General features: G+C 37.5%; 4 protein-coding genes across 6 annotated transcripts; 1 reads left to right on the top strand and 3 right to left on the bottom strand.

Annotated features, from left to right (window-relative positions):
- The first annotated feature begins 57,965 nt into the window (after window positions 1-57,965).
- LOC124153996 (transmembrane protein 205) lies at window positions 57,966-70,884 on the top strand. The gene is made up of 4 exons (XM_046527459.1): window positions 57,966-58,263; window positions 67,880-68,073; window positions 68,607-68,761; window positions 69,735-70,884. The coding sequence occupies exons 1-4, from the start codon at window positions 58,058-58,060 to the stop codon at window positions 69,990-69,992; spliced, it is 813 nt and encodes a 270-aa protein (XP_046383415.1). The 5' UTR covers window positions 57,966-58,057; the 3' UTR covers window positions 69,993-70,884.
- A 7,273-nt stretch (window positions 70,885-78,157) lies between these two features.
- Window positions 78,158-94,136, bottom strand: LOC124153994. Of its 2 annotated transcripts, XM_046527455.1 has the most exons (14): window positions 93,961-94,134; window positions 93,569-93,719; window positions 93,376-93,492; window positions 93,086-93,291; window positions 92,836-93,003; window positions 91,310-91,442; window positions 90,448-91,226; window positions 88,763-88,906; window positions 84,543-84,673; window positions 83,619-83,847; window positions 82,260-82,493; window positions 81,874-82,021; window positions 80,917-81,031; window positions 78,158-78,592 (listed from the first exon to the last, which is right to left on the bottom strand). In XM_046527455.1, the coding sequence occupies exons 1-14, from the start codon at window positions 94,026-94,028 to the stop codon at window positions 78,504-78,506; spliced, it is 2,712 nt and encodes a 903-aa protein (XP_046383411.1). In that variant the 5' UTR covers window positions 94,029-94,134; the 3' UTR covers window positions 78,158-78,503. The 2 variants fall into 2 exon arrangements, with proteins under 2 accessions (XP_046383411.1, XP_046383412.1); XM_046527456.1 differs by lacking the exon at window positions 88,763-88,906 and having other exon boundaries at window positions 93,961-94,136.
- A 1,778-nt stretch (window positions 94,137-95,914) lies between these two features.
- Window positions 95,915-127,414, bottom strand: LOC124153993 (cullin-associated NEDD8-dissociated protein 1). The gene is made up of 23 exons (XM_046527454.1): window positions 126,751-127,414; window positions 126,414-126,583; window positions 125,944-126,157; window positions 122,057-122,205; window positions 120,019-120,162; window positions 118,362-118,524; window positions 117,416-117,589; window positions 116,941-117,049; window positions 116,300-116,439; window positions 115,805-115,965; window positions 113,755-113,960; window positions 108,748-108,902; window positions 108,402-108,530; window positions 107,874-108,005; window positions 107,236-107,404; window positions 106,338-106,510; window positions 103,930-104,159; window positions 102,993-103,191; window positions 101,767-102,018; window positions 100,735-100,926; window positions 100,026-100,269; window positions 99,545-99,691; window positions 95,915-97,382 (listed from the first exon to the last, which is right to left on the bottom strand). Exons 1-23 carry the CDS (start codon window positions 126,790-126,792, stop codon window positions 97,201-97,203), a joined length of 3,876 nt encoding a protein of 1,291 aa, XP_046383410.1. The 5' UTR covers window positions 126,793-127,414; the 3' UTR covers window positions 95,915-97,200.
- Window positions 127,415-128,645: 1,231 nt separating this feature from the next.
- LOC124153995 (nucleoside diphosphate kinase 7) lies at window positions 128,646-143,841 on the bottom strand. 2 transcript variants are annotated; one of them, XM_046527457.1, is made up of 11 exons: window positions 143,614-143,841; window positions 143,476-143,529; window positions 143,277-143,390; window positions 143,037-143,203; window positions 137,518-137,679; window positions 136,827-137,034; window positions 136,403-136,517; window positions 133,548-133,681; window positions 131,430-131,549; window positions 131,039-131,146; window positions 128,646-128,786 (listed from the first exon to the last, which is right to left on the bottom strand). In XM_046527457.1, the coding sequence occupies exons 1-11, from the start codon at window positions 143,614-143,616 to the stop codon at window positions 128,757-128,759; spliced, it is 1,215 nt and encodes a 404-aa protein (XP_046383413.1). In that variant the 5' UTR covers window positions 143,617-143,841; the 3' UTR covers window positions 128,646-128,756. The 2 variants fall into 2 exon arrangements, with proteins under 2 accessions (XP_046383413.1, XP_046383414.1); XM_046527458.1 differs by lacking the exon at window positions 143,476-143,529.
- Between the last annotated feature and the right edge of the window lie 338 nt (window positions 143,842-144,179).

Below are 144,179 nucleotides of genomic sequence, written 5' to 3'. Positions count from 1 at the left end.
ATTTTTATATTAACAGTATCAAAGGCCTTGCTGTAGTCAATAAAAGTTAATAGTATTTCATTTTTCCTATCCAGGTTGAAATTTACAATTTCTGAAAAAAGTTCTAATGCATCCTTGGTCCCTTTTCCCTCTTGAAAACCAAATTGTAGCTTGTTAATTATTTCATTTTTATTTAAAAATGAAATCAGGTAGTTAGCAACATACTGTTCAACAATTTTACTCAAAGAGGGAAGAATAGAGATTGGTCTATAGTTGTTAGTCAATAAATGAACCCTCTTTATGAATTGGTCTTATTATAGCTGTTTTTAAAGCCTCAGGTAAAAATCCTTCTTTAATACTTAGATTTATAAATTTAGCAATTAATGGAAACAACAAATCATTATTTTTTAGGTCAAACATTCTGATATTATTTAAGCCAGGGGCTTTCACTTTCATTTTTGACATAATCTTTTCTACAGAGTCATAAGAACATTCTGGTATTACAATAGAGTTCATGTTTGTATCACTGTAATTGGTATTGAATTTTTATTGCATATTATTTTTAAATTATCTATGCCGTCTGTAAAGTGGTCAACAAATAAATTACATATTACTTTTATGTCACTTCCTAGTCGTCCAGTTAAATGTGTCAATATGATATCATCTCCTCTCCCACTTGTTTTTCTATCTAGCAATTCATTTGTGATATTCCACATTTCTTTTGTATCTTTGATATTGGCTATTTTTTTATGATAATAAATCTTTTTATTTTTCCTGATTTCAATCAATACTCTGTTTCTTAAACTCTTATAATCCTCCTTATACTTTTTGTTGGAAATGTTACTTTTCCATTTTTTAAAAGCAAGATCTCTATCCCTAATTAGCTTTATAGTTGAAATATTCTTCCATGGTTTTACTGGAGATTTATGTCTATTAACTGTTCGTTTTTCACTTGATACACTATATATTTCTTGTAGAGTTTTGGCCAACACCTGGTACAATACCTCAAGATCATCGATACAATTTATATTCCCCCACTGACATTTTTTTATGTTACTTTTAACTTTATGTTCAACCAAGAAACAGTCATGATTAATGTCAGAGATGAAATCATTAGATTGAATTTTATGTTGTTCATCCAGGAAAGACAGTCCAACCATTTAGTGATCACTAATTTTTGTTTTGTATAGGAGTCCTTCCACAAACTTTGAATTACCATTATAATAAATATGGTCAAGACAAGAAGTAACCAATTTATTACCTTTAATCTCTTCTCTAGTATACTCTGAAATAATTTCTTCATAGCCATATGCAGCTAGGAGATTCCTATATTTTGTACAACTGATATTCCTTTTATTTTTTATATCAATATTGATGTCCCCTATGATAATGTTATGAGATCTACCATTTACTAAGAATTTGTCTTCTAGTTCATCTAGAAATGCAGTTATAGAATTGTTTGGGGGCCTATATACACCAATGATATTAAGATTAGTTTTACCAATTGAAACATTTCCACTAATACATTCAAAACTGTCAGTTTTGATATCTTCTATAGTGAATGCAAGACCACACTTAACGAAGAACATTAATCCTCCTCCTCTCCTGTTACTCCGTGGTTTACAGTATGTTGAAAAACCTTCTAAGTTATATAATGTTGTATCATTTGAATTTATATTGATTTCAGCCAGAATGAAAACATTCACATTTAAATTCTTAGACATAGCTATGAATACATACTCTATTTCTTCCCAATGAGCTTTTAATGATCTTATGTTAATAAAAATAATTGTGCCAGAAGAGCTTTTTCTATCAATATCATCTAACTGTTCATAAATTTTTACCAGAGGTTTAACACTTTTAATAATCTTTAGAATATCCATGATTATATCTCAAATAAAATAATATTCTGACAACCTCTGAGGAGGATAAATCAGTATTATTTGTAATCTAGGTATTTATATTAGAAATATTGTTCAATTTCCTCTATTTTTGAGATTTTAATTGTTGAATTTTCATCTTTTTTAAGCAGTACTCTCCCATCTTTATACCAAACATATTTATATTCATGTTCTTTTGCCTTAACTTTAACATTCCATAACAAATTTTTATAGTACCATGTAAGTCTATCATTTATGTATAACTGATGACCATATTTTTCTTTTATAGTGTTTTCTCTTGTTAATTTTCTTTTGCCAATTACATTCTGTTTACATTTTCTAGAATTAAATTTCACTATGACTTTGTTAGGCTTTAGTGCATTCTTTCTGATAATAAATACTTCCTCTTAGTCACTTTCATTAATATTATCTACCTGTAAGTCTCTGCATAATTCAATCACTTTGTCCCGGACTTCATTGTTTGTATTCTCATTAGAACATAAACCTACTATTTCCACATCACAGTCATACTGTTTCTGCTCTAGCGCATTTACCTTTTGCGAGAGAACTTCAATTATCTGGTTTTTATCTGTAATTTCCCTTCTTAATTCTACAATAACACCTTTTAATTCTTGTATAGTTTCGTTATTACTATTTACTGAGGACTTAAGTTCTCCATTGGACACTGTAATATAACCAATCATACAATATCAAGTAAGAATGCTGCTGGTTTTGATGTCTTTGAGTTATTTTAAATGGGGGTGCTATACAGGATACACTAGGCCCATTTATTGGTAAATTACGTGGAAGTTGTCCAAGTTGATCATTTCCTTTATATTTTTGGGTGCAATATTAATCCAATTAAGTAAAATAGATTAAAGTTAAAAGTTTCTCTGACATCTGGGGGGTTTTATCCCCGAACCCCCACCCCGTCGCTGCGCCACTGCGATGGACCTCATCACCCGGACAGAAGCCAGAGAACTCTTCCGCACGCTCACCCCATTATTGGAGTTATATCTCGTCAAAGGTATAGGAGAAGAAGGAGATGTGTTAAGGGGGCGTGGCCGTGGTAGGGTGGCCTGGTGCGTCAGGTGAGTCACGGAGGAGCTTCCCGTAAGGAAAACCGCCTTCAGAGTGACGAGGCGCTACTACGTGAGGGGAGGGCGGCGAGCCCTAGACGGCTCCGCGGCGCGGCCGCCCCCCCGCGGGGCAAGCAGGGGCCACCGCGTGCCGCCGGTCACGTCCGCCGCTCTTCTTCCGACGAATACGAGAGTTACGAACGGCGCGGCGGCAGCGGCGAAAGGCAACTACCCATCCCACCAACGTGCAGCGGGCCCTTGCACCTCGGGGGTTAGGGTGGGGTTGTTCGCGAGGGTATTTCCCAAAGAATCCCCCTTCCAAACCGCCACTCTGGCCTACTCAAGAGCTGGAACCAGGCGTGGTTGGGGACGATATTTCAGTGATATTTGCGGCTCTTGAAAGCTCCTAACCCTTTCCAACCCTTAGCTGATTAAATCAATCATAATATAAAATAAAACTAATAATTCAATCATAATTATCGTGGCAGATGAATATTTCGCCATTAAAATTTACACCACAAAACAACACGTAGTTAAGATATTTCGTGGAACGGAAATGGAACTGAAAATTCATACAATTTTGATGTTGCTTAAAAGCAACATTGTATTATGATGGGTCAAGGGGAACGATATAACTGTGGGAATTCTCTACTAATAGATCTATCACTTAATCTACAGTGCGAGTACTTAGTGAGATTTTTATGCTGAGCCATTTTCTAATGAGTAAAGAATTTACAAACTACAACACTGAAACGATAGAATGAATACATTCATTCCAGATAGTACGTATTTTTTTATTTTTCTAGCTCATTTAGGTATTGCATTCAATAATATTTACTGTGATAAATTTTTAAAACAAGTATAATGGATGTATTTACGAGACCTAAAAATCTACATCAGCAAGGCTTATTAAGTTTTATGGCCGTTAATTATTAATCTTAACCACAGCGCGTAAATGATGCTTTATTGTCTTCCCAACAGACGACTACTTTCCATTTTTCCAAAGAAAAAGTACCTTGAATGATAGGTGGGCAAATGTAACAGTAAACTTATCCTGCATGCGAACCTCAGGCATGAGGTGTACATAGGATTGGCTCAAATCACGCCTTCCTAAAAATGAAATTCTCAAAAAAGATACCACCAATCACTATGATGCACATAATTCCTTTAGGTGTAACTTGATACCGTTATCTTTAGGAAGTCACTCTCCCCAACTTCCTTTCCCAATGAATAGGTTGAGTTTTTTTAACCAAACAACAGCTTCAAACCAGTTTTGACCGGGCACAATGCACACAAAAACTTAACGGCAGAATTTTACGATAGCGACAGTTCAAACAAGGGGGTTGGAGAATGTTTAAAGATAATTATTGGAATTTAGAGATAAATGACATTGTCACATAAAAATTTCTTATCCTTCCCTTAAGTTTGCAAAAGTGGAAAGTAAAATACTTACACTTTCCACGACGTTTTTGGGTTAAATAAACGAAACGGAGTGTATAAGATTCCCGTGGTAACCATGATGCACGACATACGACCCAGATCAATAACAAAGCGTAAAGTGATGATACCTTATACTAATCATACGTAAAATTTGAAAAAATTGACATGCTGATGACAATCAATGAATTTACCTTCTACTGCAAAACAAAATATTTTACAGAGAAATTCTGTTTTTTTATTTCATTGATCTTATCGACTGAATAACTTAATCCGTCTTAGACGCCTATCATTTTCCCCTCGCCCTACTTAATCCAATATTTTCCCTTATACAGCATTCTCCGATATATCGTGCACCTTAATATCTCTCAAGAGTCGCTAGTACCAATGCAATATCGTCCTCAATTCTGATATCAATATCCTTTAATTTCCCCTCGATATCAACCACTTCCTTGTTTGCTATCCAATCCAACCAATCAAATCCAGCAGAAATTCTCCACACCCACAGCGGAAAAGCCCAATTACAACACACCTTACTGATTGGCAACATTGAACGAATCATAAAATCATATTTTACGTTTCATTTAGCATGGTGCAACAAATTTCCATTGATCCTAATTCTTTTAAATTAATTTAAACGTATAAAAAGATTATGTGATCGCAAAGGGGGGATGGAAGCAGTGTCTTATAAGGGTAAGAAGATATCCTGATAAAAGGCAGATTTTATTGAGACTGCGAACTACGGAAATGAAGGTGGAGTTGATGGAACCACCAATTTACACGTTCAGAATTTTTCCTCTAAACCATTTTTATCAGTATCACATTATTTAATCCCCATCTTCTCGAATTTTAACCTTTTCAAGAAAGGAATATGAATTGTGTCTCATTAAATCAATATGGGTGTATTCTCTTTAGTATTATCACATAAAAACGGCCTATACTGATGTAAATCTAATTCAATATTCACAGATATCCTAAAAGGTCCTTGATAAGAATTTGCAAGTGGCCAAGGTAAAGTAACCGACACGTGAATGTTTGAATTAGCCCCTAAATCACACGAAAATGACCTCTTCCTGAGGGAGTTCTTAAGCCACCCATCAAAAGTATCGACGGGTATTCATGTTGATTACTCATTTATCAAACTGAAATTCCCTAACTTTTCCAGAATTTGTATACCAGTTCTACAGCTTTCTAGACTATCTACTACGACCGCATGCGTTTAATAAATTCATATAATTATGACGCACCACCTAAGCGATATCATTGCATAGAGGAATGGATAACTGTAAGACGACATAGAAAAATTACCTTTTGAATTCTACAGAAAATGTGATCAACACAGGTTTCCGTCATATTACCTGAAATTTTTAGACCCTCTAAACACAATGAAATTCCATGTCTTTCCTGGTTATCCAGAAGAATTCCCAGACAGAAATTACATATTTCACAGGCACAGAACCAAATCTCCAAACTCAAATCCTTCTCGTAAATGGGTTCGATTGCTACTTAAACCCATCCAGTATATTATCTCCTATCCACGTGCAAGGGGTTGAGTTGATGAAGGAAAGTATAATAAAAGTTTGGGAGAATGGTTTCGGAGGAATGAAATAATCTAAACGTCTAAAGGACGCGAGGAAAACCAGCGAGAAATTTCCAGGGAAGTCCCGGTCGCAACAGACCCCGATATTTTCGTTTATCTTCAGGGAGGAAAGAGCGGCATACCCCTCTTTTAAGGTAAACTCGCGTCCGAGAAATTTCTCCCGTGGTAAAAAAAAACCCTTATATCCAAGATATTTTCCTCGTAGTTACCGCTCACGTACGTATGACGCTGGATTCCAGATCCCAGACTCGTGACCCGATTGATAGCAGGAAAACACGGAGTTCCAGGTAAAGAAAGGCTGATGTGGATTTCAATACGAGGGAAGAAATCCAGATGAGGATTTGAAATTTCCCAATGATTACCAGCTGAAATGTTTTGCATTCCACGTTAGACTTTAAAAGATTTATTACCACTTTTTGGCCAAAAATTGGTATTCTTTTTTCTCCATTCTCAGTAACTTTCTAGTGAGAAATCAAAATATCAAAGTTTTCCATGCTGTATGGAAAACCATCATGATGTTCCAAAAAAGATGTCAGCAACAAATAGGGAAATATGTGCATTAATCGATACGAATAATTATTTGAAGCGGCAGAAAAATCCCAATTTATATAATCTAAATTTTTCAATGTCCACCTTGTAGGTATTATAGAGCAGGTAATCTATCTCATGCTTCCATTTATGACCACTTCCATCTCTTATTTAGTAAGATTCATACGCTATTTACAAGCGTCCAAGACATTCTAGATTTCATATGAAGAAATTATTATCACTCCAGTGGATTTATGAGAAGACTAAGTACCTTATGTCTTACAAGAAGTAGCGCCCCCCCCCCCCTCTGCCAAGCAGCCCTGCTGGTGGCTTGTAGGTTGTATGGAGATATATATGTACTATGCCTCAATTACTCCGCGGTAACTGCCATTAGTAGGTTAACGTTTTGTTAGGGATAAATGCTTAGCCTTCACATTGATCCACTATAGGGATAATAGTTTCTTCATCTGAAACCGAGTGAGCCAATGCACGATTTACGACCTCATGCATGATAACACTGTCGTGTAGCGTAATCACTAATCGGCTGGAACTTGTACTCTTAAAATAACCATCTTGACGTGGCAACGGGTTCATTTTCTGAACACATTAATAACGGCTAACAATTTTCGCCTCCTAAAAGTCGATGTTTGAGTCTGCATACCAGACGAGGCACATCAGGTGGTTACTGAGATTGTCAAGAAATTGCTTCAGCTACTGCGAGAGGTAATAGTAGTTAGTACACAATAGCTATTATTCGACGGAAGGTCATATAGTGAACTAATAATTGACTAAAACGGGTGCCTCAAAGTGCTTCATTAGCTAGAACTAAGGAGCAAATAGGTGTAATTCTATAATATGGTCGTCGTTGCATAAAATAATGTATAATTATATTTAATCGTGCAATATGTATGCATGATTATTTTATTATAAGATATCTATTATGGTGAACGCTCAAAACAAAGATATTTGTAATTATAGGAAACGCGAGATTGAAAAATATCCATGAAAACCAGATGGGCAGCTGGGGCGACGGGAAAAATTGATATTATTAAAATGCAGGAGAAATATGGCACGCGTAGAACGTATGGAGTCTCGAAATGCTAAGATTAGCAAAATTCTGACCTAATACCTCCCAGTCCGTTTTTCATCTCACTTTTAGCGGTAACATATATCATACCGAATAGCATGAAATAATAACCTTGGAAAACTAACACTAATTTCGTTCACATTTTAAGAAGTATCCTATTTTGCCATTGAGGATTGAAATCAGAAGAGATGAAATCGCACAAAGACCAAAAAAAAGGTTACGATCACAAAGTACATTATTGTATAAACTGACTAAATAAGGCTAATGATAAAGCTAAATCAGTGTATAACAAATAAGTTTCTGAAAATAAAACTGAAACCTAAGAATACCACTAATTTCTCATCCCCCATTATGATATCTATAGTAAACAGGTAAGCTATAAATGTTGCAGGCCGAAGGTCTACCCATCAACCACGAACCTGCTTTCTCCTAATATTTCGTAAGAATGTCGAGAACGCGCAACGAATATTCCAAAAATAGAAAGGGAAAAGTAGCAAAAAACAATATTTAAGTAGATCATCAACCGTGAAAATGAATAGATTTAATTATATGCCATAATGAACTGTGGAACACATTTTAAGAAATTTCTCTCTACCAGACAAAAATTCAGAGATGGCTAAGATTTCCTTTCACCTCTAGCCATTAAAAAATCCGGCTGCAGTTTAGTGGAGACCATAAAATATTTCTGGGCAACGCGGCGCATTTTTCCCCACAAGCGGATAAAGCTTCGTCCCCGTCTGGACAAACATAATAAATTAGCGGTAGTTTATTAACAGCAGTAAATTAAAGAGTTTGCTCTGCATTTTTCTTGGTCGTGATGGAAGAAGAGGTGCGATATCTTTACCTGTAAATGTCGGTAAATATTTGGCGTCACGGAGATAGTGCAGATCCCTCGTCCTGGTCGCGGTGAATGTAAGGTGAAATTACTTCGCAGGAAAAATCTCTCTTGAATTTAAACAGGCAGGCGAAAAATGAAACGTCATTCCGGTTTTCCCAAATGAACTTCATCCAAAGAAATATAGATTGAAAGATAAAAGTAAATTCGCGTCGTCAGGGGATGTGTAAACTACGTTTAAAGAGGAATTTATTTTGGACTTCTTAGTAATAGTCGCCATTAAATAGTACCACGTCTTTGTAGCCTAAGGATCTGGAGCCTATGCAGAGAAGAGTCGAATTTACGTCATTTTAAAGTAATATTAACATGAGGTAAATACTAAGCAATGTCGGGAGCAACTTGTATGATCCTAAATTAAAAAGATTCACCCAAGAGATTAAGCTCCCACGGAAAGCAGATATAACTATGCGCATAGTTACCCCAGCCGAAAGCAACAACTCCAATTATCTGTCATCTCTAAAAACGGCTACTTACCTAAAAATTCAAACGCGATTATTTGCCTTTTACGCACTGTCAATTTACTTTCCATTCGACGACCACCTCCACGAGAAGCTGCAAGATGTTTGCCCTCTTTTGGCTGTAAATAGATTTAATAATACGTAATTTACTTTTTTAAATTTTAAAAAATCCAGAAAAAATTGCATTTGTTCACATTTCACATCAAAGGAAATAAAGTTAAACAAACTAAGTACGACCTCGTTAATATCACTTGATTGAGCAGGTTACAAATTAAATATTTAGAATAATCTTTCACTAAACAACTGCTACATATATCCAGTTTCATCAGCATGGTACCATGCGTGCCATCTCAATGGTGTTTAGTATGGGGTGAATTTACACCAAAATGCAGTATCAAATATGCTACATGTATACTTCGTGGTTATCGAAAGGAGATAATAATGTTCGTATGCATGTAGGCGGTGAGAGCTCCCACTGAGGATATGTCATTCCATTCAAAATAGATCTAAAATATGGATACGCTTAAATATAAAGCTTTAAAAAATTAGTTTTATTTGCATAAGAAAAAATAATTAAGACCTACGATTCACTTAATTCCCAGTTAAAGTACATTTGAACACGACAGAAAGGTGACTTTCAATATGGATTGGCGCAATACATATTTCTCTCCGCTAGCCATAAATAGCCAAAAATATGTAAATTTAAAAACACTTTCAACATCAGATTTATCTTTTACCACCCTTTTTCATTCGCACAGCTGTTGTTCAACCCCCACACGGTACATGCCCATCAGTCGTCTCGCGGTTTAGTGCACAGATGGTTTTAAACGACAAAAATCTTTTTTTTTATTGACGGAATTTCATTATTTATAAATGAGCTAGTACATACAACTCCTGAAATCTCTGATGGAAGGAAAGAGTCTGAGACATAACGGCGAATAATCATAGTTACAATAGCGTAATACATTTCTATTATTTTAAATTTCACGCATTACGTCCCATATAGCTTTCCCATACGGATTGTAATGAGAAATTATCTACCGATTCGATCGATAGATATTTCTTCCTCATAGAAAAATCTACTAGAATTGGTAGAAAATTAATTGCATTTGCTTGGTTTCGCTATTTAGTGGGCCCTTTTCGCTCTGTTGCGTTAAGGTGTTTTTCCCCGTCCCTCCCTTCGGCTCCTATCCTTTCCCAGAGGCGTCGGCGGGCTCCCATCGCGGCGGCGCCTCTATCCTTTTTCCTTCCTCTCCAGCCCCTCCCCGGGTGATCGGGAGTATAAGCCACGGGCTTGGTTCCCGGCCCCGGTGTGTTGTATCCTTAAGAGGGTTCGCCTTGAACCCTCATGATTCTTGCAATGAGAACTCACGTTTATCTACGTTCTACGGCCTCCGCATGCAGTATTTTCCATTCCACAGCGAAAAGATAGCATAATTCCATGCGAGGAACAATGCATTCTTAAACGACACCGTCAACGCGTGAGAAGGCTGGAAAGGCATTCAAGAGGTGAAGAAACACAATTTTCTTTCTTAGAAGTCGCTGGACACAATTCAAAAGTTTGACCAGCTGTGATATCACGTAATGTTCACACTATACTTATACGTGAGGTTAAAATAATTTTCCCCCGACAATCTGCATAAGCACTAGATAAGAAAGGTGGGAATAACTCACAAATGAAGTCTAGTACTATATACATTAAATCGCACTACTCCAAACACACAAAGGAATTCCATTCCACTTCATTGAGTAAAGGCGTACTGTCATTCAGTGGCGGATCTAAGAGGAGGGGGGCTGTAGCCCCCCTTGGGTATCCAATTTACACTAGATAGAATGGTACTTTTTTCGACCCCCATTACTGTTGAAATTTTAACCCCCACTTAGCCCAGCCCCCCCGCCTTGTCCCTATCCTGGATCCGCCACTACTCTCATTCCATTGCGATAAATTCAATGTTAGAGCCTTTCTATTGTGGGTGAACCCGTGAACTATGGTCATTCATACGTATCTATTACCGATTATCTAGGGCCAACAAAAATTGAAAATAATTCGAAGGTAATGAATTAATACAATCATTTTATACATATAAACGTCATGAATTTACTTTCACTTCTTTGATGTTCACCGGACATGAAAAAATTGGAAGTAGAAGGCTGAAATTATCCACCGAATCGGTCAAATATTTCAGAAATACGCTCTACGGGCTTAATCCTCACTTCGGAAAGGAGGTTAGGTGGAAAATTAGGGCGAATGTAGGATATCTATATCGACATAATACCCTGAGAGTTACTTCTGAGATGTTTGACAGGATGTGATCAATCACCGGCAGGCATCATGCAAGAGGATTGCCACATGCACACCACATGGTCATAAAAATTAAGCAATACCAAGAAAATTAAGAAACATGCATTAAGGAATACATAAGTTTGTAGACTACTTTACTAGTCAACTAACCTATTTGCGAGTTCTAACGCTGCCGTTGTGGTCTCTTGTCGATCGCTGAAAAAACGACTCTCTGAATCTATCTGTTCCACAGTCTATCTCTCGGATTTTATTTTTATGATATAATCTACCGTAGTACGTTGGTGTTCGAAAGATACGACTAACTTCGTCGGAAAGTAAACTACTGTAATCTTCAAACTACTGTCTGACAGTGTTTCACATCTGAGTTGCCATCAGAGGCCACCGACCATTATATCAGTATTAATAAAAAAGATTAGTAGTAGACGGCATAGTTTCCAACGAGGTATTAAACACTCCCTCCCTTTTCGACATCAACGATATTAGTGTCATATCAGATAGTAAATTTCGATTAGTTTCCATGCATCGCACCATGCTTGCATTGCAGTAAGATCGAATAATCGAAGTTTACTGTCTGCTTTTTCACCAATACCGCTGATATAGAAAAGGAAGAGGAGTGCGTCTATGACACTACCCTGACGGACGCCATCAGTGACTATAATCTCGCTGGAGACTGGGCAGTATAATACTGCTCTTTGTACTATTAAAACTAAAGAAATAAAAACCCTCGCGCGGAAAGTGAACTGGAGGCAACGCATTCTACGAAAGGGCCGTGGGCGGACTCCCCCAAACACGAATCCTGACGACACTCTGGCATGGATTGCGTCAGCCGGATTCCTAGGCGCCGAAAGGGAGGGGTGAGGATGGGTAGCCAACCCCTTCGGGGAACTACTGTGAGAGCAGGGGTGCGCCCGAGAAGGGAGGAAAATCCTCGCCGACCCTCCCCGTGCTAAAAAATTCTCCGCATGTCTGCCTTGTTCACAGTTTCCCGACAGGAGAGGAGGGGTGAGATGGAAGGACACCCCAAGCGGGATCTCTTGACAAAAGCCCGAGGATTCGCAAACGCCCTCGACAGCGTCAAGTATGACAATAAGAGTACACACCAGTTGGGTGGCTGATCGACATGAAATTCGCGGAGTCGCCTTATGAGCATTTCGTTTCAGTTCAGCAATTTCCTTTCGTTGCCGATTACGACAGAGTTTTAACAATAAAGAGACCCGTATAACTACGTTTCTCGACCAATCCCCTACTCATCGAACTATTCATGGAGACACATCTCTGGATGTATAGTAAATACCTTACAATATTTGTCAATACTAGCTATCTGCATGGATTTCTTGGTATGTAATAACTCATCCATGAATCGGTTACCACGCAAACTTTTGATTTTCTATGACTAACGACTAGTTTTAATTGCATGGTATAGCATGAGGGAATGTGGGCTTCCAAGAAACCACTCACGAAAGGTGAAAACCATTCCAGTTGTAACACCGCGCTTGGCGGTAAATGTGTTTTATTTCAAATCTACTGCGTGCACAATGGTGAAATGCAATTAATTAGCACGAGAAAAAATATTCCCCTGGAACGGTACACGAACCACTGAACTTTGCCTTCAGACTTAAAGCCAACGATTAATCACAGTAATTACACAAATTATAAATCTATTACAAACTAATAATTATATTTGCATGTTACCTAAATCCTTGATGGTAAAACTTGTACAAGTACTCTTGTTTATTTCACCTGCATTTGTGAGCAGCACAATGTGCAGAGTAAATGTTATAGTATGGTATTTGGAGGAGGCGACCGACAGCTGAGGTCATTTGCGCCATAAGGGAAGGGTATGGAAGGAAGGGTGGAGAGAAACCTGGCATCGGCATAAGCCTGCTCTTAACAAAAGGCGCCAAGGGGACCACGGCTTAACGTCCCATCCGACGGACGGAGTGTTGCGCTTGAAATGTCCTCCACACAACAGTCAAGCAGGGATCGAGCAGTCTCTGAAAATTCTCTGCCGCTGCCGGGATTTGAACCCGGGCCCACCGGGTGGGAAGCCAACACTATTGCCACCACACCAACCCGATCCCCTGCAGAATAAATTTTGCGCGATTAGGAGGGAAAATATTGGAAATCCTGCATAATCGCCTGCATCCATCTTGTTCGTGTCCTTAGCACTCTTTTAGTTTCTGGTCTGACCGCATCTCGCTGACCGGTGTGTTCAGCATGTGCCCGGCAAGCGAACGCGTATCCGATTATGGATAGGATGAGTGCTGAATGCATGGAATTGAATCACTCCATGCCACACACCCTGGTGGTGACTTGCACGGTACCTCGTAAATGTAGATGATGAAACCCCCCTCTCTCTCTCCCATGCCCCTCATTTCGCGCGAGGGATACGGGTCCGGAATGGGAGAGTGGCCAAGGAGGTCGCCGAGTGAGTCACGAAGAACTGATTTGCACCCGCGAGGCGAGCCATCGCATCGGAAGATCGATGCGAGCAGGAAAAAATCGGCGATGAGAGCGCCAAGTCTGACGAGGAGAGTACACACCAGTTGGGCGGCTGTTTGACATGAAAGTCGCGGAGTCGCTACCAACGGGCTCGTTCACCAACTTCCTTCATGCCTCAAACCATCGCGCATCTCAATCCGGCTATCAACTTGTTGAGCCTTCATTGAAGTCATTTCTCCATCCCGTCGTAACCCTTGATGGACCGCGAGGGCCTAACAAAGCCCACGGTCCGTGGTTCTATAGCCGGTGCAAGGGAATGTTTTCTCATGACAATTCAAGAGAGACTATCTTATGATTGAAGTGCAAATATTACGAATTTCTTCTGCATCTCGCCATTTAGACAAATAAAATCGAATGAGAAAGGCATATTCTCATGAATACGGAATGAAAGTTCATTTAGATTAGAAAATAATGCGTCCATAACTCAGACAGAAACGATATATAGAATATATAGAATCATTTTGTTAAGTTCCACAGATAATCCTTTATTAAATCGACATACGCTTCGACTGCAAGAGTCATTTTCAATATGAAAATTACTTACAAATACAAACAGTAATTTTCTTCCTTAATAGTTGTATTACATAGAGTATAGCCATGCACTTGACCCTATCAAATAAAAATTCGAACTCGTAAAATATTTCAAAATAATCCTTAATCCTTGATAACTTTTCGAACGCGATCGCTTAGAATGAGACTAAAACACCTGTGAAGGCAGAGTCAGAAACAAGTGACCACTATTGTTTGTGGGCCTTGATAACCCATGAAATATAAGATATTTAATTCATGTGGATCAAGGGAAGGAAGAACTAACCTAAGCCATCACTACGCTTGCATCTGTATCAGTAATTTGCACATAAGGACACGCATATCATGAGCCGACACGATTCAGTAATTCTCATGCGTTAAATTACGAGGGTTTGCACTTACCAGCAGCGGCTGCCAACTTCGGAAGCAAGTCCAACACTTATCGCCTTATTAGATCCCTTTTGACTGTGTTTGAGTTCTAAGCAGGTGCCCCAATAAAATTCCTCAAACATGAAGTACACTAGGTGTATCATGAGTTCTAAGAAGGAGTCCAAACAAAATTCCACAAATATAAAGTAAGCTGAGCGTATCACGATCAACCATAATACAAGCTATTAGAAATCCGAACATCATATCGGAAGACGATGCTTTAAACCACAGAATAATTCAGTAAAAGGATTCATTCCTAAATAAAATACCCAATGACTTTCTATCTTCTCCGAAGCTGAAGTGAATTTTTTTGTATGGAAGCTTTTACTCATAGCAAACTCGACATTGTCATATCTCTAGAGAAGACGACGCGTTGCTAACTCTACTTATCTTTTTACTGGTTCTAGGTAAACAACCAACAGTCACATTAATTTCAATGGAACAAATTCACCAGCAATCGAACCACGGACCTTAAGCTTTCCAAGTCACCACGCTGACCACTACGTATCTTGGTTATTTAATTCCCATAGCAATTTTACCAAAGTTCAACGATGCTAGGCAATGCAAGGAAATATAGGCCTCCAAAAAGCCACTAACAAAAAGGTGAACCCCACTCCAGCTCTAACGCTGTGCTTAAGGGTGAATGTGATTTATTCCAAGCCTACCGCGTGAACGGTGGTGAAATTCACGTAAATTTCCGAGAGAAAAATTCCCCTTGACCGGGAATCGAACCATGGCCCTGAGACGGAAAGCCTAATGATTGATAGTCAACGATTAATCACAGCAATTATACTAACTGTCTATCTATTACTAACAAATAGTTTTATTTTCCGTTGTAGCACGATCGTGTCCTTTGCACTCCTTACCGCGTGTACGACATAGCGCGTTTCAGATAAGTATAGGATTAGAGCTGCATAACAAGTAAGGAATCACCTCCCGCCACACACAATGCTTCTTTTTCCGTTTTCTGAACTTTTGGTTTTTAATTTCAGTGTACAAGTAAAAAAAATTAATCGTTTTTTTGCTCTCCTGATAATGTGCTATTTTTGATATACGTGTTGTTAGAACTTAGCCATCGATATGTGCTATCGTTTTATTCATTGAGGCCATCTTACTCCTTTTTGGCGCCTCTTTTAATGGCTCAAAGGGGTGTTGTAACCCGGAAACTACCCCCCCCCCCCCCCGTGGCTACGCCACTGGCCACACACCACAGTTGTGGATTTCACGGTACTTCGTGAATGTAGATTAAATTAATAGCAGTCGATCACAAACGGTCATTTCCAAAACCACACTCTTCTCCTCTTTCGAGAGGATCGAACAAAATGTTCTGGGGGTTTGAATCCAAGGAGCACGAGATGGATCTCAACACTTTCCAAACATTAACCGTCGCATTTCTCGGAATAGCGTGGTCTCGATTCGTTGGCGCCTCCCCTGGCGCCCACGGTCGAGGTGCAGCACCGCCCAACACGCCCTTAATGATCGGCAAGGTTACGTTCCCGCGGTTTCGGGTGAAATTCGACTGTTCTAAAAGGCCGTGAGCGTGGCCTCCCGCCTTCACCAATCCCTCCACGACGGCCACGTGTCGCAAGAAGCGAAAACACACTTCGATGGGGAGGAAACGTTTGGGAGTTCCAGGACCCAGTTGTCACGCTCGAGCATGGTAAAAAGTGTTAGCTCCCTCTTGTTTGGTAAACATCCCACTCGAGTCGAGAGGGAAAAGATTTCGTTCCGTTCAACAACTCTCTCGATTCCGGGCGCGAACGCGCTCCGAGAGTGCGGAGCCGATTGAAGCGACACGTGGAGTTGGGCTCCGGTTTCGACCACCAACCGCAACTGAAAAGTGAGTGTAGGTGATTAAGAGGACGAATACCTCCAGCTCAAACGGTCTCTTAAGGTGACGGATTACTCCCTTAATAACTTATGGTATCATCTTGAATTACTAAGGGTAAGAAGAGGAAGAATGCGTTCTCTGTTTGTTCGAGAAAGTAAGTACATGTAAATGAAAAATTAGTCAATAAAAAAAATTTAAAACACAATGTTCAAGAAAATTGCAAAATACGATCACAGGCATTTATGGCTGTGGTTGTTACACTAAAAATGTTGATTACTGACATAATGTATCCGTCATTGTGACAAAAAACTTATAAAAGTTTCGCTATAACATAAGATTCAGGAAAATAACATAGTCGTACTACTTTCTGAGTTAAAAATACGCATGATCTCATTAAAGTTAAAGCTAGTTAGATATATTAAAAAGGCCGGCTCAGATACTGGAAGACATTAACTTAAAAATATACTGCATGTACTAATAATATATGAAGAATTTTTTCCACAGAGATGACTTTCATCTACTAGTAGAGGTAATGGCCGATGCGCCGCCGACGCTACACTGAAAACGAGTCTACGCCGCGGCGGCGCCGCCGTCTAGGCTGAAAATAAAATATATATCTCCCAAAATATGCTTAGTATGTATCAGAAATATGCTCAATATCCAATCTTGGTGTTGTACGTCTTTATCCGTGGAACCCAATTTTAATCGTCGGGGACTAATTCGCACCGTGGAGCCGCACACCGCGTATTCTGCCATCATGGAGTTTTTACCGCCTACTCTCTTGTCTACTCATGTCTACTCTCATCCCAACCTCTCAACTTCTTCCCCGTGAAAACTTGAGCGAGGTCACGCACAACGCCAAGATGCGACCGACGAGAACGCTCCCAGCGGGTCCACGCGGTCGTGACGAGACCAGATGGAGAAAGCAGACGAGACGCCCGAGGGCTTTTTCCTAATCTCCGTTGCACTTCGTGGAAGTGAGCGACTCTCGCAGATGGACTGCGAGGAGAGGAACAGGCTGATTGCGGAGTCAAAGGTGACGGAACGTGGGGAGACCGAATGCTTGAGGCGAATCATTAATTTTATACGGACTGATAAGAAAGGAACCTCGAAGTATAGGAAGTAGAAAAGGAGAAAATTATATGCAATGCTTTTCGGACAAGGGCGTACCCAGGATCATAACTAGGGGGGGGGGGGGGCAAGCCATGGGATTTATGAGATTATTTCCTTGAAAAATAGTTTTATTTTAGTTACATATCTTATACTGATATGTATCATTTTTTTCGTGGGTTTAAAGAGAATTTGTTGAATAATTTCGTTTTAATTCAGTACTGATTTTTCTTAAATCAGTATAGGAAGTAGAAAAGGAGAAAATTATATGCAATGCTTTTCGGACAAAGGCGTACCCAGGATCATAACTAGGGGGGTGTCAAGCCATGGTCTACAGGGGGGCAAGTCATTGAAAAGGGGGATTTATGAGATTATTTCCTTGAAAAAATAGTTTTATTTTATTAAAAATAAGTCACATACGGGTGTATGCCGCGTGTCGTGATGGAGATAGCCCCGACGTTTCGCGACCGACTGCTGGTCTCTTTTTTCGACCGTTCGAAGAGATTCAACCAACTTCGTGGCAAGAAGTCTACCCTTCTTTGTCACCTGGCCTTCCTGCTGCGCTGCCGAGATGAACAACTAACCCCTAATTTCCTCAAGCTTCATCATCATTCGTTATCTTCCCCCTCCAGTCCTAACTCCCCACACCCTCCGCCCACCCCTCCCACCTGAAATATAAAAAGGCAGCAAAAACCCAATCCTTACATTATTCCCTTGATAAAGTGACAAGCAGTCGGTCGCGAAACGTCGGGGCTATCTCCGTCACGACACGCGGCATACACCCGTATGTGACTTATTTTTAATCATCATGAGCCGCGAAAGCTTCAATCAAGAAAGTTTTATTTTAGTTACATATCTTATACTAATATATATATATATATATATATCATTTTTTCGTGGGTTTAAAGAAAATTTGTTGAATAATGCCGTTTCAATTCAGTACTGATTTTGCTTAAAGACTTTTGCTTCTAGGAGGGGCAGCTGCCCCAACCCCTTGCCCCTCGCTGGGTACGCCCATGTTTTCGGAGAACACTTTGTAGCATGTCACTGTGATGATACGATGTCCTTTACATACGATTATCAGGCAATGCCAATAAAAACCAAAAAACTTCGAGCAGCAAGCTTAATTTTTATATCTATAAAGGCTTTAGGACCCTTAGGGCCCACAAGAAAAACTTTATTACTTAAAAAAACAACACTTAATAAAAACTATTTCACTGTAAGAAAATAGCAGTATATTGCGAAGTGATTATTCATGTGCATGGACACTTATTCATGAAAGACAGGACTAACGCCCCAGAACTAACAAGATGGCCGAAGTTTAGTTGGAATTATTTTGCAACATCTTAAGGGCTGATTTTAGCCGGCGAAACATAGGCTACTATGGAGAAATTGAACCGGTGTAAAACTAGATGAGAATTGACCCAAGGACAAACATACCCAGAAAACAACGACTGAAAAGATGGTAACATTATACTGGACGATAATCCTCAATGATATCCGTGTCTAACGATATTCGAAAATGTTGGCGTCTGGCGAATAGAAGGCGATCAAAGTGTTAAGAAAAAAATCATCGAAGGAGAAGAGATCGCTTCGTAAAAAGAGACGGTAGATACAAACAAACCACAGCATAGCTCCATTGTCGACAACTTGGTTTTGGATATAAGTAGTGAAAGACTATAAGCGATGGCATATGTTAATTTCCCAGCCAACTGATTTGATAGAGTTTCGATCAGTGAAAAAATTAGCAAGTCGTGATTTGCACTAAAAACCGCTCACAAACCTAAATTCACCTCATCTTATTTCGCAAAAATGTTAAGCGCCAATTACTTACCACCAACCAATCTATCAAAAAGGAAACACGCGCGATTCCCTACATAAAAATCCATAAAGAAGACACGAAAGTAGCACGAGAGAGAGAATTCGGAATGGAGAAAGATTATATTACCGAAATTTGGCAACACCACGCGAAAATCCAGCGTGGAAGATATTCGGCGAGGCAGAACAAACACAAATATTCGAGTTAGTGACAATGCGCCCGCGGCGCGTGTCGCAGCTTCAAAGGACCCGAACCGTCGGCGTAATCCCCTACGGGCGGTCGCTCTTCTCGGAAGCCCGTGGATGATCTGCGGCACGTGCGAAGTCTCCTTTCATCACAAATACATTTGCTTAGCATCCCGCTAGCTGCTCCAACCGGTTCCCGTTTGCCTGACGAGGTCGGATCACCAAAGGCTTCCCATATGCGACGAGAACGGGACGGAGGTTATGTTCTGAATGCATCACTTCTCTCTACGCGCACGTAGACAGTCGTAAGGAAAAGCAGAGGAGATACATAAAAAATCCCTTAACACGTTTCAATAGTATAATCCTGATATTACTACGCCATATTTCAACTGAACAGCACTGTATCTCTCAACTAAAGGCTAGGGCATCCAGTAAACATTTGAAACCAGCGGCGTCCGCGAGAATTTAAAGTAAAATAAAATTAATAGCGCCCATACGAGTGTCGCGATTAATTTTATTTAACATTAACGACATTACTTCATGCTTACCATTTCCCATTGCTCTAGCCTTGCATGAATTTACTTTGTGAATTACCTTCTAATCGTTGGCAAGTTTTTCTTTTACATGAATTTGCAAATAATTTTTGTTATCGTGCGTAATATTTTATGGCCGTGCCGTGAGCATGTGGGGACTCTCTTGCATGATGGTTATCGGTCACCCCCAGCCAAACACCCTAGAGGTGGCTCGTTAGGTGTTATATAGATTTAGGTGTATTTTGTTCAGCGTGCGACGCGCTCCGGTATCCATGCCGATGGTTCCTAAGATAAGAATTGGGCACTGATGGTTAAAAATTCAATAAAATCGAAAGATTCAAGCGTGATGGAGTGGAATTTTTCTATACTGAAATAAATACTTCCAATTTTCGGCGGTTATAAAATTTATTACGAAAAAGGTTTCAATATCCAGTGTATATCTTTCGAACCTGTCTGTAAAATAGACATTTCAAATTTATATCCAGAAATAGACATTTTATTGTCTCTTATTTTCTTCCGCGTGTGCGGGATAGCATGTTTGCAGAACGGAGGTGGAGAATAGGCAACAAAGCGATATGCCGCAGATGGATTCACGGCGATAAACCAATTGAAAATACCCGAATAGGCGGGCGTTCCCGACCACGTGGCTCAGCCGCAGCGCGACTGTTGGCGGACGAGATGAAGCCAATATCTCGAATCGTTTTGTGACGGCCCCAACCAAGAGAGGGAATGAACGAAGAATTGGGCCGACAAAGGGTACGAAAGAGTTCAAAGGGAACGATAGAATTTCCTCTCCTACCCTGGCACACCCGCAGGATGCTAACGACAAAAAATAGAAAAAAAGACGAAGCAGTAAAGAAACAGTTAGTCATAATAGCTGGGATCCATCAAGCCAGAATCAAACGATATTTTTCCGTCCTACAAGGCCTGGTTACACGGTACATAAACGCGTACAAGTTAAGTTAGCGTGAATGATTTTTGTGGACCGGAACGGAATATGTGCGAATCCATAAACCAAATTAGAACAGGTTATATTTTCTGTGCGTGCATTCAGACTTTTTGTGTGGTTACAGGTGCATTTTGGCGTTCATTCTCGCGTTCATACATTTAGACATTAACCCGTAGGTACATGTTAATGTATCGCGGAGGATTCTCAAGTCAGCGGTTAGAATTATGGTCGATCCGCGCGCATTTTAAATCAGATTTCAAAATCGCCACTAGCGGCGCTACCAGTCGTCGGTATCCACTTTTCGCGCGAGAATACACGGTAGTAATATGCAACTAAACCAATAAATCACATAAATAATACTTTGACGCATGCGAGACGATTGCCTACTGAAAAATACCATATCCACTACGGTTAACGGTGAAAGTCACACTGAACGAGATATCGCTGTGGGTAGCGCCGCCGAATAAAATTCGCGCGAAACGGCAAGAGACATAACGCTTAACCGCCATGTTCTTGGGCCTCCTTTATTGGAGTCCCCTTGGCTCAACCAATCATTTCTGAATCACCCGGTCTATCCCACCGTCCCTTGTTCCATCGCTTATCCCGTCACTTACAATAGGGTAGTTTCCTTCATCGAAGAAAACGAAAGGCATTGATTGCGATTCGTTACCCACCATTAGTGTATTCATAATACACAAATTATTTGGTTTTAGAAATACCGGTTTAGACGAATGGCAAGGGCCAAATTTATCCTCATTTGAAAAAGGCCAGATTGGCGCCCATGTGATGCCACTCCACGTGACGTCACAGGGACCTAGTTTCTACACGAGAGGATAGGAGTTATACATCGTCTGAGGTTACCAATGCATGCAAGAGGCACAGAGCGCAGGGGAACATGTCTTAATAATAACCTATTAAAACTGGCTAAGGTGGAAAGTTTTCTTCGTTTGATAAGGTATTAATAAACCTTTTTTAAGCCAAGCGCTACCAGATAGCATGGCACTCAGCCACCCGCTAGCATCCTGCGTCGTATCAGCGCTCAGAGCCTCTCCAAGGTCACCTCACAAGGCGGGAGGGGGAACCAGAAATGCGTCACACGGACTTTTTTCCCATCATTCCTACTTACGCGTCGCGTTTTCGCGCGCTTGAAAATTTTCACTTTTCATTTAATCGCGAAAAATAGATATCGTCATTTAAAAATCTAAAAGCGTGAAATGCGTACTCCAGGAGTAATAATCTTTCGATTTAGGCAATAAAAAAATAATAGGAAACCACCCTATCACTGTTAGCGTATATGTTATTACCGAGCTTGGAATTGCAATCGCTCGTACGTTCAGATAGGCTGAAGGACGGTGCCCGTGATGGTTTCAACGACGGAAAAAGGGACGTGTCGAGTGATAGAAAAAAGGATGGGATTTCCATCCATCGAGCCATCGCGGAAAATGATCGTGAGAAACTGTCATTTTTCCGCCATCATTGGAGCGATCGCTGGAGGTGTGGAAAAATGATAGTGTGATCCAGTCTTTAGAAGCAGCTCTAGAATTATAAAGTGCAATATTATGTACACAATTTGTTGAACATTACTTGTATTTTAGTAATGTTAGCACGCCATAAATGCATTTTCAGTAAACTTTTATGATGTTGCCATCAATATACACAATGGCATTTAAATAATTAATTTTCACAATCAAAATAGCACTAGGAAATGTTTTCCACTAAATGAATCAATTTTGCCTTGATAAGCAAAACATATCAGACATTTGAAAAAAAAAATGTACAATAAAAATTGAATCACATAATCTTGTTTTTTTATGAGCATTTTAAATGTCACTTCACATCCTTTGCTTTAAAAAGTAATTAACAGCGATACTTGACTACCCTTAAAGATGGGTTTCATATTAATATTGTTTTACATCCATCGTCACTTATTCTATTTATCTCTTCCGAGGCCTTCCCCTGCCGTTCTTCCCGCAGGGGTGCCGACTTACAAAAAATATTGGGGGGGCCAAAACCGGGGACCTTGCCCCGGTAAATTTTATTAGTACTGAATTTTAAATTTTTTAAGCATTTTAGAAGAGTCATATGATCAACATAAGAACCCTGATCACTCGAATCTCGATATCTGGACACTCTGGGGAAAATTGACAAGCCTGACACATTTTTTCCTCACATCTGTAACGAATTTTTGGGGGGGCTCGGGCCCCCTCAGGCCCCATGGAGTCGGCGCCACTGTCTTCCCGCCCATCAGCCCTTCAACGATTGTCTTCAAGAGATAATCATGTACCGGGCGGTGGCGGATTACGTTGATCCGTCTTCTGGTGACGAGGATGACCCGCTCAATCAGTCGTATTGTTTTTTAGCGACGACTAACTCGTTTAAAATTGAAATTATTACATGCAAATTTTCATCATAAGTAAAGTACACCATAATAAAAATTTGGCAATACATCAAATATAAAGACGTAAAATTTAAGAAAATAATGAGGTACCCTGAAAATTTAAAGGCGATAGCTTGAGTTTTCAAAATACGATTAGTCGTTTTTAACACTTTTAAAGACTTATCATTTCTCCTATACCTCCCCCAACTTCATTATTATTCACCCTGTCAATTAATTTGATATTCATTATTTTTATTTAGCACCACATTTAGAATGCTTAGACACTTCTCTCCTCTGCTGGTGTCGTTGTCTAAAGCCTGTGCCTCATTGCCACAAATATTCCTCTCACCGACATAAAGAAGCATTTTACATGCTACATGAAGTCGATTCCTCTAAAAGAGATATGCCCTTTTCGCTTAAGCTATTATTCTATGACTATGCTATTATTCAATGCTTCTGACTATGAGTAGGATTTTTGACAGATCGATAAAATAAATAACCCAGATGATTTCCATTTCATTACTAGATCGTTCCAGCTACTCGGCGCCGCACTTATCGCCATCAATATTTATTGAGGCGGCAGCTGGTAATCGGCTTTGAAGGGGTCAAAAAAAGTTTATATTGGGCTAACTGACCGCAAACGAATGAAGAGGATGGGGCAGAGTTAGCTCCGTGGATCAGCAATTGACTTTAAAGACGAAAGGTTAGGGGTGGACACTAAGGAGCCGCTCATCTTTCACTGTTATAAAAGTCGATGCCATTGTATCCTAAATCGAGACTACAAATACAAAATTTTGGAGTCAGAATCTTGTAGACTATTTTGGTTTGCTAATAACAAATGAGAATGAAAATAACTCCTTGAATCGTTATTTTCCCCGTTTTGTTTTCGGATTTTTACCCTACAGAGATCCACATCCTTAAGACAACACTGTAATTATTATCATCGTAATTATTTCTACAAAAAGATTTATCATTAATTATAGGAAAATTTAAACGAAGAACTCATTTTCATAATTAATAATATTTTTTTATGAAGAAGTTCGTGATTGAAAACAAACGATTTCACCGGAATCAGACATTTAAGCCATCACGTGATCTCATATTTTGCCACAGCAATCTCGGACACATGCACACAGGGCGAAAATTGCTCTTGTTTCAATTCCGTCTGATATTCACGCCGCAGCTGTCTAAGTCGCGGTGCTTTTTGCGGCGAGAGTAACACGAAGATTCCCAATTACAAGTCACCGCCCTTCTGGCTTAGAAAAGAATGGACGAAAAAGGTGTGGATGCAGGTTTGTTTACACCTAAACTTTGAAAAAAAACAAACTGAGAAGTTTTTAAAATACTTCGTTCCCCCAGTTTCATGGCTGAACATTTTGCAAGACTTCTGCGCCAAGCTGCGTTCCAGTTCCATTGGACCCAAAAATCGGCTAAGGTCACCACTGTGTATCTCCGCTCTTCCCACGACAGCCGAAAAATTTCAACTTTTCCTTCCGCGAGAAACTGAACGTTCGAGATGTCTCACTATCATTTCCAAGGAATTTCGAGAAACGTAGTCAAGGGTAAGCAATGTGAGAACGCTACCCATTGCAAGTGATTCTGTCGGCTGAGATCTGAGGAGGTCGGAACACGTCCGTAATCGAGCTGAATAGGGTAGTTTCCTTCAACAAAGAAAACGAAAGTCATTGATTGCGATTCGTTACCCACCATTACTGTATTCATAATATACAAATTATTTCATTTTAGAAATACCGGTTTAGACGATGGTCCATTTTTATCCTCATTTGAAAAGGGCCAGATTGGCGCCCATGCGATGCCACTCCACGTGACGTTACAGGGACCTAGTTTCTATACGAGAAGATAGGAGTTATACGTCGTCTGAGGTTACCAATGCATGCATGAGGCGCAGAGCTCCGGGAAACATGTCTTAATAATCACTTATTAAAACTGGCTAAGGTGGGGCAGTTTTCTTCATTTGATAAGGTATTAATAATCCTTATTTAAGCCAAGCGCTACCAGCCAGCAGGGTACTCAGCTACCCGCTAGCAGCCTGCGTCGTATCAGCGCTCAACTCCCCTCAAGGTCACTTCACAGGGCGGCAGTGGGAACCAGAAATACGTCACACGGAGAGATTTCCCGACATTCATACTTACGCGTCGCGTTTTCGCGCGCTAGAAAATTTTCACTTTTCATTTAATCGCGATAAATAGAAATCGTAATTTAAAAATCTAAAAGCGTGAAATACGTACTCCAGGAGTAATAATCTTTCGATTTAGGCAATAAAAAAATAATAGGAAACCACCCAATTGAGTGGTTTGGAAGCCAAGAGGTACAAGTGATTTCTTTTTTCTATACACAGTTAGGTACAAAAATTAGGCATTGAAAACAAAGTAGATGAATTAGATATTTGATAAAGTGCATTTGATTTTCCACTCGATGTCAGCACAGAATAGAGAGTCACTCGTGTCTCTTGGCAACCAATTTTTGTGTATTTCTTCTAGCAATTAACTCTACCTAACTCTGTTGAGAAAAAAATCACTCGTACCCCTTGGCCTCTTCCCCCTCAATTTAGATGAGTCGCTTGCGTCCCAGCATTTATTGAATGATTGAAGTTTTTTTATTCTAATGAAATTTGGCATTGTAGCTTAACTTTGCACGGTTCATGCCAAGCATAGAGTATTCTCGGAATGTAAAAACAAATTCTCCCGATCCGTGCAGCTAACCTTACAGGATTCAAAGAGCGTTCACGACAAAACATTCTCGTAAAACTGCTCGCGGCATGGCCGCGAATATACTGACCGTATTGAACTAAAATTTTGCTAAAATATTTTTGCAAAATTTTTGTTCTTTTATTTTTTTAGCTCTTTACCATCGAAATACCATCACGCAAATTTTGAGCGACTACACTTTTTTAGATCACTCTAGTAACCATGCCCAGAGTTGACTGAACTATCAAGGCTGGAGGCTGTTTCTAACGCCGACGTTTTGACCCCTATCGCCACCACATGGATCGCGTCCATTGGCATCGAGTTATTGATTTTAATTCAAAGAGCAGGAGAAATAGAGATTTACTGTGAAGCTGACGAAACAGTCGTAACAATAGGAAACGAAAATAGAACATAAAAACAAGGATATCCCCAACCTCAGGGTAATCTTAGGATTAATTTACGCGACACGGAAGACGAGATTGATTGAGAAACAGGAGACATTCATAAACTATCAATAGGACAATGGCATTGCTCTATTTTCGAGTGTTTGTGTTCCCTCAGAGATTGATACTGATCAGCTTGAATTTAAAATCCATGCATAATTGACGAGAAGATTTTTAGGACCCCGCATCACCATTTTTCAGGTCGCATTCAATTTCATTCCCTGTGTTTTTCCACTATTAGATACTGCAAACGTGAGAAGTAAGCACGCACAGTGGCGGCTGGTGGTAATTTATCTAGGGTGTGAATTAGAGCAGATATAGGATGATTTAATTATATTATGTTAATACTAATCCATGAGCATCATATTTCGTCGTAAAAGAATACATAGCAAGCAAAACATATCACTGGTATATTCTACCCTTAAAATAGCATGAAATAATTTTCGCATGCATGAAAATAATTATTCTAGACACACCTTTGCAACTGACGGCAGGTGAAATTCATTCTCCTTTCCTTACACCCTATGAGGACGGGGACTCACCAAAACTATGCGCGTGTGCACTCGCATCGTTTTGAGACTGCTCCCATCACCCATTTCAACAGAGCATACCCCCGCGCTTACTTCGTCCCGCCAGAGCACCCTCAAGCGATCGCATAAACCGAATATGCGACCGGCGCGATGCCACGGGATCGCACACTCGTAGAGCGGTGAATTCGAAAAGGTTATAGCTGTAGCGTTCGGAGCGTCATGTTTCTTGCATATGTAGACAGGGTTTTTATCCTGCTCGTTGCAAAGGAATAGTTTTCTTTTATAACTCATTCATCTTTGGGTGTGCACTTGCTAACATGCGTATACGCACGCGCCGCCACTGAGCACGCATAGAAAAACATGGATCCTATAAAAACTTTGGCACATGTATTATCTAAGGGTCTATTCTCGAAGCAGTAAAAGGAAGTCAGCGGTGCCTCTTGTCCTTTTGCAAACATTGCAAGAACATGTATCAATCTTCTTTCACAATGGAGAGGAGAAATCGATTAATTTCTCCGCGGGTTTGGTTCAGCGTGGTGAGAAAATACAACAATTAACGGTTACAAGAACTGACAGAAGGATGAAATTTAAAATATAGCCGAGTAAAGTGGTTGAGCTATGGAAGGTGGTGGTGAATTCCAAGATTATGGAAAACAGCCGTTCTTGTATGTGTTATAAGGAAGCTTTTGAGGACAATTGAAAGATAGAAAAATGTAGCGATGAAGAATATTGTGTGTGTTATATGTGGGAGCATGGAATAATATTTATGTCGAGCTCAAAATTAAATTATTTTACAGTGAGAGAATGTTAGTGATGGGGCATGGGCCATGTTACGAATTGTATTCAATGAGGTAGGTCGTGGTCAATATTTCGGGAGCGTTGCATAGAACGAGTGACTTTGTATGCAGTCACGCGCATAGGTGCAAAGTTATATACTCCAAGGATGAAATTCGCCTTGAAAAAATCATTTGGCATAGCCGCCATTCGAACCTGATTCTCCCGATCGCCGGTCAGGTATGTTGCCTGTTACACCACCAAGCCATATTCTTCCCAGGCGAATCTCAGACTTGGATCTCGGCAATCGGCCGATCCGGGTTCGAATCCCGGCTAAGCCGAATGATTTTTTAATGGCGTCTTTCATCTTTGGTCTGTATAATATTTTGGAAAAGAATAATATCCTCATCACGAGCCTTGCTTTCCAAATATCAGACGCGGTGGTGGGTTTAATTTTAGCATGCGGGCTTATACCTACTTCATGGCCATATCGTAAGGTCACCCTAAAAATTTCGGATATGGATGCGAATTAACAAAATTTGTGTAACTTGTATTACTAAATTCGTTTCATTACCTGTCGTCTTTCAAAGTATAACAAAATATTATCTAAATGCATGGAAAGTAAAGCTTATGGAAACTTTGGAAATGGGAGAAGACAGCGGAAGAATTTCTATGAAATAACTAAACGTATAAGCTGAAATCAATGAGGGGAAGAAAATTGTTATAATTAGAATCAACATATGGCGTATTATTTGTCAAATGTTTCGTGATGTATCTATTTGGAAAATAGGATGATTGTAGCCAGCACCCGAGATATCACACCATCTGACTATATTACTGCCTGTTCTTGAAGTAAATAAAACAACATTCGATTTACTTTGGTAATCTCAGGCGTTCAGTGCAAGGTACAGGAGGATCATGTGTCAATTCTTCCGCTTGCATAACTGCAATTTGGGTTACTCCTCATAATGAAAGCAGATCTTATCGCGTTAGAAAGTTATGGAATCTTAATTGTCCGAGTTACCCGCAGGCGACAGCTTTGCCCGTATAACTCTTGGGTTTTTGGCTCAAACCCTCCCTGATTTTATGAGCAACGAGTCGTACGTTTGCAACCTTTATCGAATCCGTGCTCTCGGTACTCAATGACTGTCGATGGCGAAAGTAGAAACCGAATGTGTGACGTAACAGGTAGGCCCTGGCCTGCTGTCATCGTTGGAAGTGGGAGAGAGAAATCGTCGGATATGTTTATTTTTTCTTGGCGTTGCAGGTAATGAGAAACGATGGGGTCTGACGGTGGGATGTGGGTAATGCGTCTCCTGCGGGAATATTAACGAAAAGAGAGCGATCGAACAGGGTTGCGGGGACGAAAGTAGAGCACATGCCCTTGGGGGAGGGGGGAGTTGGTTGATGTCGCGGATAATCCGTGCCTAGAATGTCTCAGGCGTCGTCGTCAAATGCCGCCAGCTGATTGCCGATCCGGTGGCATGGAAATCTAACCATACGGGATGCATTTTATGTAATTTTTTCTCGTTATTTTTTGAAGAAAGCAGTTGCATAAAAAGTCATAAAAGTGGCGGACACAGAAAAAAACTCAAGGAAGGGGGCGCAAAAGATATCTTGAGCTACCTTTACATTTATCGTAATAAAAAATAATCGAATCGCATGCAAAGTATAAGAAAGATTTATCATTAACCGTATTAAATTCAGTAAAGTTAAATGTAAACATGTAAAATTAATTTTTTCTATCTTTCAATTGTCCACAAAAGCTTCCTTATAAGACATACAAGAACGGCTGTTTTCCATAATCTTGGAATTCACCACCACCTTCGATAGCTCAACCACTTTACTCAGCTATATTTTAAATTTCATCCTTCTGTCAGTTCTATTTCTAAACGAGCATAAAGGCGAAAATGAGGGTTAAAAATTCACATTGAGCCAAATTTACGACGTCACTTGAAAAAGAACGAAATAAAAATATACAATCACAATAATGATCGCTTGTTTAAACAGGCCACGAGATAATTCAGCGAATACAGGCATAAAACATCGAAGGAATTGCGATATATTCGCATAAATTTGCCTTTTCTCCAAAGGCTAACGAATTACGAATCGATAATAAATGTACCGCTAATTTAAGTCTGATTCCGTAAATCAAAGCGCGTTATGACTTGAAGCAAAGTAGTTGCACACCACACAATTCTACTGGCCATGGAAAGGTTATGGCATATATGAAACGTGAAAGAATTCCAGTCATTCCAGTCTGAAAAGTATTCCCTTCTGGCCAAACAAACGAGTGGCGAATCATGTCGAGGACGAAGGGAAATATCGATGGGCCAATGCCAAGGCAGCGCTAATCATCTGCCAGTGGGTTAATCCGTTCGCCGAAATATCGCGGACCAATTTCACCCTTCCAGAAGATATAATCGAGCCAGCATTCATATAGTAATACGTGCGTGCTGCGCCCGCTCCCAGCGGGCTTCCCCCGCTCTTTTCAATGCAGGTCCACAGAGGGATAGGCGCGTTTCTAATTTTAAAATGTAGAAAAAAAGGCAGGGTCTTATGTACAAATTTAATTGGAATGTTCATGTACAAATTGAGGTCAGAGGACCTCTTTAAACACAACATTGGAAGTAATTACACTATCCTCTGCTAAACGCACATGATGACTCATACTTACGTATCAAAATTAGACTTGAATGTGGAATCAGCCGCATTTTGATAAAAGTTATTTAAAGAATGCGAGATATTGTCGCAAATGAACAAATGTATCAGTTTGTGCGCCGTTAACGTCAGGAATATTTACCGGTTTTTGTTTTTTTTATTATTATTATTATTTAAAAACCAATTTTAGAAAACAATAGCAATATTTAGGAAGTAAGATACGCCGTCGCATGTTTTCTGATAAATTCTGTGCATTTTGGTACCTCATTTGTAGAGTTTGGTTGCGTATAAGTTGAGAAAAAGGTATCTGTACAGTAGAAATAATATAGAAGATAAGCTCTTCAGAACATTTTCCGTGGCATTTTTACATCACTTAATTCTAACTCTGTATTCTAATGCATATTGGAATGCATATTGAGCAGATGGTAGGGAAACCGTTTAAAACTCTGCATTGGGTCATGAGGAATATAAAAGAGAGTGAAAAGGAAACCAAAGAAATGGCCTACATGACGATGGTTCGGCCTGTACTATAATATGCTACTTCGGTGTGGGATCCCCATTGTAAAAATTAATCTTTGAAGATTGAAAAAGTTCAGCGAAAGGCAGCCAGGTATACTCAAGGGAAACATAGGAGTGGGGAAAGTGTAACAGCTATGCTAAGGTGTTTAGGATGGGTACCTCGAAAAGTGAGAAGAACCATAAATAAGTTGTGCGGGGTGTACAGAGCCTTTACTAAAGAACGGGGTTGGAAATAAATCGAACTAAAGCTGGACTCACCCTGCTACATAGGAAGGAAAGATCATAAATTCAAAATTGAGCTTAAAAAAAAACAGAAAACAGATATTTTGAAAAAATCCTTCCTACATAGAGGAATAAAGGAATGGAACGACTTACCTGAAGTTATTTTTAGGATATTCCACGCAAATGCGAAAATTTTTAGGAAAAAGTGTTCATCATTTATTGATTAATTACATAGTTTTTTAATAGGGAGTTTTTGAAATGGAGTTAATTGGGTCGATGTTCATTTGTTAGTTGTATGATATTAGAATTAATGTATTTTATGGAATGTTTGGAATTGGGTTATTGGGGTCATAGTTCAATTGTTAGTTGTATGATATTAGAATTAGTTTGTTTTTTACTATACGCGTCTTTTCTGTTTCTTACTTAGTTATTAAATTGGTACAATAATAGCATATCGATGGCTAAGTTCTAACAACATGTATCTCAAAAATAGCAACTTTTCAGGAGAGAAAAAAACTTTTTTTACTTGTACACTGAAATAAAAAAACCAAAAGTTAATAAAACTGAAAAAGAAGCATTCATTTGTAAACAAAGAGTTCTTTTTTGCTTTTACATTATTTTTTTAATGTCATTACACTTTGTTTAAGATACATGTCTCGAACCGGCCGAATTTGAGATACGTGTTGTTAGAACTTAACCATCGATATATGAAGGCACATTTCAAAATGTAGGTAAAATTCACGGGTAGGAGAAGAAATAAAATTTGTACTAGTCCTAAGCGTTTAAAGGTCATTTCCCAATGATATAGCACAAAAATTATTTGGCGCATAACTACTAAAAACGAAAGAACTGCTGGAAAGAGATCGTTACCAATATTTACGAATCACTCATAAATAGATAGAATAAATTTCAAGTCAGATCACCCTCGGATAGTAAATACGTGATCTGAGTCAAAAAAAAGGCTGTATTTTAAATTACTCGAGCTAGAATATATTCATCAGTTTCTCATCATTTTTTTTGGAAAATATAACACAATTCAAAGCATTTAAAGGAAGATTTAAGATAGGAGCACTTGCGACGGAAAGAAGACCCGGCTTCGAACAGGTTCTGCAATGGTTCAAATTTTCAAAAAGCTTCAAAATTTTCCCAATGGTTTAAAATCTGGTCGTCTTTTGTAACTGAAAATATTTAAAAGTTAAAAGTCGACGGTAAGCTTACCTGCGATGAATATACACCCCTAAATGAGTCCAAATATTTCTCCAAAATATTACAAAGTGTGTAAGCCACCCTTATCAATTAAAATTATTCATCACAAAGAAGGCCTGACAAAAGTTTTCTATAATAGAATAGGTTTTTTCGAAAATCTAAAAATATCACATAATTCAATCGTGAATCCAGGAGTAAAGGAGTTCTAAAAAAACAAAAATTAAGGGTAAACCTCTCACTCCAATACTCCCCGTAAATCCACGACACTATGATGCATTAGCAGGTAGGATTCTGCTCCCATTTGCCACCGTATTGAGTAAGATCAAAAACTGATGTTTTTAAAATGATAGTCTCTATCGCATCTTAGTGAATTGATAGTCGAAGCAAATATTGGAGAGGAGAGCTTACCTATTTGAATGCGCGAAGAGTATCTAAGAAGTGATAACAAGTACAAAGTTACGGCAATCGAAAAGGAAAGACCCGTGTATCGAGAGCCTCTGGAGAGATGGGACGAGACGTCAAGAAAAGATAAGAATTAGAAACTCGAGTGGACGATTCCGTCAGAACGTCCGCTTAGGAAACTGTAATTGTTTATGATGAATACTATATCTTTAAAAGGACCTTGCTAGGTCAATGGATAGGTAAACATATACTATCTCAATCATTACCGACCATCAATCATTGAGTGGTCAGTTAAGGCATACTTATGAATGATTAAACCCCAAGTACACGATAAGATAAATACAGAAGCTAGGCAAAGTAGACATTCTTTATCTAATGCCCTTTGGAAATTGTCTTATGCCATTCCTAACAAAATTACAAATACCACCACGATAAGCCAAGCTAATCAAAATAAATCTTTTCCATTTTTACTCATTTTGTTTTAATTTTTAAAGAAATTTAGGACGGTAATAGCAGCGTTATAATCCGTTTTTAATTTAATTACTACTGCAAGCCAGAAATTGAAAATTATAAAACAAAGAGTAAACAATATAGAAGGGAAAATAACGAGTTAGAGGACAAAAAACGAAGTTTCGAAGGATTAAGAATTTTCGAAAACGAAAAGTTTTACACTTTCTAACAACTGTTCACTAAGGACATAATAGACTCAACGGTTATGCACGGGCCATACCCTTTTATCGTTGTATCATGGGTTTCATTGAAAAAAATTGAAAAATGTTTTTGGCCGTACGTATGAAGTAACAGATTGAATCAAGCTCCACAACCATCATTGAAACTGGACACATTTCCGCAGTCCAAGACAATTTCATTTCATAAAGAAAACGACGATAAAAATTATTTCAAGACTAATTGGACAATAAAGGGATTTCTAGACTAACTGGCAAAGAAAGAGATTTCAAGCCACAAAGCAATAAAAGAAAGGAATGAAATCCAAAAAAGCGATGGGCCCATTGCTCTTGTAGGTCGAATATCAAGGCGACCCTTGTCAGAAGTTCGTGTTAAACCGCCATCCAGAGGTAAACTTAGGAGTCCTCGGGAGGCTAATGGGTTCCCCATGTTCCAAAAAGATGAAGTGTGCCCTCGCTCAACAAAGGACTTCACCTGTTACAACCGCCCTAAAAGTCACACTTGGGAGCCCTCTCTTCCACAAAATCGAAAAGTCTGACGGTCCTCCAATTTATGGCTCTCCGCTGAAAGGTAAATCTTGTCGGGAGAGCCCGTAAGGTTCACCCGCCTCGTTGAGTGCCAGACGAGACCAGTGGCTGGCTATCAGGGCCATCCCATCTCTCCGTTTCACTTGGTAGGGGACTCCTGGATCCTGACTCGGCGAGGCATCGCGCTAACGAAGAAAAAAAAATGAACGTCTCGGTGCGATTTCTCATGCTTACGTTTGACGGATACGCTATCCGGACTCCACACTCATCCCCCGGCCCCCTCTAGTCCAAGCCACGAAGCCAAGGCTGTTACTAGGCGGACCCAAAGTGCCTTCCCCGGCTGTATTTCTCAGTCCCGTAGACCAGTAACGTCTCTCGAGGATAGAATCAATGCAGTGCTTTGCTCTAAGTTGAACTAGAATAGTTCAAGCAGATAAATATCCGGGATAACTTGAAATCAAGTTAGGTGTCGCATAACTGCAAGTTTATTTACAAAAAAAACATACTGCTTTTCCATCAAATGACGATAGAAAATATATGGCCCACGCATAAACGCTGAATTTGTCAAGTCCTAAGCATATAGTGAATGAAAAGTGTACGAATATAGGTTTTTCGTCCTGTAGCACATTTATTTCCCTTTAATACTGATCTCTCTTTATTTTATAATTAACAATTTCCGACTTGGAGTAATAATTAAATTTAAAACGGGCTATAATGAGGTAATTACCTTTCTGTATTTCTGTGGCAATTAAAAACGGTAATAACGGGTTTTTGTGAACCTTTTTCTTCAGTATTCTTCCGTGAAATTGGCTAACACCTTACTGATAGACAATTTCCGTACTTTCACGCCACATACTGACCCGACTCTTAGCAAATAAAACAAATATCTAAAGGTGCTATATAAATTCCAGCTTCAACGAACAATATAAAATGCATTCATTTTATAGGATTTACACGAATAAATGTATGGGATTTAAAAAAAATGAGTCACCTCTGAGGAAAAAGATGTATTTAATTCTTAAATAGTTCAACAAAGAGGTGTTTCAAGCGCATTTGCAAAGGCAACTTTGCAAAAACTTTAAATGGCCAACAATCTTAATTAGACAGGTTTTCCTTTCCTTCCTTTCCGCCGTCTCGCCTTCGTCTGAAGATACCCTTCGAAGAGACAGTAAATCACTAATTTCTAGGACCCAGAAGGGTTACATGATCCATACTTCTCGATTGAAAAATAAGATGCTACCATATTCTGCCACGCATGCATAGCAAGATATTACGAGAGATAACTTTCTAAGCTATGTTTTCAGGATTTCAAGTCCAATGAAATTCACCTTAATTTTATTATTATAAAACTGAATTCTAAGATAAGACTATCCAAAAATTAACATTTCTGTAAAGTTCGCATGTTTATTAAGTAGCTACTTATGTGTAAGGTCACTTGGACTGATACCAGTGAAAAACAGAGGCCAAAATACCTTTATTTAATAAAAATTTATTTTTTGGTAGACACATTGGTAGGACAATGTGTCTACGATGACAAGTAACCCGAATGCAATCGTTTATGCCTATAATCCATCGCACTCATTATGCTTAATATCGCCATCTGTATAGCTTTCGGCTTGTATCTTAAAATTCTGCCTTTTTATTCGTTTTCCCTTCTACCCAAGGAGGACATCAAGTTATTTAGTTCGGTCACGGAAATAAGATTGCAAATCCAAATAATCCTCAGTTCGGACGTTCTAAGCTCCAAACATTGAGGGCTTAAAACATATTCTCGCAGGAAAATAAATTCGGAAAGGGAAAGATGATACTACGCTGCGACCTATAGCTCGAAGGCATTGGCCATCAAGGAAGATACAAGATAAATAAATGAGGCCTTGGTAACGAATAGCATACGGAAGATCAAGGGTGGGATTGACTTCAGGAAAGAGGAAGTGACTGGGAGGCCGCACGAAGGGCTAGAATAAGTTAAGGAAGAGTATGAACGATCAATATAACTTAGGGAAGCAATTGATAAGCTGGGCGCATCAGAAAAGGAATTAAGATTCGCTAGGTAAACAAGAATAGGAATACCTCGGGAAAAATATACTAAAAAACAAACGGAGACGGAAGTAAAAAGGCTTGCCAATTATAATTTAAGTATACCGGGACAAGCCATGGCGATAACTATACGGAATCGTCCGCAATGCACAAATAGTGCGAAAAATCCACAAGGGAAAAAATCATTCTCCCTGACCGGAATTCGAACCCGGATCCCTCGATTTCCGACCGAATGATTTTTTAAGATACTGAGGCGTCGTTCTCCCCCATGGAAATTTGTGGACTATACCGGACAAGAAGGACTGCTGGGCACATTATGCGGCTAGCAGTCCATGGCGCCACTGCCGGGGAACAAAGCCCGAACTTCGAACACAGAGGTGTTCGCTCTAGAAGAATTTAAGTATACCGGGACTAGCCGCGGTGATAACTGTCCGGTATAGTCCACAAATTTCCACAGGGGAAAATGACGCCTCGGTAGCTTAACATAGTCATCTATTTATAAAACTAAATTTTCTGGATTTCTGTCGAACAAATAGTTCCATAATAGCTATACATTCCATTTTGTACATTTGGAAAGTTCTCAAAATTAATCCTAGGTATTCCTAAACTCTATAGTACTAAAAATTATTTCTAGTATTATTTATTATGTATTAAATTATTTCTAATTATTTACAAGATAGGTAACAGAAAAAACGTTGCTTAATCATAATCAGGCACGTGTGAAGGCTACTGGGTCTCCTTTGATGTTTATGATGCACAAATAACTATAAGAACTAGTTTAAAGAAGAAAATCGAGAATAGCTAAAAACATTTGAAACCTGTATATTGCCATGTTCCGAACGCAATATGCCGGGTGTAAGGAAGTCCATAAATCGACACTACGATTTAGTCCCACACTTACGATCCTGAATGATTATTCATCAGAGGAATTTCTCTTTTAATTGAATATTTATATTCTGCACAACTTATCTGACTCAACCTCAACAATTCTACTCATCAATTTCCCTACCTTAAAATTTAGATTTATAATGATTTCTTACAAGCACAGGAGCAATAATTTTGACTTTCCACTTGTTATCTTTCGTAAAATAATAATTTATCCTAAAGTTTACTCCAAAATTTCCGTAATCCAATGAGCGACTAGTTGTTGAAGTTATTTCGGGTTTCATATTTCAAACCTCAGATCTTTCTTCAATGAGCGACTACTCTCACTTCATAACAATACGTTATATATGTATGAGGCTCTAGCTGAATAAATTTTTTAAAAACTTCGTAACATTACGTTATGTGTGTATGAGGCTGTAGCTGAATAAATTAAAAAACTATCTAAATCAAAGCACAGCTTGTATCATTTACCTGCCTTCATTATATTTAAAATTTGAAAAAAATACAATTTTTTTTTAAATACACTGATTCTACCATTACATTCTCACCGTAAGACAGGTATTTAATGGACCAAATAATTATAGCAAACAATGATGAAAGCTTTTAAATAAGAGCCGTTAAATATAATAGGTAATATGTGTTTAACGAAAAGTACCCTTACTTCCAGGTATGTGAGTTGCAGGAGCACCCAAAAGAAAAGAGTTAGTCTCACGTTATTATCATGTTATTATCACGATTCACCTACAGATAGTTTAACGATAAACTGTCGAAAGGATAGCCATAGAAATCCAAACAACATTCCGATTCCCACTCAATAACTGCAATGAAGAAATGTTAAAATATAGGCACTCTGCCAGCACGAAAAGCACATTCTCTGTTCCCATCGAGAGGTGGGCGCGGCCAAAACGGAAAAATAGTCCACGCCGCTACGCCGACGCTGAGTCGGCCGAAAATATAGGCTGTGACTCTCCAAGACTCTACTCAGTACTGGGATGCATGCTCAATATATTTATATTATTATGAATTATGTGTTAAAATAATTTCTAATTATTCACCAAAAAGGTCACAGAAAAAACGCAGCTGTTCCATAATTGGCACGTATGATGGTTACTGGGTCTCCTTCGCTATATTTTATACAGAAATAACTATGAGGACACGTTCAAAGAAGATAATCGAGAATAGGCAAAACAGTTGAGGTGACATTAGAATTAGAATTTCATCGCTCAGTAACCGATTCCCGCCGTAGAGATCAGCGGCGTAGAACCCGGCGCGCGCCGAAAAAAATACACCCATAAAAATTGTCGCGGAAATAAACATGTCTTTTTCCTTCCCACAATACCGTCCAATATATTGCCTAAAATTAAGTTCATAAAAAAACAACTGCAGAATCTCAATTCGTGAATCATGGAAGGAGACATCTCGGAAAGAAGATAATATGTTTAGGATATAGGATGGATACGTAAATTCCCGAAAAGACGAAGCTGTAAAACAACGAAACTCAATTTCAACTTCGTGTGCGCAGCAGTTCGCTGCTAGTTCTTCAGAAGAATTATCGACTGCAACCATCCAGTACGCGTTTATTTTTTAATATCTTCACCAGAGCCATCACTCTAATTTTTCGTATTCATTACTTAATTTGTTCTTAGTTAATCTTTCTACAAACCAGCCTAAATGATCCCAAATCCTATTTTCATACCTCTGCTGTCATTCGCATAACGGTGTTACGTAGATATGTAAGACCCATATCATTCACAAAAATTCATTTGGCGGAACCAATGTATCCCACGCAATAATTTAACATCAAAAAGCTAACGCTTCTTTCCGAATTCTACAGGCCTCCTTGGGGCTAATAGTAATAGGTACAAATGCGCAACAAAATAAATAACTCAAGGAGGGAGAGGGTTGAATTTGATTCTCAGTGGAATACACATAAATTGCGATGAGATAATTCGCATTCTCGTACTTTCTTCAATGAGATCAAAGATTTCCAGCGTGATCCTTGGTTTTTGGGCTTCTCTTCCACAAAGAAATTCTTCAGCTACTGTCTGTACTCCACTTCTAATGTTTTTCCAGCTCTCTTCCACTAATTAGTAGGTCACATCCTCTACTATCAGTGCAATATATAATAAGGGGGATAGATTAAACCAGAGGTAGCACCGATGAGGACGGAGATCATCACATTCTAAATCACAAGTATGTGAAATGTACAGGGTTTGGGTGGACAGTTTCTTTCAATTAGCCACCTTGCAGCTCGAGAATTTCCGTTAGGGTGACCGAAGGCTTAATTTTTAAGGAAGAAGGATTTGAACTCGGGACGCTTCAATCAGCTCTACCCACCTTTCTTCCTGCCATCATAGGAAGCTTAAAGTTATCACGGACCGCGCGAGAGGTTTTCGCTGGAATGGAAAACCTGACTCGAGGCACGTTTTCTCTTTCAAAGGTGGGCGGTTCCAGATAATAGGAAATCCTTGAACTTCTATTTTTTGAGTAGGCCGGGAATCACAGACGAAATAGACGAAGGTCCTCAATCACGCCAGCGGGGTTCTATTCCGCTCCTGTCAGATACATTCCATCCCGTCTCTTGGGCCAAGAGAGGCCCCAGATGTCGAATATAGCGCGCCTGGGGAAAATGAACATATTCTCGGGCCAAGGAACAATAATCTGAAGGGTCCACACTATAATTGAAAGCCATTGCCCAGTTATAGCAAATGGGATAGCGAGCACACACGATGCTTACAACATCTCGCGTCATTATTTTATTTTCAGGAACAACAGTGCTGGTTCTGGAACTGGTGATCTAGGAGGACGCTGAATACAAAATGGACGGATAGGATGGGAAATGAGGAGATATAGGGGAGGGTGTTGTACTACGGAACACTTTTTCAAATTTTTTATATAAAGCAAAATTATTTACTGAAGATTCAGTCTAATGGTAAAAATGCTATCCATCAGGGTTACTTAACATAAGTTTTAAGTTTTAGACTTGAGCTCTGACGATTGATGGATCTAATTAAAACTTCTAAAAGTATTTAAAATTGTTCATAGGTACATCAGGTTCATGTACCTAGGGACACTAACTATTGTACCAAGGAACACAGGTAAGATTGGTGGGAACAGCAATTAAAAAGTGAAAATGGAAATAAATATGATTTGTTTATTAAGTTTTAAAATACATAAACGTGCCTTAAAAATAAAATTAACGTAGCTCAGATAAAAACTCAATTTTAAAATATTACTCCTTTCAAGTAAAAATAAACCTAGTTTAAACCCTCCTAAATTAAGAGCATTCTTTAAAGTCCAATTATAAAATGAATTTCACACAAAAAATCAAATTATAGTATATTAGACCATAAATTACAGCTGACTACAAAAATCACAAACTTAAAAACATTTTCCTAGGTACATCATGAGATTGTGTTCCTTGGTACAAGAGGTAGCAAATTTTAATGTCGGCTGAATTTACTGTTTGATAATACGTCTAAAATACCAAATAAGTAGCTAATACTAATCATCATTATATGACGATTTCACCTATGCTACGATAGCCACTGTTGGAGAGATCAATTTTTGGTAAAAGACTTCGATATGCAATCAAAAAATTTTACTTTTCAGCGTCAAAAACTTCAAACTAGCGTCATCTTTGTAAACATAATCCAAATGAACTCAAATTGACCTATGCTACACCCTAGTGCTTCTATCACGTAATAACTTACTTTAAAGCCCCTAGTTCGCAGCACTTGCCCATAGTTTCAAGTGTTCCTAGGTACAGAGAATGAGGGCCCAGGGGAGCCCTGCGAGGATACAACGCACCGGGGCCAGGACCCAGCAATCGTGGTGCTTCGCCCGATCACCCGGGGAGGGGGGTGGAAAGGAAGGAAAAAGGAAAGAGGCGCCGCCGCGATTAGGAGCCCGACGACGCCTCTGGGGTAGGGAAAGGGTTGGAAAGGATGGGACGGGGTAAAACACCTTAACGCCATAGAAGCGAAAAGGGCCCACTCACTAGCGAAACCAGGCATCAGCCATTGATGTGCCAACGATTTTGGAGGATGTTCCTATCATCATCAGTGGTCAACAATCCCAGGATTGGTTTGACGCAGCTCTCCACTCAGTTCTCCTATCAGCTAATCTTTTCACACCTACGTTTTTCTTCTCTTTCACATCCTTCTTTACTTGTTCCATATATTTTGTTCGAGGTCTTCCTTTTCCGTTCTTGCCTTCCACTTGTCCCTCGACGATAGTCTTCATCAGGCCATCATGTCTCAAGATGTGGCCTATAAGGTTGTTCCGTCTTCTTGTTAAGGTTTTCATGAGGCTTCTCCTCTCTCCTACTCTTCTTAGGACTTCCTCGTTATTAACTCGGTCGATCCATTTGATCTTCATCACTCTTCTGTAGCACCACATTTCGAATGCCTCTATCCTTGCTATCTCCGGTCCATGCCTCACTTCCGTATAGGTAGACCACCCTCCCCTAATGCAGAATAGGAGATGAGACAGAATAGGAGGAGGACACTTTGAATCACTGCGTACCAAAGAAGAACACATCGTATTGGCGACGTCATGACAACAGTAAATATAATGGAAGGAAAAATCTGATAGAGAAGTCCCCAGACGAAGACCAAGGGACGAGTATCTACGACAGATCAAGGCGGGGAAGAAAAGCCTCAGGGAGGTAAAAGAACTAGCTTAGAAGAAATATAGGGCTGCAGTATAACAATCTTAGGATTGTAATACTAGGCGTGTTAGTAGCCAGCGCTAAGGGGAGCGTCGCAGTCCAGTGGGATGAGCGCTGACCCATTGATCGAATAGTCAAGGGTTCAAACCCAGGGAGAAATCTATGGACACCAGAAGCAAACAAAAATCTCGAAGGCAAAGAGTGATGACGCCAAGGGAGAGGAAACCGCCCGCCCCCATAAAGAATGAGCGAAATTCGTCGTCCATCTGTCAAATATTCCGTTGTAAGCCACTCTCTCATCAATCCGAACTACAACTACATGTAACCTTCGGCTTGAAGCGCTGAGTAAAGTGAATTTATTTCGCGGAATCCTGAACAAATAATATCAATCAAAAATGTTGCTGCAAGGCCGTAGCGAACGGGGAAAGTCTAAGTATTCAAACCCCCATCCCCGGAAATGTTGGAACTTCATAATACCCATACCAAATTAACTCTTCCTGTCAAAGTGAAAACTTGCCCGCATAAATAATATTCATACGACATTATTTTTATAAACTCCTTAGATTCCTTGAGTCCTTGCTGTAAGAAATAGATGAAAGTCTGATACATAGATAATCGGACGAGTGAACAAATTAGTGTAAAAATAATTTTAAAACATAAAACTCTGAGTTAGAAAAAAGTTAGGTCAAGCAATAAAAACACTAAATTTTATACGTAACTCTCCCGGAATATCAAAGTTTTAAAGTCTATTTATAATTATGCACGTAACGGGGTCGCTATGAATAAATAGCAACGCTGGAGGCCCGCATAACATCTTAAGTTAGTTTCACAATAGGGTGGTTTCCTACTATTTTTTATTTCCTAAATCGAAAGATTATTACTCCTGGAGTACATATTTCACGCTTTTAGATTTTCCAATGACGATATCTATTTTTCGCGATTAAATGAAAAGTGAACATTTTCAAGCGCGCGAAAACGCGGCGGCTAAGTGCGAATGCTGGGTAAACTCCGTGTGACGTCGTTCTGGTTCCCGCTGTCGCAAGTGAGGTGACCTTAAGGCGAGGCTTTGAGCGCAGATACGACGCAGGATGCTAGCAGGTAGCAGAGTACCTAGCAAGCTGGTAGCGCTTGGCTTAAATAAGGATTATTAATACCCTATCAAACGAAGGAAACTTTCCGACCTTAAGCAGTTTTAATAGGTGATTATTAAGAGACGTTTCCCTGAGCTCTGTGCCTCATGCATGCATTGGTAATCTAAGACGATGTAAAACCCCTATCTACTCGTATAGAAACTAGGTCCCTGTGACGTCACGTGGAGTGGCTTCGTATGGGTGCCAATCTGGCCTTTTTCAAATGCGGTTAAAATTGACCATTGCCATTCGCCTAAACTGGGATTTCTAAAAGCAAGTAATTTGTATGTTATGAATACACTAATGGTGGGTAACGAATCGCAATCAATGCCTTTCGTTTTCTTTGATGAAGGACACTACCCTATTGTAACGCCGAATAAAGAATATTTTGAGGAGACATTTTCCCAAAACCGTCGAGACCCTGACTTTCATATGGAAAGACCCATGGTCGTAGACGAAGGAAAAATTGATGCAAAAGCCAACTGTCCCATCCCAACCTAATCCAAAGTACCATGCGTTTATCAGAGGAGGATAAGACATAATTCGCGCATCCAGAGGCTCACCTGAATCGACAAAGCCGGCGGGAATATATCGTCATCCTACCCCACAGTATTTACTGTCCTTCTGGAAAAATCGAGTTATTTCTTCCACAATCACCATCGTACAAAATATCAACGCAACCCCTCCAACACCCTTGAATACGCAAATATGTACTACAACCGCATTGAAGTAAACCAAGAGAGGAGGAACAACACTACAAAGCCATAATATTTTTCTACATTAATGTTTGCAACTTATTGTGGAAGATAAATGCTGTAGATGCAGCAGATTTTCCTAGGCTAAGTTAAAAAGTTCATGAAGTTGACAATACGGCCAATTTTACGGTGCTCGGAGTCATTCATTGCACTGCCGCGTATACATTTTTGAATTTTTCATTAAACAAAAAAATAATCAGGATTTTAAATAAAACTGTCTTTAAAATGGCGTATTATTCATTATTATAGCATGCACTGAAGCCCAGATATATATTAGCAAAGTACAGCGGCACATCATTTTGACGCCGACAGTACATCATTGTTGGGCAAGCGGGGATGATGACAAGGACACAAACACCAATGACGATTACATAAGAGATTCTAACTTTAAGGAAAATAAAAGAATAAAACTCAGTTAGGTACAACTGCATAATTAAACAGGCACAACTCGGCTTTTATAATATACTAGCTGACCCGACAGACTTTGTCCTGTCAAAAAAATTTGTAATGTGGCAGTGTTTTGTTCCCACCTTTTTTATATTCTTTGCAAAAAATTATCCTGAACAGAACCGTCACCCTGGTTCGGTGTGAATTAAAAATAATTAAATAAAACACTATAAGCATTTAAAAGTAAGTAATTTTAATCATTTAAATCATAATTATTAACAAAAAAAAATCAGTTCTATTTTCATTGTAGCGCTTTGTGATAAACGATGTTTTTTGTTTGATTACCTGGCGCATAGACAAACAAATCTGATGGTTTTCCAATACGGGAACAGGCAACATACAATTGACCATGTGAGAAACATGGGTTTTCCTAATTAATACCACAAACACTTAATGATTGCCCCTGGGACTTGTTTATGGTCATAGCAAAAGCAAGCCGCACTGGAAACTGTAGTCGTTTAAACTCAAATGGCACATCAGTCGGAATCATTGGGATGCGCGGTATGAGAACATCTTCTCCTTTATACTTTCCTTTCAATATAGTTGCTTCTATCACGTTGTTTAGTGTTTTTTTTTATCGCTAACCATGTGCCGTTGCAAAGGCGCTGTTGGTTGATATTTCGCAACATTATAATTACCGATCCAACCTTTCATTGAAGATTGTGAGGTGGCAATCCTGGCAAATCCAGCGAGTTTAAAAATTCCGGTGGATAGTTAACTACATCGTCTTAGTTAGTTGCCGAATCAACTGATTGATATATCCTCGATTCGCCTGTAATTTGTTCTTGAATTTTGAAATTTAATTCATTTAGATCAATGTTTTTGGCTGCCAATATAGCTCGTTCGCTTAACCAATCATGGTTTCTGTAATTTTGAGCAACATCTGGAAATACCTTCTGAATGAGTTCTTCTTTTGATTGAGTTAAATGACAAAAACTTTGAGGAAAGTTAATGCATCCAGTCAACATGTCAATAGGAAAATTGCCATTACCAATATCAATGAGTTGTTTAGAGAATATGTTTCCAGATTGGTCATTTTGCAAAAAGGCGGCAAATCGACATTGACAGTTGTTTTTTTAATTTGTTTTTTTTTTAGTCTGATATGACTTGAAGTCAAATCCTTTAAAGCCATACCAATGTTTTATTTTTTTTGTCGCCTGCCGAAAGTAAAACAAAAGAAATAATATCGCGAAGCCAACCAAGTTGTTATTATTATATTTTGTGACTATTCAATTTGGTCGGGTCCGCGATCACTTTTTTTTAGTTTCGGAACGCGACATTAAATCCTCCAATGACGTATTCTGTGCTCCAACGCACACACGCACACTGTTTTGATAGATATGATTGAATTTGAACTTTGTATAGCGGTAAGAAAGTGCAAATTTACTTTTTGACGTTAGGAACACACCTACATTTCTTAGATAACAGTGAGTGCTTGTAATTTAATATGAACTTTATATAATAGCAATAAAGCTCAAATTGATTCTACGTTTTAGTTAGAAAACGTTTGTATGTGAAAAAGAAAAGGGCTGTTTTTAGGGTTTTCCCGGCAATTATTCGATTTTTTCTCGCCGTAAGAACCATCCTTGGACTTCAACGAACATTTTAAAAAAAGAATTGGCCAAATTGGTCCAGGCGTTGTTGAGTTATGCGCTTACCAACACATTTTGCGATTCATTTTTATATATAAGACTATTAGTTACATCTTCAGATGATGACCTGGGACAGAAAGGTGATGGGTCAGATGGGTTCAGATGATTGGTGATGACCTGAAGATGTAACTATGTTATGAAAGCATAGTCTTGCCTTATTAAAATGTACAAGTGAACATAACAAATTTTATTCTTTTATTTTCCATGATGGAAAGGTTTCGCATAGTTTACCTCGGAGTAACCAGTTACGATTCTAACTTTAATTAAGTATTCAGTCATTTTCTCGTCCATTTAGATGTATTTATCCAAACATCATGTTATGTTGAAGTCTCTCCAATATTACTCCCTTTGTTTCCAAGGAGATAGTGGTACATGAAAAATAATTATGCCATTATTCATCTTCTTCATTGATTTAAGAAAGTTGATTGCACAATTTATATCATGCTGAAATTGAATTACTAATTCTAAAGTAATTTCAACCGGAAAACTAGGAATCCCGTGGAAAACATGATTTTAATGGCCCGCATTCATCATGGATTTTCTCCTTAAGTAGTCTAAATTAGGGGAGGATACATCGCATGACCAAGTAAATTATACAAGGAGCATCTACATAATATTGCGACAGGAAGGTTTTCACAACAGCGGCGGTGAAAAGGTGAGCAAGGATCTGAATGACTCAACTCATGCATCAAATTGCGCAAGAATAGACAATAGTTCGTGCGAAATTAAACTTAACGCATAAAATTCCCGATAGTAGCATTTAAGATAGTATTGGGGTTGTCGACTAAGAAGCTCGACAGAAATCTTTATTACGAGTTATTACTGAGTATCAAAATGTTCACTTTCTGGAGTTCACCAAAATTGATTGCTTTCTGCAATCAATTGATTTATTTGAGACAGTAATCACTTATGGTGGATTATAAATCTTTCAACCCCCTAGAAATGAACATATTGATTTTCATTCCTAGATATGTATGAGCGGAAGAGACCAATAGAAAGAAATGCATTAAAAGCTGCTTGCGTGCCAAAGGTTTCAAATATTCTGCCCGCATTTAACTATTTTAGAATTATTAAATTTTTACAAACTAATACACTTACTTTTTCAACCTTCCTTTACAACATTGATAATTATCCATTTGTCGAAATTATCACATAGTGCATAAGGAACTTCTTACATGAGCCACTCACAAGAAAGAATGAAAGTAAATAACCTTCCTCAGAAATTCAGCATATTAAAACCAGTTGTCTGTTTCTACACACTTTTATTTTCACCGACCATGGTTTCGGCAACTTGTGCCATTATCAAAAGTGTGTGGAAACAGACAAGTGGTTTTAATATGCTGAATATCAAAGATTTCCACTGTATCACGCCGGACACTGTATCTTTTATTCCTCATAAATTACGGACGAAACTCGTGGTATGTTCGAATATAAGAGCCGAGTTAAGCTGCTGAACACTTGATTCCAACGATGCCAGTCCCTGTATAATGAGGTCGCAAAGTACACATTCAATTCTTCAAGCAATACAATTCAAAGTTCAGACAAACAGTACGAATGGACGTCAAATTGACGAAACTATTTACAAATGAATATGAAAATTCATAAATATGAGCACTTGCATCACCCCGTATGAGGGATACACTTCGAATTTCTCTGACATATTCTTTTAGAGTAAATATCTGGTGATCACGAGTCAATCCATAATAAGCAAATTATAATATCTCCATCAAGAGAGAGAATTACTACTAGCCACACCTTCAAATAATAGTTAAGCTATAGCGAGGTTTCCTAAAATAACCACAGATCAGGATTCGACATGAAATAATTCGTGATAAAATAAAGAAAGCGCCTGTAATACGAGGTTGGCCTTCTGACACCCACCTCCACGATTGGTCGTCTTATTTCCGCGAGATATGCCTTCGTTTGCGTTCTATTTCTGGCGTCGTTACCCAATTCACTGCCTTATTTCATAATATTGACATGGCATAAATGTGCAGTCATAGCTTTGCGAAAGAATAATCATCCTACAACCAGTTTTCCACGCTACCACGTTCAGTTCGACAAAGAAAGCGATGGCCTTAGCCTTTAACCTATCCGCTCCACTACTGTCGGTCCAGATTCAATGTGATCACTTTTACTTTTGACAGCGCTGTGTAAACTCATTACTATTGGAATGCCAGGGAAATTAATTTTCTCGCAAGACTGTTGTTTTTTCTGTGTGAACAGGAGTGTCTTATCAGCCTCACATCTTTAATGTTCATTATCCCCAAGTAACAGGTACCATGAGCGACTTCATTTTCTGTAATTTCGCATGAAGGTGTGGCAATTCTAAATGGCGTCAGGAAGGTCAGGGTTTATTATCTCGGTCACTTATTTCTGAAATTTACTTTCTACACAGAGTTGGTTAGGTTCTCGGACAAAAGGACGCTTGCCATAGTCAGCGGCGGCAAAGACCAAGGACTTCACCCTGGAAGAGTAAACCTCATGGTCCAGAAGTGGATAACTCATAGGCTCAAAATGGAGACCACTTATTTCCTACGATGCCTTTTTAAGGTTTTCTACATTGGCCTTCTGTGCCGGAGATAATTCCGTATGAAACTATTATTATTTACTACTTCATTCGTTCACATTATGTCTTAAGCGCAAACATACAAATAAATTCACAGGTAAGGAAAGAAAGGGATAGGTACATTTAATTGAAAAAGGACGAGGACAACGGTGCAGTGATAAATGGAAAAAGCCAGAAATCAGAGGGTAAAAATGCGGCCTGACTGTGACATGCCATGGTTGTCGGCACCCGGCCGGCAACCGGGAGGTTCTGGGATCAATTCCCAGTCAGGCCGCATTTTTACCCTCTGATTTCTGGCTTTTTCCATTTACCACAGCACCGTTGTCCTCGTCCTATTTTATGTTCCTATCCCTTTCTATCCTTACTTATGAATTTATTTGTATATTATTATTATTTAAGTATTCTACCGATTAAGTTAGGTTTGCATGGAGCATTTTCGAAGTATTTTGGCAGTCTCCCCTCCTTAAATGGACTTCTCTCTTCAATGCAAAATAAGGCCTACTCCCTTTCATTCTATCTGAAAATCCTATTATTTTCCTTCCTCTACCTCGTTTACCCAATATTCCACCCTCACACACCATTTCAATATTCTCTCCCCGCTAAGTACTCGCTCCATCCATACCTTACGTCTCCTCCGTATCTCACCTAGAAGTTGCCTCTTCTCACCCGCCATGTCCAGTAACTCGTCATTCCGTATTAAAACGAGGGACAATTTTATTACTAGTTATTTTAATAAAATTATGAAAAATATTTTATGATAAATTCATTAGTTCTAATGATGTTTAATAACCTCTTACGGCACACACTGAATTAAAGCAAAAGGTTAGAGAATAATGAGTGTTTCCGTAAACGTGTGAGGGCTCAGGGGAGCCCTTCGAGGATACAACGCACTGGGGCCGGGAACCAAACCAGTGTTTTATACGCCCGATCACACGGGGAGGGGGAGGAGAGGAAGGAAAAAAGGAAAGAGGCGCCGCCGCGATAGGAGCCCGACGACGCCTCTGGGAGAGGAAAGGTGCGGAAGGAACGGGAGAAGGAAAAACACCCCAACGCTATAAAAGCGAAGAGAGCCCTACTAATTAGCGAAACCAGGTAAAGCCATTAATGTGCCAGCGATTTTAGGGGACTTTCCTATGAGGAATATAAATCCATCGATCAAATCGCTAGTGTTTCCGGCAGTGATATTTAATTTATTGTGGCAATACGCAATATACATGTATATATCGGGCTTCTGTGGTTATACTTAAATAAATAAGCAAGTAGCCAAAAATTAAACAAAAATTACTCTGATTCATTTTTCAAAATCTGATTGTGCTCATTAACTGTGATTTAACTTGTTTCTCGAATTAACTATCATGTGTAGCGTTTATTGCTTCTATTTTGGTCTAAATATGCCTCATACATGAACGTGAATTCTGAATCCATTACGTTTCGTGCTTGTACAATGAAAAGCTCCTCTTCTGGATCATTAATAAAATAACAAAAAATGTATCACGGGCGGGTTCGCCGCGGAGAAAATAGCTCGAAACTCCCGTGGCATTCGAGGATATTACCTTGGCATTGGAAGTAATGAAATTGCTTGAGCCGCCCCATCAACACTGACCCAATTCACTCCCATATCGTAAATGTAAAAAATGAAAGAAAAAAAACACCACTCAATCTGAGAACAGTTTTTAGATTGTCAAAGGGATTGTCTACCGTTTATTTGTCCACCAGACTCAAATTAAAGTGCTGTCAATTCAAGACGACTTGTATGCATTCACGTGAAGAAATTCGCAAAGAAATGTAGTATTTGGAAATCACGCTGATGCATTGGGTTTGTGTAACAGTGTTTTGAGTGTTCGTATCAACGCGCTTCGATAACTTTAGTCGACAGACTACCAGCGGACTGTGCGTAGCCGTTGTGCAAAGGGAGGAGTTGACTGAGACAGTGGCGTAGATAGGAATTTTATGGGGGTTTACCGGAGATTTCGGGGGCCTTTCGGGGTGTATGGAAAACACCCCAGGGTAAGGGGGTGTCTTACGGTCGCTTACCGGAAAAATCTTCGGATTTTTGATGCTGAAAACGTGATTTTCAGGACTAAAAAACAGTAATTTTGAAAAACAGTAACATCTTACTCGTTTTTGGCGCCTCTTTTAAATGCGCAAGGGGGAATTGTAACCCGGAACTACGCCACCGGACTGAGGTGGACATTGAGTCCGTAATACCGTCTTTAAGCCCGCCCTTAAATTCAGATTTATTGCTTTGGTAGGTCCAGATCTATTTTTCAAGGTTCTTTTCTTTCTTCACATTTCAAGAGCTGCCATTCTCTCCACTTCCACCATATTAATCACTTTCGTCTTTGGCACCTCATTGGTTCATGGTTGCCTCTGCGTGTTTTCCTAACTGATCATGCATATGCAATTCTGGAATATGGGAGAGACTTTTTAAAGCGTTTCTCTCAGCAGCATACTATGTTACACAGTGGCACAGCGAGGGAGTTTTTTGGGGATAACCCACCAGAACTCAGAGAAATTTTAAAATTTAATCCATTTAACTTAATTGGATAAATATTACTTATAGAATAGTGTAAGGGTAGATAAAATATCCCTCCGAAAACCGTACAACTCGCCATTTTGAACCATTTATCTTAAAACTTTTCTCGGGGAGGGCAAACGCACCTCCCGTATTCTATATCCCCCAATATTAGTTGCGCCTAAAAAACCCCCTAGCCTTAATAGGGTAGTTTCCTTCATCAAAGAAAACGAAAGGCATTGATTGCGATTCGTTACCCACCATTAGTGTATTCATAATACACAAATTATTTGGTTTTTGAAATACCGGTTTAGACGAATGGCAAGGGTCAAATTTTATCCTCATTTGAAAAAGGCCAGATTGGCGCCCATGCGATTCCACTCCGCATGACGTCACAGGGACCTAGTTTCTACACGAGAGGATAGGAGTTATGCATCGTCTGAGGTTACCAATGCAAGCATGAGGCACAGAGCTCAGGGAAACATGTCTTAATAATCACCTATTAAAACTGCCTATGGTCGGAAAGTTTTCTTCGTTTGATAAGGTATTAATAAACCTTTTTTAAGCCAAGCGCTACCGCTCAGCAAGGTACTCGGCTATCCGCTAGCATCCTGCGACGTATCAGAGCTAAGCCTCGCCTCAAGGTCACCTCACCGGGCGGGAGGGGGAACCAGAAATACGACGTACGGAGATATTTCCCGACATTCATACTTAAGCGTCGCGTTTTCGCGCGCTTGAAAATTTTTACTTTTCATTTAATCGCGAAAAATAGATGTTGTCATTTAAAAATCTAAAAGCGCGAAATATGTACTCCAGGAGTAATAATCTTTCGATTAAGGCAATAAAAAAATAATAGGAAACCACCCTATTCCTAGCTGCGCGCCACATATTATGCAACTTAAATGTTTAAAAATAAAATAATGCGATTAGGATCTACTTTTTGTGGAGCAGTGATATAGGGAGATGTTAAATATGTATTTCGAAGGCTTACTTTCCTTGTCTGCAGCATTAATGCTAACCCCATTTGAATGATAATAGCATGACTATTAAATCAATATTAATGGGGTTCCCTAGGATCCTATTTATACTCATATTATGAGATCTTTTCACCATTTTCATCTCGCTCCGAATCTGTCGCAACGGTCCGATATCCTGATCCGAAAACGAAAAATCCTTATATATATGACGGGGTATCGTTGCATTCCCGGCAACCTCCCTCCCGCATGTTTTATGAAACCAATGCGGATAAGGTTACTTCATTTGTTCACCAATTTACTCATTTCGGGTGGGTCCTTGCCCTCCTGTGTTCCGTATATTTAGAGAGTTACGATAACTTCGAACCAATCGCGGGGAACACACATAGGAAATATTAATGGCAGAGCCCTGAAAAAACTAGGATTCGTTAAGCGTATTGTGGGAAGATTTTCGGATGAGAAAGTAAAAGAGGTGCTTTTTCGCACTTCTCTGACCACACCTTGAATATGCAATGGAAACGAAACCCTTGGGTCGGGTTCGCTGGATACACTCCTGGGGCGAGGACTATAAGCGATTAGCTTTTCTCCTCTGCCCCCAGAAGGGGAAGGACGGGAAGGAACAAGGAAAGGAGGCGCCACCGCGATAGGAGCCCGATGACGCCTCCAAGGAAAGGACGGGGAAGGAAGGAAGGGACGAAGAATCCTGCATCGTCACAAGGCGGGCAGGTCCTACCATCAGCGAAACCATGCGTACGCAATTGATATTCTAACGACCTTAGAGGATTATTCTATGAGGAAGAATAATCCAACGATCAAATCGTTAGATACCTTGAATATGCAGTGAGCTTATGGGATCCGGAGCAGAGAGCGTGAACTCCATTGAATACAAAGGAAAGTTGCGCGATTCGTCAAAAACTGAAACGGCCGTACAGAAAGCGTTACACAGGTGTTAAAAGAATTAGGCTGGTAGCAGCTAGAGGCCCGGAGGCTGAGCGCTAGGCTTATTTTTAGAGTGCTTGAGCAATTGAGAATGGGTATCTGTAAGATCGACACGGAGAAAATCATATTAGAACCCAACTACATTTTCAGGTCCGAAAGAAACGATAAATTAAGAGATAGATTTTCCGGAACGGATGGGAATTCGTTTTTACTCCACACGATAAAGGGCTATACTAAATGCAAGACGCAATTTCCTTTTCATTTGTACACGAATGGTGTCCTTAAACCCCCCCGCCACACACCTGTTAAGGCAGCTTTCGGGGTAGTATGTAGATTTGAATGTATATACGCCCCTGTGACATGGCATGTACTCATATATGTATATGTGACCAAGATTCCGAATCAGTGGCGTAACTAGGGGGTAAGAGGGGATAGAAGCCTTCGAAAGCCTTCGAAAAACAAAAAATTCAATCTACAGTCTAGTTTCGATATATAATAACTGTATTTGCTTCAAGTTAAAGATCATATATTAATACCATGGCAGTAAGTCATTCGAGTCATTGAGATGAGTCATTTTTCAAAAATTTCCCCGTTGCCTGGGAGGGGGTTAGACCTCCCCCAATGCCCCTTCCCCCTCCCCCCCCCCCTAAAGTATATTCTTAGTTACGCCACTGTTCCGAATCATAGATAAGAATTTGCAGCGAGTAAAATTTAACGGAGCGAAACAGCTGCCATCAAATTTCCGCGACGGAAAATAATGACATGTGACGCGAGAAAATTCTCGAAGCGTCCCGTCTCACATTGAGCACGCAGCGTCGTCAATCAACCCCGGGACGAGAAGCTGCCAAGAGAGGCGTCGTCGGATGAATGTGAAAAAAGGGTTTCTCCGCATCGCGAGCCAATAATCGCATCACGCACGAGGACGCGATAATTCGCGGTAGAGAAACAATTACCGGCGGCCAGGGACACGTGCCGAAGATCTCTGCCACACACACTCAGCAAAACACCGTATACCGCAATGAAGCCCATCCGGGAAGGCCATGTCATCAGGAGAGGAACAAAATTAAAGAGGTGTGTTGGATTCAGCGGAGATGTTTACCGCAGGGGCGGCTGGTCGGCTATCGTCGAGGGCCAAGAGCACGAATACTTCAAAAGAGGATCCTCAAGTCGGCCTCTAAATGTGGTGTTAACCAGCCGCGCATTTAAATGTGTTTACAATTGTCGCCACTCGCGTCGCTGACGGACAAATTGATCCGAGTTTCACAGGAAAATTAGGTATAATTCGGGGTATTAACCGAAATTAATGTACATGATGATGTGATCTATAAATTCATTACTTTTCAACGATATTCCTCGCAATTAAGAACATTACACTACAAAATATTGGGGGGAAAAAGGATCTCATTGTACTCATTACCGCGAGCGATCAAAGTGGCAGCAGACGTCAGGCTTTTACGGGATGGGATTGGGCCTCCTCTTTGCAGTCATTGGCCAAGAGCTTACTAAAAAATTCGGTGTCAAAATGATGTGCCGCTATACTTTGCAAATTTATATCTCGGCTTATGTGCATCCTAAAATAATGTATCATACGTCATTTTAACGAAAATGTTATTCTAAGTTCTGGTTTATTTTTTTTTTATGAAAAATTATAAAATGTAGACACGGCAGTTCAATAATTGACACCGCGCACCGTAAAATTAACCGACGTAATTATTTTGACAACTTCATGAACTTTGTAACTCAGTCTAGAAAAATCTTCTGCGTCGACAGCATTCATCTTCCACAAGTAGTCGCAATTGCAAACATTAATGCAGATAAAAAAATGGCTTTGGCGTATTTTTAGAACGCATTATTTGTTGTAAATTAACGAAAATGCAAGTTTGAGGCCCTCACAACGCTCGCGTCTTTCGTGAAGCGTATATGAGAGGCGTTATAAAAAAAAGAACAAGATTACTCGAATCCAATTCTTATTGCTATAATAAGATTCCAAATTTTCATTAGTTGCTTAATACACAGTATATTTCAGAGCAGTTTCATGGAACAAAATCACCAAGCAGATAACAGAACCATGATGCATTACTAAATTTTATGTGCTGTGAAATTCTCACTTTTCATAGTATTTTTGCTTGGGGAATTTTTTAATTCACTTTGATGAAATTTTTAAGAGCCAGAATGACGCCAAAATCCTTTTAAAGACATGCAATTCCCTAAAATTATCGAGGGAGGACCTCCGAATCCCCAGGGAGTTAGGGAAGGAAAATGATCAAATACGAAGAGCTGTTGGATCTTCAAGTAAACAGGTCAACGAGTCATTCCTCTTTGCAAAGCAGTGTTTATAATAAGCAGCATGATTTACTATTGCAATTACTGGTACCGATTCAACGTTTATATTGCAATGAAAGGAGCCCTGTAAAGACAAACGAGTTTTTTTCAACAAAAATGCGAGCGAAGTTTGGGTACAAGGAAATGAATAATGTAACAATAACTATAATAAAATCCACATTTTACATAAGAATATGCAGCACTTACATTTATAAAAACAAAATAACTACGTCTATAATGGTAAAGAGCAACATATTTTTAAAGACAGAGGAAACGAACATGTCAAAAACCGCTGACGCGGAAGTGAGCTGTAACTCATGCATCAAAGTAAGGATGCACTTCTAAAGCTTACAATCAATGTCTATAATTATTCATACCTGTTAACATTTCTGCTACCACCACATTGCTATTAGGTTGCCTTTTATAAGGCAATTTAATTGCAGTCTAATAAAATTTAAACCAATGTTTCGAAAAATTATTAAAAGCTGCAATACCTTTAATTCTACCAATACATGAAATTGCAAATGATTTATTAATTTATTCGACGATCATTAATCAAATTTCCATAAAAATTACACAAAGAAAAAACATATTTTACCTTAATTATCCGATAAATGCAAAGTAGGGAGTGAATATGGATTTTAAGACCCGTGACTGACTGAATGTATGTGATAATTATGGCAATGCCAAACTGATATATAAATACAAACCAAAAACAGAAAAAATAAAAGTTGCACTTGTTTTTTCCGGAAAATCGATTCCTGCTAAACTGAATTGCTATGAATGGTAATGTCTTGTGCTCAAGCACAAAAACTAATGAATTCCTGAACACGCGTGTACCATCACATCTCTTCCTTCGCCGCTATCTCTCCGAATATTACGCGACTTCTCGCCTCCCCAATCATTTTCTCATGAAACTAACCCGCCGAGCAAAGGTCATCTTCCCATAACTCCTCATACAGTTCTCTAACTTGCATCTGGCCCTGACATATGATTTCCAAATGGAAAAGACGCCGCCGGTTTATTTGCTACTATTCAAATCCTCGAGAATCCACAAAGGGTATCCGATGCTAAACAATAGATATCGAATACATCGAAATTTCTCATTCTAAATCCACATTGACAAAAAGCAAAAATTTCAATCTATGATCTAACTGTTTTATAATAAAAACATTTTCAATATACCGCACCTCACTAATAAAAATAATAAAATTTAGTTCACTTTATTTCACAGCTTTTAGTACATCTGACAATAATACTAATGCGAAAAATTGCGTGAATGACGCTACGCGATATAGGAACTAGACAAGACGGCGAATGAGTTACATACTCGACAAAAAGTTTGGCATTAACCTCGGTTTGCCAGGACCAAATTTGTCTCAGAGAATTGTATTTACCCTCTGAGTGCCATTTATTTGGAGTGGCACGGGCGAGAAATGCCATTTTAATGTATTACTAATCAAATTAAATGTAATTTTCATACCTGAATAAAACAATTGAAGATTGGAACAGATTGCCTGCAGAGTTATTTGAGCCCTTTCCTAATAATGTAAAAATATTTAAGAAAAAGCTGAAAAAGTATTTAATTTTTTAGAAATTTCAATTAAATTTTAAAATTTGTACAACTGTCTAGTTGATATGTGACTTTGTGGGGATGTTGTGTTTTTCTTTTTTGTATATACATGTTACCACCTGGCCAGTTGCCAAATTGTAACTTATGCAGAAATAATAATACGAGCGTGATGCGCCCGCTCCAAGCGGGCTTCCCCCGCTCTTTTCAATGCAGGTCCACAGAGGGATAGGCGCGTTTCTAATTTTAAAATGTAGAAAAAAAGGCAGGGTCTTATGTACAAATTTAATTGGAATGTTCATGTACAAATTGAGGTCAGAGGACCTCTTTAAACACAACATTGGAAGTAATTACACTATCCTCTGCTAAACGCACATGATGACTCATACTTACGTATCAAAATTAGACTTGAATGTGGAATCAGCCGCATTTTGATGAAAGTTATTTAAAGAATGCGAGATATTGTTGCAAATGAACAAATGTATCAGTTTGTGCGCCGTTAACGTCAGGAATATTTACCGGTTTTTGTTTTTTTTAATTATTTAAAAACCAATTTAGGAAACAATAGCAATATTTAGGACGTAAGATATGCCGTCGCATGTTCTCTGATAAATTCTGTGCATTTTGGTACCTCATTTGTAGAGTTTGGCTGCGTATAAGTTGAGAAAAAGGTATCTATACGGTAGAAATAATATAGAAATTCTTCGACAAAAAATTTATATTTTGCTATTTTTCGGCATGTCAACATGCTGATTTTTAAATTTCACCCTTGTTACATAAATTTTTGACGGCATAATTAATCCTGATTTTTTATTCAAGAGTTTAGTTGATGGTTATTAATTTGAGCAATTATTTACCACAAACCGATATTTCGGCTCTAGGTACTTTTCGGCTAAGGACCTAAAGCCGGTATACCAGCCCGCGGCAATAACAGGGTTAATAGCAAGACCAGCCATGCGTCCCTGAGCTCTTACTTGGCGATCAGAGGAGGAAAACTTAGAAGTCGTGGAACCAAAACAGAGGGTCATACGTGGTTGCGAAGTTAACCAGGGTGCCTCAATTTCGCCTGACAGTAAGCGGAGAGATTCGCGCGAACTAAGAGCTTCTGCGAACCCCCCACCGCCTCCGCCGAACTTCGACGGCCGTTTAAGGTGGAGCCTGCAGAAAGCGCGCATGCGACGTCCCCGGAGGGAGGCGAGGAGTTTGAGGGCAACGCGGCATAAGAGGGGATGGAGGGGAAGGCCGTATCCCTCCCCTCCTCCTCCAGTCCCCGTCGCCGATATATAGGTTGTGGGTCGTGCTAGCCACGTTCTTTCAAACGTGTGAGTCAGTTGCAGTAGCAGCATCTCGCGGAGTTTCTTCGTTGCGAAGAACTTTTTTTTAGAGTGAAATCGACGAGAAAAATGTGCGTCCGTTCGGTGCCATCAAAGATCTCAGCCGGGGAGGCGGCGGAAATTTTGGGAACCACGGGGAAGGTGTCGAGGCCCGGGGGTCGCAGGGCCGGCGGGCCGCCGCCTCCCTCCTTCCACGAGCGAAGGATCAGCACTGCGAAGGGGACGGCCGGCGTGAAGGCCTCCCAAGATACCACCATCCTCTCCCAGCTGATGATGTAAGTACCCTGACTGAATTACTTTCATTACGAGTGAGATACATCACTTCAACCTTTTATCGTTGCGAAGATATCACTTCCGCGTTGAAATAGCGCTATTCGCACCTCTCTTGTCATAAGATACATTTTGACCCGCTCTTCTTGAGCTTATTCTCCTGGCATTTTCAGCTTCTGTGCTTTCGTATGTGAGTGATTATCAATGCTTGCCGGTTGAAAGGCTGTTTCGTCCTTGCGGTCTTCAGTTCATCTCCGCAAACCAATGCAGAATAACCCGGGTGTAAAACGGACGAGTGCAATACGTTATGGCTTTTGGAGCCCATCATCTTACAGTTTATATTCAAGGCCGTAGAGCTTTAATCCTTATATTCAGTGAATTACTTTTCTTTATTCCGCGTATCGTGTGTGGTTTTTCGATGATCTGGCGGCTTCAGTCTTGGGCGCGAAAGGGGAGACATTTTTTTATTGCGCCACGACATCCCGGAGGGGGGCAAGAATGTCTGGATTTGTATCGGGTGGGGCTTGGGTTCAAGTTCCGGGGAAGTCTGAACGCGTGGCTCCAGATGAGTGATGGTTGCTCTCATTCCACGGTGGTCCTCATTTGGATTCTGTCAATTGGTTGAAAGAGTTGCTCATGCTTTAAGAACAACCCCAGTGGAGACGCACTCGACACCGATGGGAATAATTCCGATTGGTTTTCATTGCGAGAGGTTGATTACGAGTTGTTTCCATTGTGAAAGGAATTCTTTGGGTTTTAAATTGTTCATTCCCACGACGAGATAAGCCCTCGCAATGAGTGAATGAAAATTTCGAACACAACATCGCGTTGCCAACCACTCATAATTATTAACGATCGGTATATTCCGATCAGAGTCAAGCATACCGTCCCAGGGTGATGGTCCAGTGGTTAGTGCTCTGGTTTAAGGATAGAGTGCTCGGGTTTGGACGGGGAAATTTGTCTCTCACGACACGCTACTCCGGAAATGAGGGGCGCGAGGTAGCCTGCTCGGTAGAGCGTTGGGCTGCAAATCGATAGGTCCCCGGTTCAAATCCCGGATGAAGCCTTTGCACAGCCCCAAACCTAAAACTCATTGAGGGCAGAGTGGTCCACCGATAGGAACTGGCCCCCGTAACATATTTGTGGGCTGTTCCCGGGATTCAAACCCGATCGGGAGATCCGGGTTCGAATCCTGGCTAAGTCAAATATTTTTTCGCTGCGAATTTCATCCTATGGTGTATTTAACTTGCACCCGTGCGCGTGACTGCGTACAAAGTCACTTGTTTCTGCAGTGTGTGAGTCTTTGTTTCCAATTTCGGAAAAATATATGATTCGGGAGTCCAAGCGAATTGTGGACCCACGGTACCTACCGACGCCCAGCTGGTATTTCGCTCACTGCTGGTACTCTTCTGCCCTCAGCGATCGAACTCACCGCGTCATCGTCATTCAATCGCCCGCATCGTTGAGCAGGACAACTTAGCGAGTCCGCTTTTCCGGACCGATTTGCAATGCGCGGCGTTTCGTGGGAAAGCGAAATGGAAAGTGATGTGGGAACTCGATTTTGTATTTTTGGCTTTTCCCAGCGCCTAAGTTTTATGTGGTGCATTTTCACCGGACACCTCTAGTTCGCATTCACGCTTTTCGAGTCCGGGCACTGGAAATACCTACTTAAGCCACATTCCTGCATTCCGCTTCCGCGCACTTAATTTCCCATGCAGAAATGTTTTCGCAATGGAACGTAAGGACCAAACTTTAAGATACATTGAAATGTACTTCCTCGCCCGTAAAATAATGCCTACGTCCGTGCAGCCACTGTAGGAGGATATTTGCAAATGTAATCACTACTCGTACAGCGACATGCTAATGAATTAAGTGCATTTACTAGGTATTAATGAGCAGTGGTGGATTTAGGGGAGAAGGTCACAGGGGTTATGACCCCCCCCCCAAATTTTATCAAACATTTTAATTTTTATTGGTGTAATAGTTTTTATCCTTGCAAAGGATAAAACAGTGTATTCGCAATTGCATGGCTATAAGTCCAAAACGTGAGAGAAGTTTGAGTTATATTTACCGTAGAGAACACCCCTCTCTACCATTTCATATTCACCGGATTAAAGTCATCCCTGCCATGAAAAAATATATGACTTGGCCGGGATTCGAACCCGGATCTCTCGAACCTGATCGGGAGATCCGGGTTCGATCCCCCCCCCCCTAAATTTGATGATGCATCCGCCCCTGTCAATGAGAGGACTATAAAAATATTAAGTATTTAGGTGACCAGTTTCGTAAAATCTAAATTGTCGGTACGGTAAGTGATAATAAACTGATATGGACTCAATTTCCTACGTTTTCACAACATTGGTTCCCATTAAATTTGTTATATCACTGATAGGTATGAACGTTCAGAACGTACGTAGCCCACATTACACTGCTGAAAGCAAGTAAATTTCCATGTTTTATTCTTCAAGTCCATCAAGCCTAATTTAAGGTCAAGTTCGAAGCTAAACGTGCTTCGACTACTGAGGTCATTCCGGACTTATTATCTGACACTTGCTGACAGTGTGATTTGGAATGCGATAAATTGTTAATTGCAACTCGAGGACGAAAAAATCTCATCTATGCTTACGAGTAACATTAGTACCTACTAGAGAACGGATCAGTGCTGCAATGAAATCTTTAGTATTCAGTTATAAGAAGAGGAGAGATTTCGTTCGACTTATTTAAGGTCAACTGGAGATGTGCTATGCACATTGAAAATAGATATATTTTTTGTCAGAGGCCAACAACGTGTAACACCACCAAAGCCGATTATGAGTTGAGGTTAGAGGTGGAAAATAAGACGGAAGACGTGATTCGACGGCCGGCGAAGGAAGCCAGGGGGTGTAAGATGTGACGCATCTCGCGATGGTTGCTGCAATGAATTCGAACTATTATCGTATATTTAATGATGCCATTTACCACTAGGAATCGTGATACACATTCTAAAAATTTCACCGGCCGGAAATCGTCTAGCTGAGTTCACTGAGAACATGATGATACAAAAAAGAAGTAATTTCGAACAACGCAGGTTAAGACTTCTACAGTGAACTGCTTTAATTAAGAATGATAAAATGAGGTTGAGTTATTTAATATTGTCAGACCTTTTGTTGAAAGCTTCAAAAGAGCATAAATATATTTGTTTCTTAACGTGTGGTATCACTAAATAGCAATATGAAAACATGCACCACTACACAGCCGTAAAATATAAATATTATGAAGCCGTTCAAATTCAAAAGGGTAGGAAATTATAACCAAATATTTCGGGATCTTGATATTACCAGACCCTAAAAACTATGGAAAGGGAATATATTTTCCCGAGCAAAGTCGTGTTTCCTATTAACTGTTCAAAAAAATGTTTCCCGCGAGCTAATCGACGGAAGAAAATAATTGCGTCGAAAGCCGCCTTCATTAATGCCCCTTATCAACCGCAGGCGAAATGTTTTTTTTTAAGTACCACGGAGATAGAAAAAGGCACTTAATTTCTCTCCTTAAGGTTATTTCAAACGAATTTGTCTACTATAAATAAAAATGTAAATCATTACTTGTTTATCGGCGCGAAATACGACAGGGCAAATAGTGGCTGTAGTTTTAGTACAACCTTATCTTCAATCAATATAGTGTTTCTTTTCGGTCGAGGTTTCACAGATAATATATTGAGGTTAAAAGTATTTTACGACTTACACTCCTTCAGCGATTCCGAGATCCGACGTTAAGACGAGACCAAGGCTCTAAACGGATGATGCTCGCTTCGAGTTTCTGTGACGTCAAACTGGAGGCTCGTCTCCTCGCAACGGCTTCAGATTGGTGTTAAAAAAAGGGTGGCGGGGCTCCCATTGGCTAGAGCCCTATGACGTCAGTGAGGTGTGGCCCGGCAATACGCTCGTAAGTGTACGAGTTATGTGAATCGATATTCAGCCGCTTTGTGTCGGATAAGCGTTATAATGAGATACAGGAAAAGACATCATATTATTTTTAACAGGGGGTAACCAATCACAGCTCCGTTCGCAACAGGGAAGTCGTTGATCTCCCACGAAATATTTTCTGGGGCAAAATAAACAGAGTTTTCAACTTCAGTCAGCACGGGTATATATTTTCACATATCAGTGAGCACACTTTAAAACGCTTAACTAATCCCCATTCAGTTATTTAACAGCGCACCTACCATAATGTTTGGTCTTACAGATTTCTTTTCCGGGAGATCCGTATCAAATTACGAATTTATAGTAACGCAACGTTACGAGAGAGGAAATTATCTCACTCAAAACATCCTTTTGTTCATATTACAAAAGGCACACTTCAAAGATATGCATTACACCATTGGATTGAAAAGTTGATAAGAGCTGAAGAAGCCCTTCAAGATAGCGCACCATCGGAGACTATAGAAATTCTTCGCTTTACGATCAACGTATGCCAACAAAGCGCTTCTTATCGCTTAAAAGCGGGAAAAGTCAACGACAAGAGTGCCGCAGTTCATCCTTTCCAGTTATCGAAGAGGGTGGGTCGGGCCCAACAGGGGCGCAGCTAAGAATCAAGGCTAGGGGGGGGTTTTAGACGCAACTAATACTATAGGATTTGAGGGTATTGCATACCCACCAGGGTAAGAAGGGGTTGCGGGGGCCCTCCTCCAGAAATTTTTTTAAGAATAACGGTTCAAAATGGCGAGTTTTACGGCTTTCTGCGGGATATTTGATAAATCCTAACACCATTCTATTAGTAATACTGATCTAATTAAGTAAAATGGATTAAACTTAAAAATTTCTCTGAGCTCTGGGGGGGGGGGGGTTTATCCCCCAAAACCCCCCCTCGCTGCGCCACTGGGGCCCAAAGCGGTCTTAATGACGACTTGCGTCGGACGCTCGACGTCCAAAGAGATTTCGTTATTTTTCTGGGTTATTACCAATTTGTAAGCGCACCAAGATTAACATTGACCCATACCAGGTCATCCTATCGTAGAAATCTTTTGTACAGGAGCCGATGGGTCGTACAAATGATTCGGGTTGTTTCACAATTTCACATTCACGTGATAATACTGCGGAAGTAGGCTTTTATCTTTTTACCAAAAACCAAACTAGCACACCCAGAAACCCTAAGCTTAACGAAGGAACCAATAACACGCTCGCGACGTGAAGGGTACATTTCCTTGAGAATGACAAATTGAAATCCGATCAGAGACACGTATTTCAAAATTAGCTAGTGATTATCCCATACGCGACCACCAGGCAATAAATTTTTTTAAATTAACTAAAATTAAGAATAATTAGGGAAGCAAGACTTAATTTCTGCAATGTGAATAACAACGTTTAATGATTAAGAAGATCTATATTTATATCCCGAATTAATTTCCTTCTGTTCCCAAACTATTACAATAATTACAGAATCATTACGGAGGAATTCAACAAAAAAACTGCATGGATTCTATACTCCCTAGCAATAAAATCAAAGGAATAGTAAAACGTTTTTTTTTACCAATTGACATGGCTAACTTGCCTGAATTACATTAGTAGCCAACAATGCCGGATCCAGAGAGGGGCTACGCGGGTAGGGGCAGTGGCGTAGCCAGGAATTTCGTTCGGAGGTGGTCCAAAATCAGGGGGGTATTTTTTAAAAATAGGGTTCTAAATAATGGGTTTTAAACTAATTCTAACACTTTTTATAATCGAAAAAACTTCATTTTCCAAAGAAATATTTTCAAACTCACCATTTTTCCATATTTATCCTTTTATGAAGGAAAATAATTGTGTTTTTATATTTCGGGGGTGGGGGGTCCGGACCCCCCTGGCTACGTCACTGGGTTAGGGGGGCTTTAGCTCTCCCCCTTGTGGTATCCAATCTACACTATATATAATCGTAATTTTGTTCGGACCCCCACTACTGCAGGGAGGTCACCCCCAGGCTCTCTACCTATCCTCCCTTTTTTCCCTATCCTGGATCCGCCACTGGCAGCCAATAGCCAGTCAAGGCTATGAGAAAATTCCACGATTCAAAATCTCACCGTCTCAGAGAAGTCCCTTGACGTTCACATGGAACCCAGGTTTTACAGAGCTTCCCATTGCCCTGACGTCCGTCACGAGACATGACATTTAATGAAATCAATCTTTCGAGACGAACTGCACACACAATGATGTCCCTCGATAGGTCATTCAACGGCACTTGAGCACTACTATACCACGACATCTAAAAGCAGCTGACTCACCCTCGGGGAATTTATGCATATGGGCCTCCGTCTGGAAGGGATTATGCTCAGGAGACCATCCGATGAGATGCCGAGCCAGTCCGCTGGAAAAATGCAGTTTAGAGCGCAGCCAGTCTTCAAGCTTTATCAGATGCGTAGCGTGGGTTTCTACAGTCCAGGGTAGATTGCAAATAAATCCCCAACAACACTGCAAAATGTGATTTGAATACAGGGATAAATTTTCGCGAGCTAAGAAAGTGTTCAGCTACCGTAAGATTATCAGCCCAAAATTTAAAACTATTACCGACTTAGAAAATTTAATTGAGAAAACATGTTGTGATTCTCATACAGTTAATTTTTATCGAAAAAGGAATTTTTACCTTGAGAAACTTACTTTTAATATAAAACATTGGTAGATATTATTCAAACACTACTAGCTGTTGAAAAGAAAATATTAGATATTTCTCGCAATTAATTTAGAGTTTAATTTCACAATGAAAAATATACCGATTACCATAAGGTAGAATAAAGTAAAACTGAATTTAATCTTAATCTTAAAAAATTACGAGTAATAGACTTAAAAATCCTGAAGTTTTCAAATATTTAATGGATAAATAAAGTCTTCCTGGATAATTATACGCCTTTCAGATTAAGCATTCAATCGTTATTAACATTTAATCACACGCTGAAGCCCGTATTTCAAAATGAATTACATTCCACAGTCGATCGGTGGTTATTCCATAAAGCCTGTCAAAATTGTACGAAGCCCTCACGTTTTACTCGTACCTACTATTGATCGCGTCCTGATATAATTGAGCAATCGATTCAACCCAGACGGCAATGAGTAATGTGGATGTCTGTAACCCTTGACGGTGGTCCATATGAGATGAGGTGAAGTAGGTAAAGCGCACAGAATCCACATCGGATTATTTATGAGTAAAACTGGGAATAAAAATATCACAGCGTCTTCCAGCGTCTAGAATTCAAAATGTCCACCACAATAATCATGAAGACTCAAATAATACGATACTCCCGGTACCAATAAACAATTCTTTACTCTTTGAACATGTAATTCGCAGACCTCAGATCATTACGACGTCAAAAATTTCCCACCCACGAAAATAAAGGAATTTTAACGTCATAGCTCGAAACTTTCCAAAAATACGATTCAATAAATTATTTCAAACGATTCCGTGAATATGTGAATGGGCACCGAGGCCTTTTCGAGTTCTTAATCATCGTACGTTGCTTACTGGAGACAACGATTACGGAAATATGTAGGTTAGCTTCCGAACTATGGCGGATTATGAGGGGTGGGTGTAGCACCATCCCATAATATCGAGAAAAATTGAAAAGATGGTAATCTTTGATACGATTCCCCTATGAAAGTTATACGTCATCACCTTAACAAGCGATGCTTACAACTGATTGATGAATATCTAAAATCCACTTGTCTACGCGCATATCAGACCTTAAGACGTATTACATACCATCGAGGCGCCGCGGAAAGTAATGAACCACATCCCCACACCTAAGCAACGACATTAATCCACCCCTGATTCTGAACCCTGATCACTAGCGAACAATGGAGAACCCTAAAAAGCTCCAGATACGACACAAGCAGTCTCTCGACATACGTCCGTCAACGTATTAATTTTGACGACATTTTCGAGGGACTGCCTCGTCGAGTCCTTACTGAACACACTGCATGAAGATAAAAGCATTCTTTTTTTAGAAAAAAGCTCTCGATTGAACGATACACTTTAAATCTGCGGACACCCACGACGCAAATTTCGTAGTTTCTATACGGGAGGTGGAGAAGCGCTCGGAAAGTGCGATTTCCACGGTCTGGACAAATTGCATTCCCAAAGACGAACGGTAGATATTTTATCCACCACAGTTGTCCTCATTCTTCACAAGTGCTCTCCATTCGAAACTGGTTCTAGTCATTAAGAAGGACACATCTCTTCCGGTCTTTATTCCTCGTTGAATTACTCATAAAAATCGTACGCTATTATCTAGAAGTTTTAAGGGCAAAAAAGTATGCAATTGCTAACAATAGCCAGCATCTCAAGCAAGAAAATTTCATCTTAATATTTCGTCACACGAAAATATTTTTTATTTGAAACTGAGGTAAATGTTGACAAAGGTCAACTGAGAATTCCGAAAGGATGACATAAGTTTTATGCGGGGATTTCGCCGCGAAGAGCCCAAATACGACTGGTTGAAAGAGTGGTGCGTCTTCTCAAGTATAAATCTGCATAAACGGCGTGTAAAAAAGAATTAAGAGTTTTTGGAGGAGTAACGGCGTATAGAGGTGGCGGGGGGCATTTGCGAAAAAAATGTTTCTATTTTCCTAGGAAAAAAATTGTGATCATTAACGTTCCCTGACGCAAGTTATTATTGCTTCGGTTAAAAATAATGTCTTAATGCGTTCCACGTAAACCTACTTTTCATTTCTATTATTTTTTACGGAGAAATCGAGATCCCGTTTTGTGAAGAGGTATTGTATACCCTCCAGGCGTCTTCAAAAGTCCTTCAGCTCTGACCTCTTTCAAGAATACACTTCCAAAGAAGTTTCTTTTCATTAAAGTTACATTAGAGAGAGGTTCGATTAGATAAAAATTAAAGTTCTTATTAAAAATTATGTGTAGTTAAAAGTTGATTATAAATACTTATGTGACAAGATTTACAACACAATAAACTACACTTTTCATCGATAATCTTCCTTTGGTATCAGCGATCACGATGGAAGAGAACTTTCAAAAATTCACCCCTAAGATCATATCTATAGCGACTCAACAGCATTGAAGAGCAAACTTTTAGACTGGGTGTTTAAAGAAAATTTGAGAAAAAAGTGTGACGCTTTGTTTCCTATTTTGTATGATCTGAGTGTTTTGTAATCATTTGAAATTATTATTTCTCATCAGAATAAAAAGTATACATTTCGGTAGCAGATTTAACGAGCAGTTAATTTTATGACTCTAACCACAGAGCAAAGAATTCAGATTCCATATTTACACTCCCGTGGGTGGTGTCATTCAACATAATACGAGGACTCAAACTTAACAAATATTGATTTATTTAAGGCAACTGAATGTAGTGTGATGTAGAGAAAGGTTCATTTTCTCTTTCAATCGGTTGTGATTTGAGCAAGATATTGTTATTAAAGTCGAAAAAATATTTCGCAAAACTCACTCTGTAGTGTAAACTTGGTTTGATGGGTAAGGATTGAGCTACACCCACTAAACTATTGACATGTTAAATACATAAATTTAAGTGAAGAGGGTTACTTCCAGTAGCCAACATTTTGAGGAGATACGATTTAAAAATATTTTGGTAAAACTGGTATAACTTAATTGCTTGTATTAGAATATGATAAAATTAAAATATTATCGTTTAAATTTCAGAATTCTTCGTGTAACAACACAGCCATTTCATGTCGTGGCAATGGTTGCCGTCCTAGTGGTGTCAGCAGTATTCTTCCCATGGAAAGGCGATGAAGAAGAACTGGACACAAAAGCCCGTCAACTGCTGGGTCTTTTACACCTAACAGCTTTTGCAACCCAATTTGGATCACAAATCTGGATGACCTTTGCCTCAGGTTGGTAACTCTATACTGGATAACAATACATTAATGAAATTGATTATGGAAACGCAGATAGGGACATCAAAAAAATTTTAATTCACAAATATACATCACCAAACCGTAAAAGCACTATCCAAAACCCTTCATTTTTACGATCAAAATGGCATGAATTGAAATCTGAGGAATGCAAGCATTCCTTGATCAGAATGAGTAATGAAATGATAGAATATATTACATTTGATAATAACTTGTAGTGAAAACTTAGGAAGGATAGCTACCGAGATTAAAATTACTCAAAATAAGTCAGAAATTAAGGAATGGAAAGACAAATATTAATTTATGAATTGAGAACATAAATGAATAAAAAACTAGCTACCAACTGTGAACTCTCAAATTGTAACTTTACCTTCAAATTTTTTCAACTAAAGGAAATGGGTTACCTTAAATTCAAACAGAAGTTGAACAATGTAACACCAACTGTGAACAATTTACAGTTGTCCAGAAAAGCCAACTTTCCAGTTTCTGAAATAGATATTCTGATTTTCCAGGTCTCTCATTGTACTTCTCAATGCCTCGTCACATCTTTGGCCAAATCCAGAAGGTCCTGTTTCCCCTTTACTTCACCCTGACTGGAGCTCTTAGCCTTGTGACAATATTTACATACTCCCAGCTACATCCCGTTCAGAATAATGGACCAACACAGGTACGTCATAATTTTTACCCTATTTAATGTTATTCAATTTTGTGGAATGCATTTAATATTTAACTTGATTAGTTAAAAAAAAAATAATTCTACTTCACTTAATTTTGTAAACAATTTTACCTTACTGTTGAGGCAAAAAATATTTTTATTAATATTATGCACCAGAAAAATTGTCTGTGTGTTTCATTGGTGCTCAAGAGATGAACATTGAGAATCTGCAGTTCATGCTCTCTCAGAAACTGAACTACAGCACTTTGGGAAGTTAAAAAGCGAAATTGGGGCACAAATAATGAGGGAAATTCAATTCTCATGATTTTAAGTTCATCAGCAGGGTGGAGAAAAATTACGTCTCAAAATTTACCGATGATGTTCACGTCAAAAATGCATCATTTTAGAACTACAGAAACTTTGCACCAAGTGCTCTGACTGGACATGAATTTGCCCTGTTGCTGCACGCTCTGGAAAACTCATGACCTCGAATGGTTTGCCTAATGGAGATCGCGATGTATCGAAGGCAGCTTGCTAGTTCAGTGGTAGAGTGCCAGCCTTCCAGTTTGAGGGCCTGAGTTATTGGATTTTTTTCTTTTGCATACTGCAATTAAAATAAAATTGAAGTGTCGCGACCCTGGCACATTCAAAACCAGGTCCCCAGAATGGAAGGCTGGCATGCTACCAATGAGTTGGCAAGCTACCTAGGATACCTCGCAATCTACGGCAGGGAAACCATTCTATCTCATGAGTTATCCAGAGTATCCAACAACAGGGGAAACTAGCAGCCAATCAGAGCATTCGCCGCTAATGTTCCGTTGTTTAAAAATGGTGCTTTCTTTGAACTGATAATTTTGATCCCCACTTGCATCAGCTATCCAGGGTTAAAATTTCTTGACACAATTTTTCTCCAACCTGCATTCGTATGAATTATGCGCACTGTCCAATTAAAGTGATGGTAATGAAATGATTTCTCTCCCTACAGATGGTTGCCATGTGTGCCTGCTTCATTACTCAACTGTTTGCCAGACTCTGCCTGTGCCCTCCTCTTATTCGTTTCATGGAAACAAAGCATAAGATGGAGTCCATGGCATCGTCTGGAGACATCACCAAGTGCCCTCGCTACATGCAGTACAGCATCTCATTCCGCCGTACTCATTCCGCGACGGCTTTGTGCAACATCTTCACAATGGCGTGCACGACGTTTCACCTCCACCATCTCGCACAACAGTTTTGCATATGACGGCAATAGCGGAGTAGACCCATGAAATAACTCGTGAGATCCGAGGATCGACAAGTGAGAGGATCTCATTGTTTTTTTTTTTATGTTTTGTGTTAATGTATGTTTGTGTGTGATTGGACTTTTTTTTAAAAAAAAGAACAGACTATTAAAATTTACATCACGTGATCTCCAATGGCTGTGTGAGTGGTGAAACGTATTTCACGGTGAAATGTTGTCAGAGAGGAGATGAGTAGTTCTCCCCTATCCTCGGAGGATAGGGTGAGAGCTAACTTGGACAGGCAACTGGGAGGACTACTGCTCGGCACACCCTAGCAGAAGTGTTGGTAAAAAGAAGCCAAAGATGATTAAATTTACTTTTCACCTAAAGACCCTCTTCACATAAATCAGAGCACACAATTCCTAAAAATTGGAGCAAAGAGATTTTTTCATGAATTCACTCGTGATCTCCATGACAGAGAAATAGGCAATATGTTGCAGAGATAAATAGTTCGAAACCATCTTGACTGTGAATTATTCTGGACGAAGTATTAAATGTGGCATTCCCTCTTACAAAGAAAAATATTCCAAGTCTCTTAAGCTTCTTTTACCGCTAACCAACAGCAGCATGTTTTCCATTAACTTAAAGGAGACATAACTTGCTGTCAGACTGAATTTAGGAACACAACACAGCATTGATGAGAACCTGATTAATTTAATCCATGTTAATTTATTACGATTGTATTTAAAGAGTTCATGTATTGCATGAGGAGGATCATTTGAGTTTCAATTCATTATATGTTTATTAATTTTTACATTAAAACATTCATCATTGCACAATTATTTGCATTATCATTCCTTGTAATTTATCTAGTCACACTAATGATTCTTTAATCAAGAATTATGATATTTTGGATTGAATATTATATATTTTGAACTCATGTATTTATATGATGAAATACATTAATGAAATTATGAACTTAAACATCTTTATTTTTCTTTTCCTTCCACATGTCTTATTCCACCTTAAATATATAATCCACAAACTCAGATGATGCGAAAAGATAAGAGTGTACCAGCATAAGAAAAATTAATTCATTTATGAATTTTTATAAACAAAAAAGCTGGATTACAGGCAAAATTTATTTCTCAACATGATATGCATCACGGTAATGCAAGTTAACGGCGGCATAGACCCTTGACACTCATAGAAGCTGTTTGCTTTGAAACGCTCTATGCAGCCTTCTCTCTTGGACACAATGGATCTGACAGGCAAGGTGCGAGTGCTTTATCATTTCTTCATGCTATCAGGCGGCATAGACCCTTGACACTCATAGAAGCTGTTTGTTTTGAAACGCTCTATGCAGCCTTCTCGCTTAGTTTGACTTTGGCTGTTCCCACGGGAAGTTGTTTAAGTTTGGATCAGAGAAGCTCATTGTGCCCGAACTCGTCACAATTTTAAAGGTATGTATTTTTGATAGGCAGAATATTTTTTTAAGCATTTTTACTCGATGCTTCTACGATGTTTACTACTCGATGCTTGAATACATTCAGTGAAATATTATTGCCTAAAGAGCACATTTAATCACACCTAGCTGGATCGGTTTGGAGCCGTATGAAGGGGTGTATATACCACACGTAAGACATCGTTTAAGTGTTAGACTACACTGATAATAGTGCATTAACATTTCAAGTTGCAGCTCTGAGCCATGCTTTGACTTAATAATGTCATTTCGTACACGTGCCTATCAGGCACATTGCGCCTGAACTCGGGAGTTCAAATATTGCACCTGACGGAAGGTTAAAAGCCAGATACAAAAGCGTAATATCAACGTGCAGGGACGGTATGAGCTGATTGGGAGCTGTCGGCTGGGGCTCATGATGGAGCCTCCCTCGTGGAAGATTCGCCTCCCCCTATCCCCCCGGGAAAAATTTGCAAGCCTGTAAATGGATTTTGACATTATTCTGACTCTTAGTATAAACTAGATAAAATTTTAAAAATAAAATTTCGTAAGAAAAAATACTGTGAGAAGTGAGAACTTCTCAGCTTATAAAATTTAATAATGTATTACGGCTATATTAATTATTTACTGAATTCTTTCATTGTAAATGCCCTGAAATCTAATAAACCTCTAAAATAACCATTTCAAATAATCCTTCAAAAAGCAAAAGTGAAGGTGTTAAATATTACAATAGCACATTTTGGGGCTAGATAATGACTTTTGGTTTTTTAACAATTATGTAAATATGTCTAATTAATTTTTGCACGGCATATAGATATATGTAATCACAAATACGTAGCTTTTATCAATACTCGTTACATCATAATTTGCTATCAGCAATACCAAGTCAAGGAAATTGCCATGGTTCTGTAAGAGTCAAGGACGTGAGCTCCTTCCGCAGTCTTCCCTCTATCGGCAATTAAGAAATAAAATGATATCAATTAAACATTGAATAACCAGCCTTCTATCCTGAATTTCTCTTTCCCACTTTTTTGTACGATTAATAACCAGAAGAGTGGATAAATCTAAGCCTTTCTGATTTTGAATAGCTGCTATTGTAGCAAAATCGTGGTATTTAGACTGCTCATGAATCTCAAAAGATTTGTAAATATGTTGAAACATCATGTCCAGTAATGAATGAAGATTCTCCTTGTTCTTTTACTCCAAAATCCATTCAGCTGGAGCAAAAAAAAATTTAGCTCAATGGTGTAGGATAGCCACTTTCGATGAACTTTCTCACCATTTGCCAAAGATTTGTCGTAAAGTTTAGAGGGCCCAAAAGGTAATTTATTTCCACCTCCTTTGGTAACTTTAATGGGAAGTTTTTTCATTAACTTCCTTTTTAACTTGGGTTGTGTCATTTTCATTAGGAGGGATGAAGTATCCAAGCTGTTGTGTGGCTGAGCCAGGCTTATTTTGATGGTTTTCTTCATCTTCACTTTCTGAACCAAAACTTAAATCCGCTATTGATGACTTCCAGGAGTGAGAGGTTGATGTTTTAATGAATGGGTTAAGACGTGAGGTCTTGATGAGTGCAACTAGGTGCAGTGGCTTCCCTTTCATATTGTGTTGGGATTAGCCCACTATTAGCCCATTATTAGGAGTTGGTATTAGTAGACCCCACCTCAAATAAAGTTTGTGACGGTATCTTCAGTTTCTGAAATATGTATATCATTGCATATGTTATATTTCAGTAAAATCCAATATTTAATTTTTTTAAATGGTTTTTTTATAATTATGATTAAAAACTTTTGGGCTATGTCAATTCTTGGGTGGCCCCAACATTTCCCGACCGATGCTGGTCGCTTTTTCTAGGGATTGTGAAGAGATGGGAATTAATGATCTATTATATAGGTATCTGCGTCAGGTGGTGGGGGGAGGGGAGCTGGAGGTTGGGGGAGTGGGTTGCTGTTTCTTTTTTCTTATTACTGGTTGCCAAGTACGGCTAATTTTAATGCCGGTGTCTCTGTTGAAATTATTCTTATCTTCTTTGGATATTTCAATCGCTTCTCTGACGAGTCTCTGTTTAAAACCTTTAACTTTGGCAAGGATTTTGACTTCCTTGGTTTTTTTCTTCCTTGGTTTTTTTTATAAATTAGGGATTTAAATAAGGGAAGATTAAAGGGATTTTTATAAATGGTTTGTTATGCATTTTGGTGTTTTATTACATGTTTATTATTGCAATTGCGTTTGAATAGCTGTCGCGGATTTTTAAACCCAAATGACCGGACGTCGGCTCCGGCCCACACAAGGAAAGGGAAGTGACCTCTGAGGTAGCATTGTCAGACGCATTTAGGCCCAGCCTGAGAGCCAGCTTAGCGAGACCTTAGGGCACTCCTCGTCAATTAAGCCGACCCTCCCACTCAGTTATGATCATCCTCACCCTAGGAATCCGTTGCGAAGTGGTTATGTTGCCAATAGTTTTTACAATGATATATTTTGTTGCATACTACAATTTTTTTGTACTTTGAAATGAATTCTTCATTTTGTTCTGTGTGTAAACAATTTTTAAACGAAATTTTAGCATTAAAAATAACAAACTTCTGTTGCCAGAAACACCTTTAAAAATCCACCCATCCATTTGCCAAAATATCTCTCTTATTTTGTCGTTTCTGTCGTACCTGGAAATGTATTGGGTGATCATGATCTCCATGCCGCTCTGATAGATATCCATTCTCATATGATCAAGCAATCTATGCCTAGTGCATAGATTGCTTGATTTGGATGACAAGCAATGCCACAACCTAAGGGGAACTTAATAATTCATAATTGACAGCATTCTACTCACAATAAAAGAACCTTAATCCTTCATAATACTTTTCAAATTGTGGCATTGAAAATTTTTAATGTCATTGAGCAAAGGTGTATGTACTGCTTTTTTGGGTTTTACAAAAGTATTTTGAAAATACTTCTTTATAATAATCTTTTAAAATACTTTTGCATTTTGTATTGAAAAGTCAATTTTTAGGAGTAATTTGGAGTTTGTATTCAAATATAATTGAAATTAATTATTCCAAGCTCAGCACTTTGTGCAATGGAATTAAGATAAGGGAAGGAGGCAATAAGTAAGTTAAGTAAATATGCATTAACATGCTTTATGCATGTACTCTCGCGGCTGAGCTTAAAGCCACCGAGTGCGTCCACCGGGTTGCGGATGGTGGGTCGACCTTTAGATATAGAGGTTAGCTGCGAGATAAGCGAGTTCTCTCGTCGAATAAGCAGTCGTGGACAAAAAGCGGCGGTATTCTGAGGGGGTATTGGGCTACCCTTGGGTAAGGTAGTCCATTTAAAAGATACCAAAACCTGTGAAGATACCGTGACTTGGCGACTGGGGGCCGCCAATAATTATGCCTCTCATCACCCGGGGGAGAGGGCAGCAGCTCTTCTTCACATGTGCGAAGGTGGAGACCATACTGGTTGGTACAGCGACACACATTCCACTACGGGCGTGGTAACATTTACTTTAACGGCTGTAGTACTGCGATGTGGAAGGCAAGGGGAAACCACCACATTATCATCCCGAGGAGTCACAGCTACTCCACTCAATTTATTTAATGACATGATGGAATTCTCTCGGGTAAAATATTCCGGAGGTAAACTAGTCTCCCATTCGGATCTCCGGGCGGGGACTACTCGAGAGGGTACATCGGTCAAACGAGATAGAATGTTACGGATAGGAACATGGAACGTCAGATCACTTCGTACCTGCGGTAAGCTAGAGAACTTGAAGGTGGAGATGCGAAGAATGAACCTCGATGTATTAGGCATCAGCGAAATGAAGTGGCCCCAGGAAGGAGACTTTTGGAGTGGAAGCTACAGAATGATACACACGGGATCGCTAAATGGTAATGCTGGAGTAGGCATAATGCTTAGAAAGAGTGCCGGGATGCGTATTAAAAGCTACCTGCAGTTTAATGAAAGGATAGTAATGGTGAAGATAGATACTAAACCCGTAGCTACTGTAGTGGTACAGGTTTACATGCCTACGTCAGATTATGAAGACGAAGAAGTAGAAGATGTCTACCAAGATATAGCGGAAGTTATCAAGCAGGTAAGAGGGGAAGAAAATCTTATTATTTTAGGGGACTGGAACGCTGTCGTCGGCGAAGGTCAAGACGGAATAATAACTGGGAAATATGGGTTAGGTAACCGAAATGAAAGAGGAGAAAGGCTACTTGAATTCTGCACGGAGCACAGGCTAGTGGTTGCTAACACTTTATTCAAAAATCCCCTGCGAAGAAGATACACGTGGAAGATGCCAGGAGACCGTAGAAGATTCCAAATCGACTACATTCTAGTGAAACAAAGATTCAGGAACCAGGTGAAGGATTGCAAAAGCTATCCAGGGGCAGATATCGATAGTGACCATAACCTAGTTATGATGAAATGCCACCTTAAATTTAAAAAGTTGAAGAAAGCCGTGAAAAACATATGGCAGGTTGAAAAATTGAGGGAGGTTCAGCATCAACTGGCTTTTAAAGAGGCTGTAGAAAATAAAATAGGGGAGGATCCGACCAACAAACCAATGGAAGAGAGTTGGAAAACCATTAGAAGTGGTCTGCAGGCAGCGGCTGAGGAAGTTCTTGGTAAAAGAAGAGTCGTAATGAAAAAACCATGGATCACGCAGGAAGTATTAGATCTCATTGAAGAAAGAAGAAAATACAAGGCTGCGAAAACAGAGGAAGGACAGAATCGTTACAAGAGGATAAGGAACGAAATATGTCGTAAAGCGCGGAAGGCTAGAGAAACGTGGATGAAAAGCATTTGCGAAGACGTGCAAAACAATCTTAAACATGGAAAAGTAGAGGCCGCTTATAGGATAGTGAGGAACCACTTTAAGGAAAGGGGCGTAAGATGTAATACCCTTAGGGACAAAAACGGAGAACTATTGATTGAAAACGAAGAAAAAGGGAAGAGATGGAAGGAATATCTGGAAGATTTGTACAAAGGAAGTCGCCTCAGAACGAATGCTATCGAAAACGAGAGGGAAGTGGATGCCGATGACATGGGAGCCCCAATTTTAAGATCGGAATTTGATGCGGCTGTAAGAGACCTCAGGATAAATAAAGCGTCTGGCATTGATGACATTCCTGCAGAACTAATCAAAAATTCAGGAGAGAAGACGTTGAGCCAGCTATACAAAATCATTAGTGAAATGTATACGACAGGTGAGATACCAAAGGATTTCGAGAGGAACATTATAATCCCTATTCCTAAGAAGAAACGAGCGGAGAAGTGCGAAGATTTTAGGACCATAAGCCTTACTACACATGCATCAAAGATACTGACAAGGATCATCTATAGAAGAATAGAACGAAAAGCAGAAGAGTACTTGGATGAGGACCAATTTGGATTCAGGAAAAACAAAGGCACAAGGGAAGCAATATTGGCCCTAAGACTGCTCATAGAAAAGAGAATGGAAAAGAACAAGCCAACATTCGTTGCGTTTGTGGACTTAGAGAAAGCATTTGACAACGTGGATTGGAGCACAATGCTTGGAATCCTAAAGGAAATTGGGGTTCTTTATAATGACAGAAGAATCATCCACAGTTTATACAAAAACCAAATAGCCGTGATAAAATCAGGGCCCAGCTGTGAAGAAGCAAGAATTAAGAAAGGAGTGCGACAAGGCTGTACATTGTCACCCGTAATTTTCAACGTTTACATTGAAAAAGCCATTAAGGAAATCAAAGAAAAGGCATTGGGAGTGAATATCCATGGAGAAAAAATAAGCATGCTAAGATTTGCCGATGACATAGCCGTTATAGCAGAAACAGAGAAGGATTTGAAAAATGTTCTGGTTAATATGGGTAGGGTAATGAGTAGATATCAACTGAAAATAAGCACGAAGAAAACCAAGATCTTAGTATGCAGCAGAAGAGAAGAAGTCAAGACCAACATTAAAATAGGGAGGCAAAAACTGATAGAAGTGGATGAATTCTGTTATTTGGGAAGCAAGATAACTAGTGACGGGAGAAGCAAGAAAGAAATTATCAGCAGAATAGCCCAGGCGAAGAGAGCATTCCACCAAAAGAGAGACCTGCTTACAGCGGGAAACTTAAATATGGATGTAAAGAAACAATTTATAAGAACCTACATCTGGAGTATGCTCCTATACGGAAGTGAGGCATGGACAATGACCGCAGCGGAGAAAGCAAGGATAGAGGCCTTTGAAATGTGGTGCTACAGAAGAATGATGAAAATCAAATGGATCGACCGAGTTAGTAACGAGGAAGTCCTAAGAAGGGTAGGAGAGAAGAGAAGCCTCATGAAAACCTTAATAAGAAGACGGAACAACCTTATAGGCCACATCTTGAGACATGATGGCCTGATGAAGACAATCGTCGAAGGACAGACGGAAGGCAAGAATGGAAAAGGAAGACCTCGAACAAAATATATGGAACAAGTAAAGAGAGATGTGAAAGAGAAGAAATACGTAGGAGTGAAAAGATTAGCTGATAGGAGAACTGAGTGGAGAGCTGCGTCAAACCAATCCTAGGATTGTTGACCAGTGATGATGATGATGATGATGCATGTACTGAAAAGGCAAATATAATCAGTTAATAAATCTTAGGTAGGTTTTAACTAATTATGCTGTTAAAAGCACCTACACACATACCATAACACTAAATATTTTTTAAGTCAATTAAAACTGTTGATAACTAGAGTATGTAAAAAAGTTGAAAATTACCTTTAGTATAAGTTTCATTTAATTTTTTTCTCAATGCTTCAATCAACATCTTGTACTTCCAAGCTCCTCATACTCGAAACATATCATTAAATTTTCTCTGATTTACCACCATCTTTTTCCTTGAGGAGGAACAGCATAGAATCATAGGCAGCTTACACCAAAAGTCAAAACCCATTCCTTTCACATTAGGACTAACCGCTTACAGAACTGAAATGAAACTTTTTGAAATTAGAGACATCATTGGAAAGAGGAAATTTTTAAATTCAAATAAAAAAATTCTTTCACTTAAAATATTTAATACAAGTTCTGTACAATTTTATCACAGTCAAACAGAGCACGCCATCAGCTACATAAATTCTCTACTCTTGCTAGATCAATTTCCTTGACATCCAAACAGAAGAGTCTCAGATTCCCATCATCATTATTCACAACTGAAAATAAATAAATATTAATGCATACAGAGCATTTCATCACATAAAATTAGGATATTTTCAAATTAATATCAATTAATAGCCCAGAGAAGTAAAGATGAGACAAGGGCAATATACATGTGAGTGCATAATTTCTATCTACATACATATAATTAAGAATTACAATGAGGATTTCTAGAAAATGAAATTAAAATGCAGGATGCCAATAAATATTGAGTTAATACTTAGAAGACTTACTGAGTAAGAACATTCTGAAGAAGTTTACTAAGAGATGAAGGCCAAGTCATTAGCATATCCTCATGCACCTGAGTCAAACCCCTTACGAAATCGCAAAAGCTCCCTTACTGACAGGGGGAGACCACGAACCTTGCTCCACCTTTTTCAATGCTGTATTTTTTATGGCCTTAGGAATGGTGAACACATCCCTGAACTAATAGTGGTTCCGTTGAATGGGCCTTAGTTTGGCTGTAATTAATTAATTTTCACGCAGTACTTTTCACAGGCCGCGTATAGTTCCATAATATCGCACCTCCCAGCAGACGGGTCAGTTGGGGTATTGGTAGCGTTTAAGGCTACCACCCAGGGGACCAGGGTTCGGGGCTTCGTGCTGGGTATATATTTTGTTGTCTTCTTTGCACCAACTTTTTCATTAATTTTAATTGCGACAAGCATAGACATGAGACTATTTTTTTATCATCATAATGGCATTTAGGTATTTAAGCAGTGTCATTTCAAACCCGGAGAAGTGAAGGCTCCACTTTCTACTCTCCTCAAAAACATACCGAAAGATTAACGGGGGGCTATAACAGTGTTTTTTTTCTCGAAGAAATGACATTTGTTGGTGGGCATCTTGTTATTATATTGGAAGGGCTACGGAAGATTTTGGGAAGCGTCGAGCACAAGACACATTTGGTGTAATTGTTGCTTTTAACCCTCTAGCAGGCGTGACTGTTATTTCTACACAATCAGGCGAATGGCGTACTTTGCCCATGTTATGTGCATATATGATAACACTCGATTTTTGTTAAAATTAATCTTTACTTGTAGAAATTAGTAAAATCTTGTATATTTATAGGTGATACAGATATAAAGGTACACAGGTGGTACACAGCCGGTCGCACGGCGTAATTTATACGCCACGTGTGACAGGTTCCTCTTGCTGATCTAAAAAAATTAGCAACAATACCTCAAACTTTGAAAACTCGCAATATAGACAGTCAAAGAACATTGTAGGAATACACGAGACCGTTCCAGCCCAGAATGTACGTACAATGTTGAAATCCTTGGTTTTCGAAGATTGACGTATTTTATACGGCAGCACGTCCGCTCCAGGGTCATTAACTTTTATTTTATCCTATATATTAATTGAAATTATATTTCGGAATGGTTCTTTTAGCAAATAGGTACTGTGTAAGTAAACTCCCTTTGGAGTAAAGTGAATTACAAGTTTTTGAGAAATATGGCATTTTATAATCGTTTTGTGTTCTTATTAATTTTGTCTGCACGCATGTTGTTGATCGCCGCAAGCCTTTAATGGCATGTGCTCTCGCAACAGTGGTTTCCATGTTTAATGTAGAAGTTGATCAGTATAAGCAATGAAAAAATTAACATTTTGGCACACACCAACCCTTGCTAGTGTAGTCGTCGTATTTCTGTGTTTGAAATGACACTGTTTAAATACCTAAGTGCCATTATGATGATAAAAAAATAGTCTCATGTCTATGCTTGTCGCAATTCAAATTAATGAAAAAGTTGACGTCGTATGATCACAAAGAAAACAACAATATATATATTCAGCACGAAGCCCCAAACCCTGGTCCCCTGGGTGGTAGCCTTAAACGCTACCAATATCCCACCTGACCCGTCTGCTGAGAGGAGCGATATTGTGGAACTATATGCGGCTTGTGAAAAAAACCGCATGAAAATTAATTAATTACAGCCAAACTAAGGCCCATTCAACGGAACTACTACTAGTTCAGGGATGTGTTCACCATTCCGAAGGCCATAAAAAATATGGCATTGAAAATGGCGGAGCAAGGTTCGTGGTCTGCCCTTGTGAGTGAAATATTGTCAGAATTTCCTCATATTAGGTTCTGAATTATTGAGACTGGAGGAGAACTTGAAAAACTTTCTCTCCAATCATAGGGAAACAGATACTAATCTTTCCAAAAAAGCCATAAGTATTGAAAGTATTTTAAGTCTGCTTTTCTTTAAGGATAATGACGTTAAAAATCCATTTGGTAATATAAGCAATGGAAAATAGAGGAGAGCAAAACATATTTCAAAAAAGCCATTAAAGGTGCGCAATGCAGCAATCCACTCACATTTTCGGCATAATATATGCCAAGGTTTCAATCCCACATCTGAACTAAGCCTGTTGAACACACTTTGATTGGCATCCTCATCTTTTTCATGTGAATTCATAGCTGATTGCTGGGACTGAAAGACAAGATGTTATCGAACAAAAATTAAATACTCACGAAACAAAGTATGTATGTAACAGATTTCACTGAAGGCAATAGCATAAACTCTACTTGCTCTAAAGTTTAACTGTAATTCACCGGAAATTCATACATATAGGTAGAGAGGAAAACAAAGGAAGCCTCATTCCACCACTGTGAGATGACTGCCTTTGATAAATTTCCTGATACATATATTCACACAAAACTGGTTATCGTTGAAATGCTAATGCGATGGCAAGTTTAATGGATATGGGCAGTAATTAATGAAGTTGGTAAGCCCACCCCCAAAGCTCAACCAGTCTTCCCACACTCCTTAAGCAAATTTATGGCTATGTGCCAGCTGAGAGTCAATTCTAAGATTTAAATATGAGAGCTGGTGAATATGCTTAGGGCAAAATGATTTGATAACCTACGGGATTTGTCCAAATAGCAATGTCAAGGGAACAATTTTTTTTATTACAGATGAGGTTGCTAGGGACCATTCAGCATGACCTAAAGTGCCCTTCCAGGTGATAATTATTCTCTGAAAATGTCATTGGGTGGATCATACAAACGTTTTTCTGCCATTACGTTGACTGTTACATCATTCCACAAAATATTGCTATCTACTCTTAAATAATTTAATTTGAAGAGAATTTTGATGAGGGTTTCTTAAGACTGAAAGCATACTCCATAGAATAAAAATATTCAGATTGACGTAAATATAGTGAAAATTCACATTTTAAATACATGGTGAAGGGAAAACCTTAAGTACTGGCTGTAAAGAATAATTTGGATGAAGTTCAAAATCACTACTTTTCTCAAAAGATGTCAACTTACATATTTTTTGCTACTAAAAATTACTTCACTTCTAGTTGCAATAGCTCCAAGTTCCTCCCATTCACTTGGTGAAAAATCAAAAAGCTTTCGGACATTTTCATCTTTGGCGCTCATAAAAGCTTCACCAGAGCCATCCTCCACTGAAAAGCTGAAAGGGTACAATAAAATTTATCAATTTTCACTTCTTCATAAGAGTTAACATCATTGATGTGCTAAAACTAGAAGAAAAATGTCTTTCCATGAATGGAAAAAAGATTCAATTGACATCCTTAAATTGGATAAATATAGTTGCTAGGGTTCTCACAAAAATAAATAAAACTGTGTTACAATTTTTTAATAACTGAAAAAGTGATATGTGTAAAATGATAAATAAAATACAATCTTACTTGGCATTAGCTGTAATCATTGGATCCTTCAAAAGGTTGGAGCATCCGACATAAGTACACCTCCCATATCGAATCCGAGAGTTGCAAGCCCTGCAGAGTGACACAACTTCAAATTTCCAAACTTTGGTGATATTAAAAATCCCCCAAAATGGAGACTGCAAGGAAGAGGAGCCTTCCGATTCTTTTGAAATGTAACTGTGTCTTTTGCTCCAGTCCCACAAAACTCCCTCGGCACTAAAAAAATAAGAATTTTAAACACTTAAGATCCCAATGTTTACAATGACTCAATTTTATAGGACTATGAACAGAATTTAGACAATTTTACTGAAAAAAACAGGGACATAGAACCGTTGATCATATCTGCTAGACCACAAATTATCTTAGCCTTCAGTTTTTTTTCTACATTTCACCTTTGCCATACAGCAGTTTTTTGCTAAATTCTGGTTTGCACAATTTTGCCACTGTGTGTTGGGCTGTCTCATGATCTAATTTCACCAGAAACCAGTGCAAATGCTACTTTTGATCTATGAAAGATATACATTATCAAATGGTAAAACTTTAAAATTTAACGTATTATAGATTTTGTAACAGCAGTAACTTTTGAAACACAATTTCCTAAAGTACACACCGCCTCACTTTCACTATTTTTTTAACTTGTGTCCACAGCAGAAAGATGAAATCAAACTGATGTCCATTCAGGATATAAAAAAATATGAAATAATTGCTAGCAGTGAACCAAGTAGCCCACCGCCAAATGGTTGCTACGTAGTAGGAATGAGCTAGACATAGCGCAAATTAGCTTCATGCAAAGGTATATGTAGACTTAAAACTTGGCATATTTCACCCACAAATGATAACTAAATATGGAAATATAAGCCAATTTTCATAAATATCATCGGTTACAAGGCCCCAAATTACTAAATTTCTTAAAACGTGCTACATTTTGACTAGTCCAAAATTTTGCAAACATTTCTAATATCATAACTTTTGGAATTCGAGATGGAATTCAAAAAAAATAATCTGAAATGAATTAAGTGTATTATTCCAAGTAAAAGATAGAAAAAGTTAAAATACCTTCTAATAAATATATAGCACATCATATCAAATTCATTTTGTATCCCTTACTTCAATGACCTTAACTACCATTGCTGGATAAATGAAATAATGAAACCCTGAAAATTTATACGGAAGTTTATATTTTGGTGGCATATGGGCTGAATTTGCACTGAATTATTTTTAATAATTTTGATCAAAGAAAGAGATGATAATGACAAAAATAATCTTTTTCACATTTTTTGACACAGAATGACCCATATATTTTACCATCCTCTTCAGCTTTTGTATTCAATTTGTACTAACCTTACAGGTGATGCTCTACAGTGCTCCATAATTTGTATGCTTGTAAAACAGGTGCTTTGATAAAAAACTTTATTTTGGGCTGAAATTCTCTTCTCAATGAATTTAATGCACACCAGTGACCCGGGCAATAAACCAACAGGATATAATTTTGCTGTCAGTGCAATTAAGTAAATTCTTATCGTTGAATCACTCTCTTCATCTCTCATCTCAACAATTATGTTCTGCTGCACTGTAAATAAAGAAAATTATGCGATTAACTCAACTGAACAACAGCATAGGCATAAAATGTTCATTATTTGATAAATTTGATAAGGAATATGTATGTTAGAATTGGGAACTTGCAAAACATTTTCGGCCAGGCTAAATCATTGGAGACACAGTAGACCAAAGTAGACACATAATATTATTTTGGACATTCTCAGCAATTTGGAAGTGATATTTGTTTTCGCTTGGTTGCAATTTAGGGTTACGATGACCCTAGTTACTCCTGTCAAAAAAATTTATGTTCTTTCCCACCCATTTGGGTAAATAAATTTTCATTTATAATTTATGAGAGTGAGACCTTCATTCCTTGTTGCATGTTATTCCAAGTCTTCAGACCAGTGTAATGAAAATTTTCCCTCATTCTGATAAAATTAGACATTGCACACTATTTCCACAATATACATGACTTCCCCAAAAGCCTATCCACTCCAACCGTTAACAAGATGAACTTGCTAGCACAATGCTACAACAGGAATAATTGAGCTCATTAGGAAAAATCCACACCCAATAGCAAGTTTAGACTTCATGTCTATGGAGTATGAATTACGATAACCACACCAACTCCAACCTTATTTTAATAGTTCAAGCAAAATATTAAATCCCTCATAATTTCTGGGTAGGACCTAATTGTATATCATGCATAAAATATTTTATACTCACAAGGAACCCCATAGTGATGGTCATCAAGTTTACGTTTTCGTGGGTATTTTGTGGTCTGATGGGATCTAAAAACCAGAACCCCTTGCACATGCACCACATCCCTGAATGGAACATCTGGCAAGTCTCTAACCCTGAAAAATATTATGAATTTTAATGTTATTTAGCTATGTTCACGCTTTAAGGACTAATTATATAGCTCTGGTATGCTCAAAATTAGAATATGTACTCTGTTGTTAACTGGTCACCTAATTATAATACAGACTCAATCCAGCTTGAACGTGTCCAAAATAAATTTCTCAAATTTATCAATTACAAATCAGGAATATCACAGCGTGACTATAATACTTCATATCTTCTATCCATTTTAATTCTGAAACCCTTATTTGACAGACGTTCTTCCATCGATGCCCAATTCCTCTATCAAATTATTAATTCTAATATTGATTGCTCCTTTCTTCTTTCTTTAGTACACTTTAATGCACCCTGCCATAGTCCTAGAAATCCACACTCATTTGTTGCTACATAATAATAATAATAATAATAGTTTTATTAGCCAAGAGAACCAATACAGATTAGTAAATGGTATAGGCTTCGTCAATACAATACACTAAATATGGTATTTTAGCCTGGGGTCACTCCCCTAAGTCAGTCCGTCTTTTTAAACTACAAAAATGGTCGGTAAGAATATTATGCAAAGCTAAAAAACAAGCTAGCTGCCGTAATCTTTTCAAAAGGTTACAGATCCTTCCCCTTCCTTGTATATATATTTATTATGCTGTGATGTTAATTAGAGAATTTAAACAAAAGTTGTGCCTTACCTTGAATAACGATATTCATGATTATCATACAAGAAGTAGAAATGAGCTCGCAGTGAGGCAACAAAATCTTTCTCTCTTCAGTAGAGGGCCTATCAATATGAGTATTAAAATTTATAATAAATTACCTAAATCAATCAAAGACGAAATCAGACCTGGCCTTTTCAAAGCAAAATTAAAAAAATATCTTTTAGATCATTGCTACTATTCAATTGATGAATTCTTTGAGGATGCCTCGCAACTAATGTAACATATGTATATATATATATATATTGTGAGTTACTTTGTATTTTTGATTTGATTTTTATGTTTTCCTGACGGGTCCTATATATGTATATTCATATCTTTTCTGTGACCAATAAAATATTATTATTATTATTATTATTATTACCACAGAACAAATAATGCCTTTAACTCCCCGCTATTCAGAATGATGAGGAATTTTAATAAACTCGGCCAAAGTTTTAATTTCTCAATGAATCTATCTAGATTTCAAAGTCACTTGTGTCAAAGATGAACTCAATTTAAAAATTCTACTACAAAAACATGTTTATACCTTAAATTTTATATTGTTCAATCTTCCTAAATATTTTATTCATTGATGCGCAATACTGAAGAGATTATTTTATTATTTAATTGTGCGTGTTTTCTTTATTTTCTATTGTCAATCATCTGTGAAATTATATGTAAGAATATGGTTAATGGGTTATCCTGTAAATAAATGAAATAACCAGTGTAAGTAGGTAATCAAGTAAAATTAATCAGATAACTTGTAATGATTACTTTTGCAGTAATATTTACTTGTAACAATTTCTTTTTACAAAATGTAAATTTTACTTATAATTTACTCTTTAAGGTGAAAGAGGAATTGTTACTTTCTTTGCAACCTTTACTTGCACGAAATCGATGATTAATTTACCGATTAACCTAGGCCAACAGATATCTTCGAGTCCACGAATACCATAATTTGCTTGTTTAGGTTCAGCCACCTTTATTTTGTAGCCTACTTATGATGAGCACAAAATATGACACCCCTTGTATTATTAAAGCAGGAAAAATTAATTATATATACATATCGCAAGTGAAATTGCAACTTTATCAATCTCTATGACTCAATTATTCCACATTTTTACTCCAATATTCAAGTTTCTAGGTGGTCTCTAAGGTGGACAATCTCACAAGAAGTAATTGTAGTTGTTACAGTAATTACACCAATCACTTTTTAAAATCAGTAACTGGTACTCGCAACTGATTACTTTTTTACAATGCATCCGTATTTGAGTCCATCAATTTTTTCTCAGTACTCTTACCAACACTAAATATAACCATATCTTTAATCACTGGGGAAGTAAAAGCATAGTTACTAAAAGGTAAGAAAATATTTGCACAGATGAAAAATAACTGCTTGACAAAAAAAACTAATTCAGGCACTTCACAGGAATAGTAGATAACTGACATGAAATAAACAGATAAAACCTCCTAAGATTATTCAGCAAACAAGGGACTCCATACGTAGACATTATTAAAACTTCAATAAGTATGCACTGTATGTATATTCATGCATAATTCCAGCTTTTTCAGGGAAATTATATAAAGTTCCAGGTTAATCTTACGTGATTACTGCGATACATAAGAATTTTAAACCACCCAAAATTACTTCAATACATACTTTGAAATAATATTATATTTATGTATGTATTTATAACGACAAGAAATAAGTTAGTAAGCACACATTCTATTTAAAATTTAAATTCATTCAATGCAAACCAAGATGCTGCTATGACCTCATAAGTAAGGCGGCCTTCACACTACGCCGCTGAGCAGCGTCGCTAAGCGGCGCTGCAGATGGAAATACATTGAGAGCCTTCACACTACGCCGCGCCGCAGAACGTGTGGCGCCGCGACCCGCTGCTAGCGGCTACTAGTAGCCACCAGCGGCGACCGCTAGCGGCTCTGTTGCCCTTCACACTATGCCGCCACAGCATGCATGGCCGTAGCCAGGATTATTGGCCAGAGGGGGGCAGTCAGGGTGTCAAGTTGGGCCACAAGGATACGTTACTTTGGGGGGGTATAGTGTATACAATTGGAAAATGCTTTCATTTCAAATTCTTTCTTTTGAAACATACAACACAAGAAATTTATAAGTAAAAATTGAAACTAATTTGTAGCATAAACACTTTTGTAACAGTTTTTAGAAAAGATAACTTAGAAACCCAGGTCAGGCGAAAATTTTACGTCTGGTCGAACATCCAGGTCGTACGGTCGGTCGCCAGTTGATGCACGAGTGTTCTGAGAGAAGTTATCGCTGCCTCGCGTTTTAATTAAAATGGAAACAGGTGTAGATAGCATTGATATTGAACGCTTCATAACAAGTATTGAAAATCAACCAACGCTTTGGGATTCTTCCCATGCTTCCTACAGTGACAGAGTGGTCAAAAGGAACGCTTGGGAGACCTTAATGAAGGAAATCACCGTGGACTTCGACTGCAAAACGCCGGCAGAAAAAAAAGACATAGCTTCGTGGCATAGTTTGTGATATCCACTCGCGACGAGAGGATATCACGAACCCACCATCTTCGCGTCTTCTGTTTTTTCGTTTTCTTTCGTCGCACTATCAGCAGTGCAAGGAGCAACACATCTTGGTCAATATCCATTACGACACTGGACAAACACTGAAGTCCAACCTAGAATAACTTGCTGCGGCGCTGCTCTGCGGCGGTACCACGCTGCTGAGCAGCGCCGCAGCAAACACGCTGCCGAGCGGCGTGTACATTTTTTGGCACTGCTGAGCAGCGCTGCTCAGCGGCGCCGCTCAGCAGCGTAGTGTGAAGGCACCCTAAGTGTTGACGTCATTGATGTCATGGCAAAATTAGCAGTGCCGGTATACATTTTCATTTAGAGATGAAATATTACCCTGTGTGTTTTTTATTACAAGTTATTATTAACATTTTATTATCATTTTTTGTTTTGGTTACAAATGTATATATGTATTAGAAATTTGAGGCAACAAAATTGATTAAAGTGTTATTTGACTATTATGCTTTTTGTTAGTCACTGCCGGAACAGCGTTCTGGTACCACTGGCTGACGTCTTAGTGAGTCAAGAGTGCTAGGCATTTCGATTCAGTTGTCTTGACTCACATTCCACCTTTCAATGCAGCTGTTAAAATTCTACCAAGATACTGCACTTAAAATTACAACAGACACATTTTATGCCAGAAATTGGGTGTTGAACAGGAAAAATTTCATGTGAAATTAATTTGAAGTAAAAGGTTTTTAAATTCCCGGATGGAGCAGAAATTCATGAATAATTCATACATAATTCCAGGGACTAAAAATTCAGGCATAATTCCCGATTTTCCCCGTTCCTGGACACCCTGTTACATGAAGGTTTGAGATAATTTACCTGTAAATTTCCTTGTACATGAGATCATCATTGGGTATGTTCGGAGAGGTAAAAGGTCCAGAAATGGATGCTTTTAAGGGAATGGTAACACCTTCAGTAAGTGGAAGAAACACAGATCCACTAGCCAAAGCAGGAAAGTTTACCCTACAAAAGGAGATGATTAACACAAAATTAAGAACATCCACAGAGAGGATAATAAACATATGAACTAAGCAAAACCACAACAAAATACTGAAAAGTTTAAGGTTATAACAACTGTTATAGTTATTTAGATAATGTATACAAATTACGCAGTCCTTGTACTGTGATACCAATCTCCACTCCTCAAGCATTCTACTATTCCAATACAAAGTAATTGGCAAATATTTACGATTAAATGACAGCTAGAGAATTAATGTTAATAAACAGTAAATCATTTCTTTATCAACAAAGTCTTTTTGATTTCTACCATAAAATAGCCATTTGTAAGGAAGGGAGGTGCTCTTCATAATTTTTCCTGAAGATGGATAATATCTTTGACTTTGAGTTATACAATAATTCGTATTCATTAAACAACACCGAATAAAAAAGGAACAAAGGAAATACATTAAGTAATGCCCTGAAGGTGTTCAATTACATATCAAGTATACCTATCATTACATACCACAAAAATACTGGAGAAGTTACAAAATAAGAGGTATTTTAAGCAAAGAAGAGAATAATGAAAGGTACAACCACACCAATGGTGACATTAAATAGAGGGCAGATGGGTTGAAATACTGCATGGTAGGATTGTATTAGGTAGGGATTTTGGAGGAGGTAAACAATATCTGAGGTTGTATATGTGTATGTGTAGTGCCATAAAAAAGTGCTCCACATAAGTTTCATCACCCACCATTCTCAGTCTGCATCTATGGGCTCAACATTATGGGTATACATACTTCTTTTACATAAATAACTTTGAACGAACTTGAAATGGTAACCCATCCGTCTGATTTGAGATGAAATCATCCTTTCGATTCACACTTTTTTTATTATATTCTCAAACCACCGAATACAGCTCATATTGGCCATTTCACATCGGGGTATTCAACAAATTTAACAAGTAAACGTACACGAACAACCATGCCCTGGACAGTGGAAACCTACCCAGGCGGGACTCGAACCCACGACCTCTTGTTTGGCAGGCAAGGACGTTACCCCGTCGCCACCAAGGCTAGCAATATTTTAATACATGTATATCTGACAACACTATACATTCCTATTAGGTTACTGAATTTGAAATATTTGGTATTCAACTCATCACTTCTATTAAGACAAAAATATTTCTGACACAAACACCATAGCATATTCCCAGTATTGATTTAGAAGGAAAAAGACCTCTTAAGCAAGGGCAAAAATATTGCATCCTGTGTAGAGCACAAATTGAATGACACAGCAAACACCGAGTCTCATGAATTATATTCATTTATGTTATGCTAATCTAAAAATACTCATCACTTGGGAAAAAATTGCATTTTTTATTCTAGCAGAATAAATGTTTAAGTTTAAAAAAAAAGAGCCAGACTAATTTAAAGTCAATTAGGCATTTACTTAGCTAATTTTGTGTATTCTAAAAAGGAATATCATTTATTCCTCAACATTGATGGAATTAAAGAAGAATACATTAATCACACTTAAACATATACTTGTATGGCCTCTCATACCTTTTATCAAACAGGTGCACTCCATGGGATCTGGGATACCTGATTGCATACACTCGATTTTCATAAAGGAAAGGGTAGACCTGGAACATGTGTTTCTTCATGCACAGAATACACAATCTGCCTTCTTCTTTGAACTCCTTCGTAGCTGAATCACCAACACTGTCTGATTCAACTGGGCGACCCAGGAGAGAAACCAAGCAGTAGAACTGTTTGGTGTTTTCATAAATCATGGGTATGCTCACATGATGTATCAACACATGCTGCGACAAAAAGGCACCATCGACACTGAGATTCTCTGCTGTACAACTAGCCTGTTCTTTCCGGGATGTGGTACATTCATTGGTATGAGGTGGCAAAACAGAATCATTTTTTGAGGCATCACAGATGGGATGAATATCATCAGGAGAGAGAAATACATACAGGTACTCCTTCTCAAAACTGACACCACTTTCAGAATTTGATGACCTGAATTCCTCCATAACAACAAATGCCTCTCTTACTATCACCACATTATTAACGTACGACTTGATATTGCTACAATTGTCAGACCTACCAACAAGGATGCATCGTATGAGGGACACTCCATCACTTAACATTAAGCAAGTCGATTCTTCTGCAATGCTCAGTTTCCCAACGATAACACACTTGGTACCATTTTGACCACTATTGCTCACAAAAAGAGATTTGTGGGACCAAAACATGTCTGAGGCTTCTTCAGAGGAAATCAATAAATTTCTAAAATCTTCGATGGTAAGAACATCCAAGCTTAGATGCTTTGGCTGAAAAATAAGATAATTTCAGAGGTATTTTTTTTGTATATGCCATAGTAAATAGTCAAAATTATTGTTGGACAAAAACTTACAACAGCAAGAGCAGCACATTCATGATTGCTATTTAAAAATTCTTTCATAAAAATTTGATTTAGCTTCCCAATAGAATCTGATGATACAGGATCATCTAACATCAAGTTGTTCAATATTCCAAGCACACATTTCCTAAGAAAAAAATGTATAATTAATGAGCCTATTGATATAATTTTATAAGCCACCGGAATATACATATGTTTCATACATATACCTGTGGCTTATAAAAATTATATTCTATCTCAAGAGAGGGACCATTGAGTTGATCACTTACTGTCACTAGACTTGAGGTAAAAACGAAGCTTGGTTAATATTTCCAGGGAATGTACCTGCATATTCTAAGGGAAGAGTGTGTACCACGTTTTGGCCAAGAATTTATGCATCCACTCTCAACTTGGCCTATACCCATGAATAAAATTTTACATCTGATATCACTGAATGTCCCACAAATTGAAGGGACTCGGGGAAAAATTTTTGCTTTGCAACTGCTTTGGAGCCCTTTTGAAACATCAAAATCTGTCATGAAACTTCCGCGGAACTCATTTCAACTAATTTGTACCAAAAATACGAATTAAGAAGAAATTTGTAACTCATTTGTAATCCCCTTTCAAACTGCTTTGCGCAGGGTGCGTTTTTGTGGAACAGCTGTCTACACATTTGGAACATCACGTCAACATTCATACTGCAACTGCTGTGTACTTGTAACTGCTTTCCACACATTTGCAATCTCTTTTCAACAAATCCATGCGATTTGTAGATGTCATCACTTGGTTTTGATCTGGCTTTAAGCTATGGTGCAAGAGTCAGAGCAATTCGTTCGCTTGAGAAAAAAAATCTCAAATAAATGCATTAGAAATGCATTACCAGATAAAGGAATACATAATCCTAACTCAGTTAATGGAAATGAAACTTTAAAATGGTCAGTCAAATGAGCTTAAAAAATAATTATTGTATTATCCTTGTTCCTTAAATCATATTTTAGGGGCTGTTTGGAAAAACGGCAAGTTTATGTTTACTATGCACTGCGAATTTTGGTTCCATAAAATAAGGTATTCAATGGCACATTTAGTACAAATATTATTAATAAAGGCATTTTTTGGTGTAATTAAAGGCCTCTCAATTGACTGAAAATAATGTCTTTGGGAATTCTGAATATGTACCATCTTAAGATTTCTCTCATAGAATATTTAGTAGAAATGAAATTCAGCGGATCTATTACAAGAATGTGCTTGGCATCAATCTAATTTACAGTCCAGTTTTGCCACTACAGACCTCTATAGTATCTTTATTCTGTTCCACAGCAGTTCAAAAGCACATACAAATCAGTGGTACAAAGCAGATGGATGACAGCTGTAAATAGGTTACACAGCAGAAATTTTTCTTCCAGGACTTATATAAATGCGAGAAATAGGTCTATCATACGTTAGGCATCATCCTCGTTGAATAGAAGTATACAATACTGCACTGATACTTATGCAAGCATTATGAGTAGGAAGAGTTACATATTCAATCATGCTTTCCTTACCTGTACATTTCATCATGCAGCATCAAAATCCCATCAAATAAGCCCTTAAGTTTGGAAAATATTTGTATCAACCACAGGAAATCTTCAAAACCCCAACCTTTCTCCAAAACAAATCCAATAACAGGATGCTGGTATGATGGCTTCTTTGGCACTGGGGAGTATTCTAGTCTATTTGAGGAATAACAAAGACTTTACCTTATAATATTTTGCCAATGATAGATACAGAGTTGAAAGAAAATCAATACTCAACTGAGACACGGCATAACTTCCAGCACACATAACGTAATACTTTGTCCCATCAACATTCCTGTCATGAGCATTGTAAATAGTGATAGAATTCATGCACCTAAAATTTTCCATATTCACCATGTGAGCAATAAAAGCAGTGCATAGTGTGGCACCACCACGTAGTTTGTATAGCCCAAAATCGTCAAAAGAGTCGTCAGCGACAATATCCTAAAATTATTGATATTTACCGGATACAGAATGTATTATTGTAAGAAAAACGCCAAAACAGGAATGTATATGCTTAACATTTACCGTGCAAGAGACTGCATTCAAGCACATCTCTTGAAGTGGCAGAGGAAAAACAGATTGTACTTCTTGCACCACAGACTCCGCAACAACATCCGCATATTGAACAGCTTCACCAGTGTACTATGGCAAAAATAATTTTATTATTTGTGTTTTGGTACAAAGAAGAAAACAAAGTCAAGAGAGGATAAAAAAATACCAGAATTATTTCCTTCGGAACCAATTTTGAGAAGCGGTATGTCACACCAATTTTTAACGACGTCAACCAATTAAAATGCTCCTTAACAGTTACTTTGATACATATAGACTGTCTCTGAAATATTTTTATATAAAATTCCGGACCAGGAAGTCTGAAATGGAAATTCATAATAATCAGGGGTCTATAGATTGGTCTAAAAATAAGAAGTACCAAATGACTTAATTTTCAAGCCTACCATTAACACAATCAATTTATTTAAGTTTATTTAGTCTTGTTTAATTCACGAGAAGCGATAAAATATTGTAGACAAATTTATTCAAGAACTAGCAGCCAAATGATAACAACTCATCGCACCTTACAAACCCTATGCGAGACTTAACAGTAATACTTACGAAAATACGTGACTGATAGCAATAATCACACCAGTGACACTTATTCTCAGGCGATTGATTTTTTCCATTGCCAGAGTCGGATAATGCTAAATACATGTGTTAAATTCGTCGATCACAAATTCATTTTCACGGCGAAGTCACCACAAAAGTGGCGGCATAATAAAATCGACATTCAATTTTTCACTGGATAACAAAAGATGGCGAAGTCAACACTATCATTGGCGGTGAACATGAATATTCCGTGTCGGTATGTGTACATTATTTTACGTATATATAGCTTCTTGACGACAAATCAAGGATATTATATAATATTAATATCTTGAATATTAAATCTCCTTGGGCTTTGTCCAAAAACACAGTGGGAAGCATATATTAAAAAATTTCCATAAAAAACTAGGCCATTTAGTTCAGATGATTCAAGTAATGCAAGATACGCCTTGGAAAAAAAGGGGAATGAAAACCTTCAGGGTAATTTAAAATTCAACTATGCATTGGCAGAAGGCAGCTGTAGCTTTATGTAGGGAATGCGCCTTCAGTAAGGAGGATGAGCACCATGTCCGAGTGCTGAGGCATCGAAGATAACATGTCTTCTACTTTCAACTATTAAAATTAAATAGCCATCCATCAAAATGTGAAATATATGAAGTATTATATTGATCTCTTCCCTTGGAATTCATCCTCATAGTATTAAAAAGGCTTGCATGTTCTTATAATGACCCCTAGAACTGCCTTGGCAGGAGTAAATTGTCCTTTCTACTCTGGTTGGGCCACCCATGTCCGATAGGTTGAAGGCAGTGGCGTAGCCAAGGGGGAGGTCCGAACCCCCATCCCCGAAATATAAAAACACAATTACTTTGCTTCATTTAAGAAAAAAAAATGTTAAAAATCATGAATTTACATGAGATTTCTTGGAAAAATGAAGTTTTCGAGATAATGAAAAGTGTTAAAATTAGCTTAAAACCTCTACTTAGTACCCTGTTTTACAAAAATTTCCCCCATGATTTTGGACCCTTCCCAAACAAAATTCCAAGCTACTCCACCGGTTGAAGGGTAGGAGAAGGTCCTTGAGGTTGTCAACATGAGAAACCCCTGCAGAAAAATCATCAGCGGAAGCACCCAAGAAAGAAGAAATGAAGATGAAGAAGAGGGCAGTAATGAACGTATGGACTAGAGAATGTTAGGACAATGATGAGGCTGGCTAAGCTAGAAAATATGAAAAGTGAAATGGGGAAAATCTTGGGTCAAAAATTAAGACAAAGATGGAAGCATACTAATATGTAGAGAAATTGGCACCATCTTGTTCACCATAATCAGTTTTTAAGTTCTCTTTCATTACACATATAGGTCAAAGATGAAGATTACTTTCACTTTTGAGCCACAGTATAAAACTACACAGGGATTGGTAGGTTTTCCAAGAGATGAATGTTGGAAGGAATAAAAAAATGGAAATAGATCGGTGGAATAAATGAAGTTGAACATAGATGAAGGCTGCTGAGAGGTATACATAATCCAAAAAAAAAATCAGTGCTGTCAAGAGTCCTACAAGCCTTTCTTCCTTCAAAATAGAATGCTTCTTAGATCCTCCCCCAGAGCCTCTGAGAAATAAAAGATATTTAACACTATCGTCTAGATTTGATATAATAACTGCATCTGCTTGATGCTAAACTTTAAGTGCCAAAATGACATAAAATGTATTTCCAGGCATGTCATTTTTTAAGTATTTTCCCTGTTGCCCGGGGAGAGGGTTCCCCCACCCCCCAGGCGTCCCCATCCACCCCTAAAGCATATTCCTAATTACTCCACTGGTCCACATAATGACTAGGATGTGATGAAAAGTCACATGAGGAATTTCACTTCCTAGCACTGGCTTTCAAAAAGTAAAAATTTCAGATTGAAAAAGAATCAAATCGATATCACAGGACATTCAAGGATAAACTCCAAAGAATGAGTATGATCAAATCAAACAACTTAACCTTTATTTAAGAACATCACTAACATAAGGATTTATCAATTAAACATGCTTAACTCCATGTCACACACATAGTCACACCAAACATTTCATTACAGAGTCGTGACTAATATGCTTTCCTGCTTAAGCACTCACTTTTTAACTGTTGCATAGCAAATGCAATGAATATATGTATCTTGAAACTTGACTAAATTTCCAAGGACAAGGAAGGTAGAGATTTGGGTTAACCATTAGAAAAAACTCAATGATAGGATCAGAAAAATGATAAGTTTTGGAGGAATAAAGCATCCTAAGAAAGTATTGGCACAGATTAGCAAGAAAGAAGTGATGGTGGTGAATACATTGCCATAAAAATTCTGGGTGTCTACTCCGTCCAGGATAAAATATTGCCCACATAAGAACACATAAAAATTGAAGAAAATGTTAAGTGAACTCCAAGTGACTGTAACAATTCTTCTAAAACATATTTCATCAGAACCAAATCACTAAGGATGACAGAATATATCGATAATCAATATTCACAAGCAGTTTTTTTGTCACAGCCCAACCAGCAGCCCTGTTTAACACCTGATTTTTTAACATTCTTTCGTTAAATGCTGTACACCCATCAAACCAGCTAGCTAGCAAACAAAACTTCCATCAGCAGGAGCATCTTGAGGACGAAGAACGTAGCCACAAAGATGAAAGAGGGGTGAGAAACAAACTTAAATACTTGCACAACAGAGAAAACACCACCCCAAATGAGCATTTGAGTAAAAGAATATCAGAAATTTTCACACAAAAATCAGCTTAACCATATAAAAATAATACAGCCATTGCGTGTACCAGGACATCACAGACACCCTTGCTGAGTAAAAAAAAGAACACATGGATCAATATGAAAAAATTCAGATAAACCACTCGATAACGGCAGTGTGTGGGGTGAGGTTAAAGGACATAAACCACCACCTATGACCGCTCACTATTTAGCCGGCGTAATAATTTCAAAGGCAAAGCTTTTATTTCTTCCCCCTCCTCCTTCCTCTTTTCGGAATTTCAGTTTTAGCAATTTTACACGGCATCGACACCCTGTCCATTTCATTCTCATCGATGCACAATTTACGAGTCGATGCCACATTAGGTCTCGTGCTCACAACGTGGAAGATTTGTCTGTGGTTTTCTCTCTCTGCACCGCAGTTGCCGTCGATTGTGTCAGTGGCTGCTTTATTGAGAGGATGGTCTTGAAAATTGCGCCCCCCTCCATTAACAGGCGAGAGCATGAGTGCCTCCCTTCAGCTCAAGTCCATGGGATTCGCGTCGAGGGTGCGAGGGTGAAACCCATGCCGGAGGTGCCTCTGTGATGACGGAGTGGGGCCAGATGCTGAAGAATCCCGCTGTATCGATTCAAAGATGCCTTGTAAATCAGGCGAGCTCCTTATTTGGGCGACAAACTCGCCAAGGTGCGGGCTCTTATCTGTGTGTAAAAAGCCATCACGAATAATTAGTGAGGTGCCAAATTTAACCGAATATTTGCTTGAATTTGGGATGTATAATAAGTAGTCTACATTGACTCTTCTTTCATTTCCATTTGGGAAAAGTGATTGTGAAAGATAACAATTAATAGTCATTATGTATCAATATTTGCATATACAATATACATAATAGTAAATATTTGCTTGAATTTAGGATGCATAACTGTATAAGCCGATTCTTCTTTCATTTCCACTATGGAAAAGTGACTTTGAAATATAAAATTAATAGTCATTATCAAAATGTATTTACTAATTTCCAACTATTAAGACCTACAACATGCAACACAACAGAGAAAAAACATTGTATTAAATTAGTGAAAATACAGTACATAGGACGGAAGTTGTTCATTGCAGCACAAAATTAGAATATGTGTAGGAATCTCCTAATCAAAGAGAATGAAAATATCGACTGAGGTTCAAGATGAAGCCATTTGGTAAATGTAAACTGGAATTTTATTTTCCATAAAATGTGCAACAATTCTTCATAATGGCTTTGGGAAAAATTAATGAAATCATATGTGTATAGTAGAAGTGGTGGAATTTCTCATTATGAATTCACAAAAGACATTACATTTAATTTCATGCATGGTTTAATATTCTTTCAAGAGTAAATAACAGTAGACTCTCATTAATACGAACAGCCTTATTACAAAGTTCTCGTTATTATGAATTAAATGGTTGGTCCCGATGAAAAGGCCTATAAAATCTATAGTAAAAGAAACTTTACAATAAAAATTTTCGTTATTACGAAATTACAAACATCAGTCCAGGTCCAGGCTGTTACAAAATGAACTTTCTTACAAAGTTACATGAATAAGTAACAGCATTTAGGTAGATGAACACTATGCTATGTTATAATCATTGTGCTACCTTTAAATTCTCCTCGTGCACTGTGCCCTAGAGCATAAATTATGGTTCTTACTTCAGTATGCACACAACATCATATAATAAGCTTCATTCCTGTGGAATCAGGTGACCCACTCATTACCCCTCGTAAATTGTAAGCAAAGTTAGTCCTCTTCCTACCCACATTTGATTTACGAAGTTTCAGAGATACGAACATTAGAACAATTCAAGTGTGTCCGAAATTTCAAATTTGGCAACTTTGGAGTCGGCCAATGCGACGGGGTGTGGCGTAGAGGAAATTACATTGGACAAAATCTGAACCAAGTATCATTTAACCCTGTGTGACATCGGGAACTTTTCAGCATTTTGCCTGTTCTTCCTTCCCATGGACAGCGATTTTTTTCGGCTCCGGGTATATCGCATACACTGCTAGATCAGTTCATCACAATCATGAGTTAACGCACATTTGTGATGCAGGGCTGCATTCTGCAGGATAACCACATACTATAATCGGGTAAATATCAACCTTCGATTGCATAATACTGCATTCTTCTATTGAGAAAATCAAAAGAACGTGCTCGTTTTTATATATTTGCGAGTAACTCATCCGGATATTTATACACTTGACTCTGCAGCCATTTTGCAGTGCAACTATAAATATGGGAGACTGAAGAGACAAGAAATTTTGATTTCTTTTGCTGATTCCTAAAATAAATGTTCATACAAACTTTGTTACTATGAACCTGTGAATTTCGTAATAATGAGAGTCTACTGAAGTAGTTCCCGAGAGATTATAAAAGGAAACTATTTGGCAATTAATGCAACAAAGAAATGTCTAGGCCTTAGTTTTATCCAAAGATATAACTCAAATGGCCTCAGGGCAACAACAGAGTCTTTTCAAGAATATTGGGGACTGAAAAGACATTTCTACCCTTCCTGGATGGATTAGTAGACTGATACTTCATATCCTTTGGTACAAAAAAGATGCAATAGGAGAAGCCTAAATCTCCCAGACTTCTCATATATGCTCCAACCCCTATAAAATATTAGGCCCACCTTTCGTCCACCCTATCTCTTTGAAAAGGACAATTGAATACCTTTGAGAGGAAGGTAAGACAAGACAAAATTATCTTCAGATTGTACAGGCACACTTATCTCATAAATAAACCCGATCCCAAAAATGATGTGAAACCCACCCAAGATCATCAGGCACACAAACAATTCCATTCCAAGAGGTAGGTTCCTATGTGATACTCACCAGCATCTGGAATGGTCAGCAGAGCAGCCACTGCCCTCATGGCTGAACGCTTTAGTTCATCTTGCTTCTCATACTCCTGTTTTACGGAATTTGCCTTAACTTTCATCGTGCAGGTGCTTCGCAAGGGATCAACCAAACGTTCTAGCCCTAAAATAAAAGAAATATTAGTTCTCAGCCTGAATAATAGGACATGAAATTAAAATTACACAATATTATATTAAAGGTCATTATTTGTGCAATAAAATTAATGAAGGCAAAGGCTACTTCATTTCTTGGCTCCTCTCATCCCACGGACTACATGAATTTCTATGATGACCCAGGACAATGTGTCACAGAAATGTTGAACTTTTGACGAATGTGATTATAAACTGGCTGATTTAGTTGGGATGATGAGAACTTGTTATAATTGATCAGTAGTGTATTACTACCAAATCATGATCAAAGAAATATTTAACTTCATCATTAAAAAATCCAAACTCACTTTGCAACACAGCTGATGGACATAACTGGGCCAAACGAGCCACCATCAGGTAGGTGAGCATCTTTATGTCATAATGATCTCGGAGGCCTCCTTCAACATGGTTAAGGAATTCAAAGATGTCCAAACGGTCCATACACGAATCTAACAAGGTGTACATGCACTCAAATGCCGCTTTACGCACATCCAAACCATCATCGACAGTATGCTTGAAAGGACCCATTTCCACCTCTCTTATTAGCTCCCTCTGAAAAAAATTAGAATGTGATATAAAAATAATGACTGCACATTGAAAAGATTTAAATATTTGCCCAACAAAAAGCCAACCTTTTCAAAAAAATTCAGGGAAAGATCTCATTACATCCACGTTTGTAATATTGCAACTCTACTGCACAACATGCAAAACCATTTCTACCATTTCATGATATTTTAAAAATAGACAACCTCTGCATCATCACAAAATACAGCACTAAGCTAATTCAAAAATGCTTAAAATGCTATAACCTTAATACATGGTGCAAAATAAAATACCACATTTATAGAGCATTTACATGGTCTCTTTACTTTCTTTTTACTTATACACAATAAATCCCCTCACTCAAGGCAACAAAAATCTTGAAATAATAAAAGATTAAGAAAGGTCTCTAATGCTGTTATTAAAAGAAAGAGGCATTTCTTAAAAAAAAACTCATTAAATGAGATGATTACATACCCTGACTTTGGTCTCAGCATAAAGGCGAGGAAGAACTGTGTCTAAGAGGTCCCTTACAAGGGAAGGCTTGTTGTGAGCAGCTGAGTTGAATGCCACAAGGGCAACACGTCGAACATTTGGATCCGGGTCTTCGAGGGCTCCAAGGAACCTCCCCATTCCACCCGCTCGGAGGAGAGCATCAATTGGCTGAGGCTGAGGAAAAAAAAGAAATCAATGAATTAAACCACAGTACATAATGATCAAATTATGTGAATAAGACAAAAAGTGCTCCATGAGATTAACTTCAACTCACAAGGGATAATTTTTACTGCAAAAGAGGTTCATAATGGGAAAACTACGATGGAAATAAAATGGAAAAATCAGAGGTGAACATCTGTACAAAATTTATCCTTCTGATAAACTGTGGCAAAAAATCATTAACATTAAAGTCAGCAAAAGATTTTACGTCAAGTTCTCAGAAAAACTTCCTTTATCTAAAATGCAATCCCCAAACATTAGGGGTCGACATGTAAAAGGGGAACTCATTACGAGGAAATAATTTAAACCGAAGCAGTTCTTAACTGCGAGGGAGTAATAATAGTAGCAGTCATTACGATCATAATTAAATAAGGACTGCCTGAAACCCAATTATGATTATAAGAATCATAAATAATTCTATTTTCTAAGTGAAATATTTTACTGCAGTCACTTTTCAGGGATTGCTTTTATTAGGTTTTATGGTATTAGAAAACTTATTCTTGTTGAATTAAACTTATTTATTGATACTATTTAAGTGACAACACCATGTTCGGTTTACACACAAATGGACCAATCTTTCATTTTTTATGACATAATACAAAGCCACACCCAACTAACAGTATCGCAATACAAATATAAAACTGTCTATGGTTAGTTATTGATACCAACATTCTCCCAACAGTTTTGACTTTAACAGATGCTACTTAATTTTATATCATTATGGAAAAGGTGGATCTAAAACCACTGATATTTTACACAAAACAGCATAAAATTACACAATGAAATTAGACTTACTTGATCTGAAATGGTGAATTTAACAGCAGTAACAACAGTTGTTCTCATTAAAGGAGATTCTGATGACAAGGACTCTTGGAGACGAGGGAGTAGAGCTGCTGGGTCCACTAGAGTTAGCCTTCCGAGACATTCCGCTACAACATTCCTGGTACCTTCTTCAGCACACTCACAATGCCAGAACAACTGCTCCCAAATGGCTGGCACCCACGCCTGAAGCTCCCCACCACCAGTGGCACTTTGACTACCAATTATCTGTAACGTAAACAATTTTGAATAAGACAAAATTATCATGCACACAGGAATGATAGATAATATGAGCTGCTCAAAGTTTCACGCCATCCTCCATCATCAAAAGTAAAGCTCTTGAGTAATTTTCAGGGATTATCTAACAAAAAATACTTTTCAGCAGAGTAAACATGGAAAACTACCGCTTTCCAGCAAGTAAGCATTAATAGTAATGTTTTAACAAAGTTATGAGTAACATGTGATATGTATTTCATACATCTTCAGAATAACCTAATTTAACGATAAGAATAAAGAGTATCACTAACTCTAACACCATTTAGCTGGGGTATTATATTTTCCATTTAGGGCTGATTTGCTTATCAAAGAAGATAACTTACCATAGCATTGGTCATCAATTTCTCGATACCAGTACTGCTAGAAATTCAATTGAAAATGACAAGCTCATATTTTTAATTAGCTGAGACTTTAAGACTAATTATTTTATTTTTATTTTAATAGAGAGATACACATATAGCAATACTGCCAATTTAAAGTGCACTTATAACAACAAATATTGTATTTATGTAAATGTTAACATTTTGTATTTATATGTTAACAACAAATATTATGTATTTAATTAAGAAATTCATTCACCTGTGAAGAAATCTTGTTTCATGTTATCTACAATTTGACTTTTAATAATTATGGAGAATTTTCTAACACTGTTTTCAAGGTAAATATTTCTTATCAATAAACACTGCCTAAAAACAAAGGCAAAAATCTCCTTTCCTTTAAAAAAGGCAAATAGCAATTTTATCAAAGAGCTATCCCTCAGCAATTAAACAATATTTTAGAAAAACAGTTTTGCATGCTTAACTTTGAGACAAAAAACCATCGTCAGTGCCAATTTTGATCAGAATTAGAGATGGCTGGGACAAAAATGGCCATTTCCCATTTTTTGCAATAAATGACCCATGCATAATGAAATTCATAATGCTAACCTCCTTCAGGGAATGCAGAAGTAGATACTGCCTTCTGGGTGTCGACTCAATCTGGTTCAAAACAAAAGGTAAGAAGCGAGAGAGGTTGCCAACAGCAATCCCTCCAAGAGCATGTGATGCTGCTGAGCGGACTTCCTCCGATGGTGGCGAAAATGAATCCAGGATGGCACGTCCAATGTCAGGGACATCACTCAAGTCTCTACAAGTAGAAAACCATGAAGTATGACAATAGAGCAAAAGGTAAGCAATTTCAGGGATATTACCTAATTTAAATACCATCCTTGAGTCAACACACTGGCCAAAATGTTTAAAGTATAAAGTGATATCTAATCCCCATTTCATGAGCCCTAATGCTCATGAGAAAGGCTTCTATTTTGATGCATATACTCAATAAAAACTTTAGGGCCAATCCACTTTTTCTAAAGAACATGGGCCTTCTCACGTCTCATTAAATGTAAGGGATGCATTCCTTATGGACTTTGCGTTGATCAAATTTTGTTAAACAACACCATTTTTACATTATGAAAATAAGGTTGCACTCCTAGTAGCATGGATATTGGGTGCAGAATCTCTCATAAAGCATAGGAAGGCCATTAAAGCCATAGAAAACTCACTTCTTAAAATGTGTACTCAAAAAAATATCTTCAGAGGCAAGCACTAAAAAGTTGTTTTTTCCAGTAAAAAATTTCTTTCTACATATACTGATCTAATTTTTTATTCTGTTCCATTTTAAGCAACAACTTTGATCAAACTACCATCAAAAGTGGCTCACTTCTAACCATCAGTTTTGAATGAATCCTTTCTTGAAAAAGTCAAATACACTGAGAAGAGCTTCTGTTTTCATGCTTTTCATTCATTTCAAGGGAAATATGCTAGTTTCCTAATTATTATCAGCTTGATAATGAAGGCTAAGGTAATTAATGGAATGTTAACTTACAAGTGACGTCCAATTTCTCCAATAGCTAGTAAGGCAAAAACATGCTCTGCATCTGATCGACCAGGTGACACAGATGTTGCAGATCCTTGGTTAGGAGGTGGTATTGCACCAGCACACTCAGCTGTGCCTTTCCTGACATCAGCCAAAAACTTCTCCACTACTCCAAGAGCCTCCTCTCTACTCCATGTTACAGTGAGGGCAGCAACACACTTTGCCAAAGAATGGTATGCCTGACAGAGAAAATATTTTTTGGAATACAACATGGAAAAAAAGAGGTTTTTATCATAGGAATTATCTCATTATACATCTAAGAATGCTAAATTTGCAAAAAAAAAATGATACCTACAGCATATTCAAAACTACCACTGGTCACACAAAAATAAAAATTTGACAATGTCATCCACAACTATGCATGTATTTTCTACAGTATTTCCGACATAATTCACAAAAAAACCATTGAATTTTTCTTCAAAAATTAGTTTGCACATTTGATTAAAAGAACAGAGTAATTAAGCTTCATTGACACATGAATATAGATGTAATTTCCAAATTACCCAAGTCTTAAAGTTAACTTTCTATTTCTGAGGTGTACGCCTAGCCAAATATGTACCCTTTTGGTACAATGTTAGCAGGCTAGAGGCATTGCAATAGCCAAGGCACAACTTTCCGATGAAACAGAGTCAGTAAATGTGAAGATTTACTCATGAAACAACATTAAAAAACTCAGCCTCTATGTTCATGTTCTTAACCTTCATCCTCCAACATGTTGAGTATCTAATTAAATATTCAAATCTGACAGAAAAAATAAAATACAATAAAGGATACCTTATTCACTGAGCATAAAAACTGAAACTCTCAAATCCAGAGATTATTATATTGAGTAAAATTAGGATGTAAAAGTAACTTGTAACATACTGACAATGCACATATTTTTATTTTGTTCCTTTTCTGTTTTTGTCATCTGCTCGCTAGTTTCCCTAAAGCACCAGAGGAGGGGGTTGAAGTACTATAGTCCAGTTCTCTAACAAGTCACATCGCTCTTATGCTAATCGGCCTAGATTGGAAGAAGTCACTCTCTCTCCTTGCAATTCACCCATCAAGCTGCTGCTTGCCACGGAGTTACCAAGTTGCATGGAATTTCTCATCACAAAGGACTTGACTACAAATTTTTCTTTGTGTTTTGCATTCCTGTAGTTTAAATTTCTTATATTTTGCAATTAAATGTGGAATTTGAAAAGGTTCAGATGCTAAGGATAGATTTCTGTTGGAGCATTTGCGAGCACATAATAAACCACGCATTTCATTTAAATCATCATCATCAAAATTAGCCGCCAATCAGCCACATCGGTAATCTTCATTTTGGTAATTTTGAGAAGTGAATGGGGAGAAGAAGGCAAGCGGTACGACTGGAAGGGAGTGAAACACGGAACAGGATGGGACTTAAACACTGGACGAGTTTTAACGCATGGAGAGGAAGGAAGTAGACTCAATGGAAGAGTCAACCCTGACTTGGGTTTTGGGAAAAGCAATACGAAGATTGTTAGGAAATAGGAAGGGGGATATTATTAGAGGCCACTTAAATACAAAACCGTCCATATCTGAAAGTTAAGAGTGGGGAATTTTTTTATGAGATCAAAAAGTCACACACTCACTACATTTTTCAATTTTCTCCCAATTTTTTAAATCTACCTGATAAAGTGATGAGTGAAATCTCATACTTTTTTTGTGAAATTGGTTTTATTTGTGACAGCCTCTGAAAATTTCTAATTTTGCATTTAAACTTAAGACTTTCTTCTTCCTTTATCGGCCACTTAAGTGATCAATACCACAAGACTGTCTATACGATTGCACACTAAGGTAATACAGCACAAGGTGCTGAAAAAACTGCCAAAGAATTATAATCATGGGAAGGGTCAATGGTGGAGTTAGGAAGGGGTAGACTGCGAGATGGGATGGGAGTTACCTCGCAATTACAGAGACAGGCTTTGCCCATTTTATTGCAGGGGTGGGAGTTTGCATGGTCTCCTAGTCTGAAGAGTTCTGGTGCTATTGGTAAATTTCCCCTTGAGCGATCGTGGGTGAAAATAATCGGATATTGCTGGAGCTCTCAGCATCTTAAAACAAATACTACATTGCCATTACATTTAATGATAGCTGATTTGAGGATGAAAATATAAAATACATCTTGCAACAAGACTAACATCATTATAAGCAGGACTCCTTTCAGTATGCCTTTGTAAAAAAAGTAAGATTTACATGGCAAAAAGGCCTTTTTTTGATCTGAACAGCTTTCATTTCATTAAATCGGAACTTTGTTACCAGCAGATTTATTACATGTGGACTGTACTTTGACAAAGCCTTGGAAATGTAATTCAGTTCCAATCAATACAATCCAACTCGAGTCTTACCTGTCGATGAACAACAGGCAATGTCCCACGAGACTGATGAGATGCAGGAGTTCCAGAGTTATTTTGGTGCACAAGTGACACTAGCATACCAAGGAGATCACTATGTCCCAGGCCAGGAAGTCCAGCAACCACTAATGCTCTAAAGAATCCCAGCATAGAATCAAGGGCAGCACCTGGATTTAAAAAATTCAAAAATATCTCTGGATTTGTTTTTCGTTTCCAAGCAATTGTTTCCAAGAACTATGCACCAATGGCTGAAAGATTTGCAATAGCACAATGATTGCTTTCACTAAAGCTCCGTGTCTTTGGTTTCCAAGCATCACCAACTGCGTGAAGACTGATCTCCTCATATTCTCAAGGAATTGTATCCATCTATACTATTGTATCCCTATGGTATGCCTCAGAGGCAGCTTTGCATGACGTTAATGAATAGTGCAGTGTCTGTAATATGGTTCCAGCAATGGTACATATATTTGATTAATCTTAGCTATCCTAATTGATTCTGGATCTGTGATCATGTTGCCATGGATTGCACAGCACGCAATCAGAGAATTGAGGTTTTTGGACGCAAGGGAACATTATCATTTTGAAAGATTTCATTCCCAAAATTATATTAAATTATTTCATTCCCATACATAACTATGCAATTTTACAAAAAAAAATTGACCTTCTACCTCACTGGATCTGACGTAGAGGGTCTATTTATCTCTGAAAAGAAATAAAAACAGAAAATGACGATGATAATGGGAATTGAGCGGTTTCATTCGGTCATTTTCGGATACATGAAATCTCCAACAGAGCAAGTCATTTCCCAGCCATTGAGAGCATTCTCTATCCAGTCTGTATAATGTAATGTATAATGTGAAGGATTGTAAGTAAATTAAGTTTGGTAACTTACCCTGAAGTAATGGTGAGCGCACGAGATGCAGCACTTCAGGGAGAATAGCATGTGAAGGCCCAATCAAAGCAGTAGGAAGTAGAGTGGCAATGGAGGTGAGTAATGTCAGCGTTAGCTGAGCTACGTGGAGATCTGCTTCACTCAACAATGGAGGCAGCTCTGATGTCACCTGCATTGAGTGTAAGGAGTACTTTAAAGCACAACTTCATACAATTGAACAATAAATATGAACAATAACCAAATATCCACTAAAGGCATGATCTTAATTCATCTCTTTAATGAGTTCGTTATCTTAACTTACTCTATTCACCTTCCTGGCAGAGGTGCATCAGGATGGCCTCAGTACCATGATGGTAAAAATGCATGCACATCATTTGCTAAGTAATTGTAACCACATAAAAATAATTTAAAAATTGAATTGACTGAATTTCTGCGGAGTAGTCTTTATGGAATTTGATGACTCTCAGAGTTCTATTTTAATTAATGCTCATTTTTTGGGGAACAAATTAAGTATGTAACTTACTGTGATAGAGAACATACCATTAAAAATTCCACAGAGAGAAATCCTTGGACAATTAAGTGACTGCTTAGTCATGATTACCAAGAAACTTAATTCATTGACAGACAGCATTGCATACCTCATTAAGAAGTTCATTGGTGAGTGCAGATCCATAGTTCTTGACTAGTGTATCCAAAAGGGTCAGAGTGCTCAATTTCAAAGCCCTTTGGTTCTTCCTCAGGAAAGAGCCCAAAATAGGGACAGCTTCAGCCTTGAAGAAAAAATACACATGCTGGAGAGATACTGCCTATGTTTCCAATTCCTCATGTCATTAATCAAGTTCTCAATAATAAAAACATTGAGAATTTTAAGTACTTAAGCACACGGCAAAAATTTTCATGGTTACATGATTTAATTGTTACAATAGTGGTGCATTTTTCACCAAATACAAAATAAAAAAAAGTGAAGATATTCAGTATTCATAAAGGTTTTTTTTAATGAAACACCAGAACAGCACTAGTCTTATGTTAAGGAAAAACGTATGCAATAGATAAATTTTAGACGCACAAAGTGCAAGTGCACCTGGAGCCAAGTGGAGTGCATAATTTTCACTATAACATAAAAATTCCACTAATCATAACTGAAAATACAGTAGATAAATACTTACCAGGATTGGTGACAAGTCAATATGCAGAGGAGAGCCAGCAACTTTTGTGAGAGCCTTAACTGTGGTTAAACGAGTGATTTCATTTCGCAGACGATCCAAGAATATAGGCAAACAAGTGTGAAGTTCGCCCTAAAAAAATAAAATGTAAATTGACAAATTCTACATGGTTAATGGATGATTTACCTTAATTAAAGAGGCAACCATGAATTCACTTTAATGAGATTGTTCACTGTGGTTTAAATGTAATTCAAAATAGCCATAAAAACTTCCGTTAAAATATTTCCAGAATTTTGACCCATATGAAAATTTCCAGCATACACTTAAAGCATAAAATACTATCACTTACTTGCAAATAATCACCAAGGTTGCAAATGATTTGACCCATGCATGATATAGCACGCTCCTTCACTTCTTGGTCAATGTCAGCTGCTCTCAAGCGCACCAATGTGCATCGGTATAGCTCTGCTGTGAATGGTGTGAAGTCAAAACCCTTGGGCTCATCTGAAAAAGGCACAATAATTTATTAAAAACAAACTAAAATATAAGAGTTAACTTTATTCTTATTATTTTGGTGGCTGAAAACCTGACAATAGAAAACCAAGAAAGAGCTAATATATGTTACCTTTATTCTGCGCATTTTACGTTAGTAGAATATTTACAGTTTTTTAGAAATAATAGCAAACAAATAATATGCAAACCAAAAAAAAAAGAAGATATTTTAATAATTAAGGTTTCTCATCAGCAACCTATCTTTGCTAGTGTGGTGACAATGCCAATGGATACAAAAATAATATTATTGCCTATTGTTAATGTCAGACAGCAGCATAAGCTAAAATGACCTCCATAAATCCAACACTGAACTCTGACCCTGGTAAATACTAAATTATATAGAATCTACTGTTAATCAATGCAAAAACTACTCACAGATCATAAGATAAGGTCTTTGAATAAAATGCATTTGGTTAAGAGCACTAACCAAAATTTTTTACTTCCTTGGATCAAAATAGGATAAGTCCTTGTACAAGTTCTTAGTGGTCACATTTTCTGTGTGCAATAAGCATAAACAATTAAATGGGTGCCATGACCTTCCTTATCTTCCTTCATTATTATAAGGAAAAGCTTTAACTTTGATTTTATAATGGTTAACAAGTAAATACTTATTATTTTTTGCAACACAAAACTAAAATAACTGTTTGCACAGGGATTGCATTTCTAATACTTGAAGACTAATACTAAAGACTTGCTCATTAGTTAACTTACCCACCTTAGACCATCACAAAAACTTGAAAAATACCAGAATTAAAACGGGCTGTGCATTTTTTTTGCAATTCAACTTCTGTCGACAAGAGCACTTCCAACAATTTTACTCAATTAGCTCAATACTCTTGAGAATTATTCTCATACACCAATTAAATCACATTCCCAGAAAAAAGTTTCAATTTTACTCAAGGTGTCCATTATTGACAAATGGATTGAAATAATTAACTTCACTGAGATGAATAAAAATAAAAAATTTACAGACAACCATGAATGCTTCAAAAAGCAATAAAAATACAGTGTGTCCTCGTTTAACGTCGTCCCGTTTAACGTTGTTTCACGATAACGTTGTCCAAAAATTGAAACCCTTGATCATTTAACGTCGTTATTGCTTCGCGATAACGTTGTTCAAATTATGCGCGGCGAAAAAAAATGAATGGCGAATAGGACGCAAGCGCCTCTTATGTATAGTAAATATTACTATATTAATGCGATTGGTAATTTTCGCTCGACAGAAAAGGTTGGCGTGGGTAGCGTATGTTAAATATGCGTCTGAGCGAATAATTATCGCCTCATTTACCCATTATCCGTTTATTTTTCTGATGCCAACCGAAAAAAATGTCCACGAAGAAGAGTGGCTATCCTGGCGGTTCTTCAGACGTGAAGAAAAAACGGCGATATTAGAACAAAAACTTGGTATTATTAAAAGAATTGAAGAAGGTGCAACTGCTGGAGAGATCGGTCAAGTTTTAGGTTTGCAGGTCGAGTTTTTACAATTAAAATTTCTTCTGTTACTGAAAATATCGATGTTTCGCCATTAAAATACTTTCTTTTTAGTTTTTATATTTCATTTAATAATGCCTTCTTCCCAACCTTTTCGTTATGAAAATTCGTTTAGTTTCGAATGAATCGTTATCATGCTGAAGTGAATAATCGGTAATGAATGTTTCTCGCGATTTCCGCCGGGTTAAAGAATTATATCATCACGAAAATTGACTCGCCCTTCATCCTCGTGCTTCCGAGTGTCAGATTCAGATTTTTTTCGTTTTGGCCTGATTCAGGTGTCTCCCGATTGGTCACAAAGTCTGCTTAAAGTTACGGCTCCGATAATTGGCCTCCTTGGATTCTCGCCCGGGAAATTCTGGATTCTTCACGAAGAAATGGATTGTTAGGAACATGGCTAGGAACCAATTTAAATTTTTTACATTGTTTCTTATGGGAAACACTGCATCGTTTAACGTTGTTTCGCTTAACGTCGACTTTTTCAGGAACGAATCAACAACGTTAAACGAGGACTCACTGTAAAAGGAACAAGTGCTGTTATCAATAGAATGACATACAAAAACATCACAGTTTACAGCTAAGCACAACTTTAAATAGGAGATGCATGATAATAGGGAAGTGCACTATTTTTTTTTTATTGCTGAATTTGAAAGTATAGCCTAAAAAAGAAACATTAGTATAGTCACTTTTATTTCCTGCATCTGGGGTATGCACTTTAAAACGTTTTGAAAGTCGGAAAATTTCATGTTGCGCTGAAACACAGTGCCTCCATCTTGATTGAGATGTGACGTCACAAGGCAGTAGTCACCAGTGGAGTATCGCTGTATTCCGTCGCCTTCTTTGGCGCAGCGAGAGTTTCCGGGAATCGGTGGAGTTTGCTTCCTAAAAATGTCGTCTAATACCGAAAACATGAATTCAAAATAGATTTATAAATGATTTTTTGTTCCAAATTTCATCTCAACGCCAAAACAAAAGCCTGGAGAAGATATTCATTCCCGTGCCTTAAGCACAAGCTATACGGAATAAATGGTTCAAGGCTGCTCCTGAGTCTTACCTATCGATGATATTCTGTTTTAAAGATCATTTGAAGGTATTGTAAGATCAAATTGATATTTATATTATAATAATTTACTTAATAGGTACCTCAGTCACGTCAGAAAGTGTGTTGAGTCAAAATATACCATCTTCCGCGTAGACCTACTTAATTTATAAACTGAAAGTAGTTTGGTAAAAGAAATATGGCACGACTGTTATATTACACGACTAGGCAAAATGCGTACTTTGCCCATGATATGTGCATATATGATAACAAACGATTTTTGTTAAAGTTAATCTTTATTTGTTGAAATTAGTACATTTATAGGTGATACTGATATAAAGGTACACGGCAGGTCGCGCGGTGTCATTTGTACTCCACTGGTGACGGGTTCATCTTGCTGATCTAAAAAAATTAGCTACAATACCTCGAACTTTGAAAACTCGAAATATAGGCAGTCAAAGTACATTGTAGGAATACACGAGAACATTCTAGCCCAGAATATACGTACAATGTGGAAATCCTTGGTTTTCAAAGATTGACATATTTTATACGCCAGCGCGCCCGGTCCAGGGTTATCAACTTTTATTTCATCCTATTTGTTAATTGAAATTATATTTCAGACTGGTTCTTTTAGCACTGCTACTGAGGTAAACTGGTAGGTACTGAGTACAAGGTACTGAGGTAGGTACTGAGTAAGTAAACTCCCTTTGGAGTAATGTGAATTACAAGTGTTCGAGATATATGGCATTTTATATTCGCTTTGTGTTCTTATTAATTATGTCTGTACGCATATTGTTGCTTGCCGCGAGCCTTTAATGGTATGTGCTCTTGCAAGAGTGGTTTTCATTTTTAATGTGGAAGTTGGTCAGTATAAGCAAAGAAAAAATTAACATTTTAGCGCACACCAACCCTTGTAGTCATCGTATCTCTGCGTTTGCAATGGCACTGCTAAAATACCTAAACACCTTTTGATGATAAAAAATTGTCTCATGTCAATGATTGCTGCAATTATAATTAATGATAAACTTGACGCCGTATGATCACAATGAAGACAACAAAAAATAATGCCGTGGCGTAGTCTAGAAGCCTGGTCCTTGCCGTGACGTAGTCTAGAAGCCTGGTCCTTAGGGAGGGAATCTTTCCTTGTAATCGTACACGCTACCACTACCCCAACCGACCCATTGGTAGGATATTTTGGATTTATATATATGACTTGCGAAAAGTAACGCATGAAAATTAATAAATTAATTACAGCCTAACTAAGGCCTTAATTGAAAAAGATGGAGCAAGGTACGTGGTCTCCCCTTGTTAGCCTCAACGTCTGGCATTTCCATGGAAGGTTGAACATGTCCTCCTTTTTCAAAAATTCGGTGACCATAAATACATCAAAGTTTGGTATACCATTTATAAATCGTTGGAATTTTCCTTCTCCCAAACAAGATTATCTTTTCTTGAACCCATCCTGGACAGCGAACCATTGCAACAACCAGCCAGCACGGAAATAAGGCTAGCATCCCATGATTCTAGTTGCGAAGGGCGAACGTTCCGGCCGGCGTGAATACATACGCAACGAATTAGTCTTGCAGAAAACGTCTGAAATAGGTTTATTAGTTTGACTCGGTTCTTACAAAAAAGTTTTGGCATGATAAACGGCATTGTGCCAAAATATACCCAGCGAAAAATAAATACCATCATCTATTTATTAAAGATTCAATGCGCTATTCGTACTACTCTTTCCAAACTTGAAGTTGACACGTAAATGAATATTAATATATTACACAATGATGAAGTCATTTACTCAAAAGAGAAGCAGCCACATATATATTCTGAAGATATTTTATGACAGCAAAAAACGGATACCCTCAAATTCTGTAATTTTTCTATGCAATAATAGTGGTAGAACTAAACGGCGTAGAAGCTGCCTTCTGCTACTGCCTTGTGGCGTCACGGCCAATATTCAACATGGACACCCGATTTAGCGGCCTTTGAATTTTTCCATATTTCGGACGGTCATCTCGAATCAAATATTCACTATTAGGATTTAAACTGTGGTTTTGCGACATTATGTTATTCTGAACTCTAATTTAAAAAATGTGTTTGGTACATTTGAAACACTAGTGTACTTCCCTACTGTAAACATTTATCTAGTATGAAGCCACCCCTTGAAAACATCCTTCGAATGGGGTCAATTGCACATACCATGAATGAAAAATAAAATGCAAAAGTTATAACCACACCATCATAGACGAAACATCTAATATAAGTGCCACTCACCCAAAGGCCTAATCACGCAGACCATGTGAGTAAGCACAAGTAGTGCTTCCGCTGCAATCTTGTAGAATGGATCTGAGACAGCAGCAACAATTGGCGGCAACAAAAGATGAACATAAGGATGAAATGCTTCAGCAGGATGAGAAGTGAGCAAGCAATGAACAAAGGAGAGTCCATCTATCTTCATATTGCTGCTAGAATTCTTTTCCCTGTAGATGAAAATTTCATCGAAAAAGATGTAGAGTGCAATACTTACTGAAGATTTTGGATATTCATGCATGAAAACATCAAAATATAAAATAAGTCAGAGTTATTTTAAAACAGAAATGGTTGGCCCTAATATTACTTTATGTGTTTAATTTTCACTGAAATGTTACACCGAAAAAAAGAAAGAAATGACACCCCTTTCAGCCATGATTGTATAGCTCCTTCTAAAAGGCAACGTTTAGCCATATCAAACAAATGATGACATGTACATTATTACTTTGTGCCTCAACTTTTTTAAACTCAAAGTGCAATAATGTAGAGGCTAATTTCTCTTTTTACTTGGTCTTACTAGCTTCTAACATGAACTAAGTTTGTGACCTGCCCATAAATTATCCTTCAAGTGAGTATATTGCAATACTTGATGTTGGTTTTCTATTGAACTTCAACACAATTTTACTTATTTTTAAGCGTAGTGGATTCACAAAGATTTTAGAGGGTCTCAACCGGATATGTCTTCATGCAAATCCTTTCACACTTGCATTACCTTCTAAATGGACCATGAGGGTCTAACTTCTAACACCATGAGCCTTGGTGAAATTACCAAGGGAATATAGAAACCTGGACAGGGTGTCCAGCCAATTAAAAGCAGAAAAATTCATGCATAATTCCAGGTTTTCCACGGAAATTTTACAAAATTTCAGGTTAATCCTACATGATTACTGAGATAGATATGAATTTTAAAACACCCAAAACTATTTCAACACTCATATTTAATATTATATTTATGCATTATTTTTACATTTATAAATTAAAGACTTACAATTAGTAAGGTAAAATTTTACACCTAATTCATGAATATCTTACTTGGGCGCCTCAAGAAATTTGCCATAATTTGAAGATTTAAATAGATAAATACATGTTTTCATAAAATGCAATTTTAAATACAGTTAATGCATTGTAAAGCATACATGTAAAGAAAATCGCCTTCAATAAATTACAACAAACACATTTTAGGCCAGAAACTGGATATTGGAATGGCAAAATTTTATGTGAAATAATTCAGAATTAAAAGATCATGACATTACAGGTTGAAGAGCAAACATTTATGAATAATTCATGGATAATTCCAAGGACTAAAAATTCACAAGTACTTCCCGATTACTTCCAGTGCCGGTTTTCCCAGGCCCTGGTCACCCTGCTGGAAGGTGTACAGTTCTGTAACTTACCGTGGGAAAACCAATGGCACACAGTTCCATTCTTGGTCATATCTGGTGATTTTTCCGGGTATTCTTCCACGTTTATCCATTTTGTAGGACAATATTTTGCCAACGTTCCAGTTGGCTTCCTCAGGTCCACTGAAGTGTCGATGCAGAAAGTTGTTCATCTTATATACGGCATGAAGACGGCTACAATCTCTCCAGCGCATGGAAAAGGGTCTTCAAAGATCCTGACCAATCAGGGCACACCTCCACAAAAAAGGCGGCAAATGGGGTGTATATAAGATGAACAACTTTCTGCATCGACACTTCAGTGGACCTGAGGAAGCCACCTGGAACGTTGGCAAAATATTGTCCTACAAAATGGATAAACGCGGAAGAATACCCGGAAAAATCACCAGATATCATCATAATCTCCGCGGAAGCCTGCTTGAAAAATCCATTCTTGGTCCTTGGGAATTTTTTCCATGGCAATTAATGTGAGTCAATAGGCATGTGTTTGTTTTACCAATGATGATTCAAAAACTTGTTTTATACCCTGTAGTTGGAACACTTTTGCCTCATATTTGTCGTGGGTAAAATGCAATTTTATAAAGAATGTACATGGAGGTAAATAAAGAAATACTAACCCCAAAGAGTACTGAATTCCTGGAATCAAAGCAGGAATATGATCAGAGAGTGCTCCAGGTAGTACAGCAACCAATTCTTTGAGTAGAGAGAAGCAGTCCTGGCGAGTACGAATGCTTTTTTCCCTCATCTGACGATGAACTGCATTTACAATTGCTGGGACCTGGAAAATTATCAGCTTGTTAGCATTTTAACAACTGGAAAACTAATACAAAATTACATCCTAACGACAAAATTATATCCCTGGCATGTTAAAGCATACTACCATCCATTTGGGTCCATGGCATTTGGACGATCTTGTTTGGATACGAAATTGCAAGATTTGGAAATACAGCACCAACAATTTACTGAGTCACCTCATAGCTGTCTGAGACTGACAATCAAAGTGATAGAAAGATAAAATTCCCACAATTGTAGATCTCAAAACTTAGATAAAGAGTGAAAAATTGGGAGTCGGAACCTAAACATCCCACTCTTGGCAGGAAATAGTCACATACCTGCTGCTGCAACATAGAAATAGGGCCTTCTTCATGGTCCATGGAGTCTGGATCCAGGGACAAGTTCACTGCTGGCCGTGTCTGCCTTAACAGAGCCATGTATGCATGAAACACATCTGATTTGACATTCTCTTCTCTCTCTGTCAATGTAATTAATATAAAACAAAATATCATAAGTTTCAGATCATCAACTTCAGTATACAGTTGAGCATTTAATAAAATATTTAAGAAATTATTTGTCCTGAATAGATTTCTTAAAATAATTTTAATAAAGGAATAATAAGAACAAAATGCTATCAATATAAATAAGTAACTTCATATGTTTCTAGTAACTTCCACTTGATATGAAAAAAAAAAAGTATGGAGTAAGAGAATAGATATACAGCAGGTGGAACATTTTACACCTAGGGAACCTTTTCTGTCATAACCTTGATGTAGCCATATAAAACCTGAATCACCAGATCAATTACTAGTTTCTTCCTAGGACAACTCTTATTGACGAAAAAAGACTTTCAATCTCATCCGATACCTAACAGATAATGGCAATGATATGAAACAATATTACATTCTACTCGGACAATAAAGGAAAATTTTAAAATCTGTAATTGCTATTCATGCATCCACATTTGAGACCAGTATACCTTTAAATCTGGCAATGAGTGCCGGAGAAATAGTACGATAGAAATCAGGAAGCATCTCGTGACGTGTAGAAATCACTGCTTCCAGGCACTTGGCTGCAGACCTTCGAACCTGAATGAAAAAATAAAGGATTTTTTTCAAAATAATGATTTCACAACAGAGCATTTCCTAAACTGAATAAGAATCCTCCTATTCAGGAATATTTTGAAAATATTTAACTGCAGGATTTGCTTTTGCACTGCGGAACCATGCATTCAGCTTATTTTCAACATTAAGATAATTATGACAATGGCCAAGAAATGTTTAATTTCATTAAAATAAACATCGGTTTTATTGGTTTTAAAATTTTGATGAGGCTAGTTTCCCAATGAACTATGTGAAGGAAATTTGTTCTGCTTCAATAAAAAATTTAAGATTTACATAAAAATAAATTCTAACGAAAACAATAAAACAATTGGTAACTATGGGTAAGTTTACCTTCCAACTCATGTCATCATCATCAGAGTATTCGTCATCTTCGTCATCCTCCTCTCCATCTTCCTCAGTGTCCATGCGCTGTCCGTCACCAGGCCCATCAATGTCATCTCCATCTCCATCATCATAGTTGTAGTTCGGATCATAAGTCACGTAACGTAGACAGAGATCGGTGATCTATATGAAGAGTGGAAGTAGAATGCCATAAACAAATTTTATTTTATAGAAGAGAAGAAAGATGAAAAAATAGAAAACACAAACGATGACATAAAACAATAACTCACATACAGTGGTTGATAAAAAAATTGGTGAAAACCTCAGCTCAAATTTCAAGAGGATACTGAGGTTTATAGCTATAGCACCCCATTTTTATATTTAGCCCATAGTTAAAATATCATGTCAATGTCAATCTGTTTTTCAGAAATTTAGCATTTTAATCTCCCCTGTGAATGCACACATGCCATAATTGCTAGCGCAAAAAATAATATTTCTAATTAAGCAACCAATGATGATTGTCATTGTTATTATACAAGGAGCGCGACCATCATCCAACAAATTGTTTAAGAACTAAAAACTCGACATGTCCCATGGCACATCGGCCTACTGTTACACATTTAACAAGCTTCCACCCGAAGTTAAGACAGTAACAACTATGTCTCTCTTCAAATGCAAGCTCCATGAGTTTCTTTAGAAAAACTCATTTTATTCTGTGGATGAATTTCTTTATCTATAACATTTTTTTCATTTCTGTTTTTGCACCTCACTGGACATGCCCTATATTTGCAACAACATATCAACAAACTAATAAATAATAAAATGATAAATCTTTGAGACTTAAGAACAGTAGGAGTCAAAAATTGTACCGATTCCACCACCAATGCTTACTTCATATGTACCCAAATAATATAAATGTACACAATTCTCAACAGTCAGTCAATTTGAAACTTACACTGCGGACGTGAGGTGTAATTTCCTTCGGGCATCGGTGCACAAATGCCTCAAAAGCTTGCAGGCAGTGTTCTCGGAGCTCATCATCATCCTCTTGGGCATAACGAGCGACCAATGGAACAATCCTTTCAACGTGCTCTCCAAAGCGATGACCAGCCTGACGACTGAAAAAATTTAATGCCGTCAACTCATATGGACATAAACACTGCCATTCATCTGCACTTGACAAATTTAAACAAAACAGATGATATATGAGCCCAGGTAAAAATATGATAGTTGTAAAATAGAATAAAATGAAGAGACTTCCAGCAAAACACCCTCCAGCAACAGTCATTGTGACCAACATTTTGAAGTTTTATACTTATGAACCAAAATTAAACAATAGGATTTCGATGACATTTTTGATTGATTTTACTTTTGACTACTTCAGAGAATAATTAGCTGAAGTATGACTGCATTTCACCCCATACCATATTCTTATATCAAAATTAAAATTGTGAAGTGCAAACTATATTTATATATACTTATTAGTGTATGGAAGGTGTGCTTATAGGAAAAAGCCACAAATATTTTGCAAAAACTTCTCCCCTAAATCCATTGTAAGCAACAGCAAAGTTCAAGTCATAATTGTACATGAGGCCATTCTCAAATGTTTAATTGTTATTCCACATTTATTTAAAGTTCAATTTAGTAATGAGCATTTAAATTTACCGCATCTTTGAGATTATTTAAGATTCTTTCTAGTGATAGTGATTGTGATATCTTTTTTAATGATTCATTAAAATGTCTTCACAAAAAAATGTCATCTTGTGGGTAAATTGATACCTGCATTGCACAAGTGCTCAACAATCGCCCATCAATTCAAATCCGCTCATTTGGAGCCGAAAAATACTCATACGGTCAGCTGGCAATAGCCAGAGCACAAATGCTTGGGTAATTGGAGGTGAGTGTTTATGCTCCGGCTACTGCCAGCTGAGCGCATTCAGAATGTTGGGCTCCTAGATAAGCAGATTTGATTCGGAGGGCAATTGTTGAGGGCTTATGCAATGAAGGTATCGCAATGCTGCAGGTACCTATTGTGTCATTGTCTACATAGCCTAATATTACTCATCATAAGTTGGTTTTGTATTTTTTTATTGTGAATAGGAAAAACTCTAAGAAATAAAGATTATGATTATAAGACCTCAGGAATGCAAGTTCAAAATTTTGTGAGTTGCCTAATGAATTCTTATAGAAAAATATACATAATTTCACCAAAACAATACCTTGCATTAAGATGTCATCCATTTGCTGAAAAACATTTCCGGTGAAAAAATATGATTACATTTCGTTTTATTATTAAAATAAAACATCCTGATTTTAAGCACCATGACCACTAAGTCCCATTTCTGATACCAAACAACCAAGGAAAGTTAGAGCTACGCATAATATCAAAACGCTTCAGTCATAAACATTTTGTCACCTACAACTATATGACAAAGTTCAACAAGAATAGCGGGATATTTCTGAGACAAACATTAAATAGGTGATTAAAAATAGCTGAGAAATCTATATATATGTTCCACACAGGCAAACTACAACATGAACTTGTCAGTTTTAAAGTTCTCAGGAAAACCATGGTTCTACTGTTCTAACACTTAAAAATGTAATAAACTGACCATATAGATGCAATGCACTGAATATGGGTTCGAGTGGTTGATGGCTGGCTGTTAGTTGACAACTCTTCAAGGAGAAAGTCAATTAACTTGGTGTAAAGTTGATTATTGCAGGACATGACCAAATGGCTCAGTGCCACTATTGTCCTGAAAGAAAGGGAAGAAAAAAAGGAACACCCATTAAAGCAAGTAAAAATGAAATTGCTAGCACTCTATAAATGGTAACACAATTGGTATCACTTTCTGAATCATACAATAAATAACTACAAACTCAATTGCTTGAAAAAAACACTACATTGACTTTACAGTTAAACCACAGACTTTTGATTTTAAATTGAGGACATATCCTAATACTAAATTCCCTGATAAATAATTTTTCGAAGAGTGATGGAGATAAAATAGATCAACTAAGTAATGAGGAAAGGCTGAGAAGAGTGGGAGAAAAGAGAAGACCTATAAAAACCTAAAGAGGAAGACGGGACAACTTTGTATGCCACATTACGAGACATGATGGCCTGATGAAAACAATCATAGAGGAACAAGTGGAAGGGAAGAAGAGCAAGGGACATTATATGGGACAGGTTATAAAGGATAAAGAAGAGAAGACATACATCCCAATGAAAGACTAGCAGATAATAGAGAGGAATGGAGAGCTGAGTGAAACTAACATTAGGAATGTTGAATTACGATGATGATGGCAATTTTTATCATTCACCCACTCAGCACCTAGCTTCTGTATTAGATGTACATGCAGCAGATTTATAATAAAAGCATCAACAAGGAATCAAAGCTCCAAGTCATTGTAATACTGGCTTTTACTCTTAACTGCAACTTAAACTTCAATAAGCATTCATCACATGATATTTTCTCACAAGAGTGTCAAGATATTAAGTTTGAGGTGAAAATGAAATCAATACAAAAATATGAGACCATAAGTTGCCATTGAGCGGTGTAGTGTGGCACAGTTTCAAGAATTAATTACCGAGGATGGGAACTTCTCGGTCATGAAGTCAGGAAAGAGATGTGAAGGTGAAGAATGCAGGGGTTGGAGGGCAGAGAAGCATCAAGCCAAATAGATGGAAAAGGATGGTGTGGATAAAGAGGGGAGTTAACTCAGGAGTTGTGCCAGGTTTGTACAGGATACACTGGTCAGCAAACAGACAATCAGAAAAGAATCAATCAATATATATTAATCCTGCACCTTTCCCACACCACCAATTCATTGATTTGTATTTGTTCCACCATTATCTGTTCTACTCCCATGTGAATTCAGCTTAGACCATTGCTGAAACTAAATGAAGCCGCAAATGCACCCCATTTGGAAATTAAGTCTTTGGAGCTGTAAAATAAACATGAGTGTGACAGTGATGTCATCATACACTCATTTCAGATGGTATTCCTGGGCCACATTGTCAAGGTCATTCTCAATCTCGAAGAGTGAAAAGAAAAGGTGAGCAACACTGACAGATGACAATCAGCAAGGGTAATGTTGCTCACAAAAATATCTGCTTCCTAAAGTGCCTGAATCCAAGAATTAAAATATGAAAAAGGCACTTTTCAATGATGTTCACTATAATGAGCAATATTCCATGGACTGTCTGCACTAATTACAAAAGGCTTCCCCTTGAAGGCAAAAAGTTAGCTTTCTTGATGATGGGCACTCATGAAATAAAACAACCAACAAGAGAACTATAAATATTAACTTTAAAAAAATAAGCAAGATTATATCATGAACACAATGAGCTTAATACAAATGCACAGCAAAATACACAAGAACTCCAAGGAAACCTAGCTCTTTAACACCGATTTCAAACATAGGATACCACTTTATTCCAATGAGTCCTTCAATTGAAGGAACAAATAAATTTTTAGATATAGAATAACATACAAGAATGGATGTACTGCACTTGTTCTATTTAATAGAGGGATACATAAATTTACTTATAATCTTAGGATCCAGAAGGTATATGCATAAATTTCAGTGCAAACTTAAAGATGTATATTAGTAAAATGCTGAATAGAACATAAAAGAGAAGCCTACCTCTTGCGCACAGCCTGCCTAGGAGAAGAGAGCTGGGGTAACAGAGCATCCAATATAGTTGGGTGAAATGACACCAGGAGTCCACCAAATCTTGAAAGTAAATCAGCCAAGATGTCGAGAGCCTCCAACTGCACAGAAACATCTTCTCGCTAAAAGTAAGAAATTAGAATACACCATTGATGAAATGAGATTTCTCATTAAATGAATAGCAGATAAAGGCAAATTAATACATATGAAGGAAGTACATCAATTACTGACAGATAGAGAGGTTTTATTTATTGGTAGATAAATAGATGAGAGTACACAATGTGGGCACTTCGTCCATGGAAATTAATGAATTTTATTCCACAAGATGGAAAATCATTCACATGACTAATTGGTACTCTTCAACCAGGAACAATCCAGTCTTTCCTTTTAAATTCATACAATATTACAATACTTTTAATCCAATTGGTTTCTACCCAATAAGAATCCAATTGGATTAAATTCTAAATTCGATTGGATAAAATTATTAATTATTCTGTCAAAAAATATAACTTTTTGACAGAATTATTAATGCTTTTCAAGTTTATGCTATCAGTAAAGGCTATATAGGTTCTTCACTGGATGAAATCGTTGTCGACATAACAAGAATTAACTTGGCCATAACCTAAACAAATTAAAACTGGACGGTGATTTTTGAACTTTTCCAAAGAAAGACCCAATTGTTTCCACTTTAGCCCAAGTCAAATCAGAATTAACACAAAAAACAGATCTGACCAGACTACACACACAGAAGAATGGAGACAACTGAAGTTCATAGCCATGGATGGGAATCAGCTTAGCAAGTTACTTTGATCAAAGTAAGGGAAAATCTCAAACTCAATGTTGTCCTGTTGATGTGGTCCTGTATGCAAAACCAACATTGACTACATCTATTGACATGACACCCTAAAAATGTAGTGGACTGAATTAGACGATAGTAAACTCGTAATGGTACTTAAGCTTTAACGGAGAATTCAACTCAGGGAAGAACTTAACACTGGAACACCAGTGCAGTCCAGTAATTTTAATTTGGTAAATACATATATTCCAAATTGCCACCCCTGCTTTACTTTTTTAGCATAAAAGAATAGACTAAGATGACTTTTGCTAAGGTTATGAAGGCTTAATTAGGTACTAGGATTTCAGGATTAGTCAATTAGCTCTAACTTGCATGCCGGAGTAGTTATTTTAACCGAAGGTACAATGTGTAAATATCAATTGCATTATTTTTTGTAATTATTTATCATTCACTGAATGAAAAATAATTACATTCCCAATAATTACATCTGATTGTAACTAGACATCATATTTTATGGATTTCAATAATAATGGCATTTTACTCTCATACGAATATACTCTCTCATACAGAGGCATGGCATGATACATACACAAGAGTTAGGGGTAGTAGGATTCCAAAAATTTTATATCCCGGCATTTTAGGAATTTCTTTCTGTTTCAAGATTGTCATTTTTTATTATTATTATGCTGAGACTTATAAAAATGCATACATTTCTCAATGAAATTTCTAAATATAGTTACCTAGCGAAATTGGTTAGATTTTGATGCTTGTACACATTCATTCAAAAATGTACCATGTAATGTCACCGATTGATGTAAAAATAGAGGAAAATGGAAACTGCCATACAACCTAGCAAAGTATTAGCTCTCAGCATTCCTTATAGTTGCATTGTGTTACAAGTGTAATAAATTGCTGTTTGAAAAATATAAACTGGTTGTGATAACCTACAATGAAGAATCTTGTGGGCAAATGTTAGGCAATGCTGAGGCAGAGCATTAGGGGTGTTTACCACAACTACTCAACATAATTTCATGAGCTGTGAAGAAAGCTCAGAAGTGATGGTGCAACTCATTCAGGAAAAATAGCAATGCTAAGTTTCTGAAAACAGAATTAATACTGCAAGAACCATACAATATAGAGACAATGACTCAGATGAAGAAAGCAATGATGGACCAATTCATTGATTGATAGTGCCTCACAAAAACTTCACTCCAGAACATAGGATGGTATCTCACTTCTCAGTTCATTATAAAAATATAAAAAATGCACTTTTTCAAATATTATTATCACTACTAGTAAGGATTAACACAAACAGTTTGGTTTTTGTGTTTAATATAGAAACTGAACAGGTTTGTGAGGGATGTTTTCTCTTATTGGGAAGTTGAAAAGCAAATAAATCCATAAAATATAGTGTTGGGTAATAGGCATGATTATCAGATGCAACAGAAGAATAACAAATATCAAATGGATTAATTGGATAAGTATTGAAGGAGTCCCATGCCTAGAAGCATTTTTATTTATTTTTCTGACACAGTTGCTGCTAAGATGAAAAACTTCATATGAATGCTAGTGTTTCTTTTACAATGGTATAATATTTTTCTGTAGCCCTCATTTAAGTTATGCGACAATGTCATGATGTTTGTACCTTCGCCGTCCTATGGAGTGTGAAAGAAAAGAGAAGGCTTCTGAATAAACAAAGAAAAAGAGAAGTATTTAATTGGCCAATTAATAAGAAAACGTAATCTGATGAAGATAACCATTGAAGGACAATTGATGTTTTTCCATATCAGCTCCTGACTGTTTCCATGGAAATGATGTTCCATATTATCCAATTTCAGATTTGTAGTTCATTTATGACAGTGCACCGTTTGTCAACTGATCTCAAGGCTAGGTTCAAATTCTGGTTTCCGCCAATGGAAAAGGCTTGCTCCCCAAACTATTAATGTTTAAAACTCGCAAGTCTATGACTAATCTGGGATGAACTCGCTCGGTCTTTTTCCAACACAACCAAGAGCTGAGTTGATGCACTGAGTGAGTGAGAACAAAACGAGGTCGAGAGCACACAACAGACTTCACTGCATAAACATCTCTGATATCTTTAAGGCCAAGGAATAAGATGCCTTTAAGAGAACCCATAGAGAAACGCTTTCATGTATCAATGACTATTCAGCAAATATAAAAATTTAGCTCACTCTATAAAAGCTACCAATAAAGCTTATCATTGAACTGTATAATTCCGTTAATCATTGAATTCATGCCAAAAACTCTTTTAAACTGAGTGTCTTATCCCCAATCTAAGTCATCAATGACAAAAAGTAAATGAATAATTATCGGAAAATGGTTAGTCACATACACACATTTGAAATCCACTCTTAAAAGTTAACTAATTACTTCCCACAAACCTTGCTCAACTTATGGAATATTGTCACAAGAAACAATAATTTCTGAACATTTTGGTGCAATCAAAAATTTTTCAGTTGAAATACGTTCCCCAAGCATGTGTATAGATATATTTCCTTGGGGGAAGGTGTACAACTCTGTGATTTTACCGTTGGATGATACTAATAAGGAACTAAATTTCACACTATACCTTTGCGATGCATATAGAATGTTAGTGAGGAGTACTGGAAATTTAAATATTTTACTCCCCTAGTATTTCTTGATCAGGGCGGGCTCAGATACCCTTGACCTACTCCCTCCATACTTAGGTACAAAAGCCTTCATGACCCCATGATAGATACCAGATATGCTCCACGAATGGACATCACACAGTATGAAATTAAGGGTCGAATTCAATTAATAGAGGGGAATAGATATATTAAAAATATCAAATATAACATCAGATCAGTATATCGATCAGAAATGGGCACAATATATGATACAAGACGAAACATCTATCATTAGTACCGAAAATAAAATAGAAATGGACAAAGAATAGAAGAATCGTTTAAGTGAAAAATGAGGGAAGTATCGAGTTCAATGAAAACATGTAAATAAACTAATGTACAATTTTCGAAATTATTCTACACAAATAATACGATTTAGTTTCAATTACTCAATATACCTTAGCAATGGCACCGCTAACTCGACCAGTGATTCTCCTGCATATATTTGCAGCCAGAGGGCCAGAAGCCAGAGGCAATTCACCGATTACGGTCTTCAATCCAATGGAGGAAATATCCCTCAGCTGCTCCCTTTCAGAAACCATGTTGGTACATAATGCATCGACCATCGTTTCCACCTGGTATTCTTTAACTTTATTCACTAATGGCCCAAGACTGAAAAGAAGGAAATTGAAAATTATTGTTGCATTTTAGGAATCACAATTTTGTGATTGAAAGCCTGAAGCATAGCAATTAATTATAATGCGATATTACTCAATCAATTAGGTTAGAATTAGGAGCAGCATACTGAAGACAAGGTAAAATAATAACAATAGTAAAATACAAATGACGGTGGTAGGAATAACACTAAGTTGATCGAAGTAAATAACTCATGCTATGATTAATTAAGATGGGATGCTGGATGACATACCACTTCACAGCTAAATTCTGAACTTCTCCGTTTTTATCTTCCAATAACCGTAGAAGCATCTTTACAACCTTACGTTCAGAATCATCATCTAATTTTATGCTATCTTTTTGAAGCTCTGACATTAGATCATTTGTTGCCATGAATCTGAAGTCTTTATCACTGGATGTCATCTGGAATTTTGAAATACCATCCATTATGTAGATAAACAAAATCATTATGAAGAGAAAAATACATTTGCGAGGTAATATTTCATCAAAATTGGCATGTTTTAAATGCATGTATTGTAATAGTGTAGGACATACATGGTAACAACGGAGCTGTACTCAATTTCACTCACCTTCTCCAGAAGATTGGCTATTTGATATGATACACTAGCCATGATGTATTACTGGATTGGCTTACACAATTACACTTTTTTAAATCCTTAGGCTGAGGGTAATCTACAAATAATACGTGGGGTTTCACCGGCTTTACGTTACATGAGCCGCTTAGAACTAGTTACTCCATACGCATGCGTGAATATAAATAACTCTAGACTTAATAAAATTTCTCTCATTCCTTTAGCATGAATCTCTCATTAATCCACAACTGCCCTAATTAATAAATACAAATTCAAATTTTAGCAATAACCAGTCCACACATCCACCTAATTCCAATTCAGCTTGATCACCTAACTTGACAGCAATTGAAGACGCATCAAAGTCAAATTCACAATGCGCACTGTTCAGGATGAAGAACCGGAAAGTTGAAGTATGATGGCAACACAGATGTCAAGTTTTCTTTCGCAAATTGTTAAAAATTGGCGTTAATACGGCATATAAATCTTCAATTTCAATGTGCGGTGGTCAATGGATCGTTTTAATCCGGGTTTCTTCTCTTCCGCATCGATTTTAATCAATACCTAGACTGCCGTTCTGCGACAAGTTTGCAGCGTCCCATTGATAAAATTAATTCTTTGCTCAAATTTGGAAGCTTTAATTAGCCAGAAGTAAGTAATTTAGTTATTGAGGATGTTGATTTTACGGATTGTTTAATTTTTTACTTGGATGAGTGGGTACGGCGGGTGTGATGAACATGAATCACGCACGTGAGGCTATGATTGCGGCTGGAGCATGCAGAAGGATATCGTAGGCAGTCCATGCGTATGGCTATTTTTCAACCTGTTCTAGCTGGACTTTTTCGCTTGATTTTTATGGTTGGAATCTTCGTTTGAGGGAGGATTTTATTTTAGAAATATTGACTCCTTCAAAATTTCTGATCGGAATTCACTGTACTGTAGAAGTAAACATACCTACCAATCAGTCCCTCACTAACAAATTTATCTTTCGATTTAAGTGTGTTGCCTCAGCCAAAGTAATGGTTGAATTATTTTTTATCCATTACGCTATAATGTAATGTGATCTGAGGTGTGTGTTTGAAATTAGTCTCAGATGCTCAAATGAAGAGCTTCCACTGTTCACATACTTGCACTCTTTCCTTCTTTTTATCACATCCTTAACTGCCCTATCCATAGCTCATCCCTTTGACTTATAAATTGGAACCCTAGCATGAGCATCTTGCTTTTCAAGTTTCAATGGCTGGCAACAATGTCAGTTATTACCATTGTCATTTATAGTATAAAAAATAATCACATGAGATAGTCGAATTTCCGCTCATGTCAATTTTTGTGAGTGCTTGTAATAAAAGGAAGCATGGCCAGAGGATTCTAGGCGAGGCTGATGCCCTTAGCAAGGGCCCATAAGCTTTGCAAGTAATTCTATTAGGGTTATGTCTCTGTTGTGGCTTCCCGTTGGGGAAATAAAATTCTTGTAAACCACCCTAGGAGGCTACTCTGGTGGAGAGGCAGGGGTTGGTCCCTGTTGTAGAATACTATCTTGCAAACCAATGCATAAGTGTTTTTGTCTCTTCTACTGACGAGTGGTGCCAATGTTACAGCCATCTGAGAAAATTTGTAGAAAATCATTTGCTCCGTAGTTAACAGTTCTAGATTGTTCAATTTGAAGTTCACTTGCTGTTCAATTCTGTAACTTCGATCTCGTAAAACAAGTCATGCAGATATTTACAGAAAATCTTAAGTTCTTGTGATATAGAAACCATTGAATTTGACTAAGATGCTAAGGGTAATGTCGCTACAGATTCACCACTCAACATTTCTTTAATCAATATAAGATCTTATGATTAAATTAGCGTTAAAGTGCTTCAAAGGTTTTTTTAAATAACACCACTGAGTGCTTAGTTTTTAATAAATTTATTATTGTATAAAATTACCAATAAACTTGTACAACTCTATATAAATATTACCAATTGTTATTTCATGACATTCATTATGTTTCACAAAAGCATTCACTCCAAGATTTTAAAAAAATATTCCACCTGCAAGAGAAGATATTAGACATTAGACAAAATAAAATATGCGTAAAACCCATGAACTGACAAAATAACCTAGAAGATGTATGTAATTCGATGGAAAAAGTCGAATACATATGCATTATGCTCCAAGTTTCAATTTGATTTGAAGTCACCAAGCCACCATTAATCCAACTCGATACTTGGTAAGTATAATAAAATTCTGTGCAAATAAATAAAAGGGCCTTTTTAACCTTGCCTCTAACAAGGCATAGGGGATGTGAAAAATGCTGATTTTTCCTGGTAGCTTTTTTATGACAGCACAATTTTTTTCAAAATAAGTATGTACTAATACATATTTATTCAGCGTTGCTTTACCAATGAACTCCTAAAGTTAAATGCATACGTTCAAGTATGAAAAAATGTCCCACACTTGTTTCTAGGTAAATAGAATTTATAGCTATGCAATTAAAATTTATGATTAAGCAACCACATGTTAGTTATATGTTTTAAATACATATTTTATAGAATATGCAAACATACAACAGTTTATGTTGGCAAAGGTAATCATTTGTTGCAAGTTCAGCTGCTGAAACATAGGTGGGTTACTGTCGAGTCTTCTGCTGGTTAGGCTTCTTATTGCCATTCTGGGGCATCATGTAGTGGCAGTGTCTCTATGCAGTGTGCTGAGAAATTCTTTGAATTAGGCGAATTGTAGTAAAATCACTGTTTGATTGTATTGCATTTGCCTACTCTTTGGTTTCTGATTGCTTTACATTTCAATTCTCTGCTCACTAGAAGTGTAAATATCCCAGGTGAGTGCATACAGGATGTAGATCAGTGGCGTAGCAAGGGGGGGGGTTTATGGGATAAAACCCCCCTCCCCAGAGCTGGTGAGAAACTTTTAAGTTCATTCCATTTTACTTAATTTGATTAATTTACTTTTAGAAGAGTGTAAGGATTAATAAAATATCCCTCGGAAAGCCATAAAACTCACCATTTTGAACCATTTATCGTAAAAATTTTCTGGGGGAGGGCCCGCTTATCCTGGAGGGTATCCCACTCACCTGAGGTCTAGTAGCGCCTAAAACCCCCCCTAGCCTTATTTCCTAGCTGTGCCCCTGATATAGATTACCATTCCGGTCTTCTCAGGGGTTCCTTTCTATCATTTTCCTCAATGAAATGACCATCTCTGTGACAAGTGAGTGTGCCTATTAGAAATTTCAACCAGAAAAAGTGCTCAAAGTTGTATTTTATGGGCTATTTAGCCACAAGGTCAAGGGAGAAATTTTGCTGCTAAGCCTACAGAACCACCGAGAATTCTCTGGAAGATGAGATTTGATTGCTAATTTATTTTTAACCTTCCCAAATCTGTAGAAAGATGAAATTGGATTTATAAATCCTTCTGAGGAATTAATTTCTTAAAGTGGAAAGTCAGTAAGCTTATTCACAGAATATATTTTTTCAAAAAATGCTTTACAAATCAAGACTTTTTCCTACGAATAAAATTTACTTGCAAACAACATATTACTACTTTAATTATTAATTTAATTATTTACTATTAATTTATGCCTGATAAAAACCAAATAGTTTATTCTCTTGATGTTTCATCTCATTCATATCTATCCTTTGGCCTTGGGAGAAAAACTAATATTGCAAAATATAAGTGCAAAATTAGCTACGAGTCCCCATGGGAAGAACCTAGATTGACTACCTAATTCTTGAGCCACAAACCACCCTCCATTCCCTCACTGACTCGTCTTCAAGAAATGCATGGTTTTCTAGAATTTTTTTGAGAACCTGAATGGCCTGGACAGGACTGTGAAAGCCCAAGTGTGAACCATATGCATTCATTCCACCAGGGCAAATGGAGCAAAGCCTTGGTATCTCCAATCCTCTAGACTGGGAAAGAATTGAGAAGATGGGGCCCTATCGCCAGAGAGATGAAGGAGGTATTGCAACAAGGAAGTTGCTTTGTTTATCATTGAAATTCCATCAAGGGTGCAGTAGATAAACTGAGAAACGTGTCACAATTTTCCTATGCCAGTGAGCACTCTGGTTATTCCTTTCTCTGAGCTTCAGGTTAAATATGATCCGAAGTATCACCTTTGATCTGAATGCATCCACAAGGAAAGTCAGCAAAAACAATGGCCTGTCAAGCCAAAACAGGGTGGACAAGTACCTGCAGGCATGCACTGACCAGGCTGACATTTTTAAGGAAAGTAGAAATATATGCATGAATAATTAATTTTTAAATTATGAAACTGGAAAATAGCTACCTCTAATGAACCATCTTCGGGAAGGTCAGTACAGTGAACAGCATTTTTCACTTTAGTTGCACCATACTTAGCTCTAATGGACTGGGGTCTTAATTCTCGAGCAATTTCCTAGAGAAATATGGAGAGAGTATTTTATTACTGGAGCAGTCACTGATGGAATGCACTTCAAGTGGATCCACTTACAAATTAAATTTTCAATGACACTGATATTTCAACAGAGCCTGACTTTATCATTATTGTCTTCATACAAATTTTAGATTCATAAATAAAGGTAAACTTTACTTCTATACAAGGTGATAGGCACACTTGCACATTTAAAATTATATTTAATTACATTTAGTATACAACTATTGATTAAATGCATATAATCAATAGTTATGCTTCCACTTACTGGGTCTGAGGGTCCCACTAGCAATCGAAATTTGCTGACTATTTCTTCTTGGCTTTTACAAGAGGGATGCTTGATTTCCAAGGCAACAGATGGCCCCGACATTAGCTGTCCCACCATCCCCTAAACAATGGAAAATATGGATGTTAGAGATATGTACAAAGAATTCCACTTTAATTAAAGCAATTAAATTCAATTTTAATTTAATTAAACACCATGTGTACTCTAACCTTGCAGAACCACAAGCAAAAATATTAATGAAAACATAGGAAACAAAATATGTACAGTGAATCTTGCCCAAATTGCCCCCTGAATACACAGCCACTTTTTCCTGGAACCAAAATTATTTTCAAAATAAGCAATGTAAAATTAACCTCTTTTTGGGGGTCCATTAATTACACAAGGTGTTTAGTTGGTCACAACAAATTTCACGTGGGGCATCATCAAATAATAATGTAAACAATGTAAAATTACCATTAGTACATCAAACCATCGCAAGTGTCTTGAAAGAAAAGAACATTTTTTTCAAGCAAATCATTTTAAAAACTATTAAAGAGCTGTTACAGTTTCCTTAAAATATTGGTTTCATTCACCTTTTCCATGCTTAAATCTTACCTACAACTTGAACAACCATGGCTTGCCCTTTCCCCCCCCCCCCCCCCCTTAGTTTTGATCCTGGGTATGCCCTTGCTATAAATAATCACCGACAGTGATCTTTAATTGGTGCATAATTCTGAGTAAATAATTTACAGGATCATGGTTGAGAACATTATTATTAAAAGTTAGAGTTAACAATTAAAAAATTGTGCAGCTATATTTTTACAGATCATGCCGTACAAATGAATACATATTATACTTCTACTAATCTACGTCCTAAGGGTATATGTATTCAGAGGTGAGTAAAAACAAATTTTTGTGGTGGACACATAACCATTCCAAGTAGAAGGAAAGTACGAAATACCCTGCCAAATTTGCTCTAAGAAATACATCAGTGACACTGGATGCTCCGTAAAATTCAGAATAGAAGAACACAAGCATGCCGTTTCACTGGGACAATCATTGAAGTCAGTGGAAGGGGAACATGCCACTTCAGGACACACGGTTAACTTTCAAGATGCCAAAGTATCCGCCGAAGTGAAAAACTTCTAATTCCAGCCAGAGCCGGCCTTAGGGCGGGGCGACTGCCCCGGGCCCCGCGCTTTGGGGGGCGTTCGTGAAAAATATTAAAATACACGATAGTTTGAAAACGCAATTTCAACTATTACTGTATTGTTAAGTCCGTGCTAGACAAAAAATAATATTATGAAAAAGGAATAATAATGCAGTAATTTAAAGTAAAAAGCGCGCTTTTTATGTTTATTTTACGTTATAATGTTATGAACAAATATAATTATAAATTTAATTTGTATTGTACTATTTTGAACTCAACTGCGTGATGGTATCATAATGGCGTAATTACGAAGTCTGAATTTGGGAGGGGAACACATACTTAGCCAGAGAGTGGTTGGGATTCAAAATGCTCGAGTTTGTAGATGGGGTATAGAGTTTAATATTTTAAGTGAAGGGCCCCGCACTGAAGGTTCGCCCCTAGCCCCGCACCTGCTAGCGCCGTCACTGATTCCAGCTAATCTGTGAGGCATTGGAAATTAGGAAATACAACCAGAACTTCAATAGGTGCTATGGCTTCAAAATCAGCCACACATGGGATCCTGATCTGAAGATATACAAAAATAAAATGACAACTCCTTCGACCCCTCCTCTTTCAGACTCCTTTCTTCCATGAACCCTTATCAGCACCTACCATGAAAAACTATCCTTATTCCCTCACAAAAAGTGACCAGCAAAAGCCACGAAACATCGGTAACAAGCCCAATAAGTTGGCACACCTGAATAACATCATCAAAAATTGTATAAATAATTGTATCTTCATAATATTATATTTCATTTCAAACACAATTAAATTCTGGCAAGGTAAATCAAAAATATTCTCTGCAGAAAAATGAAGTAAAACAAGTATTTCTTCATTGCATGTATATGCAAAACCCAGGAAAAAGCACTTCAGTTAATTGCTGATGAAAATTAGGTATCCAATGCTAAATAAGCCACTACAATTCTACTCACATTGTGCTCAGGAATAACCCCTTCATATACTTCATAAAATTCTTGAACATCAGTCTTGTTTAGGTAAAACATTCTCATTGCTGAAATTTCAAATGAAGAATTCTGGAATTCAGAAATGATTCTACCAAGATGACCTATAAAAATAAATTCAAACGATGATTGATTAAACAAAATGAACATCAGGAAATTAAAATTTACAAATAATCTAGATAAAGAAATACAGAGAAAGAATCCTTATACAGTAAAACCTCTTTACATCGTAATGGAGGGGACCAAAATTTGGGCAATTTGATGTATGGAGGTTCACTATAGAGTTCAGTGATAGGCACCATTTCTTCATGTCCTTCGGAAATGAAAGGCACCACTGTCTTTTAAACCATTATATTTATTTGTTTTATCAAAAATGCATGCATTAGTGAAGATATAATTATTATTTAATAATTACAGAAAGCGAGTGCGATCACATGATTTTTACCATGATTCGAGAGAAAACGATGTGATCTCTCTTAATTCAACAGTCACTTAAAATGAATAGGATAGTTGGACATCTTTTTTCTTATTTACTGTTAGGTATGCTCTCATATGGAACAAAATGGCCATAACTAATGGTTAACATGAAAATTACAGCATATTAAAGGTGTAAAAGAAAAAAAATAAGCGTGAAACATTTATTGCTGAAAATGCCATTCCGTGAATGTAATTGTGGCTGCATTTATGGTCTCTAGTTTTATCGGTGCAATTTGCGGAGGTAGTTAGGCCATCTCGGGGGTGTCTCCTTGGTATAAGTGGAAGTTTTATGAGATAAAGAGGTTTGCCTATAAATTTACACATCAGAAATACCTATTATCAAATTAATTTTTAGGATTTAAATATCTACATATCAAATAATATGAGAGCTGTTCAATAAGTGTTTAGAAAGAGGTAGGGAAACATTATGTTGGGTCCATTTTTTTGTTTTTCCGCATTGTATTCTTTCAGCTCTACAAATTTTTGTAAGCATTTTCCTTCCTCCATAAATGTAAAATTTCAGGATCTCCTCAAAATGAGCATTAGTTTGGATGATGACCTCCTCTTAAACGTAAACCTTTGTCTGCCAAGCCATTTTTTCAAGCCGGAAAATAAGAAATAGTCAATGGGGGGCTAAATCGAGTGAGAGTGGAGAATTTTGTAATAATTGGACCTAAAATTCCATAATGTTGGCCATTGCAACAGCACAGGCATGCAACCGTACATTGTATTGTTGAATGAGAACCTTTTTCTGTTTCAAATGAGAATGCTTTTCTTGATCTCTGCGGTCAAATAAGGATGCAGAATACTCTAATGTTATTTTTTCCTTTTATCATTTATTCTGCATGCATACCTAAATATCGTTGCTATGACCCGACTACCTCATTTCACCATATTTGCCTGCATTGAAGCCTGTTCGATTTAAAATTTTTATTGTTTTCACTGTTCTTATGTCTCTTTAGTGTAGTGATGTGATGAATCAATGGTATCAACGGTTATGTATCGACAAGGGAAATCCTCAGGATTATGACAGAAAAGCACAAAACAGCATCAGACTTGACCACACGATTGCTTTTATTCTCCACTATAAGCAAATACTGCCTCCAACTTGCCGAAATATTTTTCACACCCAATTTTTCTTGCAAAATAAAAGCGATTGTACATTAAGATGTACCTTTAGCATCAACTAAATCACACACTTTGATTCCCCTATCATTAAAAACCATTTCGTGTCTTTGTCAATCATTTTGAGGGTAGATACTTTCCCAGGGCATCCGGAATAATTTTTCATTTTTTTGGGTGTATGAACACATTTAAATTCATTTGGCTATTTGTAAATATGTACTTGTAAACCCTAGAGCAGATATGCCATGAACTTCATGCAACTACCTTTGATTTATTTTGGTGTTAACCCTTTTAAAAATGAGTGTTTGATCACTGTACAAAACTTGCTTTTATCAATTTTTATAAACAAATGAAAGCAGTTCACATCAATGGACAACAGCAATAAAATTTATGTTTAAACGATAAAATTTAATTTTCGATACTAGGAGAGCATATAGTTACCAAGAGCTCAGAGTTTCTTAGTACTTATTGAATAAACCTCGTAAAAAAATACATATTACTCACAAGATTGAAAAATATTGACTTTAATTAAGATTTTTAACATTAAAATTAACCAAATATAATAGAAACTAATTTATCACCAATTGCCAATATTTTCATTCTTTAAACTCTTTGGAGAACCTAACATGGTGATAAAAAAAACTTGCATTTACTGCCAGCTCAAATCAAGAAAAAAGGCAAGGCTTCCTGCTCCTTTTGATTTGTTGTTTTATTCAGAAAAACATCAATATAACAAAAGTCAAGGAACCCATAATATGGCAATTTTGTTATCGTGAAGTTTCATTCTTTTGCCAAATTTGTCATGACATCAAAGCTTGTAATTAAACTTTCAATGAATCTGACATTGGTAATTAAGCATTGAATGCCTTCTTCGAATGAATCCATAAATTATGATTAAAACTTGTACGGTTATCAGTTATTCATGATGCACATGTTGTAACAAAGCTCGAAGAAGCTTTTAAACTGTCTTAAGCTAATAAAAAATGGAAAAATGAAATTTCTATAAAAGAAATTTTCAAACTGTCATATAATTTGTTGGATGTTGAGTGTTATCCCTCTTGGCCATATCAATATGTTAGTATTCTGATTGGTATGCATATTAAACCACTACCAAAAATAATGCAAAAAGATGGTTTGATTATTTTTTATTACTTAGAAATTAATTTAAAGAGATGGATTAAAAATAACATTGATACGTACACACAACTAATATTTATACTAACCTTCCTCAACTACATGAGGGAGTATAACACAGCATGTACTATTTTCAAAAGTGGCAGTGCTCCTGGGGATAGACCGCCTAGATGGTACTTTTGAGGGAAAGAAGATTTCAAGCTCCTATCAAGAGTAAAACAAAAAAGCTTTCATAAGGTCAAAATATAAAGTGACTCACAATTAGTTTATATGATATTTGCATGGATTTTAGGACACCCGGCCATTCCATAATATGAGTTGGTGAGCATTGGAAGAGGTAATGGAGGAGTTGGTGTTCATTGATCTTTTAATGTGAGTATAACCCAAAATTTATCCTAAAACTAGAAAATTGGAGGGCGTCTTCAACAATGAGTCATTTTACAATGAGAACACAAATATGAACATAAAAAATGTGCAAAATAATTCAAATTTTGAGAATGTAAGGTCACTTACTCTTTCCGCTGATTCGGGACTATCGGATCCATGAAATCCATTCTGTGTCTTATTTAAGCCATAAAGAGCTCTGAGAGAGTTTGGAGCTTCATCTTTCGCTTGCTCCACATCAGTGGGACCTATTTCTCGACGCCAGCTTTTGATAGCATCTTTACCCATGAGCTCTAGGGCAACCACTGGAGCTGATGACATGTGACGTACCAATGTCCTAAAAAATGTACAACATTGCAAAATATATTGAAAACTTAACCTACTTTGATCAGTAGCACCAATTCTTCTCATAAAACAATTTTTAGCTATTATGATTTTGACAATGTTTTAAAATGCATTGCAAAAAAATATGAAATAAAAATTAGGGTCATAGATAGCCAAATTATTTGCATAAATCTTGCATGATTTTGTTGTTATTTTACTATTATCTTTTGAAGAAATGGAAAAGTGGCTCTTAAACAAATATGTATAAGTTGCAACATCAAACCAACTACAGCAAGAATTGAGCTCAAAATATAACTTGAACTGATAACAAAATGGTAATAACCAATTTAAAATATGTAAAAGACATTGATTTTAAGATGAAGGAAAAGAAAACTATTTAGTTTGAACCAAATGGCAACAACTACAGTTTTTCCCCTAGCTGTGACTTATACTATCATAATAAGCGAGTCTTGATTCATAAGCATAAAAAACTCACGGAAAAAATGTTCTTTCCTCATGTTCCTTGTAAAATTCTTTTGCATTATCCTCACTCATTTGACACATTTTTGCATTTGTAACTTTAAAGCCCCTCGCATATATTTCATCCAAGATCTTTCCTAGGTGAGGAACAGATTCTGGTTTCAGCATGCCATACGTCCTGAGACACAGTAGAAATATATTTATCATTAGTTTTGATTCACGGCAATGGATTAATTAAAAGGGCTGGTTAGTATTCAACTCAGGTCATTTAAAGAAGAAAAACATCCCAATTCCAGGAAAATGATGAAATTAAAATTATGAACAGAGACAATCACTCCAATCAAACACCATCGCTATATTAGGAATGACATGGCAGAGGATTCATCACTTATTAACCTCAATATTGGTCAAAATAGCTATAAGCTAATAAATTAATTCCATTTGAAATTCATCATACAATAAGACCTTCAGCTCACACAAAAACCTCTCATGCACATGCTTAATGAAAAGCATTCATGTTTTCCCAATTAATTCATAAATTCATTCACTAAAAATATGCTTGCATGTAGTCTTCATTAGGACCATGAAAAAGGATGGAAAAATCAATGCACATCAATTACGTATATTTCACGGTCTCAGGTCAAATCAAAAAGGAATGGGGCATTATTACAATACATTACAGAGTTAGCTTGCATTGTTTATCTTCCTTTACCGTCAATTCATAAGAGCTACCAATCCTCATTACTTTTGAACTTTATAAGAATATTTTAATATGGACAATAAAGAAAAGTTATTAACATAAAAGTAAGCAGTTTTTCAATAGTGGATGCAGATTCAGACGATCAACTAAAGACAATAAAGTCAGATTAAAAATTATTAGTCACGGTAGAAAGATGTACAAGTGGAATGTAGGACCTTTGAAAGAACTTTATAGGAAGAAGTATGAGGAACTAAATTATATTAGTGAAAAAAGACATTAGGGGACCCTAAGGAAAGGTTGGAACAATGTTTAAGAAGGGATAATAAAATTGTCAGAAAAGTTAATTAGATACATGGAGAGGGAAAAATTAGAAAGACATGATTCATGTAAGAAATGATCATGAAAACTGAGGAGAGAAGGAAGTGGAAGAACACAGATAAAGGCAGCAGGAGGTAAAGAGAAATAAACAGTAGCCTACAAAGAGGACAAGACAAGCTTGGTGAAAGGGACTACATATGCGACAAGCTGGAAACGTACAAGAAGGAGAAATAGATAGGGATGTTGTACGTCAATTTGAAGTTGCTATTGGATGGTAGGAAGGGACACATCGTACCAAAAATTGGGGGTTGAAATGGCAGGATACTACCTAATCAAATTAAAATAGGTTCAGAGTAAGGAGTACATAGAGGATCTGTATGATAGCAGTTATAGACCAGAAAGGTTGAATGTAGAGAAGAGAGAGTGATGGAGGAGGATATAACATCAGGGATCCTCAACTTCAAAATGAAGAGAAGGTAATCAGTGGGTTTCAACAATATTCCCTATGAACTTGTGAAGAATTCAGAGGAGGTTCCTTAGGGAGAGTTTTTCGAATACAACTACAGGCTACTTGAGGAGATGGACACAGATGAAGAAGGAAGACATAAAATTCAAGGACTATAGTACCAAAAACTTAATAATAAAGGAATGCAATAAATATGGTATTTGGTGAATTCCTTTCACACACACACACAAATGAACACCAAACCGAGCGTGAATTAATCGTTTTTTAATGAGAGCCAGAAGAAAATTTTTAAATCTAACATTTCCATAGCTTGTTCTGGCATTTTTATGAATAAAATGAAAACAGGATGTTTGTTTACTCTACTAAACCACGACATTCCAATTATTTGGGATATTACCAACAGTCTTATAACAGTATTAACAACATTCACTTGGGACAAATATCCAAGAACCAAACCCAATTGAGAAATAACCTTGAGTTTTCTCCGGTTAATTGGGATAAAAAATTATATGCATGGGCCACACACTGGTGGTATGTTGCCGATACTTACATTTATACATCCAAATATTGTGAAATTTTACTCTCTCATTTGTGATGCCAAAGAGAAGAGGTTAAATGAAGACATATAAGTTTTTTAACATTAGAAAATGATTTTCTACATTCTCCCTCTCCATTGCACTAGTCCTGAGCATGCATTCCCTCACTAATCTCTCTTACTGCTGCGGAAGTTAAAAACACACTTTCCCATACCTAGAGGCTCAGAGGAAAATTTAGGATATATTTTTGAAATTAAAATTTTATTATTATTTCAAAATTATATTTAACTAACAGATGACATAATCATAAACCATTTTAATCCTAAAAATGAATTCTTTGTCACATTTTAACTGTGTTAATGGAATGCTTCAGATAATGGAAGAGCTTATTTGGTACGGGATTTCCTTGTAAAATTGTTGTTTTTTTGGTAGAGTTCCGAATTTTATTGACAAAGAAAGGCTTTACTTCAAGAGATGTACATTGGTGTATAATTACATTAATAACTCTCAAGAGAGTCAACAATGAAATCAGAGTAAAGGGGTAGAAATTGGGTGGATTATTATGATTTTAATAAAACCCTTTATATTCCTTAATTTACAATGTTATGCAATATTAAAAGATTAATATGTATAACTTCAAAGAATACAGAAGACAAATTTTATCCAAAAAATATCAGCTTTTTAAATGGGGCAAAATGTACCAGTCCTGATGTGTGCCAATCAACTGACATGTACTGTGAATTATTCTCAGGGGAATCAGACTTATTGGAATCAAGTAATGTCCAGGTATCATTTACTTCTTAAATAACCGCATACAAAGCCTCTAAAATGTAGGAGATAAAAACCCTCCTCTGGCTGTCATTCCAAAAAGAATTTCTTCTTCCCATTCTTCTTAGCTATAAAAAACATCAAATCCTACAAAATTGAGCATGCTCACATCTTTAAAACATCAAGAGAGCAATCAACGTCGAGAGGTTCAGAAAAAACACTTCATGTAATCACCTGGTAGGAGTTAACTGCTAATTGGAATGATGATATGACATTAATAGCCATTGCTATTTAGAAAAAGGCATCCCCGCTCTTCCTACATAAAAAACATCAAAAAGTTCGATAAAGGGGAACAAATACAAGTACACAAGCCAATTTGTTACCAAGGAATCATAAAAAGTAGTGCCAAAGTTACCCCAGTTGGCAGTATCCAACAAAAGGGAGTGTGAAATAGTTGTTAAATATGTACATACATGCATGAGCCAAAAGTTATTGAAAGATTTATATGGCTCTGTGATATATGCATATACTGTCATAGTCTTGCAGTAACTGAGAATATTAGACAATATCTCTCTGACATGGGATGTAGCAAGAAAGCTAAGAAAAAATATTCTTGATATCTTAATATGTATTACATTGTGGGTAATTATAATGCATGCAAACATTTTTGATTTACCTGGTATCATTATTTCCTCAATTTGGTCACGCATTCTATTTGACCCCAATATGTATAGCTAAGTTATCAAAAAATACCGATCCAGAAATCTCCAATAAATTATATTATGTATTACTAAATTTTATTATCAATAGAAAACTCCAAAAAATTATGTTGTTACTAATTTCACTGAGAATAAAGAATATTTAGAAAACTGAATCCTTTATCCAGTGCATGACTAAATCTTAAGAAGAAGCCTTACTCCCATTCAACTAGTCATATTTTTGCGTGACTTTTATCTGGCTTAAAAATAAGGCTATCACCTTGGAATTTTCAGGATACATAGGGTAGATATATTTGTTATCAAGAGGGTAGATATCATTGTCAATATTACCCGCACCTCAAATATAAAATTTAAGATGCATTAAAATACTGAGGTTAAATTCTCAAATTTGACTCACAGGCAAGTGTGAAAATATTCTGATGATACTGCATCAGGAAATCACACTCGCCAAGTGAGAGTGATGAGTCCTTTTCAACTATAACACCAATTGAAATATATAGCAAAGAAGTCGATTTCACATTAAAAGTTTTGCAATTGAAATCCATCCATGTATACCAATAAAGTTAGAAGAGGTACAGTAGATTCCATTTAATGGGTCCACCGGTTACTTGGGGCAGATCTTGGAGAACAGAACTGATAGAGGAATATCCCAGAGTATTCTCCACTTAATTGGGACAGCATGCCGCTTTATTGGGCAATGACTCGGTGACATAGACTCTATATTCGTGACGAAATTAAAATTTTTTGTTTCCAGAATACTATTTTTTATATTTCCTCCTTTGATTTAGCCTCTTTTTTCACAAATGTTCCTATTCTTGCCCTATTTTGATAGCTCTTGTTGTTCTACTATCCGCAAGAGGATAGGACTTTTCTTTAACAGGACTTAGTAAAAGACATTCATTCAGCATCGCCCGAGGCTGTGAAAAATATTTTTAGCTAAATTGTTATCATTCTTAAAAACCACAATAAATTAACTAAACTCGCTGATTTATTAATCAAATTAATAGTTTAATAAGTTTATGTTGCATTATACGCATTCTGTAGTCTTCTTTTTATCATTTGAACGTTTGTTTATGCCCGTATACAGGATAGTTTGCCTAATTGGGGCAGCCGCTTAATTGGGGCAAAGTGCACAAGTCCCGATATGTCCCTATTAACCGGAATCTACTGTATTTATGATAACTCAATGGTTACATGTGAATGATATGTTCATATAGATGAGTGAAGACTAACAGACAATCAATGTAGTTAGAGAAGAAATGCATCAGGAAAGAATAATTGTTTCATACCCTGGTAGATGTAAGCTTCTGTTTACCATAAGACACAAATTATTTAAGCCAATCAACCCTGGTTTCAAGTCCACGAAACATTTTACAATTTTGATTTTATTTGGAGAAAAATGTATAAGTGTTTATAAAAACAAATCAAATGACCCATAATTGTAGGGAGAAAATAAAAAATACAACAAAGTAATATAAACAGGAGGTAAATGGTTGCAAATATTTTATCCAAAAATTGCTACACAAATCAGTGACCTAATAGATCAAGTAGAGTTCTCCAACAATGCTCAGGGTATAACCGAAACTATACCTGAAGATCAATTTCCTTAAGCTGCCCATTATATGACTGATTATTATTTCTTCACCTTTGAGATAAGGGAGAGCACCATAGAGCTTGCTCTATGAAGAGCACTGGTGCCAGTATGGATGTTGGCCAGGAAGTTAAAAGCAATGGCTATAGTTACGCAATAAACAGTGCCTTTGTTCAATATTATAACAGAAACTGGTGGCTCACTGATAACAATGCACGCCCAAGATTTCGCAACCTGTTATTTAGGTCAACTAAACCACCGAAGCGTCCCAGCACTATACTATTTAATTTTCCAGTACCTTATGACGAACATAATTGTTAAATTATATTACCTAAAGTAAAATACTATGAGAAATAACCGTGACTGGGATACGATTTCTGCCACAGAGGAACATGGTGAGCCAACGGCTACTATCCCGAGAAACAGAAACTAATTACCTTTGCGTCACTTGGGAGAAACTCTCTCTTGTAAAGTCATCACCGTAGTCAGTAATTTTCATTTGGCGAGAAAAAATGTTTAAGGTGGATCCCAGGTAAATTGACTTTAAGGTAACACCGTCACATTTTATCCTTTTGAGGAAAGTTTTCCCATTTTTGAGTTCCACCTGCAATTGAAAAATAAATTACATGCATGCACCATATCTTTATAGAAACTCATTTTCTTATTAGCTCCATTACCAGTTCTACGGTATTATTTGATATGAAGTAACGAAGACAAAACTTCCGAGTAATTGAGGCGAGATCGTCGTACCATTCCACCAAAAAGCTGTACCGAGTTTCATTGATCCCAGTCTGGAAATTAAGAGAAAGAAATTCATGGACGTATACATAAAAAGTCAGTATCAAAGAAACACAGAAAATGCAAACAATATCTAACCTTAGAAAACAGTATAATTAAATACATCGTAAAAAATAGGACTTTGGCATTGTACTGCAACATATACAAAAAAAAGAGTGATTTCAACATAGGAATACCGATCTTTTTAACATCATATCAAAAGCATTACTACTGTACCATATTATATTACTATATCCTCGAAACTTCGATAAACCAAAGATTGAAGATAAGTAAAGTACTTTCGCAACAGGGAAATTTATGAGGACAATTACTTGAAATTAGAGTCAAAGTTAAAGTCAAGTTTAACTGACAGTACGCGCGACGACTATTTCAAATAAAATCAATCAACTACTTTGAAAATAGAAGATGTTTACATTTTGAAATGTTTGAAATTAAAAAAAGACTATCGTTAATGAGTATCGACGGGAAACGTCGAGATCGATATACTGAACGCGAGGGCGCGAAGGAAGAATAGCTGAATTCTTGTCGACACTGTGAACGATTATTCGTGCCGCCTCTTCCCATCAATAGCCCGGGTAATCGGGAGTATGCTGTATTTTGGATCCAGTGTCATGACAGTAGACGTACTCGTTCAGCGGGGATTGAGGCTAATCCCTATACAGGACCCCAGCAATTGGTCAGCTATTAGGTTTGGCAAAGTTGCCAGCAGATGCAGAGTGGGACAGACCCCCTCCAGAGCTCATTGTCAGAGAAATTTGAAGTTTAATCCATTTTACTTAATG

The sequence above is a fragment of the Ischnura elegans genome, chromosome 2, assembly GCF_921293095.1.
Source record: "Ischnura elegans chromosome 2, ioIscEleg1.1, whole genome shotgun sequence".
Classification (NCBI taxonomy): domain Eukaryota; kingdom Metazoa; phylum Arthropoda; class Insecta; order Odonata; family Coenagrionidae; genus Ischnura; species Ischnura elegans.
The sequence above is the reverse complement of the archived record's forward strand: the minus strand, read 5'-3'. Positions and strand labels throughout refer to the sequence as shown.

What these genes read in the sequence shown, in the direction of transcription:
- LOC124153996 (XM_046527459.1), top strand. Translation starts at nt 58,058, where the DNA reads ATGTGCGTCCGTTCGGTGCCATCAAAGATCTCAGCCGGGGAGGCGGCG. An exon ending in ATCCTCTCCCAGCTGATGAT is followed by an intron (nt 58,264 to 67,879) that starts GTAAGTACCCTG and finishes TTTAAATTTCAG; the next exon opens with AATTCTTCGTGTAACAACAC. An exon ending in CTGGATGACCTTTGCCTCAG is followed by an intron (nt 68,074 to 68,606) that starts GTTGGTAACTCT and finishes CTGATTTTCCAG; the next exon opens with GTCTCTCATTGTACTTCTCA.
- LOC124153994 (XM_046527455.1), bottom strand. Translation starts at nt 94,028, where the DNA reads ATGGAAAAAATCAATCGCCTGAGAATAAGTGTCACTGGTGTGATTATT. An exon ending in AATGTGCTGCTCTTGCTGTT is followed by an intron (nt 91,227 to 91,309) that starts GTAAGTTTTTGT and finishes CTTATTTTTCAG; the next exon opens with CCAAAGCATCTAAGCTTGGA. An exon ending in ATGATTACAGCTAATGCCAA is followed by an intron (nt 82,022 to 82,259) that starts GTAAGATTGTAT and finishes GTACCCTTTCAG; the next exon opens with CTTTTCAGTGGAGGATGGCT.
- LOC124153993 (XM_046527454.1), bottom strand. Translation starts at nt 126,792, where the DNA reads ATGGCTAGTGTATCATATCAAATAGCCAATCTTCTGGAGAAG. An exon ending in CAGAATTTAGCTGTGAAGTG is followed by an intron (nt 126,158 to 126,413) that starts GTATGTCATCCA and finishes CCTTCTTTTCAG; the next exon opens with TCTTGGGCCATTAGTGAATA. An exon ending in TTACACCTCACGTCCGCAGT is followed by an intron (nt 117,590 to 118,361) that starts GTAAGTTTCAAA and finishes CTCTTCATATAG; the next exon opens with ATCACCGATCTCTGTCTACG.
- LOC124153995 (XM_046527457.1), bottom strand. An exon ending in CAAATAATACCGTAGAACTG is followed by an intron (nt 143,204 to 143,276) that starts GTAATGGAGCTA and finishes TTTCAATTGCAG; the next exon opens with GTGGAACTCAAAAATGGGAA. An exon ending in TAGTGGGACCCTCAGACCCA is followed by an intron (nt 131,147 to 131,429) that starts GTAAGTGGAAGC and finishes ATATTTCTCTAG; the next exon opens with GAAATTGCTCGAGAATTAAG.